At 37.5% G+C, this 144,179-nt stretch overlaps 2 pseudogenes; one reads left to right on the forward strand and one right to left on the reverse strand.

Annotated features, from left to right (window-relative positions):
* Positions 1-29,514: 29,514 nt before the first annotated feature.
* On the reverse strand, positions 29,515-58,210 carry LOC138930813 (craniofacial development protein 2-like; annotated as a pseudogene).
* Positions 58,211-58,288: 78 nt separating this feature from the next.
* On the forward strand, positions 58,289-104,104 carry LOC138930814 (craniofacial development protein 2-like; annotated as a pseudogene).
* The last annotated feature ends 40,075 nt before the right edge of the window (positions 104,105-144,179 follow it).

The raw sequence follows: 144,179 nt of genomic DNA on the forward strand, positions 1-144,179 counted from the left end.
ATTTTAGGAAAAAAAATTGTGGTAGGCATTTTTAGTGTAAGCATGTCAACTGGATTTTCTACTTAATGTTTGTATAAGATTTCCTATAAATGCCCCCATTATTTTAGGTCCTGTAGATGGTCCCATTATTTTAGGTATCTCACAGCCAACTGAAAGATAATGAAGAAGTTGATTTCAGCAAATATATGTAAAATATTTGTTTATTATGTGTCTGTCAGCTACAAAAAAATTATCCATGGACTATAGCCTGATTCAAATTGAAAGTCCAGTTTAGGTGCCACAATCATGATGCTACTTAGAAATGATATTTCAAGGTGTTTTGTCATATGCCTGCTTGCCATTTTCCATAGAAGGGAGTCATTTCACAGAAACTGTACCCACAAGAACACAAAGATGATAATACATTCTGAGTCAGGTTTGGCTTCCTTTCATGTTGGTGCCTCCAGGATTACATATTTTTAGAAAATCTATGGTGTTGGGAGTCATTCTAGGATTTTCCTTTTCCTTCACCTACCATATCAAGTCTAGTAGTTTTTACTTCCTAAATTCCTACTTCATACTTTCGTGTACATCCTAGGCCTCATCATCTCTCTTCTGGAACACCAAAACTGCTGCCTAGATGGTCTCAGGGTTACCATGATTGTTACCTCTTCAGTTTGAACTCCACCCTCCAATCAGAAGATATTTTGAATACCAGAGCTGATCTAATCTATCTTATGCTTAAAAGTCATCAGTTTTTCATAGCAAGTTAACAAAATTTCTGAGCATGGAATGCAAGTCTCTTAAAGCATGTCCCTGAACCTTCATCTATTTCATTCCTTCTTTACACTAACTGTATGGAATGCCATCCTCAACTTTTCTCCCTAAGAGACTCCTGGAGTTTAAGCATTTTCTTTTTTAAGTATTCCCTGATAGCCCAAGTTGAACTGATTACTTGCTATATTTTGTCTATCCCATAACTTATAGTAAACACTCTATTGAATATCATTTATTTATTAGATCAATATGAACTGTGGCCTCCAGTGTATCTCCTGTATAGTTTGTCTATGGTGTACATTGAGCTCCTTGAGGGCAAAATACATCTTACTGGCCTATTTACCTACAGCTAAGCACAGAACTTTGTATATTAGCTAACTATTAGTAATGCTTATTGAATTTAAATTGAAAGACAGTATAACACAGAATTTAAAATAAAATATGACCTGACTATAGTGAAACTAATAAAACCATCCCCAGAAACTACTGAAATACTCTCACATCTTTAATTTCTCTTTTCCTCTTTATCGTCACTGCTACTCTCCCAATTTAAATGCTTATCTCTCATTTGTGTTATTGAACCTAGATCTGATGTCCTCCATCCAGTTTTTCTACTCCTCCCCAAACCATCCTGCACACTATGAGAGTAATCATACCAAAACAACTTGCTGATTATGTCAGTCTCTGGCTTTCATACAAGTAATAACTCTCCAATAGCCTTTGGATGAAGTCCAAACTTCTTAGTTTTATATATATATATATATATATAAAGCCCTTCAAAACTTGGCCACAGTAGTACATATTTCATAATATCCTATAACTCCTCCAAATAGACAAACTCTTCCATGTGGTGAGAATATAGAGGTATAAATAGATATATACCCTGTGAAGAATTGAAGAATCTGTCTGTTGTACATAGAGTAAAATTAATGCTGAAATATTCCAAAATATAGGATATATATTCCAACATAGCTCAAAATTTATGATTATTAATTTCATGTGTCAATAAATAATCTAATGTATACTATATCTTATAGACAGAGTACCATCTCAGGAAACCAGTTATGTGGTTGCTGAATGACATTGAATGGGATAAAAGTTTCATCTGTAAATGGACAGTTTAATCATAAACATTGCACATCCTGAAACATTTCTGCCGTTTACTCTTAAAACTTGAATAAAAGGATTAATGTTGTCAATGAAATTGTAACCATTGATTTATTCAACCCATATTTGTCAGTTACTATATGGCAGGTATTCAGTTAGGTTTTGTGATAAAGCATAAAAATCTAGAATGGTCTCTGCCTTCTTAGAACCTATAATCTGAAGTGTAGAGTAAAAATCATGAACATACATTATTCAATAATAATTATAAAAATGTTTATGAAGGAGAATTCCAGGTTGTTGTGAATATATATAACACTTCTGAGCCTCAATTTCCTCATTTGTAAATATTCAGAGTACATTTGACATAATACCAATTGGTATTGATAAAAACCACTTCTCTCCATTTACTGTTCACATATAGTTTCACATCATTCATACATTGATTCTTACAACAAATATTTATTGAAAGTCTGCTCTGAACCAGGAACTATCCTAAGCAGAGTGAATATAATGGTAAAGCATAACTATATGAATTAATCATACAAGTATAATGAGCACTATGAAAAAGACAGCCCCGACCAACATAGAATGTGTAGTATTTTAAAGGATGATGTTGAGTAGAAAGGGTAGTCACCTAATAGTGTAATAATTTAGTATTATCTACTTTAACGATGAGAGGTTTAAAAATACTTCCCAATAAGATTATTTTTTCTTTCATTAATTAATATGTAGGCACTGTGATTCCCTGGAAATCCTATATATTCTATAATTTTTTTCTCAATTAAAGGTTTCATTCCATATGTTTAGAGAACTCAGGGATAAAATTTGAAGTCAGGGAATTTCATCAGATTAAACTGTGGTAAATAAATCAATTGTCAGCCCTTCCAGAGATAATTGCATTTTAAAATGGTTATTTATACTTTCAAATTTGTATATCTCCAATCACGATAGATATGGCTAGGAGCATTTTGGAAGTCAGGAAACTCCCTAAGAACCCCCAAACCTTGTCCAGAAGACAACTGCCTTTACTGCTGGCACAGGAGGGCAGTGCTTTAAAACAGGGAAATCAATGTAAAATAAATTAACATTATATATTTATTTTTAAAAGTTATTCCCAAAGTATCCTAGGTTCACTCATTAGTCAAGATGTATTATCATAGTGGTGTACAACTGGAATTTATGACATTGAAGAATATTGTAAGAGCCACAAAGAATAATGACCTTGAAGCATTTCACGATCCACAAAGAAAAATGCGGTTATAGTCCCTAGACATTATTTAGTTACTTTGGAACAATTTTCAACAATGGTGGCTGAGATACAACTGAGTTTTAGAGTAACATTCAGCTAACCAAAGGAAAAAAAAAAAAAGTCAAACACCTGATTTCCCCAAGCAGCCTAGATAATTGGGGTTTTATGGTATATTAACATAAACATCAGACAATTACTTCCCCCATCTGTTTCCCTGTTCTAAAACCCCCAGCAAAAGTCTTGTGTAGCTCTTAAGAATGTTCCTTGAATTTTATCCAATTTCAGTGGCTCTTCTCTAAATTGTCTTTGCTGATATTATTGTCTTAAATGGTGATCTTATATGCCAAGTGATTTTTTTTTAAAATTTCAGTTGTGTCAGTTTCTTTATTTAGTTTAAAAAGTGCAACTCTTCACATCAGAACTGATAATATCAGGTTAGCAATTAAAATATTGGTGTTCTTTAACATTCAATGTTATTCATCCATTTTTTATTATTTTTAAAACTCAACATATTACTTGTATGAGTAAGTCTTCCATTTTCAATACTAAAGATAGTATTGAACAGTGTTCAGTACTAAAGATGAACTACTAAGAACTAAAGAACAGTATTCAATAAAGTAACAACTTATGATGCCTCACATTTTATCAGCAAATCTGATCAGCTATGTATCTGCCAAGGAGATGCTGGGTTATGAATACAGCAACAGCAGCTGTTGCAGCAATAGTAATTTTTATTTTTCTCTAGTGTATACCGAATAGCTGTTTTTCTCTTCAAAGGCAAAAACTGGAGGAAAGAAATACAAGAACCGAATGAGAAAAAAAATGATGGTTTTCTATGTAACATCTTTCATTTCTGCCTTGGCATACTTTCTTAATATTTAATAATGATGATATAATTGTGTATATTACCAATGTAGGTACCCTTTCGATCTGAGTTACTTCCAGAGCGTAAAAGTTTTGAGAATTTTAGACAGTTCTTAATATTAATTTGAGTATCTGGAAGCCTAACATATAAAGCTTATTTTTTCTATGTCAAGGCAAACTATTTTAACAAATTATTTTAAAGTAGAGGATGCTTAATTTCTAGCTATTGATATACTAGTAATTAAAATTAAACTAATGGCCTACCTTTTGAGCTTTTAATATCTTTTATCCCATTGGAAGATTTTTTTGGAAATTAGAAAGGATTGCAAAGATGGGACTTATGAAAACTATTATTTTTGTTAACCAAAGAATATTCATATGTAATATAGCCTTTTTTTCAGTATGATATTTTTTTAATCTTAAAAATGATATCTTATTTCATTTTGTTCCCTGACATGCATGCATATAGTTAGCCCCCCAAAAGGGTTTAATATTTATCCTTTGCAAAGCATTGCAGATAAAACATATTAATAAGACATAGGCCCTACCTTCAGGAAAACTATAGTAAAGCAGTGTAGAGCAGTGAATTCAAACAGACCTGGAGCTTGAACTTAGATCACAATACTCATTAGATGACTGACCTTGGATAGTTAATGTCTAGGATGAGCCTTTCTGTTCATCTGTAGAAAATATATATTTCCCTCCTCCAAGTGATGGTAAAAATTAAACTAGATGATAGTTATGAAGCACAACTCTCCCACAAAATAAATGCTCAGTAAATAGAGCTATTTGATATTGTTGTGGTTCTCCTCTTCTTCTTCCTCCTCATCCTCCTCCTGTAGCAGAGGAAAAACAGATAAGCCAGAGAATGGGAAATAAGGAGGGATCAGGCATAATCTTTCCAAGGAAGTGGTCTATTAAAAATGTGTAGAATTTGAAGATATGAACTTTGTAGCAAAGGATGTTTCAGATAGAAGAAGCATTGTGCAAAAATGTCTGTGGTTACTGATTCAAATTTTGCTCAGAAAAATCAATGTGATTGAGCTTTGCTATTGTTTTATTTCTCTCTGTTTCATTTAATTCTTCTCTAATCTGCATCACTGTTTACAATAGCCAAGACATAGGAGCAACCTAAAATGTCCATTGATAGGGAAGTGGGTAAAGAAGATCTGGTACTTATATACAATGAAATATTTAGTTCAGTTCAGTCGCTCAATCATGTCCGACTCTTTGCAACCCCATGGGCCGCAGCACGCCTAACTGTCCATCACCAACTCCTGGACTTTACCCAAATCCATGTTCATTGAGTCGGTGATGCTATCCAACAATCTCATCCTCTGTTGTCCCCTTCTCCTGCCTTAAATCTTTCTCAGCATCAGGATCTTTTCCAATGAGTCAACTCTTCGCATCAGGTAGCCAAAGTATTGGAGTTTCAGCTTCAAGAACATCTGTCCTTCCAATGAACACAGAACTGATTTCTTTTAGGATGGACTGGTTGGATCTCCTGTAGTCCAAGTAACTCTCAAGAGTCTTCTCCAACACGACAGTACAAAAGCATCAATTCTTTGGCACTCAGCTTTCTTTATAGTCGAACTCTCACATGCATACATGACTACTGGAAAAATGGTAGCCTTTAGTAGATGGATTTTTGTTGGCAAAGTGATGTCTCTGCTTTTTAATATGCTGTTTAGGTTGGTCATGCCTTCCCTTCCAAGGAGTAAGTATCTTTTAATTTCATGGTTGCAGTCACCATCTGCAGTGGTTTTGGAGCCCAAAAAGTAAAGTCAGCCACTGTTTCCATTGTTTCCCCATCTATTTGCCATGAAGTGATGGGACCAGATGCCATGATCTTAGTTTTGTGAATGTTGAGTTTTAAGCCAACTTTTTCACTCTCCTCTTTCACTTTCATCAAGAGGCTCTTTCATTCTTTACTTTCTGCCATAAGGGTGGTGCTACCTATATATCTGAGGTTATTGATATTTCTCCTGGCAATCTTGATTCCAGCTTGTGTTTGATCCAGCCCAGTGTTTTCCATGATGTACTCTGCATATAAGCTAAGTAAGCAGGGTGACAACATACAGCCTTGATGTACTCCTTTTCCTATTTGGAACCAATCTGTTGTTCCATGTCCAGTTCTAACTGTTGCTTCCTGACCTGGATACAGGTTTCTCAAGAGGCAGGTCAGATGGTCTGGTATTCCCATCCCTTTCAGAATTTTCCACAGTTCATTTTGATTCACACAGTCAAAGGCCTTGGCATACTACTCACCCATTAAAAAGAATGAAATAATGCCATTTGCAGCAACATAGAGGGACGTAGAAATTATCAGGTTGAATGAAGGGAGTCAAACAGAGAAGGGCAAATATCATATGTCATCTGTTATAAATGAAATCTAAAAAGAAATGATACACATAATCTTACAAAACAGAAAGAGACTCGGAGACTTAAAGAATAAACTGAAGTCTATTGTGGGAGGAAGGGATAGTCAGGAAGTTGGGGATAGACGTGTACATACTGCTATACTTAAAATAGATAACCAACAAGGACTTACTGTATAGCACAGGGAACTCTGCTCAATGTTACATGGCAGCCTGGATGGGAAGGGAGTTTGAGGAAGAATGGATACATGTATATGTATAGCTGGGTCCCTTTGCTGTCCACCTGAAACTATCACAACACTGTTAATTGGCTATACCCCAATACAAAATAAAAAAAAATTAAATAAAATCAACATGAATTCCATCCATAAATCCCAAATATCATTTCAGTGGCAGTAATTCTGTGTGTTTTCCTGGAGAGGAAATTTTCTGAAGATATTTCTGTTCTCCTTTGATTCTAGGTTGAGGCACTCAGGAGAGCAGAACCAGTTAAGTAGAATCAGCAAAGACCTCTGTTCCCACAGTCATTAGTTCACTTTCTGGGAAAGAGGGTCTCTGTATTTGCCAGGAACTGAGGTCAGAGCAAAGGGAATGATCAACCATATTTTTCTGTCTTCAGTTCAGTTCAGTCACTCAGTCATGTCTGATTCTTTGAGACCCCATGAATTGCAGCACACCAGGCCTCTCTGTCCATCACCAGCTCCCGGAGTTCACCCAAATTCATGTACATCGAGTCAGTCTTAGACTGTGGAAAAATGTAGAAATTTTCCAAACATCAATTGCTGATGCCACTATGTGCCTTCAAACATATTTAAGAATGAAGATTATATAACTGTATCCCTGAGCATCAGTGCTAAAGTACGAGTTTTATGTTTCCCCCCTGTTCTAATCTTGAGAGCACTAAAAGGGATATTATGGTTGACATAACTATTTCTTTGAAGAATGAAATTCATTTGGCCCCAACACCTTGCCAACATCAAAGAGCTTGATCCACATGGTTCCTTCATTGTTAACATAACATGATTCATTTGTTTTCCCCATCCTTCCTTCTGGTTTTTCCTAATTGCTGAAATGGGATGTGCATATTCCTTTATAAATTCATGATCTTTCTTTATAATATATTCTATCAGTAAGCACTAGTTAAACTATTGGCTTCAAGTGTCTATAGAAGTGCATGAAATATAAAATATTTAATAATGGTGATAAACTGCACTGTCTTTTGTCACAGTGATTACATAATTGAGGCCATGCATTTCAGACACAAGAAGAATATTATGACAGTGATGCTCAAAATAATGCACATTGTTTTTAAAATAGGTAATGCAAAAAGTTGCTGAGGTAGGAAAATTGAATTGGAAGATGAAACAAATATAGCCAACTACTTGACTGGACCACTTATACTTTATATATATACCATATATACTTTCTTTCTCCTCAAGTCACTTTTACCAGAGGAATATGTTTTCTCCTCAGTTTTATCACACAAACACCACATATACACATTTGCATTTTGCTGTTTCCCCCAACCCTCATCTCCTCTACAGAGAGACATGTTCCAGTTCTCACTGTTCATTGAGGATTGAAGTAAATTTCACTTCAGATCTCTTTAAGGAGATAAAATGCTTTTTTTTTTCCCCTCATAGAGATTAAACTACTCGGTTTATAAACTTGGAATCCATTGTCAACTTTTGGCCCAATACATAATGCTTTGCCCTTTTTTTTAAACCCAGTTCAAGTGCCTCCAATGGTTTCTGTGGCTCTGAGTAGACCTTTGCAGAAGTGAGCTAAGCTCCACATTAAAATCTGGATATTTGATAATTGTGGTTGTTTTACCATTTCGATATAACCCTATTACCTCTTAGACATTCTAAATGTTTGAACTGACTTTGTATTTTCTTTCTATAGTTATATATTAACCATAAAGAAATATCCAAATGGTAATATTGCAAACCCATTTAACTGTCACCCAAATGTAAAGATTCTGCAATGTGAGTGAGAATTTTTGTAATAAAAATTGCAGAAAATTTAAGTCTAATTGTACTCATTGTGACCTTTATGTAGAAAGTAGTATATTTTATTCATATTGATACTTTACTAATAATAACATTTACTTTGGGTTTATGAGATGTTAGGCAGTATGCAAAGTGCTTTACATGCTTGATTACCACTTTTCAATGACACTTCTTATATATATATATACAAAATTATTTCTGGAGTTTATATTTTCCCCACTGGTTCACTTAATTATGCATGTGCTATATCACACAGTTTTAGTGGTTTTTCCTCTTTAATATCTTCATTATGGTACAGCAAGCTTTCCCAACTCATATATTTTCTTCACAATTATATCAGTCATTCTTACCACTTTTACTGTATTCAAACTCAGCTTCATAAATTCCATTAAATTCTGTCTGGAATTTTCTTAGAAGAGCATTACATTGAAGATCATTTTTGTGGGAACTAACATCAGTATGATATTGAGACTTTCACACAAACATGCTAAGATCCTTATTTTTAAGGTCAATTTTATTTTTTAGAGCAGTTTTAGGTTTACAACACAACTGAGAGAGAGGTACCTCTTTGTCATCTATTCCCTGCCCGCTTACACCTGCATAGCCTCTGCTAGAATAGTACTCTTCTTTTTAAACCAAGGGTGAATCTAATAAAAATCACTTAAAGTCTATAATTTACCTTAGGGTTCACTTTTAGTGCTTTATGTTCTATGGAGTTTGGAAGGTCAAATTTTATGTCCTTCAAAAACAAGTTGTACAACTTTCTCCCTCAAGGTATTGTACATATTTTTCTATATTTCAGTTCAGTTCAGTTCAGTTCAGTCGCTCAGTTATGTCCGACTCTGCAACCCCATGAATCGTAGCACGCCAGGCCTCCCTGTCCATCACCAACTCCTGGAGTTCACCCAAACTCACGTCCATTGAGTTAGTGATGCCATCTAGCCATCTCATCCTCGGTCGTCCCCTTCTCCTCCTGCCCCCAATCCCTCCCAGCATCAGAATCTTTTCCAGTGAGTCAACTCTTCGCATGAGATGGCCAAAGTACTGGAGTTTCAGCTTTAGTATCATTCCTTCCAAAGAAATCCAAGGGCTGATCTTCAGAATGGACTGGTTGGATCTCCTTGCAGTATATTTAATCCTAAGTAGTCTGTTTTTGCTGTTGCTGCTACTACTACTGTGAATGGACAATTTTTAATGATAATTTCTAGACTGTAGTTGAACTATATGGAAATGATAAAGTAAAAGTACATGATTATCTTCATACACAGAACAAATGTAATGGATTTGCTATTAATTCTAATTATTTGCATAGATATATACTTAAATTTTCTTATCTAGACAATCGAATCATCTATAAATTCCTACCATTTTCTTATGTCCTTTACAATCATTGTATCATTGTTTTTTATGTCCTACTTTAGGACTAGGATGTCTGATACTACAGTAAACTGTACCAATAATAAAAGGCATTTTTGACTTGATCCTGACTTCTGTATGATAGATTTGAAAGTGATAACACTAAATATGATATTTCTTACAGGTTTGCAAAATACATGCATTATGAATTAAAGAAACTCTTACATTCTTAGTCCTCTAATAGCCTCGTCATGAATGGGCATTGAATTTTGAATTATGGTCATTGATTTTCAAATATGAAAGCATCTTCATGATGCTTGGTTAAACAAGATTTTATCATACTGCATGATATATTTTATGCATTGATTGATTTATCAATATTTTATAGAGGTTAATTTTATGTATTCTAATTAATGAGATAGGCCTATATTTTTTAGTTATAGCACTGTTCCTATCAAGTGTTGATGTCAAGGTTATTCCATTCTCATAAAGAATAGAGCAGCTTTTCTTCTCTTTTTCTTCTCTGAAAGAGTTGTGTTAGAAAATAATTCTCTGTTCCTCAAACATCTGTAAAAACACAACTTTAAAACTCTTTGTTTTTTGCACTTATTTTACAAGGAGTTGTGGTACTAGTTGGTGGAGTATTTTTAACTACAGATTAAATACATATAATTTATTGATTTATTCAGATTTTCTATTTTTCTTACACATGGTTATGTATGTTTTCTAGAAATACATCTTTTGTATGTAACTTTTCAAATTTTTGCAGTATTATCATGACATAATATTCCTAGCATATCTGTATTTGTTTCTATTTATTTCCTAATGTTTATTTTTACTTTATTTTTTCAGAGAAAAAATCAGAATTTTTTTCTTTTAAATAAATAGTAGGCTTTGAGTTTTGTTGATTTCTCTATAAATTTATTCATTTATTTTTGTTATGTATATTTAGTCCTCTCTTGTACTTTATTTATATTAATCTATGGTCATTTTTCTAACCTTTTTAGAGAAGTCCTTTTCTTAGTATTCCTTTTTTTGTTGTCGTTAACATAAAAATCCCCATTAAGTGCAACTCACACTGCATCTCACACATTTCTATATGGAATGATTTCATCATCACTCTTAAGAATTTTATAATCCCTATTTTATTCCTGCTGTATTTTTACTATTCACATCTAATATTATTGCATTGCAATAAAAACAAAACAATTATGCTCTGATCTGATGTCAATTCTCTGGAAATAACTGACCATCCCAGGTGGCCTAGAATATACTTTGTTTGTGCCAGTGCCCAGATGTGCTTGACAAGAATGTGAATACTCTATTTAAGGACAAGTTTCTCCTCACTTTCTTTCGCTTGCTCCTTTGCTATCAGTGTATTGGTTAAATTGCATGACTGTTTACTAATCCATAAAAATTCATTTTTATCCTGCTATTTTACAGATTTTTCTTCCTTACCTTTCTTATAATCTTTAATTCTGCAGTGAAGTACAATCCTGAAACTTTCCTTGTTTTTATCACCCTGACAACCGCTGTGAGATTGTGTAGTTGTTGGATCTCTTTTTTCTAGGTTGATATGTGAATAGGTTTCTACTTTCTTAGAGGGATGGTTCATTATCACTGATTTCTTAAATTACTTGGGCAGTAAATTACACCACCCATTTCTCATCTGGGTGTGATGAGGAGTATATGTCACACAGGAAATGAAAAATAGCTAATATACTTGAAATGCCAGTATTTTATTAGTCTACTAAATCTAATTTTAAAAGAATAAAGTTCAATTTTCTCCTTCCTTCAAACCACAAGGGAAACTGTCAGGTCTAGATTAAAACTCTTAAGCAGCTCTTCAGTATCACAGGTGGACATATAATGGTGTGTAAATTATATCCAATAAGATAAGAATAAGGGAAAGGATAAAAGGATAGGAACTAGGCCTGACTTGTTGACTTCTATACCCCATTGCCCAATGGAGTGCCTGCCACATGGTGCCTGATTACTTGATAGTTCTTCAATGAATGGATTGCCTTGGGAGAGTGTTTGTACTCTGTTGTTGCTGCTGCTGCTAAGTCACTTCAGTCGTGTCCGACTCTGTGCAACCCCATAGACAGCAGCCCACCAGGCTTCCCTGTTCCTGGGATTCTCCAGGCATGAACACTGGACTGGGTTGCCGTTTCCTTCTCAAATGCATGAAAGTGAAAAGTGAAAGTGAAGTCGCTCATTCATGTCCGACTCTTAGCGACCCCATGGACTGCAGCCTACCAGGTTCTTCCATCCATGGGAGTTTCCAGGCAAGAGTACTGGAGTGGGGTGCCATTGCCTTCTCCGTTGTACCCTGTAATTATATGCAAATGTAGATGTAGATGATCTCAAGAATCTCACATTGCAGTAATGGAGACGATCAATAAATAATCCCATGTTGTTGTTGTTTAGTCACTCAGTTGTGTCTGACTACTTGTGACCCCATGGACTATAGCCCACTATGTTCCTCTGTCCATGGAATGCTCCAGGGAAGAATACTGGAGTGAGTTGCCATGCCCTCCTCCAGGGGATCTTCCTAACCCAGGGATAGAAGCTACATCTGCATTGCAGGTGGATTTTTTACCAGTGCGCCACTGGGGAAGGCACAAAATAATCTCATACCCTCATGGAATATGTGATTTCGTACTATATGAAGGACTCTGCATTAAGCTAAGCTTAAGCGAGGGTAGTCCACCTGGCCATCACATGCAGACACTTCCACCTAACACTTCTCCATGCATGTAAACCTGACAAATAGAAAGTGGAGTTCTGTGACACCTTGTGTAGAAATGAACACAGAAGGGCAAATCCTCTGACCAAGTTATAACACACAAGAACCATTTATTCTCACACAGGCATGCTGACATTTTCCTTATCAGTACAGGGTCATTTGAGTCTCTTGTCCCATCTTCTTAGGTCTAAAGCCTTCAGCAGGTCTGGAGGTCACAAGAGTCACTACAGTATCCCTTTCCCCTACTTTGTTGTGGTTTTATTCTTCCTCTCGGTCTCACTCGTGGATTTCCCTTTGATGTTCAGCTGTATATTTGAACTTAATTTTGACTATATTTTTCGAAGCAGAGGGAAGCCTGACTTCATAGACTCAGTCTGCTATATCCAGGCATAATCCTGGGTTATGGTTATTAACTCATTCAATTATTCCCAGGTACATAAAATATGTTCACTTAATGATCTATGTTCATGAATATATTAGATGCTACAGGAAGAAAAAAAGACAAAAATAAACCTTTGACTTCTAATACCTTACAATCTAGTTGATAAGATAAAATTCATAAACATGCAAATGCTAAAAACACATTAGGGCAAATTATACAAACTCCTGCTGTGAATCAAGGCATTGGAAGAAATGCAGGAAGAAACAGTCCATGGAAAAAGTTTGAAAACTAATGGCCAAAATGCCAAAAGAACCCTTTCAAACTCAGACAGTAGAGGCATAATTAAAAAATAAAAGTATGATCTGGAAGGTTTTGGAAAGCTGTCAATGATCTCTCAGATATTATACTACTTTGCTAGATCAGCAACACATTATTATTGATTTCACATGATAGTGTCAAGCTGAACTAACATTACAACATGGGATAACATTTAAATTGATGTACCCGAAAAATTCAAGCTGTTATTATTGTAAATCAGCCATTTTTTAAGAGCATAAGCATTTAAAAAATAAAGTTTCTTCTCATTTACCATATGATATCACTTATATATGGTATCTTAAAAAATAATACAAATGAACTTATTTATAAGACAGAAGCTGACCCATAGACATAGAAAACAAACACTTCCTAAAGGGGAAAGTGGAGGGGATGAAGTAGGAGTATGGAATTAACAGATATATACTACTATATATAGGATCTATAAACAGCAAGGTCCTACTATAGAGCACAGGGAACTATATTCCATATCTTATAATAACCTATAATGGAAAAGAAACTGAAATACATATATTTACATACAGGAGCCTGGTAGGCTGCAGTCCATGGGGTCACACAGAGTCGGACATGACTTAAGCGAATTAGCAGTAGCAGCATATCTGTGTATATATACATAACTGAATCAGTTTGCTGTATACCTGAAACATCATAAATCAACTACACTTCAATTAAAATATATAGGCTTCCAAAATTTTCAGAAATCCCACAAATTTAAAACTTAAATTTATGTAAATATTGTAATATATTTATGGTCAAAGCCACCAGGGTGTTAGTTGAGAAACATAAAATTTATAACCCCAAATTGGGAACATTAATTAAACAATAGCTTCCATTGCATGACTTCATCATAGGATAACCAACTGAGGCAGTGAGAATCTTGAACATTTTGTAAATATGTTCGCTCAGGAAATGAACAGGGAGACTGAGCAAACTTGCAAGAACCAGAGTGAGAAAAAGACTCATTTCATGAGAAAAGAAAAACAAATTTTCCCTCCAGATTTAAAAAATATATTGCAGGTATATTGAAAGATGTTTTTAAAGCTCTGAGAAGAAAATTCAGAATATCTTCACTTGAGAAAAATAATCTATGATTAGCATATCAAATATGTTAAGATCAGAAGAGCAATGGCCCTGAATGAGTCACAATTAAACAACCTGACAGTCGGAAGAGCTTTACAAAGGAGAAGAACTCTGAGAATGAACATGCCTGGGGGCTTCCTTGGACTTGAAGCCTCCAATTTTAATTTCCTCTACAGGAATCCCAGAGAAGGAAATGCAACCCACTACTGTATTCTTAGGGCTTCCCTGTGGTTCAGAGGTTAAAGCATTTGCCTGCAATGCAGGAGACCTGGGTTCGATCCCTGGGTTGGAAAGATCCCCAGGAGAAGGAAATGGCAACCCACTCCAGTATTCTTGCCTGGAGAATCCCATGGACAGAGGAGCCTGGTGGGCTACAGTCCACGGGGTCGCAGAGTCAGACACGACTGAGCGACTTCACTTCACTCACTTCACTGTATTCTTGCCTGGAGAATTTCATGGACAGAAGGGCCCGGCAGGCCATGGGGTCACAAAAAGTAGGGCATGACTGAGCAACTAACCCTTACACAATTATGATCACTTCAGAGAAGTGATCCATGGCACGGCAGTATCCATGGCACAGCAGAATGACTAAGCCAGGCCCTAAGCAGTTTTGTGAACAAGTGCAAGATTGCCCTCTTTCCTCCCTAACATTTTTTTTTTCTTATCTGCACTCATCTACTCTTGCCCACCTTATACCAGGTCAGCCATTCTATCCTTCTTGTGTAGGGTTGAGGTGATTTACATGTGAGTGGATTTGCATGTAAGTGGAAGTGAAAAGCATGTCACTTCTAGGTCTGAATATTAAAACACAGCATGTGAATTTCTCTATGCTCTTCCTCTTCCTATGATCCAGAACACAGACATGCCTGCATCCAGTTTCAGCTATGCCAATGATGACAATGATCAGGGACAACAGTAGAGAAATAAGAAGAAAGTAGCCAAAATGTTGAAGGGATCAAATGGAGCAGAGTAGCATTCCTATACATTCCAGACTGCTTGAAAGTGAAAGTTGTTCAGCCGTGTCTGACTTTTTGTAACCCTGTAGACTATACAGTCCACGGAATTCTCCTGGCCAGAATACTGGAGAGGTAGCTGTTCCCTTCTCCAGAGGATCTTCCCAACCCAAGAATCAAACCCATGTTTCCTGCATGGCAGGTGGATTCTTTACCAGCTGAGCCACAAGGGAAGCTCAGGAATACTGGAGTGGGTAGCCTATCCCTTCTCCATGGGATCTTCCTGACCCAGGAATTGAACCAGGGTCTCCTGCATTGTGGGTAGATTCTTTACCAGCTGAGATACCAGACTGCTTACTAAGAGAGACATAAACATTTCTAGTCTCTAAGCCACTTTAACATTCATTTTGTCACAGAGACACAGCCTACCAAACATCTTCAGAAGCCAGAAATGTGTCCAAGTTGTTTTGGACTTGTGAATTGAGGATAAGATTTTTTTTTTTTTTCTCGATTGGGGTATAGTTGCTTTCTGGGCTTCTCAGGTGGCTCAGTGGTAAAGAACCCACCTGAAATGTGGGAGACCTGGGTTTGATCCCTGGGTTGGAAAGATCCTCTGGAGGAGGTCATGGCAACCCACTTCAGTATTCTTGTGTAGAGAATCCCATGGACAGAGGAGCCTGGCAGGCTACAGTCTATGGGGTTGCAAACAATCAGATATGACTTAGCAACTATAAACAACAATAACAAATAGTTGCTTAACAAAATTATATTAGCTTCTGCTTTACAACAAAGTGAATTAGCTATACGTATACATATATCCCCTCCCTCTTGAGCCTCCCTCCCGCCTCCCGACCCCACCCCTCAAGGTCATCACAGAGCATTGAGCTGAGCTCCCTGCACCATACAGCAGCTTCCCACTAGCTATCTATTTTACGCATGGTAGCATATGTATGTTATTGCTACTCTCTTTATTCATCCCACCCTCCCCCACCTTCCCCAGCTCTATGTCTAAACATCCATTCTCTACATCTGTGTCTCTATTTTTGCCCTGCAAATAGATTCACCTGTAGCATTTTTCTAGATTCACATACATGCATTAATATACAATATTTGTTTTTCTCTGACTTATTACCATACAACCCAGCAATCTCACTACTGGGCATATACCCTGATAAAAACACAGTTCTAAAAGACACATGTACCCTAATGTTCACTGCAGCATTATTTACAATAGCTAGGACATGGACATAACCTACATATCCATTGACAGATGAATGGTACATATATATAATGGAATATTGTTCAACCATTAAAATGAACAAAACTGAGTCATTTGTAGAGACATGAATGGACTGAGAGATTGTCATACAGAGTGAAGCAGAAGGTTCTTAATGCAACATCTCAAGTACCTTAAATGCTTTCATTTATCTTATCTCATTCTTTCTATTCACTAACAAGGAGCTCAGTGAAGTTGGAACCAGAATTAGCCACATTTTAAATATGGTCAACTGAGGTAAGACAGGTAGCTTTTTAATCACAAAATTGTGCCAAAAGAAAAAAAAAATTAGAAACTCATTGTATGATTCACAGCTTTGTCCTTATATATGAAATTTTATTCTTTATAAAATAATTTATACACAATTACTGATTCATCATAAAATTCTGGATTATTTTGTGACAGAAAACCCAGGACAATAAGTAAAAATCATCTTGTTATCTTCTCTTACATTCATCACATGGGAATCATATGCCTTACTCTTATAAATTTTATAAATAAATTTCACCTGTTGAATACTATTCTCCCCATTAAACAACACTGTAATTTCCAAACACAGTAATTCCTCTCCAACAGTAAGGCTTAGTTGCCTGAACACATCCAATGCAGGAACATTAAGGCTAAAGAACTTCAGATTGTATAGAAAATATTCAGCCAAAGGGAACATGGTCATTACTCTTACCATGAAATGTTATCATTTTGTTCAATAAAAATATTAATGAAAGAGAGCATAAAACATATTTACATAACAAAGTAGTAATAGAACCAAAAAAAATTATCCATTTATCACCACTTGTTTCCAAGACTCAGCTATGCCTTTTCCTATGAAGTTTAAATAAATGAATTCCATTTGCCTTATTGTATAAGAAATATGAAGATATTTTATACTGTTTGCTTCACCATTCATGGATAGGATGTCTTCTGTACTCTGAAAATTATAAGAACTGATAAAATTTTGAAAGCAAAAAGGGCACAAACAGATGGAAGATTGATATACTGTGTTATTGGACTGGAAGAACCCATATTGTTAAAATGATTATACTACCTAAGGCTATATACAGATTCAATGCAGCTCCTATCAAATGGCATTTTTCACAGGAATAGAGTAAAAAATAATTTTACAATTAGAGGGTAAACACAAAAGATTCTGAATAGCCAAAGAAATTCTGAGGAACACTGGAGGAGGAATTATGCTGACTTCAAACTATACTACAAAGCTATAGTAATCAAAATAGTATGGTGCCAGCACAAAAAGAAACACATAAATCAATGGAGTGGAATAGAGAGTCCAAAAATAAACCCATGTACTATGGTCAATTAACCTACAACAAAGGAGGAAAGAATATACAATGGAGAGAAGATAGTCTCTTCAATAAGTGGTGCTGAGACAACTAGACAGCTACTAAACACTTCTATAGAAATTAGAACATTCTCTAATACTATACAAAAAATAAATGAAAACATGGATTAAACACCTAAATGTAAGGCTGGACACTATAAAACTCTTAGAGGACAACATAGGAGGAACATTCTTTGACATAAATCACAGCAATGTCTTTTTGGATCCATCTCAGAACAATGGAAATAAAAATAAAAACAAATGGGACCTACAAATAGCAACAGAACAATGGAAATTAAAACAAATGGGACCTACAAATAGCAAAAGTATTCTTTGATACTCTTATTGTACCTTTGACCTGGTCTATCTTATAATTTTGTAAGTTTATGCATATTCATCAACTGGCTCAAATTCTTAAATCTATTAAATTATGCTCCACCATATCATGGTATAAAGAAATCTTAGCATAGACAAAATGGAGCTGATTCTCTATAACATTTATCAGGCACTCCATATGCTGGAGCCAGTATTTGAATTTCTCATACATGCTGTTCTTGACAGCAAATATCCTGCAGGTATGCTACATTAACTGGTTTCACCTCCTCTGCAGGTTTGCACTAGTCTATGAGGGTCTTGTCTGCCTATCATGTATGTAATTTGTCTAGACTGAGACAGTTTGAGGGTCTTGAGTTAAGTAAGAACTTGGGTCTTGTGTTCATGTTCTTCTGAAGGCAAAAACAAAGCTGCTTTTCAATCACCAAACACTGATCTTATAGATTATTCTGCTTCAGAATTTCTGATGATTAAACTTAGTGGAAGCTTCCCTCTTGGGGAAAGTAAGTCTGTTAAGTAAATAGATTTCAACAAATGGGAAAGACCACATTTATCACGGTGAAACATCATATATTATATGACACTATTGTTACAAATGTTATAAATTATGTATGTTGCATATACATACATTGTATATGTAATAAATATAACATTACATATTATATATTATTATTTCATATCAACTGCTATTTTTAATTTTTACTATTTTCTAGATATATTATCTAATTTACTCTTCTACAGCAACACTAGGAAGAATGCAGCCTTATTTCATCATCATATATTTCATCTTACTCATTTGTCACAATGACCTTTCAAGGTAGGAAATATTATTATTCCATTCTTAGGAATAAAGAATCTGAGGTTCAGTGAAGTTTAGTAAATTTTACAAGGACTTCAGATTCTAACTGGAGATGTCAAATATTTTAAACTATCTGTTTACAGCCCCCAGAGCCTGTATGATGAAACATCACGTTACTCTATCCCTCCTAGCTCATAAATGGGGCAAGGTTCTGCACACCATATTGGCAGCATAAACAGTAAACATGAGGAGTTGTACACCATAGAAGTTAACAAAACACTTAGATCTGGGTTAATATTTCTAGTTCTGACCCTTTTAATATTAGTGTGATCTTAGGCAAAAGACCTTCAGCATTGGTTTCCTATCAAAAGTGGATACAAAAGACTATTTTCTAGAACTATTTGGAATTGTAAATAAGATAAGCCCAGTTCAGCATTAAGTAATTTAATACAGAGTATACTAAGAAGTGGCTGTTAATATTCCTGAGATTTTCTTTTTGGAGGACAAGGAAAATCTGCATTAAAGTGATAATGTACATTCACTACTTTCCCTTCATTTATTCAGCCATTTATCAGATAATTCTCATAGACTGTAACAAATGAAAAGAAGTGAAGATGTGGTAACCAGAGCCCAGAACCAGCAAGTGTCCTTTCCATTAACCAATACAGCCTCTTGACCTCTATATTGGCTACACATTCAGCTAACTATGTGTTCATCTCCTAACCAATTTACTCTGTACCATGGACTATGATATGTGCTGGAATGCAAAACTGAGGAGTATGCTGCCTCATCATTGGGGAACTCACAGATTACCAAGGTAAGACACGTATATGAAGAACTACATCTGGTAGAGAACTGCTTTAACAGGAAAATAATTCAAAAAGAGCACAAAAGAGGGCATGATTAACTTGGAGAGACAGGGTAAGAAAGTCTTCAAGAAGAATTTATGAAGTGAAACCTCCTACATTCTTGGTGGAAATAGAAATTGTTGCAGTCACTATGGAAAACAGTAACTGAAATAGCTGAAAAATCTAAAAAATAGAGTTGCTGTGTGATCCAGTAATCCCACTCCTAAGCATATACCCAGATAAGACAAAACTATAATTTGAAAAGATACATTCACCCCTATGTTCCTAGCAGCACCATTTACAATAGTCATGACATGGAAACAACCTAAATGTCCATCCATAGATGAACAGATAAAGATAATGTGATGTATACATGTACAGTGGAATATTACTCAGCCGTAAAAAGAATGAAATACCACCATTTTCAGGAACATGGATGGACATAGAGATTATCATACTAACTGAAGTAAGTCAGAAAGAGACATATGATATCACTTATATGTGGAACCTAAAATATAACACAAATGAACCTATCTACAAAACAGAAACAGACTCACAGATATAGAGAACAGACTTGTGGTTGCCAAGGAAGAGGGGAGGATTGGAAGTTTGGGATTAGCAGATGCAAAGTATTATATACAAGATGGATGAAGAAAAAGGTCCTACTGTATAACACAGGGAAATATATTCAATACCCTGAGATAAACCATAATGGAAAAGAATATTAAAAAAAGAATGTACACATATATATAACTGTATCACTTTGCTTTATAGCATAAATTAATACAACACTGTAAATAAGCTATACTTTTATTAAAAATGAAGTTGTCACTCTACTCTTACCCCAGTCTTAGTGCTTTACAATATTGGGAGAGATTTTCAATAGCTGAGTGAACTTAAAATAGCAGACTAAACTCTCCTGAACATAAAGAAAACTCAGAGGCAGGCAATAACATCCTTTAAATGGACAGCATGGATATCCTGAGCTTCAGTAAACAAAGACCACCTCAGCCTTTACTCAGAGTCTGTTTTCAATCACTCTTCTCTCTTTTTTTCTCTTCTTATATCTATCAACTTTAATCATCTTCTTACTCTTCATAGTAACTTAGGAAAAAAACTAGTTGGGAGAAACCTGTGCCTACCACAACTTGTTATAGAAAGAAAAGTGCAAACCAGCTATTGAGAATAGATACACTGAAGAATCTTGAGATATTGAGATGGTCTTGCATTATCCATGAGGGCCCTCTCCTTACAAGAGGGAGGCAAGAAGCATCATTCTGAGAGAGAAACAATGGAAGCAGAGATCAGCAAAAAGGGACATTTGAGGAGTCTATGTTGCTGGACTTGAGGATGTAGGAAGAGAGGCATGAGCTAAGGAGTGTGAGAAACTCCTAAAGCTGGAGGGGGGAAGGAAACAGAACATACCCTAATTGCTCTAGAAATGAAGATGGTCCTGCAGGTGTCATGATTTTAACCCAGTGAAACCGCTGTGGGGATTTCTGATCTACATAACTGAAAGCTAATAAGTTTGTATTGATGAAACCTCCAAGTTTGCGGTCATTTGCTGCAATAGCAATAGAACACTGGTACAGGCAATATTTAGTGACCCTGACAATGACTCTGAGGTATCAGAAAAATTTGAACACAGATTTTCTTTTTCTCAGAAGGCAGGAATGTTTATGATACCAACCAACTGAAATATAGCTTAACTTTATGGAAAAAAAATCAACTTTGCAAAATTCAAATATTCAGAAAATTTTACCTCCTTCGATTTTCTGAGAGTAAAGGCATACCTATCAGTAGATAGCACTGTGCACTACAGAACTACTTCTGCCTTGCCTCTAACATTTAGATTCTCCTGAGAGCCAGGAAAAGAAAATGTTGACACAATTGATCGATGCATTTTAGACTATCTAAACATCTTTCCATTGCTCTACTTTCTTAAAGTAGTCTAATTTCCAGAGTGCCAGCTTCTTTCAGGCAGAGGAAGTTACTGAGCATCTACTTTAGAAGACAGAGTACCATGGCAGATAATGCTCTGTGGGATTCAGAATCCTCTGCACAGAGTGTACAATAAATCTTGGGAGATGTCAGGCTTTAAGGACTCTATGGAGAAACATGTCAACAAATTTGATTTAATATAAGGAAAACATTCACATACCTTAGTGCTGAGTGGACACTCTAACTAAACTGATATTTCTCTATAAAAACTTTTACATTATATATTGAAGTATTCAGCCCTCTAGTATTGCTGCCAGGGCCCTTTGTATCTGGTGACCTCTGAAAATGGCAACAGGAGCAAATGAATATTATATCCCAGCTTGTTGAAAATAATGTAGTTGTGTTCTTAATAAATACTCAGTTTTATAGTAAATATAAATAATCCAAAAGATTTTTATGTTAATGCACTGTATGTTTATCTTTCTTTGTGACTGCTTCATTAGAATTGAAAAATACTAAATAATCCCAAGCAAAAATTCAGGGTTATGGTATTTTGTCTAGGTACCTGGATGTAGGATATAATACTAAGTCCACAAAGAAAATAGCCTGCAGAAGTCAAGGTAAGTATTTTAGTAGAAAGCTTTGACTCCCTGAATTACATCTCTTTAATGACTCTTCATGACCTTCAGCATATTGTTCACATGTCTTAGCAAGAAATATACAACCCTTCTTCATCTAATCATTTCTTAGCTGTCAAACTTTGAAACACAAAAGTAGGTAAAAAAAGTTCAGGTAGATCCAGGACCTCACTTGCGTCTCATCTCAGAGAAGAGCTGATTGTCTTGCCCTTTCCTTGGTGCCTTTCCCAACTCAACATCTTGTATATTTGTCCCTCTAGCCCTACTCCTGGAACCAAGTGTCCTGTATCTGTACTGAACTTCTACTTTCTACCCAACCTACATTTTGGCCTCTCTTTGTCTCTGCCTCTTCAGTTAACATCTTAATATTAAATCAATTCATTTATTCACAACTAGAACTTTACCTTTTAGTGATCTTATTCCCCTTCATAGCTAGCTCATTTTGACATAGCTATAGTCCTTCCTTTTGACATCCATCTCCATCACTGTGTTTCCTAGCCTTTCAGCTAGGGCTCTGAAAATCTCTGGACTTTCTCTTGCTGAAATTTTATAAATAACATTTAGAAAATTACATGATATCATTAATAGAATTGAACAGGGTAACCCAGGAATCCAAGAAATGTTTATAATATTACTTCTAGGGAAATAGTGCTTCTGTTTCCAGAGAACCAATTATGTCCAGAGAAATAGATCTTTTATTTCCAGAGAACCAAATAAGTTCACACAGTGAACTTTTAAAATAGTGTTTCATAAATTGCTCAAAGTTTGTGGTAAGATGAAAAAGATGATGTTGATAACCAACCATTATTGAGTGCTTACTCCAAAATCACTGCAGATGGTGACTGCTGATGGTGACTGCAGCTTACTTCTTGGAAGAAAAGTTATGACCAATATAGATAGCATATTGAAAAGCAGAGACGTTACTTTGACAACAAAGGTCCATCTAGTCAAGCCTATGGTTTTTCCAGTGGTCATGTATGGATGTGAGAGTTGGACTGCAAAGAAAGCTGAGTGCTGAAGAATTGATGCTTTTGAACTGTGGTGTTGGAGAAGACTCTTGAGAGTCCCTTGGACTGCAAGGAGATCCAACCAGTCCATTCTGAAGGAGATCAGTCCTGGGATTTCTTTGGAAGGAATGATGCTAAAGCTGAAACTCCAGTACTTTGGCCACCTCATGCAAAGAGTTGACTCATTGGAAAAGACTCTGATGCTGGGAGGGATTGGGGGCAGGAGGAGGAGGGGACAACAGAGGATGAGATGTCTGGATGGCATCACTGACTCGATGGATGTGAGTCTGAGTGAACTCCAGGAGTTGGTGATTGACAGGGAGGCCTGGCGTGCTGCGATTCATAGGGTCGCAAAGAGTCAGACATGACTGAGCAACTGAACTGAACTGAACTGAACCATATACCAGACACTGTGCTAACTGTTTTGGATACACAGTCATATTTAATACTAACAACTGATGGATACTATTATGTTTTCTATTCTGAGATTAGGTAACTTTTACACACCACACAAATGGGAAGATTTGAGGCTGCATTGGGAACTCAGATTTATTTTGTTCCGATGTTGTTTAACACAACTATCAGGGTAAAGACTAACCTGATATACAGATGAAGGGAGGTAGGGAGTGAGGAAAGGAAGGAGGAATGCATGGATTAATGTAAGAACAGAAGAATAAACTGAACATTCTATAATATCTTTTAAAATACAAAATTTTACTGCTTTTAGGGGTTTCCTGAAACTCTCTTCCCCTTCCCCAAATACATCAAGTCCTGCGTAAAATGTATCAACCAATATAATAAACATTGCTACTCTTAAATATCATTTCATCAGCTAAAGTAACTATGTCTGGTTACAATAACTCTTTCGTTCACAGTGACTGTTTCTAAAGTGCTTGAAACCATATGCTTTCAATAGTCTTTTATAAAGCATGCAGTTTTAGAGTTAACTATGTTTGAGGAAGACTCTAAACTCCAGCACTTCTGGGCTGTAACCATGAACATGCTACTTAACTCTTCTGGGACTCAGTTTTCTCATGTGTGTAATAGTACTTACTTGCCAGTTTTACAGTTTATAAAAATGTCTTTAGAATTTTGTTGTTGCTGCTGCTGTTATTGTTTTTAGCTAACATATAAAAGTTTTTGGCTCAGTGACTGGTACATTAAAATTGTTATTTATATTAATAATGTTAATAGAGGGAGCTTCTTTCATTTAATCTTGTGACTTACAATTTTCAAAGTGTTTTCACTGAAATTATCATAATTGATCATCTAAGAAGTCTGGACATAAAACTTAAAAATAGCAAACTTGATCTTCTAAGAAAATTAATATATGACCCAAGCTCTGTATTGCTTTTTTTTAATTCTTACTAAGAATTTGACAGCTAGGTACTAGTATACATATGAGAAAATGAAGTTGACAAATATTAAGCAAGTTGTTCAGCTAGTCTGTAGCAGAACTCTGAATCACATGCACTTTATTTCTGAAGCTCAATCGTGGCACTTTCCCAATTTTGATCATGTGATAAGTTTATTCTTCAGAAAATAGTTAACCATATGGAACCAGAATGCATGAGTCCAAATTCTGTTTTCTCCCATCTTTAGAATGGAGCTTATAATATACCTCATAGGGATAGGATGAGGATTAAATGAAATAATATATACAAAGCAATTGGAAGAGTATTGGGACACATTAATCACTCAGTGACATTTTCTGATGCAAATGGTTAGGCATCTTCTATATAATTGTTTAAAATTACAACTCAGTCCTCTTTTAGTATACTTTATTCTGAGATTAATGGAAAAATAACTAAAAATTCTAAATACTTTATTAAAAGGATTGATCAGTGGGTTAAGATAACCACTTCATGAGTGAGGAGAATGAAATACCCACAGATTTTATGTCATTCTAAAAATAGGTATTTGAATATGACAATTGGTGGGCCTTTTCATACTATTTATAGGGTTCTCAAGGAAAGAATACTGATGCGGTTTGCCATTTCCTTCTCTAGTGGGCCACGTTTGTCAAAATTTTCCACCATGACCCATCCATCTTGGGTGACCCTACATGGCATTGACTCATAGCTTCATTGAGTTACACAAGGCTGTGAGCCATGAGATCATTTTGGTTAGATTTCTGTGATTGCATTTTTTGTTCTGGAGGCTGTGGAATTATAGTTCTTGTTTTTTTTCTGTCTTCCCTGTGATGGTTGAGAAGAAGCTTGTATAAGCTTCCTGATGGCAGGGACTGGCTATGGGGAAAACTGGGTTTTGCTCTGGTGGGCAGGACCAGAAAAGACCCTGATGCTGGGAAAGATTGAGGGCAAGAGGAGAAGGAGAAGACAAGAGGATGAGATGGTTAGACAGCACCACCAACTCAATGGACATGTGTTTGAGCAAACTCCTGGAGATAGTGAAGGACAGAGGAGCCTGGTGTGCTGCAGTCCATGGGGTTACACAGAATCGTACAAGACTTAGCAATCAAACAGCAATAACAACAAACTGACAAATCATACTTCAGTCTCATTATAGGAACACTAGTACTTACTAGATACATAATTCTGAAATCACATTGATAAATCACTCCCTCATGCCCACAACATAATGCAGACCCTTGGTTGTAGTAGATCTTATATTCTCTACATAGCAATAATTAATTTTGATGAGGTGTTCTCAATTATCAGTTAGCTTGGGAAATAATCAAAATAGTAACAGCTACCAGTTAATAAGCCTCTACAATTCTTCAAGATATGAATTAGGCCCTTTATCATACATGAGATGTAAAGATAATCTGCAAATCCAAATGTGACACGAATAGAAATTTTTTGTCTTTTCACAACTTGACCGCTTAGTGGTCCATGACTTTCCATGACTTAGTGGTCCACAGCTACTAGGGGAGTAGAAATGGACTTACTCTCATGGAAGGAATTTCTCCTGCCTATTTCCGCAGCCTTGTGCCTGAGTTGTCCAGAGCTTAAAAGGCACCAAGGAGTCCAAAATGTCAATTGCAAATGGGTAGGCATGTGGAAAAGTGAAAGTGAAGTCGCTCAGTCATATCTGACTCTTTGCGACCCCATGGACTGTAGCCTACCAGGCTCCTCTATCCATGGGATTTCCCAGGCAAGAATACTGGAGTAGGTTGCCATTTCTTTCTCCAGGGTACCTTCCTGACCCAGGGATCAGAACCTGGGTTGCCCACATTGTAGGCAGACGCTTTACTGGATGAGCCACCACGGAAATCATGTAGTGTGGGAGTACTGGGCAATCCGTTTCCATGTGCCATCAGTCTACTCAGACAATCTAACTCTTGCAAGAAACCATTGAGGTAACTCTCATTTTTTCCTCACTGACTGCTTAAGTGACTCTGTCACTACTTCTGCACCACACTGAAGGATATGGGAACCCTTGTGTTATCATTATTATCATTCCATGTTGGGACTCTGTGATCACAGCTGGCCTGATTATGTTCCATATACTGAGATACAATGGAGAACCATTCTTTCTATGAAGCCAAGATACCCTTGATGTCTTACCACCTTTTCCCTTCCTTGAGCTCTGAGACGTCCTAGACCACAACTGACATCATGATGACAGCCTCATGAGAAACCCTGAAACAAAGGTTCCAGCAGATTACAGACTCACATATATTGTGAAATAAAATTTGTTGTTTTAAATGCTAAATTTGGAGAATAACTTGTTATGTATCAATAGATAATAAATACAATAGAAATATATTAAAAATTTGTTTGTCATTTCAATATTTCTCTGTCTTTACCTAAAGCCTTTAATTGACAACCAAATACAGGAATTATTCCTTTATAAAATACAAAATGATTTCCTTTCCTTTATAAAGTAATTTCTATCCCGTCACATCCTTTTACTAAGGCAAAGTATAGCACAGTTCTTGAGGTGAAGGGAAGAAGCATGGGAGCTTACAAACTATGAGGGGAAAAAATGGTTAGTATTTCAAAGATTTCATCTTATACTACTCTTCTAGGAGGCAATTATTATTCCTATTTTGTAAGAGAAAAAATTTAAAGTTTCAGAGATGTTAAGTAATTTTCAAAAGATCACACAGTTCAGTTCAGTTGTGAGTTGTGTCTGACTGTTTGTGATCCCATAGACTGCAGCATGCCAGGCCTCCCTGTCTATCACCAACATTCAGAGTTTGCTCAAACTCATGTCCATTGAGTCACTGATGCCATCCAACCATCTCATCCTCTGTCATCCCATTCTCCTCCTGCCCTCAATCTTTCCCAGCCTCAAGGTCTTTTCAAATGAGTCAGCTCTTCATATCAGGTGGCCAAAGTTTTGGAGTTTTAGCTTCAGCATCAGTCCTTCCAATGGATATTCAGGACTGATCTCCATTAGGATGGACTGGTTGGATCTCCTTGCAGTCCAAGGGACTCTCAAGAGTCTTCTCCAACACCACAGTTCAAAAGCATCAATTCTTTGCCACTCAGCTTTCTTTTATAGTGCAACTCTCATATTCATACATGACTACTGGAAAAACCATAGCCTTGACTAGATGGAACTTGGTTGGCAAAATAATGCCTCTGCTTCTTAGGCTGTCTAGGTTGGTCATAACTTTCCTTCCAAGGAGTATCTTTTAATTTCATGGCTGCAATCACCACCTGCAGTGATTTTGGAGCCCCCCAATATAAAGTCTGCCACTGTTTCCCCATCTATTTGCCATGAAGTGATGGGACCAGATGCCATGATCTTAGCTTTCTGAATGTTGAGCCTTAAGCCAACGTTTCGCTCTCCTCTTTCACTTTCATCAAGAGGCTTTTTAGCTCCTCTTCACTTTCTGCCATAAGGGTGGTGTCATCTGCATATCTGAGGTTATTGATATTTCTCCCGGCAGTCTTGATTCCAGCTTGTGCTTTATCCAGTCCAACGTTTCTCATCTTATACTCTGTATATAAGTTAAATAAGCAGGGTGACAATATACAGCCTTGACATACTCCTTTTCTATTTGGAACCAGTCTGTTGTTCCATGTTCAGTTCTAACTGTTGCTTCTGGACCTGACCTGCATACAGATTTCTCAAGAGGCAGGTCAGGTGGTCTCGTATTCCCATCTCTTGAATTTTCCAGTTTATTGTGATCCACACAGTCAAAGGCTTTGGCATAATCAATAAAGCAGAAATTGATATTTTTCTGGAATTCTCTTGCTATTTTATTGAACCAGAGGATGCTGGCAATTTGATCTCTGGTTCCTCTGCCTTTTCTAAAACCAGCTTGAAAATGTGGAAGTTCATGGTTCACATACTGCAGAGCCTGGCTTGGAGAATTTTGAGCATTACTTTACTAGCATAAAATAATGAGTGCAATTGTGTGGTAGCTTGAGCATTCTTTAGCATTGCCTTGCTTTGGGATTGGAATGAAAACTGACCTTTTCCAGTCCTGTGGCCACTGCTGAGTTTTCCAAATTTGCTGGCATATTGAGTGCAGCACTTTCACAGCATCATCTTTTAGGATTTGAAATAGCTCAACTGGAATTCCATTACCTCCACTAGCTCTGTTCGTAGTGATGCTTTCTAAGGCCCACTTGACTTCACCTTCTAGGATGTGTGGATCTAGGTGAGTGATCACACCATTGGGATTATCTGGGTGGTGAAAATCTTTTTTGTACAGTTTTTTTCTGTGTATTCCTGCCACATCTTCTTAATATCTTCTGCTTCTGTTAGGTCCATACCATTTCTGTCCTTTATCGAGCCCATCTTTGCATGAAATGTTCCCTTGATATCTCTAATTTTCTTGATGAGATCTCTCATCTTTCCCATTCTGTTGTTCTCTATTTCTTTTCACTGATCACTGAGGAAGGTTTTCTTATCCCTCCTTGCTATTCAGCCAGGTATCAATTATCAACCTTCATTTATCTTTATTTCATTTCACCACCATTAGGAAAATGGTTTGAGCCAAACTTAAAAAAAAAAATCAACGTTTCTATTTACATCTGGCATGCAAATTTCTACAATTGAGGAGCTGTATACTGAATGAACCTCATTCCATAGTTCATCAGGCACTCTATCTATCAGATCTAGGCCCTTAAATCTATTTCTCACTTCCACTGTATAATCATAAGGGATTTGGTTTAGGTCATACCTGAATGGTCTAGCGGTTTTCCTTACTTTTTTCAATTTGAGTCTGAATTTGGTAATCAGGAGTTCATGATTTGAGCCACAGTCAGCTCCTGGTATTGTTTTTGTTGACTGTATAGAGCTTCTCCATCTTTGGCTGCAAAGAATATAATCAATCTGATTTCGGTGTTGACCATCTGGTGATGTCCATGTGTAGAGACTTCTCTTGAGTTGTTGGAAGAGGGTGTTTGCTATGACCAGTGCATTTTCTTGGCAAAATTCTATTAGTCTTTGCCCTGCTTCATTCCACATTCCAAAGCCAAATTTGCCTGCTACTCCAGGTGTTTCTTGGCTTCCTACTTTTGCATTCCAGTCCCCTATAATGAAAAGGACAACTTTTTTGGGAGTTAGTTCTAAAAGGTCTTGTAGGTCTTCATAAAACCATTCTACTTCAGCTTCTTCAGTGTTACTGGTTGGGGCATAGACTAGGATTACTGTGATATTGAGTGGTTTGCCTTGGAGACGAACAGAGATCATTCTGTCATTTTTGAGATTGCATCCAAGTACTGTATTTCGGACTCTTTTGTTGGCCATGATGGCTACTCCATTTCTTGTGAGGGATTCCTGCCCACGGTAGTAGATATAATTGTCATCTGAGTTAAACTCACCCATTCCAGTCCATTTTACTTAGCTGATTCCTAGAATGGCAGTGTTCACCCTTGCCATCTCTTGTTTGACCACTTGCAATTTGCCTTGATTCATGGACCTGACATTCCAGGTTCCTATGAAATATTGCTCTTTATAGCATCAGACCTTGCTTCTGTCACCAGCCACATCCACAGCTGGGTATTGTTTTTGCTTTGGCTCCATCCCTTCATTCTTTCTGGAGTTATGTCTCCACTGATCTCCAGTAGCATATTGGGCACCTACTGACCTGGGGAGTTCCTCTTTCAGTATCCTATCATTTTGCGCTTTCATACTGTTCATGGGGTTCTCAAGGCAAGAATACTGAAGTGGTTTGCCATTCCCTTCTCCAGTGGACTACATTCTGTCAGACCTCTCCAACATGACCCGCCTGTCTTGGGTTGTCCCGTGGGCATGGCTTCGTTTCATTGAGTTCGACAAGGCTGTGGTCCTAGTATGATTAAACTGACTAGTTTTCTGTGAGTATGGTTTCAGTGTGTCTGCCCTCTGATGACCTCTTACAATACCTACCATCTTACTTGGGTTTCTCTTACCTTGGGCATGAGGTATCTCTTCACGGCTGCTGACATTGTACAGGAGACAGGGATCAAGACCATCACCAAGGAAAAGAATGCAAAAAAGCAAAATGGCTGTCTGGGGAGGTCTTACATATAGCTGTGAAAAGAAGAGAAGTGAAAAGCAGAGGAGAAAAGGAAAGATATAAGCATCTGAATGCCGAGTTCCAGAGAATAGCAAGAAGAGATAAGAAAGCCTTTTTCAGTGATCAATGCAAAGAAATATAGGAAAACAACAGAATGGAAAAGACTAGAGACCTCTTCCAGAAAATTAGAGATACCAAGGGAACATTTCATGCAAAGATGGGCTCAATAAAGGACAGAAATTGTCTGGACCTAACAGAAGCAGAAGATATTAAGAAGAGGTGGCAAGAATACAGAGAATAACTGTACAAAAAAGATCTTCACCACCCAGATAATCATGATGGTGTGATCACTAATCTAGAGCCAGACATCCTGGAATGTGAAGTCAAGTGGGCCTTGGAAAGCATCACTACGAACAAAGCTAGTGGAGGTAATGGAATTCCAGTTGAGCTGTTTCGAATCCTGAAAGATGATGCTGTAGAAGTCCTGCACTAAATATGCCTGCAAATTTGGAGAACTCAGCAGTGGCCACAGGACTGGAAAAGGTCAGTTTTCATTCCAATCCCAAAGAAAGGCAATGCCAAAGAATGGTCAAACTACTGCACAATTGCACTCATCTCACATGCTAGTAAAGTAATGCTCAAAATTCTCCAAGCCAGTCTTCAGCAATACATGAACCGTGAACTTCCTGATATTCAAGCTGGTTTTAGAAAAGGCAGAGGAACCAGAGATCAAATTGCCAACATCCACTGGATCATGGAAAAAGCAAAAGAGTACCAGAAAAACATCTATTTCTGCTTTATTGACGATGCCAAAGCCTTTGACTGTGTGGATCACAATAAACTGGAAAATTCTGAAAGAGATGGGAATTTCAGACCACCCTGACCTGACTCTTGAGAAATCTGTATGCAGGTCAGGAAGCAACAGTTAGAACTGGACATGGAACAACAGACTGGTTCCAAATAGGAAGAGGAGTACATCAAGGCTGTATACTCTCACCCTGCTTATTTAACTTCTATGCAAAGTTCATCATGAGAAACACAGGACTGGAAGAAACACAAGCTTGAATCAAGATTGCCAGGAGAAATATCAATAACCTCAGATATGCAGATGACACCACCCTTATGGCAGAAAGTGAAGATGAACTAAAAATCCTCTTGATGAAAGTGAAAGTGGAGAGTGAAAAAGTTGGCCTAAAAATCAAAATTCAGAAAACAAAGATCATGGCATCTGGTCCCATCACTTCATGGGAAATAGATGGGAAAACAGGGGAAACAACGTCAGACTTTAATTTGGGGGGCTCCAAAATCACTGCAAATGGTGACTGTAGCCATGAAATTAAAAGACGCTTACTCCTTGGAAGAAAAGTTATGACCAATCTAGATAGTATATTGAAAAGCAGAGACATTATTTTGACGACTAAGGTCCGTCTAGTCACGGCTATGGTTTTTCCAGTGGTCATATATGGATGTGAGACTTGGACTGTGAAGAAGGCTGAGCGCCAAAGAATTGATCCTTTTGAACTGTGGTGTTGGAGAAGACTCTTGAGAGTCCCTTGGTCTGCAAGGAGATTCAAGCAGTCCATTCTGAAGGAGATCAACCCTGGGATTTCTTTGGAAGGAATGATGCTGAAGCTGAAACTCCAGTACTTTGGCCACCTGATGCAAAGAGTTGACTCATTGGAAAAGACTCTGATGCTGAGAGGGATTGGGCTCAGGAGGAGAAGGGGACGACATAGGAGGAGAGGGCTGGATGGCATCACTGACTTGATGGACGTGAGTCTGAGTGAACTCTGGGAGTTGGTGATGGACAGGGAGGCCTGGCATGCTGCGATTCATGGGGTCGCAAAGAATCAGACACAACTGAGCGACGGAACTGAACTGAACAGAGGAAAATATCAGATACTGGACCAACATTTTTACCTTAAGTTGTTACACTTATTCAAGTCCTAGCCTACATAGTCTTTTGGAAAGACATGATTTAATATTGCTTTCACCTATGAAACCATTCATAACATTTTGTTCTTGTCACATTTTTCTTCTCATATATAATGAGTATTCATGATGGCACCTCTCTTCATTGAGCCTAAAAAACTGAAATCAAAGCCAAGAAAATATATTTTCCTTTATCTACACTGATGTCCTAGATCTATGACTGTCTTGGCAATGGAACAAAAATTAGTGTGCTCTGTACACAAATGCACACTTTTTCTGCATTACACACAGGCTGTTTGTTTTCCTTATCATCTCATCATGTGGAAAGTTTAATGGTGGTGGTGGTGGTTTAGTCACTAATTTGTGTCTGGCTCTTGTGATCCCGTGGACTGTAGCCTGTCAGGCTCCTCTGTCCATGGTATTCTCCAGGCAGGGATATTGGAGTGGGTTGCCATTTCCTTCTGCAGGGGATCTTCCCAACACAGGAATCGAACCTGGGTCTCCTTCATTGCAGGCAGATGATTTTTCAACTGAGCTATGAAGAAAGTTTAATCCACTGATTTAAATTAATCAACTTTCTTCACTACAGCTGAAAGAATCCAAACTGCTCTAGGATATTTAACTCATGAAAGCTTTTACATCATATACAGAGGTAGGAAGTGAAGTGGAGCACAGTTAGATGCTTCTGAGTTTTCTATAAAAAGAGGCTCTCAAAGGCTTTTAAAACATTGCTTTAATATACTTATTTAACAAACAAATATTATGTTTTCTTCATACTTAATGCTCTTCCAAGAATTTTGGTAATAGTAACTCATTTAATTTTCATGACAACCAGGTAAGGTAAGTACTCTATATTATTTGTAAAACGGAGGAAGAGTGTGTTAGTTACTCAGTTTTGTCTGACTCTTTGTGACACCATGGACTGTAGCCCACCGCACTCTGCTGTCAATGGAATTCTCCAGATAAGAATACTGGAGTCGGTAACTATTCCCTTAATTTAAGAGATCTTCCTGAAATCAAGCCACAGAGATGTTAAATAAATTGCTCAAGGTTGGACAGCTACTAAGCAGCAGAGACAGAATTCAAAATTTGGCCTTTTGTTTAGAAGGCCCATGCTCTCAACCACTACATTGTGCCGTATACAGAAAATGAATCATTTTAAAGATATTTGAGAAATACCATGAATTCCTTTAGTAGTATATAGATAAAAATACATACGTATTTGATATCTACATATTTTATGCATATATCATGCCTATGTGGCCATTGCTATTGAAAAGTCCCAACGATGATCTCTCTTAGAGGAAGAAAGCATAGACGTATAACATTTACATATGGATAGAATGGACAATATTTCTTTATTGTCAGAAGACATTAACTTGAGTCTTGCCTATGACCCACTGATTATAACCTCAGCAAAGTACATTAACCAGTATCAGCCTTAAATTATGTTTTGCTCATCATTCTGTCCTTAGCTCCCTGCACACTATGCTTGACAAACTGGAAGTTCTCCATAATTTTGCTGAATTGAATTGATAATGGATACTGTTTGATTATTTGAGATTATTATTTGTCACCTGGTGGGTTTTGTAAGAGTGGATGTCCCCGCCCCCCACATTTAACCAAGAGCTATATAGTATACTTGCTTAGTATGCATTATCCAAAAATATATATTTTGTGTAGAGGAACCAGAAAGAACCAAGTCTTACACGAAGGTCAAGTGCACATCAAGTCCTAGATTAGATTTCACATCCTTCTTGGGCTTTAGAATAACAGACTAGCCCATTCTGTGCTGGAGACAAAGTACTTTATGACTACCCAGGAAATTGAAATGGAAAAAAGTCAAAACAACCAACTGGGTCAAATTATTACCTTGGAAAGTTTAAAGATTGGGCCTACAGCTGAAAAATATTATGTTCTGAAAGAATTCCAATACTTTCTTCATCAAAGAACAAAAAAAGAAAGAAAATGTTCTCTTACTTTCCCTTTTAAGGTACTTGTATTTTTCTTTTGCTACCTAACCTTACCTCTATTTCCAGATGTTTTTTCTAAAGTCACAACTGTGGATATTTCTGTTTGCTTCAAAAAGTGTTTTAAAAATACTTACATGAGCAGTGCATTTTCTGTTTAAACACAAACCCAAGTTAAGAAAAGGGCATTTATGGAAACACCTGGTTTCTTGTCACTGCTAGTATTATTCCTTCTCCTTTCCTCTCCCTTTTTTCCTTTTCTTCTTTCTTCTTTTCAAACTAAGCATGTAAAACTACAAAGTCAATAAAACTAACCTAAGCTAAACTGGCAAAATTTATGTAGAGACTCTTAAATATCTACCAAACATGGAAATATTTAGGGAATGTGGACCCCAAATCATGAAAAGTTTGTTGTAAGCTTGAATATGGATGAAATTTCTTGCTCTCATATTCAGTTGGATAGTAGAATCTACTTTAACTAGGACTTAATTTAAAAACTAAACTCAGGGCTAGCTGATGTTTATTCCACATTTCACACATTTTTCAATTAAAAAAATAGTATAACTAGAAAATTGTTTTCAAGCATTTAGAAGTTATTCTCCTAAAAAGCATTGAGATGCTCTCAACAGTCATTAAAGCTCTTCCTATCTTTAGCCTCAATTTGTTAGCTTTTTGTTTTCAGAAAAAGAAAAAAAAAAGAATTGAATTTCTTTCAAGTCTCAAAAATTTGGAAACTTTAACCATTTCTAAATAGTTTCAACATGGTCTAAAAAACTGGCTTACTTGCATTTGTTTCTTTGGATCACTCACCACAGTTCTGGAGAAGATGCCCTCCAACTCATTTTCTTCCTCTTCAATTTAGAATCCCATTCAAAAATCTTAGCTTGTTAAAGCTGCTAAATATATTGTTTTTGGAGATGGTAAAGTTTCCAAGGTTTAAATTATGTATTTTTAAATAAATAGTTACACTATAATAAATATGCCTAGATAACAATTTTGGAAAGAAAATCCTATGGGATTTCCCATGTTTTGCAAAATGTGACTTTTCATGCTCTCATTTATTATTCACATGAATATTCCCACTGTAGAGAACAAATTCCCTTTAAAAGGAGAAAGAATTGGAAAGGACTTCTACAAATCACATAGGTGCAGTTCTTTTCACAGTTCATTCATGTATGGATTAAATGAGAATATTAAAACAAAGACTGTCTCATTTTCAAGGTCTTTTCTTACAGAAATTTAAGCAAACATGAATTAGATTTTCCCGTGGTGAGGCTGCAGACAGAGACATACTTTTCCCTGAGACTTGTTCTTTTGTTCTTAAGTAAATGTTCAAAAAGTATCTGTTTTTTTTTTGTTTGTTTGTTTTTTTGGTCTCTTTAACAGACCATTCATAATGGCTCAATGGAAAGGTTAATGTGATTTGTTTTCTCTTGTTTCATCATTGTTGTCAGTGGTACTGACAATGTGTTTCATAGTACAATACATATGCCACCAACATGGGACTGCAGACACAAATAGCTGATGATATAAAGCATTTGTCAATTTGGGAAGATGATCTTTGGTTCTTAATGAAAAATCAATTAAAAATGTTCATTAACAATATTTATTTGAGTTTGTTGACTAAGATCAAGCAATATATATATATATATATATATATATATATATATATATATATATATAACTCTACTTTGTTTCTTCCTGATCTAGCCAGGCTGCAAAAGTTAAAGTTTGAATTATTTTTAACATTGGTAAAAATGGCCTATATATGAACCAGTCTAGTGGTATATGCTGTGACATCTCCTCATAGCTCAGTTGGTTAAGAATCTGCTTGCAATACAGGAGACACCAGTTCAATTCCTGGGTCAGGAAGATCCGCTGGAGAAGGGATAGACTATCCAGTCCAGTATTCTTGGGCTTTTCTTGTGGCTCAGCTGGTAAAGAATGCGCCTGCAATGCGGGAAACCTGGGTTCAGTCCCCGAGTTCGGAAGATCCCCTGGAGAAGGGAAAGGCTACCCACTCCAGTATTCTGGCCTGGAGAATTCTGGCCTGGAGAATGGGGTAGCAAAGAGTCAGACATGACTGAGCAACTTTCACTTCACTTCAGTTTCATTTATTCAGTCTTCAAAATACTGAATATTTATTGAAATGACTTTGTCAGCTGAAGGCATAACATATATTAGATCTATGGGATGGTAGATTAAACATTCATATTTGATGTCTGATAAGAACCAATCTTTTTTTTTTTTTCCTTTTTAATTTATTTTTAACTGAAGAATGATTGCTTTACAATATTGTGTTGGTTTCTGCCATACATCAACATGAATCAGCCATAGGTATACATATGTCCCCTCCCTTTTGAACCTCCCCTCCACCCCATCCCATTCCTCTATGTTGTCACAGAGCACCAGGTTTGAGTTCTCTGAGTCATACAGCAAATTCCCACTGGCTATTTATTTTACATATGGTATTGTTTATTTCTCCATGCTACTCTCTTCATTCATCCTACCCTCTCCTTCCTGTGCTGTTTCCCTAAGTCTGTTCTCTATGTCTGCATCTCCATTGCTTCCCTGCAAATAGGATCATCAGTCCCATTTTTCTAGATTCCATATATATGTGTTAATATATGATATTTGTTTTTCTCTTTCTGACTTACTTCTCTCTGTATAGCAAGCTCTAGGTTCATCTACTTCATTAAAACTGACTCAAATGTATTCCTTTGTATGGCTGAGTAATATTCCATTGTATGTATTCCTTTGTATGGCTGAGTAATATTCCATTGTATGTATTCTTTTGTATGGCTGAGTAATACTCCATTGTATATATATATACACCACATCTTCTTTACCATTCATCTGTCAATCGACATCTAGGTTGCTTCCATGTCCTAGCTATTGTAAATAGTGCTGAAATGAACATTGCTGTACATGTGTCTTTTTCAATTATGGTTTTCTCAGGGTATATGCCTAGTAATGGGATTGCTGCATCATATAGCAGTTTTATTCCTAGTTTTTAAAAGAATCTCCATACAGTCTTCCATAGTGGCTGTATCAATTCACATAAGGACCAACAATTTTTATCTGCTAAAAAATTCAATATTCATTAAAAAATAAAGTTATTTTCAACAAGGGTACCAATACCATTCAAATGGGAGAAAGGCAGTCTTTTCAACAAAGGGAACTGGAAAAGCTAACCACCAAGGTTATCTAATCACCCAGGAAACTAACAGGAGACACAACTGTCCAAGCCTGCCATGACAGGCCTGCTGATTTCATTCCTGAGTATGAACCGGAAAAGCAGTCCTGTGACCTGAATCAGCCCAACTCTACCATGGTCCTAGAGGCAGGTCTGTCTAGGGACCCACTCAGGAACCATCCAAGGACTCTCTCAGAGACATAGGGGTAGCCAAACCTGTGTGTATACCTGATAACAGGGCCGCTGTCTGTGGACTTAACAGCAGACCTGGAAAAGGCCCCATGAACTGCCTCCTGCTCTGCTCCAGTGTGGTCCTGGAGCCGTCTCATCCACCTGGGGATGGGGCAAGAACCATACATGATTGTGCTCCTGGTAACAAGCTGGCTGCACACAGACTCAACAACAGCCGTGTACCTCAGCTTCAGCTCCACTGGACTGAGATCCTGGAGACTGTACCATCTGGGAAACCAGCACTGGTAAATGTCAGAAGTCAAATGAAGAAAACCCAAATACTATGATGGAGGCAGTAAATCACTTGAACTTTAGTATAAATGTGAAAAGAGAAAATTATTAAAATAAATACATCTACAACAATATGTTGATACACAATATAAAAATATGGACATTTTGACACAAAATGGGTGTTGGAGGGTAAGAAAGGGTGTAGAATTTTTATATGTAATTGAAATTACATTATCAACTTAAAATAGACTGCTATAAGATAGTTTACATTCAACTTCAAGGCATATAGATACTGTTAATAAAGAGATATGCATATGAAGATATTTGTTTTCCTTTTCTCTTTTAATTCTGATGTATTATTTGCTGTCAAAGGATTACTTATTGTTAAGTAGAAAGTTTATATCCCTATGAGAAGAATGTAGTTTTCCCATCTGAAACTCTGAAAGCATTTAGTTTATGTTGGCTTTGATCAAATCAAGAGACAGAAAAAAATAAGAAAATGATTTCAAACAATAATCTTACTTTATTCCTAAGACTGGGATATTTTATGGATGACAGCTAAATTAAATTGGAGTAAGAAGTGTTCATGATGATTAATGCTGCTGTTCATTCATAGTAACTAGAAAAGAGAAAGAAAGTAATTTTTCTTTAAGGGAAAAATCAATCGGTTGAAAGAATGATCAATTACTGAAGACAGAATCCTGAGGAAACTCATCAAGAGTTTCAGCTTCATTATCCTCTTTGAGTTCATGAGGCCTTTGCCCAGGCTGGATAAAGATTCTTCAGAAATCTCTGCCCCGTTCACTACTAAGTTTGAGCCTGAAAGCAACTGGGAAATCAGGGGTGTAGCTGTCATTCACTGTTGAGTTGCTGATTGTTGTTCTGTTTCCATTGGCCCTTAACAGCTAATACTCAACAAACCAGCCAGCCAGGCAATCATTCATTCATTTAAGAAATGCCTTTTGAGCGTGCACTATGAGTTAAACAACAGGGTGGTAAGAGAATCTAATCAGAAATAAAAAAGAAAGAATGAACAGTAAGGAAGACAACACTCATCCTAATTCAAGCCATACCCACTGTATACTGGGGATCAGTAAATTACCAAGGTCTAAGGAGGGGATCAGTGAATACCAAGGCCTAAGGATTTTGGCAGCCTTCCTAAGTCTACATATCACCCTATCACTGCTAGCCCAGAATCAGAGGCATTTCTGACTTTGTGCATGTTTTCTTCCTCATTTGCCTTGTGTCTTGGCTCCATGCCATCATGCAGAAACCAAAATCTATAAATATGAACTAGTTCTCATGCAGCTGAGAAAATCTACAATGGAGACTGTGGTACTAATAATGATAAATGCTCTTTTACCTTTGATTCATACAATAATTTTGTTTTAAAGATTGGTTTTCTTTCTTTTTTTAACACTGAACAGATTATGAGTCATAGCCTTCAGTTATCCACACAAGGTACACGCCTTTCACTTTATTATTGTCTATTCTTGCCAGGGCAGGGGGGAGGGGGGCGGACATCCAAGTAATACCAGAGAAGATTTTTTATAAGACAGGTAAACCATCAAGAATTATTCTACAAAAGAGATGTCACAGAGCATGCATTCTGTTTTTATTCCTGCTAGATTCCTGATATGTACCAATAAACATGTGTAATGGTCCCAGTATATATACATAAGGAATTTAATAAAAACTGTGTTAGTTGTTCAGTCATGTCCAACTCTTTGTGACTGCATAGACTGTAGCCCACCAGGCCCCTCTGTCCATGGAAGTCTCCAGGTAAGAATACTGGCATGGGTAGCCATTTCCTTCTCCAGGGGGTCTTCCCAACTCAGGGATCAAACCTGGGTCTCCCGCATTACAGGCAGATTCTGTACTGTCTGAACCACCAGAGGTGGACAAATAATAACTAGTTGACTCTTTTATAAGTCCAAATTCTATGACGTTATATATGGAATTTATAAATATGTCATCCAATGTGTAGATGCTAGAGAGAGAAGTTTTGGCTTCAATTTAACAAATGTTTAATGGTCAAAACTATTCAATATGAGGACCTTCCACAAGGTATCACATTACCTCATAATATACTATTGGATGTAATGAAAACACAGAATATTAGATAAATCTCATCTTGAGTATGCAAAGAGAAATGCTTCAACCTGCTAAAGAGGTTCAAGCATCAGCAAAATATTTGGATAAATATTTTGGAGCTAAAGGGACTTTGGAATACTATTCTAATTAAATATTATGTAAGTAAAGAGAAAAATAACTCCAGTTAATAACTGGAGTATACTGGTTAACAATAACACAGAGGTATAGGATAGCATTTCTGAAATTACTGTATGCCATTACCAGAGTCGAATCAATAAGCAAATATATTGTAGAAAAATCAGAAGCAAGTTACGTCAGAAAAAGAAGCTACAAACAAGGAAATGGCAAATTCTACAACAAAGAGCACAATATTGGATTGAAACTGAAAACATCATTATGAGCTTGTGTTTTAGTTAACATATACATAGTTAACAGATAGACATATGGTATATGTATAGTTAAAAACAGATGTAGAGAGAAATATCAGTGTGTGTATAAGTATGGAATTATATATATGTGCATGCATATATACATATTAAATACATACATACACATAACACACACATACATTTCTAAGCTCTGCTCATTGAGAAGGCCTAGAAGTAGTGATACCCTAGTAACTGTGAGCACATATTATATACAGATATAGGTTTCTAAATATATTCTCTAATGGAAGGAACCAGAGTTGCTTAGAAGAGTGGTTGACTGTAGAAGTGAAAAAAATACAACGTGTTTCTAGAACATTTTGCAGTGCCAAAAATTAAGGAAGTGCCCAAAGCAAAAGGAAGATAATTGAAAGGGTAGAGACATCAACATGAGAGTTCCAAACGGATAAGGCAGAAATAATTTGAAAACTTTAAAATAGAATATACATCTATGAGGAGTCCATACTTAGATAAATGGCTGAATAAATAAATAAATGCAGGAGAAGGAATATCTCTTTCTTAGTGAAGAATTCCAATTAATAAGTGTGGAAGGAATTAGAAAATTTCCATTGTAGGAATTTAGAAAGATGGTAACAATAACCCTGTATGCGAGACAGCAAAAGAGATGCAGATGTACAGAACAGACTTTTTGACTCTGTGGGAGAGGGAGAGGGTGGGACGATTTGGGAGAATGCATTGAAACATGTACAATATCATATAAGAAACAAATCGCTAGTCTAGGTTCATTGCAGGATGCAGGATGCTTGGGGCTGGTGCACTGGGATAACCCAAAGGGATGGTATGGGGAGGTAGGCTGGAGGGGGGTTCAGGAGTGGAAACTTATGTACACCCGTGGAGGATTCATGTTGATGTATGACAAAACCAATACAGTATTGTAAAGTAAAAATAAATAAATAAATAAATAAAAAGAAAAAAAGAAAAAGAAAAAAAGAGAAAATTTCCATGGTAACACTAACTTATCATTATTGCAAACAAAATTCACTAATGAATGCTAAAGTTAGCAAGCAAAAGTTTGAGATGAAACAGGATATTAGGGGTACTTTCAAAGTACCACCCCTGAGATATTTTTTAATTAAAAAGGGAATGATTGTAATGTTAGAGTGAAGAAATCCATTAAACAATCAAGGTTAACATGGACAGAAATAAGACAAGATATCTCCTGTATCCTCTGGTTTGTCACACTGAGAAGGGTCCTTCACCTCTGTTAATTTTTTGTAAAAACTCATAACCACAGTCCAATAGCAAGAAAATATCAGATACATCCAAACTGAAGGATGTTCTACAAAATAACCGATAATTACTTTTCAAAATTGTCGTGATCAAAAGGACAAAGAAGAGAACTTCTACTCCAACAACTGGGGATAGTTGTCCTGCCCCCTATAGGGCTGTGACAACCACAGGGCAAAGAGGAGGCCTTGCTCAACATCCAGTGCAGGCTCTTGTCACCACAACATCAGTCATACCCACTCTCAAAGGAAGAAGAGCCAGGACACACTGAGGAAACCAGGCAGCAGGCATCCATACTAAAAACAGCTGTCACACCAAAAACATTAAAGTTATGCAGGCTAAACAGGGATACACTCACATAAAAACAGCCCTCCAAGATCACAGTAGATAACTGTTTTCTCCTAAACTCACAGAATAAGAGAAATATAAGCAAAATCAGGAAGCAGAGAAACCACTTCCAGTTAAAAACATCAAGGGAACTCCCATCGGGGTGGTAAAACAAACAAACAAACAAACAAACACACCTCTTCAGCCTGATAGATACCAAGTTCAAAAAGAAGATAAAGAAAATTCTACATGCCATGGAGCAACTAAGTCCATGCACCACAACTATACCACAACTATTGAGCTTGTGCTTTGGAGCCTAAGAGCCACAACTACTGAGCCCATGTGCCACAACTATTGAAGTCTGTGTGAAAGTGAAAGTGAAGTCACTCAGTCATGTCTGACTCTTTGCGACCCCGTGGACTGTAGCCTACCAGGCTCCTCTGTCCATGTGATTCTCCAGGAAGAATACTGGAGTACGTTGCCATTTCCTTCTCCAGGGGATCTCCCCGACCCAGGGGTCGAACCCGGGTCTCCTGCATTGGAGTCAGACGCTTTAACCTCTGAGCTGTGTGCCTAGAGCCAATGTTCTGCAATAAGAGAAGCCATCACAATGAGAATCCCATGCACCGAAACTAGAAAATAGCCTCTGCCACTAGAGAAAAGCCTGCATAGCAATGAAGACCCAGGACAGCCAAATATGAATAAATAAATAAATGAAGTTTTAAAAGTGAGAGGATGGTAAAAGCTATTTCATGCAAATGGAAATGACAAGAAAATGGGGATAACAATACTCACATCAAATAGACGTTAAAACAAAGGCCATAAAGAAGGATAAAGAAGGACATGAAGATAAAAGGATCAATATGAGAAGAGAATATTATGCTTGTCGACATATATGCACCCAATATAGAAGCACCAAACACATAAAACAAATAACAGACATAAGGGAGAAATTGATGGTAATACATACATCAATGGACAGATCTCCCAGACAGAAAATCAATAAAGGCAACAGAGATCCTAAATTATACAATAGAACAGACTTAATTGATATTTTCAGGGCATTAAATTAAAAAAAAAACCATAATACATATTCTTTTCAAGTACACATAGATGATTCTCTGAGACTGATCACATATTAGGGCACAATACAAGCGTCAACAAATTTAAGAGGACAAAAGTTATTTCAAGCATCCTTTCTGGCCATAGTGGCATGAAACCAGAAATCAAACACAGAAAAGAAAAAAAAAATGAGGGGAAAATGATTACATGGAGACTAAACAACATGCTACTAAAAACTAATAGGTCAACAATGAAATCAAAGAAGTTAAAAATATATAGAGACAAATGACAATGAAAACAAAACCATACAACATCTATGTGATTCAGCAAAAGCAGTTATTAGAGGGAAGTTCATAGTGACACAGACATTCCTCAAAAAACAAGAAAAATCTCAAGCAACCTAACCTACCACCTAAAAGAATTAGAAAAAAAAAAGAGTAAATGAAACCTAAAGTCAGAGGAAGGATGGAAATAAAAGTCAGAGAAGAAATAAATAAAGATTAAAAAAATGAAAGAAAAAATCAATAAAAACCAAGAGCTGATTCTATGAAAGGGTAAACAAAATTGACCAGCTTCTGGTCAGGTACACCAACAAGAGGATCCAAATAAACAAGATAAGAAATGAAAAAGGAGAAAAAAAACCCAAAAAAACCTGATACCACAAAATACAAAAAGCTGTATGGAACTAATATGAAAAAATGCCAACAACCTGGATGACCTGGAAGAGATGGACAGGTGTCTAGAAACACACAAGTAAACAAAATAGAATCAAGAAGAGATATATAAACACACCAATTACCACAAATGAAATAGAATCTGTAATTTTAAAAGTCCCTGAAAACAGAAGTCAAAGATCAGATGGCTTCATAGCCAAATTCAACCAAATATATAAAGAATTTATACTGATCCTTCTCAAACTCTTCCAAAAGACTGAAGAAAAAGGAATACTCCTAAAGACATTCTATGGAGCCAAAATCACCCCAATACCAAAACCAAAGACACTACCAAAAAATAAAATTAAAGGTCAGTATCTCTGATAAGTATACATGCAAAATTTCTTAGCAAAATATTAAGAAACCAAATCTAACACACATCAAAAAGATCATACACCATGACAAATTTGGATTCATCCCAGGGGACAAGGATGGTTCCACACACACAAATCAATGTGAAATATCAGATCAACAAAGAAAATATAAATCACATGAAAATATGAAAAGATGCAGAAAAAGCATTTGATGTAATTGAACATCTATTTATGATAAAACATCTCAAATTGGATATAGAGGAAACATATTTTTACATAATAAAAGTTATTTATGACAAACCTTCAACCAATATAATACTCAATAGTGAAAAGCTGAAGGACTTCCCACTTAAAATATGGAACAAGACAAGAATGCCCATTCTTACCACTTCTGTTCCACATAGTATTGGAAGTGCTAGCCACAGCAATCAGACAAGAAAAAGAAATAAAAGGTACTCAAATTAGAAGGGAAGAAGTAAAATTGTCATAATATTCAGATGACACAATACTGCATATAGAAAACCCTAAAGAGTTCAAATAAAAACTACTAGAACTGATAAGTGAATTCAGCAAAGTAACAGGATACAGGATTAACATACAGAAGTTGGTTGCATTTCCTTACACTAACAATGAAATATAAAGGAAATGTAAGAAAATCACTTTAAAATCACATCAAAAAAAATAATAATAAAACATTTAGGAATAAACCTGACAAAGGAGGTGAAAGTCTTATATGCTGAAAAGTATAAAACATTAATAAAGGAAACTGAAGATGATTCAGAGAAATGGAAAGATATTCCATTTTCTTGGATTGGAAGATCCAATATTAAAATGCCCATGCTACACAAAGCAATCTATAGATTTAATGTAATCCCTATCAAATTACCCATGATATTTGTCACAAAACTAGAATAATCCTAAAAAATATATAAAACCATAAAATACCCAGAATTACCAAAGCAATCCTGAAGAAAAAGAACAAAGCAGGAAGCATAATCCTCACAGACATCAGATAATACTACAAAGCTACAGTAATCAAAACAGCATGGTAGTTGCACTGAAACAGAGATATGAATCAATGGAACAGAATAGAAAGCCCAGAAATACATGTCTATGGTCAACTAATCTTCGAAAAAGAATCAAGAATATACAATGGAAAAAAATAAAGTCTCTTCAATTAGTGATGTTAGCAAAATTGGACAACTGCATGTAAATCAATGAAGGTAGAACACATTCTCACATCATACCCCAAAATAAACTCAGCATAGCTTAAAGACTTATACGTAAGATATGATATCATAAATCTCCTAGGGGAAAACATAGGCAAAACATTCTCTGACATGAATCATACCAATTTTTTTTTAGGTCATTCTTCCAAGACAATAGGAACGAAAAGAAAAAATAAACAAATGGGATCTAATCAAATGTACAAGTTTCTGTACAGCAGAAGAAATCATACACAAATAAAAAGACAACTTATGAACTGGGAGAAAATATCTGTGAATGATGTGACAGACAAAGGCTTAATTTCCAAAATACACAAACAGCTTAGATAACTCACATGGCCAATAGTCACTTGAAAAGATGCTCAACATCTCTAATTGTTGGAGAAAAACAACTAAAAACTGCAATGAGGTACCACTTCACAGTGGTCAGAATGGCTGTCATTAAAATGTCTACATATAACAAGTACTGGAGAGGGTGTAGAGAAAAGGCAACTCTCCTACACTGTTGGTGGGAATGTAAACTGGTGCAGCAGCTACAGACAGCAGTATGGAGGTTTCTAAAAAAATCTAAAAAATAGAGTTGCCATATGATCTTGAAATTCCACTCCTCAAAATACATCTAGACAAAAATATAATTCAAAAAGATACATGCACCCCTATATTCATAGCAGCACTATTCACAGTAACTGAGACATAGAAACAACCTAACCACCCATAAATATGGATAAGAAGATGTTACTTGTGTACAATGGAGTACTACTCACCAATAAGAATAAAGTAACACTATTTGCAACAACATGGATGGACTTGGAGCTTATCATACTAAGTGAAGCCAGAAAGAGAAATAAATACCACATGATATCACATATGTGGAATATAAAATATAACACAAATAAACTTATCTAAAAAACAGAAACAGAATAGACTTTTGGTTGCTCGGGGAGAGGAGAGGAGAGGAGGAGGGATGGATTGGGACTTTGGGGTTATAAGATGCAAACTATTAGCATATAGAATGTTTAAACAACAAGGTCCTTCTGTATAGTATACGGAAGTATATTCAATATCCTATGACAAAACCATAATGGAAAATGATACAAAAGGAATGTATACATATGTATAACTGAATCACTTTGCTTTACAGCATAAACTAACATGGCATTGTAAATCGAGACAAAGAAAGACTTAGGAATTGTCACAGGTTGGGAGAGAGTAAGGAAACATGAACAACTAAATAAAATGTGGTATCCTGCAATGCATCCTGGAACAGAAAAGGGACATTAGTTAAAAACTGATTAAATACAAATTAATTCTGTAAATTAGTTAATAGCAATGTTGTAATGTTAAGACTGATATTGATAACTGTACTATAGTTATATAAGATCTTAACATTTAAGGAAACTAAGTTTAGCACCAGTATGGGGGGTGCTTTGTATTATTTTTGCAACTTTTCTATAATTCTAAATTTATCTTAAAGTAAAAAAAAATATAAAAGTAAACATACAAATTGGGTCCAACATCACATCAGTTGGAGCTTCGTATTTTCCAAATGAGAATTTGATTGTCTTCATTTCACTGTTTGTATTATTTCTCTTCCTTTCTCTTACCTACCACTTGTTTTGTGCATCACTTTTCAAGTACATATGAAAAAAATTTTACTCTTTTAACATTGTAGAAAGTGAAAGTGAAAGTGAAGTCGTTCAGTCGTGTCCAACTCTCTGCAACACCATGGACTGTAGCCTACCAGGCTCCTCCGTCCATGGGATTTTCCAGGCAAGAATACTGTAGTGGGTTGCCATTTCCTTCTCCAGGATATCCTCCCAACCCAGGGATTGAATCTGGGTCTCCCATTGTAGACAAGAGGCAATTTGTTTTTCTAAAAGATAAGTTTAACACTTCTAACTATATAATAATATAATATCTCAGAATTACATAATTCCTAGCTTGATTACCAAAGATAGAGTTTGGAAGTGAAACAGGTAACCTGAACTGGTATCCAAATTCATCTTTTAAAAGATGAGATGCTATAATCTAGAATGATCTCTGTTTCCTAGGTAAACCATTCAATATCATGGTAATTCAAGTCTATGCCCCAATCAGTAATGCTGAAGAAGCTAAAGTTGAACGGTTCTATGAAGACTTACAAGACCTTTTAGAACTAACACCCCAAAAAGATGTCTTTTTTCATTATAGGGGACTGGAATGCAAATGTAGGAAATCAAGAAACACCTGGAGTAACAGGAAAATTTGGCTTTGGAGTACAGAATGAAGTAGGGCAAAGGCTAATAGAGTTTTGCCAAGAGAACTCACTGGTAATAACAAACACCCTCTTCACAACACAAGAGAAGACTCTACACATGGCCATCACCAGATGGTCAACATCAAAATCAGATTGATTATATTCTTTGCAGCCAAAGATGGAGAAGCTCTATACAGTCAGCAAAAAAAAAAAAAAAGACTGAGAGCTGATTGTGGCTCAGATCATGAACTCCTTATTGCCAAATTCAGACATAAATTAAAGAAAGTAGGGAAAACCACTAGACCATTCAGATATGACCCAAATCAAATCCCTTACAATTATACAGTGGAAGTGAGAAATACATTTAAGGGACTAGATCTGATAGACAGAGTGCTTGATGAACTATGGATAGAGGTTCATGACATTGTACAGGAGACAGGGAGAAACACCATCCCCAAGAAAGAGAAATACAAAAAAGGAAAATGGCTGTCTGAGGAGGCCTTACAAATAGCTGTGAAAAGAAGAGATGCAAAAAAGCAAAGGAGAAAAGGAAAGATATATCTATTTGAATGCAGAGTTCCAAAGAATAGCAAGGAGAAAAAAGAAAGCCTTCCTCAGTGATCAGTGCAAAGAAATAGAGGAAAACAATAAAATGGGAAACTAGAGATCTCTACAAAAAATTAGAGATACCAAGGGAATATTTCATGCAAAAATGGGCTCAATAAAGGACAGAAATGATATGGACCTAACAGAAGTAGAAGATATTAAGAAGAGGTGGCAAGAATACACAGAAGAACTGTACAAAAAAGATCTTAAAGACCCAGGTAATCATGATGGAGTGATCACTCACCTAGAGGCAGGCATCCTGCAATGTGAAGTCCGGTGGGCCTTAGGAAGCACCACTACGAACAAAACTAGAGGACGTGATGGAATTCCAGTTGAGCTGTTTCAAATCCTAGAATTTGATGTTTTGAAAGTGCTGTATTCAATATGTCAGCAAATTTGGAAAACTCAGCAGTGGCCAGAGGACTGGAAAAGGTCAGTTTTCATTCCAATCCCAAAAAAAGGCAATGCCAAAGAATGTTCAAACTACCACACAATTGGACTCCTCTCACGTGCTAGTTAAGTAATGCTCAAAATTCTCCAGGCCAGGCTTCAACAATACATGAACCATGAACTTCCCTATGTTCAAGCTGGTTTTAGAAAAGGCAGAGGAACCAGAGATCAAATTGCCAACATCCAATGGATCATCTAAAAAGCAAGATAATTCCAGCAAAACATCAATTTCTGCTTTATTGACTATGCCAAAGCCTTTGACTGTGTGGATCACAACAAACTGTGGAAAATTCTAAAGAGATGGGAATACAAGACCAACTGACCTGCCTCCTGAGAAATCTGTATGCAGGTCAAGAAACAACAAGTAGAACTAGACATGAAACATGAGACTGATTCCAAACCAGGAAAGGAGTACGTCAATGTTGTATATTATTATCCTCCTTATTTAACTTATATGCAGAGTACATCATGAGAAATGCTGGACTGGATAAAGCACAAGCTGGAATTAAGATTGTCAGGAAAAAATCAGATATGCAGATGACACCATGCTTATGGCAGAAAGCAAAGAACTAAAGACCCTCTTGATGAAAGTGCAAGAGGAGAGTGAAAAAGTCCAGGTTCGATGCATGATACAGGATGCTCAGGGCTAGTGCACTTGGATGACCCAGAGGGATAGTATAGGGACGGAGGTGGGAGAGGGTTTCAGGTTGGGGAACACTTGTACACCTGTGGCAGATTCATGTCAATGTATAGCAAAAACAATACAATATTGTAAAGTAATTAGCCTCCAATTAAAATAAATGAATTTATATTTAAAAAATAAAACTCAACATTCAGAAAACTAAGATCATGTCATCTGGTCCCATTATTTCATGGGAAATAGATGTCACTGCAGATGGTGACTGCAGCCATGAAATTAAAAGACACTTACTCCTTGGAAGAAATGTTATGAGCAACCTAGATAGCATATTCAAAAGCGGAGACATTACTTTGCCGACTAAGGTCCATCTAGTCAAGGCTATGATTTTTCCAGTGGTCATGTATGTCTGTGAGAGTTGGACTGAGAAGAAGGCTGAGCACTGAAGAATTGATGCTTTTGAACTGTGGTGTTGGAGAAGACTCTTGAGAGTCCCTTGGACTGCAAGGAGATCCAACCAGTCCATTCTGAAGGAGATCAGCCCTGGGATTTCTTTGGAAGGAATGATGTTAAGGCTGAAACTCCAGTACTTTGGCCACCTCATGCGAAGAGTTGACTCATTGGAAAAAACTCTGATGCTGGGATGGATTGGGGGCAGGAGGACAAGGGGACGACTGAGGATGAGATGGCTGGATGGCATCACTGACTTGATGGATATGAGTCTGAGTGAACTCTGGGAGTTGGTGATGGACAGGGAGGCCTGATGTGCTGCAATTTATGGGGTCACAAAGAGTCGGACATGACTGAGCGACTGAACTGAAATGAACTGAACTGAAAGAGGGAAACAATAGAAAGAGTGACAGAGTTTATTATTCTGGACTCCAAAATCACTGCAGATGGTGACTGCAGCCATGAAATTAAAATATGCTTACTCTTTGGAAGAAAAGTTATGACCAACCTAGACAGCATGTTAAAAAGCAGAGACATTACTTTACCAACAAATGTCCATCTAGTCAAGGCTATGGTTTTTCCAGTAGTCATGTATGGATGTGAGAGTTGGACTATGAAGTAAGCTGAGCACCAAAGAATTGATGCTTTTGAACTGTCGTGTTGAGAAGACTCTTGAGAGTCCCTTAGACTGCAAGGAGATCCACCAGTCCATGCTAAAGGAGATCAGTCCTGAGTGTTCATTGGAAGGACAGATGTTGAAGCTGAAACTCCAATATTTTGGCCACCTGATGCAAAGAGCTGACTCATTTGAAAAGTCCCTGTTGTTGGGAACGATTGAAGGCAGGAGGGGAAGGGGACAACAGAGAATGAGATGGTTGGATGGCACCATTGATTCAATGGACATGAATTTGAGTAAACTTCGGGAGTTGGTGATGGACAGGGAGGCCTGGTATGCTGCAGTCTATTGGGTAGCAAAGAGTTGGACATGACTGAGCAATTGAACTGAACTGAAGTATGCATCTTTGAATGCAGCAGTAGATTTCTCTCTTAATCAAGCTCTCTAAAAATTGGCTCCTGAGGAGGATTTCTACTTGGTAGTATGACCATAGAAAGCAGTCATGATCTCTGCACCTTAAAAATAATATCAACATTTAGTATGCAAGGTGATTTGATAAATTATTTACATGGATTAACTTATTAATAATCAAAATTATGAGTTGCTAATTAATAATAAGTTACTCTATGTGTCATATTCAGATTACTTTCTAACCTACTTAATTTGATCTTCATTAGAATCCTGAGATAGGTTAAGTTTTCCCTCCTTGTTTTAAGGATAAGGAAACTGAAGCTTAGTAAGGCTAAGTAATTTGTATAAAGGGACATATATATGATTGGTATACTGGAAGCTCCAACTTCGACAGTCAAAATTCAGAACATGTACACTTAAAACTTATAAAGTGCTGCATCCATCTTTAGGTGGGGAAGATCCCCTGGAGGAGGAAATGGCAACTCACTCAGTGATCTTGCCTGGAGAATTTCACAGACAGTGTAGGCTAGTAGGCTACAGTCCATGGTGTCACAAACATGGACATGTTGGACATGACTAAGTGACTAAATAATAATATAGTGAACAAGGCTCAATATGGCATGATTCAAGAATTCCTCTAAGTCTAGAACACAGGTTCTCAAACTTGGCTGTGCACTGGAATCCCCCAGGCCACATCACATATAATCCATCACGTCACATCTCAATCCAATGAGAAACTCTAGGTGTGACCAGGACAGCAGTTATTTTTTTTATAGCTTTCCCACATGATTCCAATGTGCCACCAAGTTTAAAAATTCACTCTAGAAAGAAATTTACAAAATACCAGTGGAAAAGGGCATGGTTAAGGCAAGCTAAGCACACAAATTAGGAACTAGATATTAATAACACTAATGTTATTGTACAGAAGTTCTAATTGTTAATGAGGGAAAGTGTTTCTTTTTTGCTTATCTCAGTATTTCAGTAAATATATATTCCTCTGATGAAGAAACTGCATATTATATTGTGATATTTTTCCATAGTGTTTTATGAATGAAAATAATTACAACTTTAAAAAAATTGAGAAAGAAGGATTATGAACATTGTTAATTATTCAGTACCTCCCTCATGTCTTTAATATTCTATTTATTTTCCACTTGGCAGTTAGTACATGAAACTGCATTATTGTTCTCTTTTATGTTTGACTTCCTTTAAAAAATATAAATACCACTAAATAAAAAACAGATTTTTTCTTCTTTGGTTTACATATTGGTGTGCTGTTATTTATTACACATCTATGATACACTTATTATTATTTTTTTAAAAAAATACTCTATTTCTGAACAGTTTAGCGAAAATTTGAAATGGTTATCTAAATCATTCAAGGGAAAAAAAAAAGAAATTTTAACCAAAATTAACTATTCAACTTAGGTTGACTACAACTTGAATTCTGGAAATAAAGCCCCTCATACTTCTCATTAATATATCTAGAGACAGTCTGTGAATGCCTATGGCAAGTATATCCTTTATGGTTTTTACTCAAATAGATGCATATTGATGGAGATCAGAAATGAAAATGTTAACTGTTTTGTTTGATTACATAACATTGTGATAAGTAAGTTTGAAGGAATTAAAGGGACAACATTCCTGAGTTTATCTGTGAAACTCTGGACTTAAACAGTGTCATTTCAGGACCCAGGTGACAAAATGACATGGCAAGGGCAAATCTTCCCAGCTGTGTAGAGAATCAAGCACCACTCAGACTTCTTGCGAACCCTGAGATAAAACAATCTTGGTATAAGTGACATCTCTAGAAAGACACTATGATCCTGGAAGTACTGAGTTTCTTGAGATGATGTCCTAAAATAGTAGCCACTGGCTAAGAGGCGTAAGAACGAAAGGAAGAACACTGCAGATAAGTTGTGAACATATGCATGATATTTCTTTGTAGTTCACATGAACAATGGACTTTCCTTTCTTTCTTTGGGGGATTCCTCCCCTTGATGTCAGTAGAGGATTGAGCTCTTGTAAATTAAGCATTAAATTTTAATAAGAAAAGAAAGCCAGTGTGACCTCATTTTATACTCACAGCCTAGTGAAGCTTAGATATACAAATTGCAGACATAAAACAAATCTGGTGAATGTACATGGAGAAACTGTGTTGACTGAAACCTCTCTTCCCCTAATATCTACACCCTAACTTCTAAACAAATGAAGCAATACCTACAAAATACTTTATGGGCATTTCAGAGAATAAAATCTATCCACCACCAACAATATTGTTTATAAGACCCTATTCTAGAAAGATGCTATAGGATGATTCTGAAATTGCCTAGTCTGTAAGAAATTCATGTGAACAAGTTTTGGATTTAGCAGTGTGATTTTAAAAATCTTGCTTTTGATTTAACCAATGGACTCTCAATAAAGTCTTAGTATGCATTGGGCATTGTCCTTGAGGAGCTGCTGATGCCCAAAGATTGAGAGCCATGAGAAAGAAAATCTGTAGTCATCACTGACCAAACACCACTGCCACAACATCAGAATAATACATAAGCACCTCCTACCACCATTACTTAGCAACATGGATCACACGAGGGAGAAAGGCAGACAAAGGGAAGGAAAGTAAACCACAAAGGGCTGAGGGTTTACCTCAAATAATTAAGCCATGAATAGACAGTGGCAAGATTATATAACTTGAGTTTGGCTTTCAAATTACTGAATTATACTGAATATTCTAGGAACAAATAGCTCTGTCCATTTGCTCAATGCAGATGTGGAAGTTTGAAAGCCAAAATGAGTTGCATTATTTGTGTATGTAAGTTACATGCCCTGGTTTGTGATTATTCAATTTATTTCCAGCCAAATTGCTTCTAAAAAAAAAACAGTTATCTGACCTATTTAATCAATTTATTTCTAACAGGGTGTGTCTAAATTAGTAGATTATTCACATGGAATGCACACAAGTAGAATACTACTCAACTGTTATATTACCCTGAAAATCCAGGCATCACAATGAAGTGGAGATGTTGGTCACAGGGGACAAACTTGCAACTAGAAGATGCATAAGTTCTGGAGATCTAACATACAGCACTGTGATCATAGTCAACAATACTGTGTTACATGATTCAAAACTACTGAGACTAGATGTTAATGTTCTCACCACAAAAATGAAGTTATAACTATGTGATGTGACAGGTATTAACTAATGCTGTGGTGGTAATCACATGGCAATATAAAAATGTATGAAATCAATACATTGTATACCTTAAATTTACACAATGTTATCAGCCAATTATATAGCAATTTTTAAACAATAGAATAGAGGCAGGAGTTTCTGTAGCTACTCAGGTTTTGACTCCACTCACCTCAGAAGCTCTGGGGTTTCACCCAGGCTGATCTAATTTCTACACCTCCATATAAAAGGCTAATGAGGGATGTTTGCATAGCCATGTATTGTGGACCAGCATTACATTAAGCACCAAAAATTTATTGTTGAACCTGAATGGTTCAACTCATCCACCCTGGATCCTCAGGCTACAGAGGATCATCCAAGCTCACATCAGATCATGGCTAAAAGCATGAAGAAATATTCCTTTAGTATGCTGACATAACTGAAAAGGCCTTGTGTAAGTGATATCCTTCCCAGGGGCCTGAGACAGTAAAAAACCCGCCTGCCAATGCAAGAGACATAAAAGATGCAGGTTCGATTCCTACATCAGGAAGATCCTCTGGAGGAAGGTATGACAATCCACTCCAGTATTCTTGCCTAGGAAATTCCATGGACAGAGGAGCCTGGCAGGCTACAGTCTGTAGGGTCACAAAGAGTTGGACACAATTGAAGCAACTTAGCATGCAAGATGGAGAAAGCAGTGGCACCCTACTCCAGTACTCTTGCCTGGAAAATCCCATGGATGGAGAGGCCTGGTAGGCTGCAGACCATGGGGTCGCTAAGAGTCAGAATGACTGAGCAACTTCATTTTTACTTTTCACTTTCATGCATTGGAGAAGGAAATGGTAACCCACTCCAGTGCTCTTGCCTGCAGAATCCCAGAAGCCCAGTGGTGGGCTGCCCTCTATGGGGTCACACAGAGTCAGACACAACTGAAGTGACTTAGCAGCAGCAGCAGCAGCATGCAAAAGATATTTCAAGAAACAACCAATGGAAACACACAGATCGATTTCAGATTCCTGCAGAATCATGGGTTGTTGGTCAAAGGTCACATTATCAGCAGAAAACTTACCCAGCACAGTTCTGTAAAATTACATCAATGGTGATAAAGGGGTAGGGACAGTAGTGTTTGGTAATGCTGAGTCGCAATTAGTCTCCAGTGGTTCAGCCTATAGACACTACACCATACATCAGTTCTTTGCAATGTGCATGAAAGTCTGCTGCAGTCATGTGACACGCAGATTGTAACTCAGTCCATCTGAGGTGGGGCTGAGGCTCTGCATTTCCAACAAGCTCCCCTAACACACTGAAAGCCAGTGGTCTTCAGGTCAGGCTACACTTGACATAACAAGCTCATAGACCTCATCAACAGATGTTTAAACAGGAAAAAAAATATAGCTGACTTACCTGGATCCAAGTCATACATGTAGGTGGCGATAGAAGCTTCCAGCTGAGATGCATGACCTTACCAGAAAAGTAATCATTCAGAGAGGAAAAACACCAAGGCAGCAATGAGTTTCAGAGCATGAGGGAGATAGAACTGGAGTTGAGGGGTCTGGAAACTTGTATAGAAAACAAGAGAGGGGAAGAGTGCGTATCAGTCATAGCAACAATATTGTTCGACTGAATAAATAATCCGTGTTTGAAAAGCAAAGAAGGTAGTCTGGTGGACTTGAAGTCTGGCCCTGGAATGTCTGACCAAGGATGCTAGACTCACTGGCCCAGAAAAGGCAAACTGCAAAGTCTTAACAACAAGCTATGGAATGAAATGAGCACAGGCAAACAAAAAACGCGAGTGAGCACAGGGTCACACATGTCCAGAAGACAACCAGATGGATTCCCAGATGTGTTCATCTTTAGCTTCCAGAAGGATCCAAGCAGGGGAAATCCAAGTGTCCTAGTCCCAGAGGAAACAGCATGTCCAGCAAGGAATCCAGGAAGGGATGAGGAATCTATCTATGGGAGCTGGAAAACTCATCATGGGCTCAGCTTTGCTACCCACATCAAATTTGTTGTAAAGTTACACTGCCCTACTGAACCAATGAAAGGCCTGCATTCCTCCCTATGTGTGTGATGCAGAATAAATAGGCATGAATTAAGTTTTCCAGCTGTGAGTTGGACTATAAAGAAAACTGAGCTTCAAAGAATTGATGCTTTTGAACTGTGGTGTTGGAAAAGACTCTTGAGAGTCCCTTGGAGTGCAAAGAAATCAAATCAGCCAAGCCTAAAGGAATCAGTCCTGAATATTCATTGGAAGGACTGATGCTGAAGCTGAAACTCCATGCTCTGCCACCTGATGTGAAAACCTGACTCACTGAAGAGACCCTGATGCTAGGAAAGATTGAAGGTGGGAGGAGAAGGGAAGGACAGAGGATGAGATGGTTAGATGGCATCACTGACTCAATGGACATGAGTTTGAGTAAGCTCCAGGAGTGGGTGATGGACAGGGAAGTCCAGTGTGCTGCAGTCCATGGGGTCATAAAGAGTCGGACATGACTGAGCGACTGAACTGAACTGAGCTGAGACAACTGGCGAGCAGCGCACTGCATGAGGCCCGCTGGTAAAGGCCTGAGTCTCCAAGTGAGGTCCCAGATCAGCAGTACCAGCATCACCTGGCATCCTGTTAGGCCCTGTAAATTCTCAGCCTTACCTTCTCCAAACCTACCAATCAGAAGCTGTGGGGAGACACCTGCAGCCTGTGCTTCTAAAAGTCCTCCAGGTGATCCTGATGCAGGCTCACTGCAGTAGAGTCTATTGGCAGTATGGTGGAGAGACAAGGCCAGCTGTGGCAAAGGACAGTCATTATCAGTGGCCTTGATAATGGTGCTTTTAAAGAGCTTCTGCTGCTGCTGCTAAGTCACTTCAGTCACGTCCGACTCTGTGCCACCCCATAGACGGCAGCCCATCAGGCTCCCCCGTCCCTGGGATTCTCCAGGCAAGAACACTGGAGTGGGATACCATTTCCTTCTCCAACACATGAAAGTGAAAAGTGAAAGTGAAGTCTCAGTCGTGTCTGACTCTTCGGGACCCCATAGACTGCAGCCTACAAGGCTCCTCCATCCATGGGATTTTCCAGGCAAGAGTACTGGAGTGGGGTGCCATTGCCTTCTCCATTTTAAAGAGCTAGTGAAGAACAAAACCTATTTATAGAGAGAAGAAAACCCAGTAGAGGTGATGTAAAATAGTAATAAATAAAAAATGCTCAGTGATCAACAAAGTGGGCAATTATATTCCATGGTAGAGTTTTTATCAATGTTGAGGAATCATGTATAGGACAATGTTGTTTAATGTTGATAATGAGAAACACCATGAGTGCCAAGTGGGGTCAAGTCAGAATATATGTTTGAAAATCATCTCAAGATGTACAATGTTTTGAAGAGACTCACCAAAAATGAGTGACATTTTGGGCCCGTGCTTGTGAAGAGATCTCAGAAGGAAAAAACAAACTTTAGAAACACAACCATGGCAGTCTAATGGGATCTGTTTGACAAGAACATTAAGAAAGAATTTTGCTTTTTAACTATGAAAACAAGTGTAAGACACAAACCCCCCCACAACACATAGTGGCATTAATTACAGGCCACCTTGCTTTATGGTGCTTCACAGACACTGTGTTTTTTTAACAAATTGAACATTTGTGGCACCCCTACATCGAGCAACTCTATTGGCACCATTTTCTAACAGCATTTGCTAACTTTGTGTCTCTGGGTCACGTTTTGGGAATTCTGACATTACCTCAAGTTTTTCATTTTGATGACATGTTTCATGGTTATCAATGGTCTTTGATGTGACTATCGCAAAAAGATTGCAACTCACTGACAGCCTGCTGTTGGTGAGCATTTTTCAGCAATAAAGTAAATATTAACTCAAAAAAAAGAAGATAAAAGCAATATGTAGAGGCTAAGTATGAATCCAACTATGACATTCTTGAAAAAGCAAAATTATGAGGCCAGGAAAGGATCAGTGGTTGCCAAGGGTTATGGGGTAGGAAGGGATAAGTAGGCAAAGAATACAGGATTTTGAAGACAGCATATGATACTGTAATGAAGGCTATATGTCATTATACATTTCTCCAAAACCCTAGAATGCACAAGAATGAACCCTAATGTAAACAGTGAACTTTGAATGACTGTGGTGTGTCTGTAGGCTCATTGATTGTAACAAATGTACCACTCCAGGGGGATGTTGAGAGACATTATGCATGTGTCATGGCAGGAGGTATATGGAGAATCTTTATATCTTCCTCTCAATTTAATATAAAACTATTCTAGAAAAGAGTCTTTGGATGTGATGTTACCCCAGAGAGGCTATATTTCAGCCCATAAAAGCAATATATTTCTTAGTCTATATTAAATTTTAATCTTGTGAATTTGTGTAATACTCATAACACAAGATTGCAAATCATCCTATAATTAATTTGGATTTAAAACTACCAGTTCCAAATGATGGGCCCCACCAGACTGCTAAGAGCAAAAAGACATATAAATTTGAACTGTGTTTTTACCTAACAAGGGGCAGGAGAGTCTCCCAAAGAAACAGAAAAACAAACAATGACAAAAATGCACACTGATGACAGATGACATCCCAGGAAAAGATTGTGCTAACCAGTGTTACATATATAGCAATTTCAAATGCATTTCCCATCAGAGATCAATCCAGAGCAGGTCAGGTTATACTTTCCTATCAATGATTGACAGTGTAAAGTTATTTAAATCACTGTATATCTTTATTAGGTGAGTGCATTTTTTAAGTGAGAAGAAAATGAGGTCTGTAGAGTCACCTGTAACAATTTGTAATGCATGGAATTATGAGCCACATAAACTCAATATGAATATTTATTTTGTAAACATCTGCCTGAATACAAAATACATGGCTTAAGCAAACTCAATATGAAAGCTATTGCAATTAAAACCAAAAGCATTTAAGAACATTGTCTTGAAAGCAACAGATTTTATTTGCACAGTTGATAGGGTTAAAAAATAGCATATGATAAGTGACAAAAAAACAACAAAATAAATAGCTTGTTGACATTAGAAAATATTAATGCTATTAGAACTTTATACCACATTCTCACCTGCATAGTACTTCAACCAGCACTTAGGACAAAATATATTTAATTGAGAAAAAATATTAAAGAAAAAGACTGGGGATTTATTTCAAAGAGCAAATTATCAGGCCCCTTTTGACGTTAACTCCATTCCAAAATTGTTTTTTAATTTATAAAACAATTTTTTCCATTCAAGAATTTCTATTTCTCCAGGCCATTATAAATCTAAAATATTTAATCTTATGACTTATTACATATTTTAAGAAAAGTTAAAAATAAAAATTATTAAAAAGAAAAGGAATAAAATATCCCTTCACAGCACTATTTGTCAACACAAAATAAGATATGTAGTTAGCATGGCTTCCAGTGCCCAGTGAAATTACTCAGACATGTCCGACTTTTTGCGACCCCGTGGACTGTAGCCCATCAGGCTCCTCCGTCCATGGGATTCTCCAGGCAAGAATACTGGAGTGCTTGCCATTTACTCTTCCATGGGATCTTCATGATGCAGGGATCAAACCCACATCTCGTGTCTCTTACATTGCAGGTGGATTCTTTATTTGCTGAGCCATCAGGGAAGCCCCATTTTAAAATTTAGCAAATTCTCAGTCACTACAGATATTCAAAAAGTGCCTGTGCAAATGCTCCTTCAGGCCATTGCAGAAGAGCACCATGCAGACTCCCACTTAATCTGACAAACTAAAAAAGTATTATCGTTATTATTATTATTATATATTTTTGGAAACTCTGAATTGTATACATTCTCAAACAAATTTCTTATTGATTAGCCCTTGGAAAGCATGTATCATGTCACATTAAACATATGCTGAATAAATGATGATTAAATTTGTAGACCACCTACTGTATCATAGCATAATGTTTACTCTTTCAAGAGTATTTTTACTATGTTTTAGGTAGCATAAGCTAATCAGAGATGAATTAGTGCCACCAAACTGCATTATTTCAACAAAAATTGATGCCAACTCCTTATTTTCAATAATCTCTAACTACAGAAACCTGAACTGCACTAAGTAATAAGAATTCTAAAAGGACAAAGAAACTCAGATTGAATATTATTTCTCCAACCTGCATCTGTAATAATGCATGCACGCACATGTCTGTGCACACACACACATGCACATATCTGTAGAAGGGTATACTATGTAACAGATATGAAAAATCTTATAACAAGTAGAAAGAGTACTAGATCCTATTAAGTATGCCCTTGCTTTACGATAATGATTTCTGGTAGTCTTAGAGGAAAATCTGAGTCTTCAAAAGGAAAATGTATCCAATACACAGGGTTGTCCTGTGAAGATTATTTACAAGACATGTTCTCATCATTTTTTTCTGGTAGAGTTACTGATAATCCAGCATGTATTTTGTTTCCTTCAGTAAGATTTCTGAATATCTGAACCAGGAGGACATCTGTAGAAAGCAATGAATGAGGCTGCTTGACATTCACTGTCATTCTTCCAGCGTCAAGAGACATAAACACTAGATAGAATGAAAATAATTTTATAGCTAGAATCCTGGTAAGCAAAGTAAACATGCTCACTGTAATTTTCTTGCTGCAATATTTACACCCAGTAAGAAGAAAAAAAAAAGATTATTAGTGAGTCTGAAGAGAGAAGTAGGATGATCATAACCTTGGTGCCAATACCTATGCTCTATAAGTACTGTGCATCTCTTACAAAAGGGTTTCTAGGAGTCTCTCCAAGCATATATTCTTTAAATAATCAAAAGAGTCTGCAGAGATAGTTTCAAATAAAAGTGGCATGTTCTGGGCATTCCACTAAGCAAGAACTTGGAATATCTTTGGTTTTTTTTTAATTATTTTTTTTAATTTAAAAATGGTGAAATAAGCTTTCTTATATGAAGTCCAAATGAGAAACTAACCCCCAAAGCACAAGGCCTATTTTCAGCTTCATCAGCTATAGAACAGAAGTTAAACTCCCATTATGAATAGGGGCTATGGAACTAATTCACCATGCAGACCATTGAAAACTGCCTCTGGTGTTAGGAAGTAGCCTTTGGTGTTAGGAAATAGCCTTTGAGTCACATATGACTGCAATGCTTTATTTCTCAATGCAATCTAATTTGATATTATAACAAAGCATCTGCACATAAAAAAAAAAAAAATTCTCTAAGGGCATAGCTGCTCCAGTGTTTTTTAAAAATGAACCAGCTGGTAGAAAAGATAGGTGAGGAGAGGCTTAACAGCTTCCCTTCAGAAGCTGTGAATTTCTTTGAGGTAATATAAGATCAATTAAATGAAAAGACTTTTTTTCCTGCCTGTTATGTGTCACTCTTAATTTTTATAAAATAATTTATCTACAATAATAAGCCCACTGAAACTGTACATTTCAATGTTTTGTCAACTGTAGACACCTATTAAATGATAGCATTATCAAAGTATAGAAAATTTCCTTCACCCCAGAAAGTTCCCTCATGCCCCATTGAATTCAATCTCCACCATCTCCAACCCTGGGCAAGCACAAATCTGCTTTACTGTGCTATAGCCTGGTTTTGTCTCTTCTAGAATGTCACACAAATGTGATGATAAAGTATGTATTCTTTTGTGTCTGGCTTCTTTCACACAGCATTTTTTGGAGATTCATCAATGTAGCTGTACATATCAGTATTGTGTTTCTATTTTTTGGATATTAACCCCTTATCAGTCATATCATTTCCAAATATTTTCTCCCATTCAGTATGCTGTCTTTTTGTTTTGTCAATTTTCTTATGCTGTGCAGAAGATTTTAAGCTTAATTAGGTCTTGTTCATTTAGTTTTGCTCACGTCTTTTGCCTTAGGAAGACAGATCCAAAAAGATATTGTTACAAATTTATGTCAAAGAGTTTTCTATGTTCTCTTCTCGCAGTTTTATGTCTTTAATCCATTTTATTTTGTATGGTGTGAGAAAGTGTTCTAATTTCATTCTTATGGGCATCCTTGTCTTGTTCCTGAGTTTAGATGAATGTCTTTCAGCTTAATGGCAACCCACTCCAGTGTTCTTGCCTGGAGAATCACAGGGAGGGGGGAGCCTGGAGGGCTGCTCTCTATGGGATCGCACAGAATAGGACACGACTGAAGCAGCTTAGCAGCAGCAGCAGCATAATGTTATCTATGAGTTTTTCCAAAAATGACCATTGTTATGTTGAGATATATTCTCTGTATAACAACTTTGATGAGAATTTTTATCATGAATTGATGTAAGTGAGGTGTTACTATTATTGTATTATTATCAATTTCTTCCTTTATATCTGTAAATATTTGCTTTACATATTTAGGTGCTTCTATTTTGGGTGCATATATGTTAATGAGTATAATATCTTCTTTCTGTATTGATTCCTATATTATTACATCTCAATCTTCATTGTCTTCTGTTAGAAACTTTGTTTTAAAGTCTGTTTTCTCTGATATCAGTATGGCGACCCCCATATTCTTTGTTATTTCACTTGTTTGAAATATCCTTTTCTATTCCCTCACTTTCTTTCTGTATGTGCCTCAGCTCTGAAGTGAGTCTCTTATAAGCAACATATATACAGGCCTTATGTTGGCATATATTCAGCCACTCTATGTACTTTGATTGGAGCATTTAGCCCATTGACATTTAACGAGTCTCTTCAATAAATGGTGTTGGGAAAACTGGACACCTACACGTAAATACTGAAATTAGAACATTCTTTAACACCACCTACAAAAAATAAATTTTTAATTGTTAAAGACCTAAATGTGAGACAAGATACTATAAAACTCTTCAAGGGATAAAATAGGCAGAACACTCTGACATAAATTGCCGCAATACCTTTTTTGATCTCTCTCCTAGAGTAGTGGAAATAAAAACAAAAATGAACAAATGGGAACTAATTAAATTCAAACACTTTTGCACAGCGAAGGAAATCATAAACAAAATGAAAAGAAAACCCACAGAATGGGAGAGAATACTAGCAAATGATGTAACCAACAAGGGATTAGCCTATGAAATTTACAAACAGCTCATGCAGCTTAGTATCATAAAAACAAATAACTCAGTTAAAAAATGGGCAGGAGATCTAAACAGACATTTCTCCAAAAAAACATACAGATTGCCAAGAAGCACGTGAAAAGATGTCCAACATTACTAATTAGAGAAATGCAAATCAGAACTACCATGAGGTATCATCTCACACTAGTCAAAATGACTATCATAAAAAAATTCACAAACAACAATTGTATAAGGGTACTTGAGTCTCTTTCAGTTATGGTTTTCTCAGGGTATATGCCCAGTAGTGAGACTGTCAGGTCATATGGTAGTTTTGCTGCTGCTAAGTCACTTCCAGTGTCCGACTCTGTGCGACCCCATAGACAGCAGCCCACCAGGCTCCCCCGTCCCTGGGATTCTCCAGGCAAGAATACTGGAGTGGGTTGCCATTGCCTTCTCCATATGATAGTTCTAGTCCTAGGTTTTTTGGAACCTCCATACAGTTTTCCATAGTGGTCGTATCAATTTACATTCCCACCAACAGTGTAGGAAGGTTCCCTTTTCACCACATCCTCTCCAGCATTTATAGTTTGTAGATTCTCACTTCTTTCTATAGCCTTTTCCTTTCCACTTAAGGAATTTAACATTTCTTTTAGGATTGATTTATTATTGATGAATGCTTTTAGCTTCTGTTTGCCTGATAAATTATTTTTTCTCTTTCAATTCTATATGGACTGGTTAGATTTTCATTAGTTGCAGGTTCTTTCCCTGTCAGCACTTTGAATTTACCATGCCACTCCCTCTGACCTGCAAAATTTCTGCAGAAAAATCAGCTGATAGCCTTATGGGTTTTCCCTTGTTTATGATTCTTTGCTCATCTCTTGCTGCCTTTGGAATTCTCTCTTTAACTTTTGCCATGTTAATTATGATTTGTATTTATGTGGGTCTGTTTGGGTTTATGTTGTCTGGGACCCTCTCTCCTTTAACTTTCATATCTGTTTCCTGCTATAGGTTTGGGAAGTTTCTAGTCATTATTTTGTCAGATACATTTTCAACCCTTTTCTCTCTTCTGCTTCTGTGACCCCTAAAATGCAAATGCTTGATGTTGTCTCTGAGGTCCCTTGAACTATTCTCATTTTTAAAAGTTTGTGTTTTTTGCTCTTATTTGGGTGATTTTAATTATTCTATCTTTCATATTACTTATGTGTTCTTCTGTATCACCTAGTCTGCTATTAATTCCTTCTATTGTGTTTTCATTTCCATTATTTTTTTCATTTCTGACAGTTAAAAAAAAAAATATGTTCTAGTTCCTTGTTAAAATTTCCACTGCATTCATCTAGTCTTTTCCCTAATTCAGTTAACATTACTAATGTTTTGAATTGTTTATCTGGTAAATTGCTTATTTCTGTTTTATTACTTTTTCCCCAGGGGTTTTCATCTTGTTCTTTCAATTGACATAAGCTCCTCCTTCTCCTCATTTATCTTAACTTTCTCTATGAAATTACGAGAAACAGTAGTCTACTGCATCTTGAAAGGGTGTCCTTGTGCGGGCGCATCACTATACAGTCCGTACTTATCCAGTGGCTTTGGTGGGAGAGCTGGATTTGATATGAATACAAGTCGCATCTTTCTTCAGGGTTTGCTGCCAGCTTTCACCTTGGTAGAAGGTTGAGCTGGATATGGAGGGGAGGGGCTAGAACCAACTGGGCTCCAGTGCTCCCCTTCTGTTCAGTGGCTGTCACTGCCTTACTGGGGAGTAGGGGCAAGTCCCACGTTACTGGACAGAAACCCCGAGTTTAAGTCCAAGCTGACTCTCTTCCCTTAGAGTGTGTGCTCCTCCCTCCCAGCACCAGAACTCTTGTCCTAGAATGGAACAGTGCTGAAGCAAATGGTGCTGTTGTAAGTACTTGGCATGTGTTCGGTTACAGGTTGCCAACACAATGTTTTTTTAAAATCCACCTTTTCTCTAGTGTTTTAAGATGCCATATTAATCATATATATTGTCTTTGCATGTGTGTTTGGGTCACCTTCTGGCAATTTTATTCCATCACACTATTTTTTATATCAGCACTATTCTGTTTTATTAAATGGCACTTTACAATATGTTTTAACGTCTAATAGGGTTAATCCATTCCAGTAGTTTTCCTTTCTATGTGTTATCCTAGTTCAACTTGCATAACTGTTTTCTATAAAATTTGATTATGACTTGTCTTTAGTATCAACTCACAAACTCTGCTGTTCTCAGACACTAAGTTGTGTCTGACTCTTTGCAACCCTATGGACTTGCCAGCCTAGCTCACCAGGCACCTCTGTCCATGGATTTATCTTGGCAAGAAGACTGGAGTAGGATGCTATTTGTTCCTCCAGAGGATCTTCCTGACCCAGGGATCAAATCTGTGTCTCCTACATTGGCAGGTGGATACTTTACTAATAGCACTACCTGGTAAGCCCTACCAAGCTCTATGTAAGTATATATAAGTCTTTTATTAGGATCACATTACATTTATAAACAAGCAGAGCTAACAGACATCTTTATGATGTCTATTCCTTATATGAAAGAACAGGGCATATATTTCAATGTGTCTAGGTCTACTTGTTTCTTTCAAGAGTGTTTTACCATTTTCTTCATATAAGTTTTACACTTCTCAGATTCGTTTTATTCTTAAGAAAGTACTTTTCTTCTGATGCTATTGTAAGTGGTGTTTTTTTCTATTATTATTTCTCCTAACCAGCAGTTGTATTTATATATGAAAGCTAATAATTTCTGTACATTAATTTTACATCCTGCTATCTTACTGAATGCTTTTATTGTTTCAATTAGTTTTATCACTGACTCCTTAGAGATTTTTAGATATACCATTATAGCATTTTATTTTATTTTTTAGCTTCACTTCTTTACCCATTATTATGCCTCAAGTTGATTTTTTTCTCCCTTGTCTAGTTTCATTGACTAATACCTTTGGTACAATGTTAAATAGTGATGAAGATTCTCAACAGACACCACACCAAAGAAGAAATACAGATACAAACAGGCATAAGAAAAGATGTTCCACATCATATGTCTCAGGCAAATGCAAATTAAAACACTGAGATGCTACTGAACACCTATTTAGAATGGTCAAAATCCAAAACACTGGTAACACCAAACATTGATAAGGATGTAGAGCAAAAGAATTATCATTCACTGCTGGTAGCAATGAAACATGGTACAGCCTCTTTGGAAGACAGCTTGGTAGTTTCTTACAAAATGAACGTACTCTTGCCACATGATCCAGCAATCATGGTCCCTGGTATTTACCTGAATGGGTTAAATCCACACAAAAATCTGCACACAGTGTTTACAGCAGTTTCATTCATAATTGCCAAAACATGGAGGCAAACAAGACATCCTTTATTAGGTGACTGGATAAATAAAATGTGGCAAATCCATACAATGGAATATTATTCAATGTTAAAAAGAAATCAGCTATCAAGCCATTAAAAGACATGGAGTAAATGCAAATTACTGAGTAAAAGATGACAATGTGAAAAGGCTACAAGCTGCATAATTCCATCTATTACATTTTTGAAAAGCCAAAACTATAGAGACAATTTAAAGACCAGTGGTTTCCAGGGTTTAGGGGGAAGGGAGGATGAGTAAGCAGAGTACTGGGGATTTTTAGGCAATGAAATTATTTCATATGATACCATGATGATGGGTACATGTCATTATACATTTGTCTAAATCCATAGGATGTACAATACCAAGAGTGAGCGGGAGGCAAAAGGCCTGGACCAGATGAACTCCTGAAGGTGTATCCTGCTCCCCAACTCTGATGGGCCAATCTTGGGGTCATGCAACCTAAACCCCAAATCACAAGACACACTGGGAATCTTTAGGTGGTTCATGAAGGCTGCAGATCTAATCCTTCTCCCAGCTTCTGATGTGGAGCCTGTGGCCAATCTATGACTGCTAAACTTTGTCATAGCATAGAAGATTCTACCCTCTTTTCTTCTGACTCATATCACCAGTCCTTTTTCCTTTAGTTTTCCTAGTGATCACTCTCAAGAAGTACTTATGTTAAAAAAAAAAAAAAAAAAAAAAAAACAACAACAAAAAAACACCTTCATGTGTAAAGCTGGTTTTGTTTTCTAAAACCCTGGTAACTGAAGGACAGAGTGAATGAATGTAAAATCGTTGGTCACAGTTTTTTTCATTGAGATTTTTGCAAATGTTTCTACATTGTTGCCTTACTTACTATGTTTTTGGAAGCCAGATGTCAGTTTAACTATTTTGTTTGTATAATGCATTTAAATTTATCCTGCTTAGTGTTTGCTTAGTTTTTTGAGTTTGTAAATTGATATTTTTAAACAAATGAGGGAATCATTATTTACTTAATTTTTATAACCTCTGTCTCTCCTTGTTTTCATTCTGGGACTCAAATTACATATGTTTGTGATTTGATGTTTTCCCACAGGTCACTGCAGTTGTGTTTATTTCTTTCAGTCATGAATTGCTCTGTATTCTGCAAATTGTAGAGGTTCTACTTTTTACTTTCAAGTAATTGACCCTCTGTTTTCCTATGTGTAGTTTTCTATTAAGCTCACTCAGTAAACTAATTTCTGATGACTTACGTTTGAGTATTTTTTACTTACTTCTTATAGTTTTAGTTTTGTCATTAGTATTTCCTTTCTCTTCACATGTAATGCTAGTATTTTAACAACTTGGACATATATCTATATTAATTTGATTTAAAGCCTTTATATTCTAATTCTGCCATCTCAGGCATCTTAATATTGACTTGTAACTACCTTTTTCTTTACTACTTTCCTATTTCCTCACATGTGGAATAAATTTGAGTTATTAACTTGGTATTGTGGTTGATATATTGTAGAAAATGTTGATTCTGTTTTCTTTATTTTTTGAAGAATATTCTTGTTTATTTTAAGAGATCAGTTCAGTTCAGTCACTCAGTCATGTCCTACTCTTTGTGACCCCCAATTGGAGCACGCCAGGCCTCCCTGTCCATCACCAACTCCCGGAGCTCACCCAAACTCACGTCCATCCAGTCGGTGAGGCCATCCAGCCATCTCATCCTCTGTTGTCCCCTTTTCCTCCTGCCCCCAATTCCTCCCAGCATCAAAGTCTTTTCCAATGAGTCAACCCTTTGCATGAGGTGGCCAAAGTACTGGAGTTTCAGCTTTAGGATCATTCCTTCCAAAGAACACCCAGGACTGATCTCCTTTAGAATGGACTGGTTGGATCTTCTTGCAGTCCAAGGGACTCTCAAGAGTCTTCTCCAACACCACAATTCAAAAGCATCAATTCTTCGGTGCTCAGCTTTCTTCACAGTCCAACTCTCACATCCATACATGACTAGTGGAAAAACCATAGCAGTCGAAATTCTGCCCCCTCTCCCCTATAGTGGAAAGTACCTAAAATCTCTGATTACTTATCTCAGACTTCCATTTGTTACTGTGTAGTCTCCTTCACACAGATGCAGTTCAGGTATTGGAGAGACTGGAGTAAAGCTTATATGAAGATCTGTGGCGACCTCCCCTGTGATTTCCCCACTAGTTTTGTTGCTACTTAAACAGCCCGTCCAAGGTAAGGAGCAGCTGCTGTGTTTTGCTGGAGCAGCCGTGAAGAGATACCCCACACCCAAGGTAAAAGAAACCCAAGTAAGATGGTAGGTGTTGCAAGAGGGCATCAGAGGCCAGACACACTGAAACCATACTCACAGAAAACTAGTCAATCTAATCACACTAGGACCACAGCCTTTCCTAACTCAATGAGACCAAGCCATGCCCACGGGACAACCCAAGACGGGTGGGTCATGGTGGAGAGGTCTGACTGAATGTGGTCCACTGGAGAAGGGAATGGCAAGCCACTTCAGTATTCTTGCCTTGAGAACCCCATGAACAGTATGAAAAGGCAAAATGATAGGATGCCGAAAGAGGAACTTCCAGGTCGGTAGGTGCCCAATATGCTACTGGAGATCAGTGGAGAAATAACTCCAGAAAGAATGAAGGGATGGAGCCAAAGCAAAAAATATACCCAGCTGTGGATGTAACTGGTGATGGAAGCAAGATCCGATGCTGTAAAGAGCAATATTGCATAGGAACCTGGAATATCAGGTCCATGAATCAAGGCAAATTGGAAGTGGTCAAACAAGAGATGGCAAGGGTGAATGTCGACATTCTAGGAATCAGCGAACTTAAATGGACTGGAATGGGTGAATTTAACTCAGATGACCATTATATCTACTACTGCGGGCAGGAATCCCTCAGAAGAAATGGAGTAGCCATCATGGTAAACAAAAGAGTCCGAAATGCAATCTCAAAAATGACAGAATGATCTCTGTTCGTTTCCAAGGCAAACCATTCAGTATCAGAGTAATCCAAGTCTATGCCCCAACCAATAATGCTGAAGAAGCTGAAGTTGAACAGGTCTAAGAAGACCTACAAGACCTTCTAGAACTAACACCCAAAAAAGATGTCCTTTTCATTATAGGGGACTGGAATGCAAAAGTAGGAAGTCAAGAAACACCTGGAGTAACAGGCAAATTTGGCCTTGGAATGCAGAATGAAGTAGGACAAAGACTAATAAAGTTTTGCCAAGCAAATGCACTGGTCATAGCACACACCCTCTCTTCCAACAACACAAGAGAAGACTCTACACATGGACATCACCAGATGGTCAACACCAAAATCAGACTGATTATATTCTTCGCAGCCAAAGATGTATAAGCTCTATACAGTCAACAAAAACAAGACCAGGAGCTAACTGTGGCTCAGATCATGAACTACTGATTACCAAATTCAGACTCAAATTGAAGAAGTAGGGAAAACCACTAGACCATTCAGGTATGACCTAAATCAAATCCCTTATGATTATACAGTAGAAGTGAGAAATAGATTTAAGGGCCTAGATCTGACAGATAGAGTGCCTGATGAACTATGGAATAAGGTTCATGACATTGTACAGGAGACAGTGATCAAGACCATTCCCATGGAAAACAAATGCAAAAAACCAAAATGGCTGTCTGGGGAGGCTTTACAAATAGCTGTGAAAAGAAGAGAGGCGAAAAGCAAGTGAGAAAAGGAAAGATATAAGCATCTGAATGCAGAGTTCCAAAGAATAGCAAGAAGAGATAAGAAAGCCTTCTTCAATGATCAATGCAAAGAAATAGAGGAAAACAACAGATTGTGAAAGACTAGAGATCTCCTCAAGAAAATTAGAGATACCAAAGGAACATTTCATGCAATGATGGGCTCGATAAAGGACAGAAATGGTCTGGACCTAGCAGAAGCAGAAGATATTAAGAAGAGGTGGCAAGAATACATGGAAGAACTGTACAAAAGATCTTCATGACCTAGATAATCATGATGATGTGATCACTAATCTAGACCAGACATCTTGGAATGTGAAGTCAAGTGGGCTTAGAAAGCATCACTATGAAGAAAGCTAGTGGAGGTGATGGAATTCCAGTTGAGCTGTTTGAAATCCTGAAAGATGATCCTGTGAAAGTGCTACACTCAATATGCCAGCAAATTTGGAAAACTCAGCAGTGGCCACAGGCCTAGAAAACATCAGTTTTCATTCCAATCCCAAAGAAAGGCAATGCCAAAGAATGGTCAAACTACCACACAGTTGCACTCATCTCACATGCTAGTAAAGTAATGTTCAAAATTCTCCAAGCCAGGTTTCAGCAATATGTGAACCATGAAGTCCCTGATGTTCAAGCTGGTTTTCAAAAAGGCAGAGGAACCAGAGATCAAATTGCCAACATCCACTGGATCATGGAAAAAGCAAGAGAGTTCCAGAAAAACATCTATTTCTGCTTTATTGACTATGCCAAAGCCTTTAACTGTGCAGATCACAATAAACTGTGGAAAATTCTGAAAGAGATGGGAATACCAGACCACCTAACCTGCCTCTTGAGAAATCTGTACATAGGTCAGGAAGCAACAGTTAGAACTGGACATGGAATAACAGACTGGTTCCAAATAGGAAAAGGAGTACGTCAAGGCTGTATATTGTTCACCCTGCTTATTTAACTTCTATGCAGAGTACATCATGAGAAACGCTGAACTGGAAGAAGCACAAGCTGAAATCAAGATTGCCGGAAGAAATATCAATAACCTCAGATATGCAGATGACACCACCCTTATGGCAGAAAGTGAAGAGGAACTAAAAAGCCTCTTGATGAAAGTGAAAGAGGAGAGTGAAAAAGTTGGCTTAAAGCTCAACATTCAGAAAATGAAGATCATGGCATCCGGTCCCATCACTTCATGGGAAATAGATGGGGAAACAGTGGAAACAGTGTCAGACTTTATTTTTGGGGGCTCCAAAATCACTGCAGATGGTGATTGCAGCCATGAAATTAAAAGACACTTACTCCTTGGAAGAAAAGTTATGACCAACCTAGATGGTATATTCAAAATCAGAGACATTACTTTGCCAACTAAGGTCCATCTAGTCAAGGCTATGGTTTTTCCTGTGGTCATGTATGGTTGTGAGATTTGGACTGTGAAGAAGGCTGAGCGCCGAAGAATTGATGCTTTTGAACTGTGGTGTTGGAAAAGACTCTTGTGAGTCCCTTGGACTGCAAGGAGATACAAACAGTCCATTCTGAAGGAGATCAACCCTGGGATTTATTTGGAAGGTATGATGCTAAAGCTGAAACTCCAGTACTTTGGCCACCTCATGTGAAGTGTTGACTCATTGGAAAAGACTCTGATGCTGGGAGGGATTGGGGAAGGAGGAAAAGGGGACGACCGAGGATGAGATGGCTGGATGGCATCACGGACTCAATAAACGTGAGTCTAAGAGAACTCTGGGAGATGGTGATGGACAGGGAGGCCAGGCATGCTGTGATTCATGGGGTCCCAAAGAGTCGGACACGACTGAACGACTGAACTGAACTGAACTGAACTGAACTGAACAGCCCTAACCTCTGTCCTCTGAGCAGACCAATATCACTGCACCTTTCTGCTTGACATTTGGCCCTCCTATCCAGCAAAGACTGGGATTTGCTTTTAGACTAAAAGCCATGGGAATGTGAATTTTGCTTCCTTTATTTCCTTCCATCAAACATTGAACCCTCTCCATTTTCTTCCTGCTCTCCTTGGCTTTCCTGGGGCTTGTGTGGTTAGCAGAATAGTTCCCCTAAAATGCCCACGTTCTATTTACTGGAACCTGAAATATAGGAAAGGCAATATAAGGATACATATGGATTTAAAGTTACTGATCAGCTGAGATTATTGAGATGGGAAGATTTTCCTGATAGGCCCAGTGTATGTACAAAAATCCTTTTAAGTTGAAGAAGAAGGGAAAGGAATCATAACCAGAGGGATAGCATCTTTAGAAATACTTAAGCAGATACTACTGGCTTTGATGATACAACAAAGTCACAAGTCAAAAATGTGGCCAACTTCTAGCAGCTGAAAAAGTAAGGAAATTGATTCCCCCAAGAGCCTGGAAGGAACACAGCCCCCCAAAGAACTTGCTTTTATCCCAGTGAGTTTTAGTTCATACTTTTGACTTCTAAATGTATAAGAAAAACATTTGCTAATACTTTAAACACTGTTTTACATTGTTTATAATTATTGACTCTTTAAGAATTAGTGCCATAAAAGCAACTCTGCCAGAAGCATATACTTGAGGTTTTAAACGTATTATTTCATGTAAATATTTATGAATTCTTATTTTCAAAGAATCTCTAATATTATTCAAAATCATATAATTCATGAAATATTAGCAGAGGTTCTATCTTCTCTCCTTTTATACACTAGCTTACTGAAGAAAGTGAATTCTATGCTTGTACACTGTTGAAAATGCCATGAGACTTCTAGTCAGAAGTTCCACTGTCTTTTAACTCTTAGTTCACCCTTCTTTATAATCAGAAACTAATCCTTTCAATTTGTTGTGAGCACACAAGATAACTGAATGTGAGTGTTTTTCAAAGAACTGCAGAGATGTAAGGCATAATTGATAAATGTGTGTCCCATGAGTTAGATAACAAAGCATACAAAATGTTGAGTGTGAATAAATTTTAAAAAATAGAATTAATTTTAACTGAAACAAAGACATCATGGATATTTCATAGTGTAAAATATGGTTTTTCACTTTTCAATTTTAAATCCCAAGCAAAGGCCAAGGATGTCTAACTAGACAGCAAATAGGAATATTTACCAATCCTAAAATATCAATTCTGCTAACCTGGGAACAACACTATAATTTCTTGAACAATGAAGTGAAAGTGAAAGTCACTCAATTGTGTTGGACTCTGCGACCCCATGGACCATACAGTCCATGGAATTCTCCTGGCCAGAATACTGGAATGAGTAGCCTTTCCCTTACCCAGGGGATCTTCCCAACCCAGGTATTGAACCCAGGTCTCCCACATTGCAGGAGGATCCTTTACCAGCTAAGCCACAAGGGAATCCCAGGAATACTGGAGGGGGTAGCCTATCCCTTCTCCAGTGGATCTTCCCGACCCAGGAATCAAACCAGGGTCTCCTGCATTGCAGGCAGATTCTTTACCAGATAAGATACCTGGGAAGCCCTTTGGAACCACAGAGCTACATAAATCACTTACGTCTCTCTGCTCACCTAACTTTCCCCTTAAGTTTTCCATATCTTTATATGCATTTTATCATTCTTGACTTGACTTATACTCATGGCCAACATCACTGCCAAATGTTTCTAACTAGATCACTGGAACACATGTTCCTTATTAAGAAAATTACCTTTTACATTATACTACACTGATCTACACTAGTATGTATATACACTAGTAAATATATCATATATCTAGCTGTGTATATATATATATGTGTATGTATATGCAGAAAAATGTTGAATTAGATATAGATGTACATATATTCTATATATATACATTTACTTATACATCTGTAAATGTATACTATAATATTCTGTAGAGATAGTCTATAATATGTATGTATATACAATATATAATTTGTATATATATTATATACATATATATTATGTACATATATTTTATACATATACTATATATACTAGAAGAGAAGTGAGGGCAAAGGAGAAGAGGAAAGATATACCCAACTGAAGGCAGAGAGCCAGAGAATAGCAAGGAGAGATAAGAAAGCCTTAAGTGAACAATGCAAAGAAATAGAGTAAATCAATAGAATGGGAAAGGCTAGTAATCTCTTCAAGAAAATTGGAGATACAAAGGGACATTTCATGCAAAGATACACACAATAAAGAACATTAATTGCAGGGACTTAAAGGTAGCAGAAGAGATTAAGAAGAGGTGGCAAGAATACTCAGAAGAACTTCACAAAAAAGGTCGTAATGACCTATATTACCATGATGGTGTGGTGACTCACCTAGAGGCAGACATCCTGGAGTGTGAAGTCAAGATGGCCTTCGGAAGCATTACTACAAACAAAGCTAGTGGAGGTGATGGAATTCTGGCTGAGGTATTTTAAATCCTAAAAGATGATGCTGTGAATGTGCTGCACTCAGTATTCCAGCAAATTTGGAAAACTCAGCAGTGGCCACAGGACTGGAAAAAGTAACTTTTTATTCCAATCTCAAACAAGGGCAATGCCAAAGATTGCTCAAACTACTGGAAAACTTCACTCATTTCACATGCCAGCAAGTAATGCTTAAAATCCTTCAAGCTAGGCTTCAACAGTACGTGGACCAAGAACTTCCAGATGTACAAGCTGGATTTATAAAAGGCAAAGGAACCAGAGACCAAATTGCCAACATCCGTTGGATCATAGAAAAAGGGAATTCCAGAAAAAAGCTATTTCTGCTTCATTAACTATGCTAAAGTCTTCGACTGTGTGGTTCACAACAAATTGTGGAATATACTTAAAGAGATGGGAGTAACAAACCACCTTACCTGCCTCCTGAGAAACATATATGCAGGTCAAGAAGCAAAAGTTAGAACTGAACATGGAACAATGGACTGGTTCTAAATTGGGAAAGGAGTACGTCAAGGCTGTATATTGTCATCCTGTTTATTTAACTTCTATGCAGAATATATCAAGCAAAATGCCAGGCTGGAATCAAGATTGCTGGGAGAAATATCAACAACCTCAGATATGCAGATGACACCACCTTATGGAAGAAAGCAAAGAACTAAAGGGTCTCTTAATGAAGGTGAAAGAGGAGAATGAAAAAGTTGGCTTAAAACTTAACACTCCAAAAACTAAGATCATGGCATCAGACCCCATCATCTCATGGAAAATAGATGGGGAAACAATGAAAACAGTGGTAGATTTTATTTTCTTGAGCTCTAAAATCACTGCAGTTGGTGACTGCAGCTGATGAAATTAAAACACGCTTGCTCCTTGGAAGAAATACTCTTACAAACCTAAACAGCATATTAAAAAGCAGAGACATTACTTTACCATTTAAGGTCCATATAGACAAAGCTATGGTTTTTCCAGTAGTCATGTACGGATGTGAGTGTTGCACCATAAAGAAGGCTGAGCGCCAAAAATTGATACTTTTGAACTCTGGTGTTTTAGAAGACTCTTGACAGTTGCTTGGACAGCAAGGAAATCAAGTCAGTCATTTATAAAGGAAATGAGTCCTGAATATTCATTGGAAGGACTGATGCTAAAGCTGAAACTCTAATACTTTGGCCATCTGAGGCAAAGAATCAACTCTTAGAAAAGACCCTGGGAAAGATTGAAGTTAAGAGGTGAAGGTGGTGACAGAGGATGAGATGGTTGGGTGGCATCATCAACTCAGTGGCATGAGTTTGAGGATACTCTAGTATAGCGAAGGATAGAGAAGCCTGGCATGCTCAAGTCCATGGGATCACAGAGAGTCAGACATGACTTAATGACTTTACAATAACAATGTAATCTTTAAATATATATTATGCATATATTATAAATTATGAATTGTTCATAGTTATGTATATATTAACTATATATCATGTATATACATACCATGTATATTCCGTATATATGTGTGCATCTAAGCATAAACATGCACACCTCTACACATACACACACAGATTGCTTCCTTTATCTCTTTATAATAACAGACATCTGGCTCTCCCTTGGGAACTGAAAATTCGCTGCAGTTCTTCAGAGGTAAGTCATTTTACAAGGTCCTGCAGCTATAAGAGTCAGCAATATTTTCACTTCCCGTTGCTAATAATAGGCCAAATATTCTCTTTCTTTGTGTGAAAGCTTTTCATTGGAGTTCATTTTCTTTGCCGTACTACAGTTTAGTGTCTGTGATTTAGTTATTTGCAGATGTTCTCTAGGACAGTCTTTTTATATTCATTGAAATCTTTATTACATACTTTACAACGTTCGCTGCTGCTGCTGCTAAGTCGCTTCAGTCGTGTCTGACTCTGTGCGACCCCATAAACGGTAGCCCACCAGGCTCCCCCATCCCTGGGATTCTCCAGGCAAGAACACTGGAGTGGGTTGCCATTTCCTTCTCCAATGCATTAAAGTGAAAAGTGAAAGTGAAGTCACTCAGTCATGTCCGACTCTTAGCGATCCCAAGGACTGCAGCTCACCAGGTTCTTCCATCCATGGGGTTTGCTAGGCAAGAGTACTGGAGTGGGGTGCCATTGCCTTCTCTGACAACTCTCTCTAGTTCCATCATTTACAAAGTTGCTAATATCAAGCTTGGATGACCCACACCAAAACAGAGTATTTCATTCCCTTCATGTCCTAAACTCCAATGACCTCATTATATTCAGCTGTCCATTCCCAAGTTCATAACGTACATTTATTTCTTTTTAGCCACCCATTGTGTTAGTATGGATTTTCAAAACAGCAGATGCTAAAATGAAATAAATGTACCAGAGCTGTATTATAGGAAATCCCCATATGAAAATGAATATGGAGGAAATGAGGAATCCATATCAAGCTGCCATGTCAAATTTGGCCTCACTTGAAGGATAGATGGGAAGGAGGTTGGTGATGACTTAGACATTCTAAGAAAGGCTTGGCAGAGTTATAGGCTACTCCTTGAAGCAAGGTAAGTCATGTCCAACTCTTGCAACCACATGGACTGTAGCCTGCCAGGCTCCTCTGTTCGTGGGATTCTCCAGGCAAGGATACTGGAGTGGGTTGACATTTCCTTTTCCAGGGTAATCTTTCCCACCCAGGAATTGAACCCAGGTCTCCTGCATTGCAGGCAGATTCTTTACCGACTGAGCTATAAGAGAATCCCATTAATAATATAAGATCCACATACCTTCCAGGAACAACTCTGTCTTAGTATTTTCCTTAGTATTCAAACAGGCAGAGAGGTCCACTGGGAGTAGCCTTGGTACAAACACAAGGGTGGATTTCAGGGCACAGCAGCTGGGGCTCTTGGTCACTTCTGCTCCCTGTAACAGGAGGGCTGTGAGGTACATTCTTTTTTGTGTGTGTGTGGCTTTTTATTTATTTTTTAATATAAATTTATTTATTGTAATTGGAGGTTAATTACTTTACAATGTTGTATTAGTTTTGCCATACATCAGCATGAATCCACCACAGGTATACACGTGTTCCCCATCCTGAACCCCCCCTCCCTCCTCCCTCCCCGTACATTCTTATTGTTGCCACCATCTACCCTTTGGGTTACACAGCTCGAGTTTTTCACACATGTTTGTGGAGAAGGCCCTGTGTTGTTCCCATGGACATTTCTCTTTGAAGGAAAGCTCGGAAGAGAGTGGTCAGTGGAACAGACTATGACCCCAGTCACTGCAGTCCATCTTGTGGCCACAGCTGGCACTCATCCTCTGCCTCCTCCATTCTGCCTTCCAGATTCAATCCTGTCAGGAATTGCTGTTCTTCTCTTCTCACATACAGAACAGAGCAAGGGAACACCAGGAAGCCCCATGTGAGTCACCAGGGATCCACACGTGGTCCCCTGACTGCCGCTGTAAAGTCGCCTTGCCTCCTCCAGAACACTGGGATCCATGACCCATGCCGGACAGGGATTCCTCCTCTTGTATTCTGGTCCTTGGGCACAAGGAATCTACAATGCCCTGGCATCAGCTCTGACTTAGAGTTCATTGGGACCATTGTTACGCCCTCTGGAAAGTGTGTGACCCCTTTGAGATATAGGACCTCTAACCATGAACAGCCCAGAGGTGAGGAGACAGAAAGCATAAGTCCCCCAGTGTGTTCTTAGGAGTAAAGGTATTTGGAGACTGTTCCTGCTTCTGTCCCATGGTTCCCAGACTCATGTATCTTGAATGTTGGGGTATAGAACCATTTAGAGGGCAGTGATTTAACAACTATACTGTATCTTCAAGGTTTGCGCTCTGTGTTCAGATAGTTTCTTCCAAGCTGACACTTTAGTTGTGCCTTTAAAAGGTTGTTTCAGTGTTCTCTGATATTGGCTGCCTCTCATTGCCTTGCCTCTGCCATATGTTATATGACCAGTGGACGCCATGGTCACTGGTGATGCCTGCTCCTCCTTGGCTGTGAAGGTAGTCTGGGCAGATGCTATGCTATGTGAGATATTAGGCCTATGGATCAGGAATTCCTTAAGTCCACAGAGGGTGATGCTGGCTGAGGCTTTGCAAGCCAGGAAAGATAAAGTCTTGCCTGGATAAGTATCTATCCCAGTGAGGATGAATTACTGGTCCTCCTAGGATAGGGGCAAATGTGGCCTTTTGACTTCTGGTAGTCAAACACTACCAGCTAGCCTCTATCATATCATGGCCCCCTCATCAGCATAGCCTCTCATGAGTCCAGCTGTGCAAGTGCCTTTCTTAATATTAACCCCAACTTCTAGAGGAATTTTTAATGATACGTGTGCCCCTGTCACCAGGACAATCTTGATGAATGCTCCATACTCTGGCTTCTCTCAGGGAATATAAATCAGTTGTGGAGTTTGGGGCTAAGTCCCTTTGTATTATCTCTTGCCATCTTCCAGGGAAACATATGCATGTTTCCTCTATGGAACACTGACCATCATATTTTTAAGGCTTCTAAGAGCCATCCTAACAGAAATTTCTCTCTGTTCCATGGAGTCCTTGCTATGATGTTCAATCTCATGCCCCAAGAAATATACCCAAGTCAGTGAATTCTTTATACAGCCTTGCTTCTGATCCCCTCAGAAACCTTCAGAAACTAATCCCTGGAACCCTCTCCTGGTTCCTGTTGGTATAGTTGGTATGATGGTATGATGGATAGTTCTTTCCATTTTTAAGTATATATCATCTACTTCCTTTAGAAGCCCCAGCTTGTCCACAACCAGATTATACTGGAATTTAATACTAGCTATAAGCTTGGTGGCCAGGAGAGTAGATGGGAGAAACTCCTAAAGGGGCACAGCTTTCCTTGAGGGAGAGAAGCTTTTGGACCCTCCTGAATTATAGAAGTGCTAACTGTTACATGAGAAGGGTAGACCACCTACACCTCCCTAGTGTGTCTGTGCATGTGGAATGAGGTGGGGCTGTAAAGTCAATATACTCAGAACATCCAGGCAAATGTGCCCCTTCAAGTTTCCAAGATACAAGGTTTTCTTTACCAGGGCCCTGACCTACACACAGTGGACCTTCTTCAGTGTCTCTGGAGCTCTACAACTCTCACAGTTCTTCAGCCTGCTGTCTGATTGTGTCTGGCCTTCTGCTTAGTGATGAGAGCCTTTTATGTGCCACTACTAAGGCCCTCTGGTTCTTGCATTTGGCTATTAACTGCTTGTTAACAAGTCTAAATCTCTCATTACCTTCATGCAGTCTGTCAAGATCACTTAGCATTAACCAGACAGCTCTACTATTTTTGTAGGTGCTTTTCTCATGTATTCCTGACGCCTGCTTCTCTGCACTCACTGCAACATTTCTCTCTACTGAGTCATTTCCCAGGTTACCATGGTATAAAACTGTTTTTTGTTGTTCAGTCATTCCGTTGTGTTCAACTCTTTACAACCCCATGAACTGGAGCATGCCAGGATTCCCTGTCCTTCACCATCTCCCAGAGTTTCCTCAAACTCATGTCCATTGAGTCGGTGATGCCATCCAACCACCTTGTCCACTGTGATCCCCTTCTCCTCCTGCCTTCAATCTTTCCCAGCATCAGGGTTTTCTAATGAGTAGGCTCTTCGCATCAGGTGGTCAAAGTATTGGAGCTTCAGCTTCAGCCCTTCCAGTGAATATTCAGGATTGATTTCCTTTTGACTTGATTGGTTTTATCATCTTGCTATCAAAGGGACTCTCAAGAGTCTTCTTCAACACCATAGTTCAAAAGCATCAATACTTTGGCACTCAGCTTTCTTTACAGTTCAGCTCTCACAACCATACATGACTGCTTGAAAAACCATAGCTTTACATGGAATTTGTCAGCAAAGTAATGTCTCTGGTTTTTAATATGCTGTCTAGGTTGGTAATAGCTTTTCTTCCAAAGAGCAAGCATCTTTTAATTTCATGATGGCAGTCACCATCTGCAGTGATTTTGGAGCCCCCCAAAATAAAGTCTGACACTGTTTCCACTGTTTCCCCATCTATTTCCCATGAAGTGATGGGACTGGATGCCATGATCTTTGTTTTCTGAATATTGAGCTTTAAGCCACCTTTTTCACTCTCCTCTTTTACGTTCATCAAGAGGCTCTTTAGTTTCTCTTCACTTTCTGCCATAAGGGTGGTGTCATCTGCATATCTGAGGTTATTGATACTTCTCCTGGCAATTTTGATTCTAGCTTGTGCTTCATCCAGGTTGGTATTTTGCATAGAAGTTAAATAAGGAGGGTGACAATATACAGCCTTGAGGTACTACTTTCCCAATTTTGAACCAGTTTGTTGTTCCATGTCTGGTTCTAACTGTTGCTTCTTGACCTGTAAACAGGTTTCTCAGGAGGCATGTAAGTTGGTTTGGTACTCCCATCTCTTTAAGTATTTTCCACTGTTTGTTATGATCCACATAGCCAAAGGCTTTAGCATAGTCAGTGAAGCAGAAGTAGATGTTCTTCTGGAATTCTCTTGATTTTTCTATCATTGAACAGATGTTGGAAGTTTGATCTCTGCCTTTTCTAAGTCAGGCTTGTACATCTGCAAGTTCTCAGTTCATGTACTATTGAAGTCTCACTTGAATTTTGAGCATTACTTGGCTAGCATGTGAAATCAGTGCAATTTTGTGGTTTTGAACATTTTGAACATTCTTTGGCATTGCCCTTCTTTGGGTTTGTAATGAAAACTGACCTTTTCCAGTCCTGTGGCCGCTGCTGAGTTTTCCAAATTTGCTGGCATACTGAGTGCAGCAGTTTCACAACATCACATCATCTTTTAGGATTTGAAATAGCTCAGCTGGAATTCCATCACCTCCACTAGCTTTGTTCATAGTGATGCTTCCGAAGACCCACTTGACATTCCACTATAAGATGCCTGGCTCTAGGTGAGTGATTGCACCATCATGGTTATCTCAGTCATTAAGATCTTTTTATATAGTTCTTCTGTGTATTCTTGCCACCTCTTCTTAATATCTTCTGCTTCTATTAGGTCCATACAATTTCTTTCCTTTATTGTGTCCACTTTTGCATGAAAGTTTCCTTTGGTATCTCTAATTTTCTCAAAGAGATCTCTCGTCTTTCCCATTCTATTGTTTTCCTGTTTCTTTGCATTGTTCACTTAGGAAGGCTTTCTTATCTCTTCTTGCTATTCTTTGAATAACTAATTTGAGCCAAGGACTATCCATGGCACCCATCACGATTGTGTTCTCTTCACCTTAAGTGTGGGCTGGGATGGAGATGTAATGGTTATGTGGACCAGTTAGAAAAATTTATCTTACTGACTAGTGTTTTGGACCATTCTGGATACCACTGATTTTAGCCTGGGTATTCTAGAAGGAGACACTAAGAGAAGATTAAATGTACAAGGATCTTATTAGTGGATATGCCTGTGAAGAGGAATACAGAGGGAACAGGGAATGCTGAAAGATTTATCAAGTCTCTTGACAGCCTGAGATGAAGAGAATGAGAGATAGTTGGGTTGATGCAACCTAGGCTGTGGGCCAAGCCATCAGGTAGTCCTTGAACCAAAGTAGACCAACAAAGGAGTCCTTTGTCTCCTAGAAACGTATCTACCTTAGTGGAGGACAATGTATAGGAGGAGTGGCTTCAGCCCAAGTTTTAGATGGTTTCAGGGCAAAGCAGCCTTTGACCAATTACATTTCCTAACTTAAAATGAAGCTAAGAGGAACATTCTCATCACTGCCACACTCAGAAAGAGCCAGCACTTCTAAATCTTAAAATCTAAGACGATGAGTAACCATATTGTTCATTGTCCAAGGCAGAATGCTTTTGAGAATGAAGGAAAGAGGAGTCTGTTGGGAATTACACTAGAACTGTTCCAGGCACACTCTATAGTCACATTATCATTTATTTCCCAAGTCCTTTTCTATGCCTTTGGCTTTGTCATCTTCTTAGATCTTACCACTGCAATTCATAAATCTTACTGATTCATAAACTTTACCAAATCTATTCAAATCCGTCAAATAATCTTTATTTAAACTTATTAATCAAAACTATATTTCATGGTCTGTCCATTAAAGGATTTTTTTCTTTTACCACTAAATTCTTTTGTCCTCTTGCCTTTCATCCACAATCATGAAGAAAAAAAAAATCTCTGATTTCACTGAAATGACTACTAAGCAACGCTGGTGAAAGTTACACTTCAATGAATACTTCAGTTCAGTTCAGTTCAGTTCAATCGCTCAGTTGTGTCTGACTCTTTGCGACCCCATGAATCACAGCACACCAGGCCTCCCTGTCCATCACCAACACCTGGAGTTCACTCAGACTCAAGTCCATCGAGTCCGTGATGTCATCCAGCCATCTCATCCTCGGTTGTCCCCTTCTCCTCCTGCTCCCAATCCCTCCCAGCGTCAAAGTCTTTTCTGATGAGTCAACTCTTCGCATGAGGTGGCCAAAGTACTGGAGTTTCAGCTTAAGCATCATTCCTTCCAAAGAAATTCCAGGGCTGATCTCCTTCAGAATGGACTGGTTGGATCTCCTTGCAGTCCAAGGGACTCGCGAGAGTCTTCTCCAACACCACAGTTCAAAAGCATCAATTCTTCGGCGCTCAGCCTTCTTCACAGTCCAACTCTCACATCCATACATGACTACTGGAAAAACCATAGCCTTGACTAGAGGGACCTTAGTCAGCAAAGTAATGTCTCTGCTTTTGAATATACTATCTAGGTTGGTCATAACTTTTCTTCCAAGGAGCAAGCATCTTTTATTTTCATGGCTGCAGTCACCATCTGCAGTGATTTTGGAGCCCAGAAAAATAAAGTTTGACACTGTTTCCACTGTTTCCCCATCTATTTCCCATGAAGTGATGGGACTGGATGCCGTGATCTTCGTTTTCTGAATGTTGAGCTTTAAGACAACTTTTTCCCTCTCCTCTTTCCCTTTCATCAAGAAGCTTTTTAGTTCCTCTTCACTTTCTGCCATATGGGTGGTGTCATCTGCATATCTGAGGTTATTGATATTTCTCCTGGCAATCTTGATTCCAGCTTGTGTTTCTTCCAGTCCAGCATTCCTCATGATGTACTCTGCATTTAAGTTAAATAAGCAGGGTGACAATATACAGCCTCGACGTACTCCTTTTCCTATTTGGAACCAGTCTGTTGTTCTATGTCCAGTTCTAACTGTTGCTTCCTGACCTGTATACAGATTTCTCAAGAGGCAGGTCAGGTGGTCTGGTATTCCCATCTCTCTTAGAATCTTCCACAGTTTATTGTGATCCACACAGTCAAAGGCTTTGGCATAGTCAAATGAATACTTATATCACTACAAATTCAGGATCTTCAAAATCATCTTTAATGTCGGCACAGCTCCTATTTCACCAAGAAAAGCCAGTTAGTAATACCCCCTGTAATATTCATATATCCAATGGTTTCTAAAAATATTTTCATGCCAGTAGAAATCATATTTGACTCCTTCCTTTTGGTCTCAAAGAAGGTTCCTCTTCCTCTGTTTTAGTGCTTGAACCAGTCCTTCTAGGAATTTATTCCATAGCTCATTTTCTATCCTTTATTGTCAACCTCCTACATGCTTCTAAATTTCCCCTAAGCATATGAACATTATTGTATCTTTCTAATTGAAGTATTTAATGAAAATTGCTTTGACCCTGATATATTTTGGCTCATACAAATTTGTTTTCTTTATCTTCACATATATATTCCTTAAAAGTATCCATAAATGTGGTTTTCACTTCTTTACATCTATTTCACTCTCCAACTCATTGAAACCTAACACCTTTGCTTCATCATTCTATTGAAAATATTTTAGTAAGGTCATTGTGGTTGATTCAATGGCCACAATTTCTTTTCAGATTCTATTAAGATGTGACTTTTTTTTCACCTCTTTGACCTGTGTTGGTAATATGATTTTCTTTGATCAATAAAATGCAGCAGAAATGCCATGCTACTTCAAGAGACCTTGCAGCTCCCTTTCCAGCACTTTTTGAATGCTGCCACAGAAGAGAACCAAGGCATCCTGGCCTGACAACCATGAAGTGTGTGAGTGAGACTGCCCTATACAAACCAGTCCCTTGCTCGTCTCCTAAATGATCTGCTGCCAAGTGAGTGAACCTAAGCCAGACCAGAAGAAGAATCATACAGCTGAGCACAGACCAAATTGCTGACCCTCAGAACTATGATTTCATAAATGGTTATTTTAAGCAATTAATTTTCAGGGTAATCTTTTACATAGCAAATATTAATTGAAACAAAGCTGAATAGTGCCACATGTAAAACATCACATATATTATATATATTATTATTTAATCTAAATCATAAAATAATAACAATAATTCTAAGAAGTACTATTTTATCTGCTTTTAATGATGAAATATTGGAACACAAAGGAGTAATTTCAATGAGGTATCATAGCTTCCATGGAAGAGCTAGCATCTTTAATCAAGCTCTCTATTTAGCTTAAACTCTCAGTAGAACCTGAAAATTATGACCACTCAATATTTCTTCATATTTAACTCTGTTGGCAACCACAGTTGTGACATATTAATTCTATTTAATTTTGTTCTGCTATTTATTATGTGGATAATTCAAGTAGTTTTCTTTGCTACTCATCAAACACAAGAGTGAACCAATTCCTTGCTCTCTTGCATTCTAATTGCATTGTCTGAAGAAAAGTCTTCAGTCTTCACTTTTTCTTCCAAATATCAAGTTTGAGTAAAATAATTTTGTGATGGATTCTCTGGAGATGTGCACAATTAAATTATGTTCTGACACACACACACACATATAGTTACTGGATTATCTGTGGCAAATGGTACTCCGTTTATAGTATCATTTTTTCTTTTTAAGTCAGATTAGTCCATGGTAAAGATCAAATTTTTAATCTGGGTAATCAGTTCTATTTTAGTTTAGTTAAGTAATCATTAGGAATGATTGCAATATCCTGTAACGTCCCAGCACTCATATAGTCTCTTTAGATTTCATCTATCTCAACTATTTTGAAATACTTGACCATTTATTTTAATCTAAAATATTGAAGCTTTTGGAATTTATTTGAGGGTAAATGATTCAGAATATAATTAGTGCTTCAGAGTAGTACAATCAATAGCTTCAACAATGCCAATAATATTTATCAAGAAATGCTGTTTTTCCATTTATTACAATTCAGACTTCAGTCTTAGTCTCAGAAAAAAAGAATGCCATTTAGAAAATGATGCAATCAATTATTTGCACAGATATCCATGGGCATCTGCTTAAAATGCCCTCTTCTCCTCTTTTACTTAGCAAAGACTTACTTAAATTAGAGCCCAAATAGCCCTTCTCCTGTGATAGGCAGTCAGCCATGATCATGAATGAGACATTATTTTAGGTGATGCAGACAGAAAAGAAAATAAGAAAAATAAGTTCCACCACTCCTAGTTTTTATCAATTTATAGAATAGTTAATAAATAAAAATGTTAGTTTAAGGTAAATGCTATGAAGAAAATAGAATGGAGTTGAAGTCACAGTCAGGATCTATATGTGTGTGCATGTGCACATTTATGTGTGTATATTATTGGGGGACGTCATTTAAAAAGTGTGGTGAGGGACATTTTTCACAGAACTAGAACAAATAATTTCAAGCTTTGTATGGAAATACAAAAAACCTCGAATAGCCAAAGCAATCTTGAGAAAGAAGAATGGAGCTGGAGGAATCAACTTGCCTGACTTCAGGCTCTACTACAAAGCCACAGTCATCAAGACAGTATGGTACTGGCACAAAGACAGACATATAGATCAATGGAACAAAATAGAAAGCCCAGAGATAAATCCACACACATATGGACACCTTATCTTTGACAAAGGAGGCAAGAATATACAATGGAGTAAAGACAATCTCTCTAACAAGTGGTGCTGGGAAAACTGGTCAACCACTTGTAAAAGAATGAAACTAGATCACTTTCTAACACCGCACACAAAAATAAACTCAAAATGGATTAAAGATCTAAATGTAAGATCAGGAACTATAAAACTCCTAGAGGAGAACATAGGCAAAACACTCTCAGACATAAATCACAGCAGGATCCTCTATGATCCACCTCCCAGAATTCTGGAAATAAAAGCAAAAATAAACAAATGGGATCTAATTAAAATTAAAAGCTTCTGCACAACAAAGGAAAATATAAGCAAGGTGAAAAGACAGCCATCTGAATGGGAGAAAATAATAGCAAATGAAGCAACTGACAAACAACTAATCTCAAAAATATACAAGCAACTTCTGCAGCTCAACTCCAGAAAAATAAACGACCCAATGAAAAAATGGGCCAAAGAACTAAATAGACATTTCTCCAAAGAAGACATACGGATGGCTAACAAACACATGAAAAGATGCTCAACATCACTCATTATTAGAGAAATGCAAATCAAAACCACAATGAGGTACCACTTCACACCAGTCAGAATGGCTGCGATCCAAAAATCTGCAAGCAATAAATGCTGGAGAGGGTGTGGAGAAAAGGGAACCCTCCTACACTGTTGGTGGGAATGCAAACTAGTACAGCCACTATGGAGAACAGTGTGGAGATTCCTTAAAAAATTGCAAATAGAACTACCTTATGACCCAGCAATCCCACTTCTGGGCATACATACCGAGGAAACCAGAATTGAAAGAGACACATGTACCCCAATGTTCATCACAGCACTGTTTATAATAGCCAGGACATGGAAACAACCTAGATGTCCATCAGCAGATGAATGGATAAGAAAGCTGTGGTACATATACACAATGGAGTATTACTCAGCCGTTAAAAAGAATTCATTTGAATCAGTTCTGATGAGATGGATGAAACTGGAGCCGATTATACAGAGTGAAGTAAGCCAGAAAGAAAAACACCAATACAGTATACTAACACATATATATGGAATTTAGGAAGATGGCAATGATGACCCTGTATGCAAGACAGGGAAAGAGACACAGATGTGTATAATGGACTTTTGGACTCAGAGGGAGAGGGAGAGGGTGGGATGATTTGGGAGAATGACATTCTAACATGTATACTATCATGTGAATTGAATCGCCAGTCTATGTCTGACGCAGGATGCAACATGCTTGGGGCTGGTGCATGGGGATGACCCAGAAAGATGTTCTGGGGAGGGAGGTGGGAGGGGGGTTCATGTTTGGGAATGCATGTAAGAATTAAAGATTTTAAAATTTAAAAAATAAAAAACTAAAAATTAAAAAAAAAAAGTGTGGTGAGGGAATACTTCAAAGAAGCTGACTCTTGAACTGAGGCATGCCTGCCAAGAAAAAGCCATCAATCCAGAAAATTTGGGGGTGAACATATTAAGTCCAAAAGAATAGGAATTTGCAAGCTCACAATGTGAGGATGAGATTGGCTAATTAAGGAATAAGAAGAAGGCTGGTATGGTTGGGGGTAGGTTAGAAAAGAAAACATTGTAAGGAATTTCAATGAGAGACAAAGGAGATTTGGGCATGTTAAGAATTTGGATTTTCATTTATGTGCAAATAAATGCCTTTGGAGAATTTAGTAAGGGGAAAGACATGGCCATATTTATGTTAATAAAATATTATTTTAAGTGTCATGCGAAAAAAGGGGTGTGGAGACATAAAATAGGAGCACTGGGACCAATTTAAATGTTATTGTAATAGTCAAAGCTAGGGAGAAGAGTTGCTTGGACAGTAGCAGAGGGAGAGAGTAGTTTAAAAATTTGAGATATTTCCAAGATACAGTTGACAGTGTTGAACTGAATGTTAGGTGGATGGAGAGAGACCTCAAGAGTAGTTCCTTGTACTTTTCTTAACCACCTGGGCAAATGGTGATGGCATTTACTGAAATGAGGAAAGACTGAGAGGGAGGCAGATTGGGAGTGAGATTGAATAATTTATTTTGAATTTATGGAATTAGACATGCCTATTGAAGATCCATGCACACAGTTTGCTTGTGTACACACACAGAGAGAAAACATCATAAGAAATGAAGTGTTCAAAGAACTGAAAAAAAATTATTGGGTATATCATTAATATGCATGTAGATCTGTACCAAGAGAAGAGGTTTGAAGAGAACATTGTGCGCCATGCCAAAATTATCAATGAATTCAGATGACTATAAGGAAGAGTATCAGGTTTTATCATCTGAGGTCATGTTCTTTAAAAGAGGTGAAGGTTTGCTGCATCAAACCTAGACTGGCAATTCGTTTCTTATATGATATTATACAGGTTGCAGGATACAGGATGCTTGGGGCTGGTGCACTGGGATGACCCAGAGGGATGGTATGGGGAGGGAGGTGGGAGGGAGGTTCAGGATTGGGAACACGTGTACACCCGTGGTGGATTCATGTTGATGTATGGCAAAACCAATACAATATTGTAAAGTAATTAGCCTCCAATTAAAAAAAAAAGATGAAGGTTTTAATGAAAGTATTCACAGAATAAAGAATAATTCATAGCAATTGTCTACAGGTAATGCCAATGGGAAGTAAAGAATATACCTACCCTAACTTCTGGTCAGGATTAGGTATATAGATATGAGATTTTAAAAGTGAGAGAAAGGATAATAGCCATCATCTGGCTAGATGCATTGGGGGAAGTCCTATTATAGGCAAATGTAAAGCTGATCGGAGTCCTGACATCCTTGGAGCATATAGAAATCAATCGCCAGTCCCAGGTAATAAATGAAAAGTGGCACCCTGCAGAAAACAGACACTCGGTCCTACAGAAGCTAGGATAGCATTCACACTGTCTGCTGCATGCAGACTCAAAAGTGAATGCCTAAAATTAAAAAAATATATATTTAGAATTATAATTGAACATAAGCTGATTTAGGGCTTCCCTGGTGGCTCAGCTGGTAAAGAATCTGCCTACAATGCAGGAAACCCCAGTTCAATTCCTGGGACAGGAAGATCCCCTGGAGAAAGGATAGGCTAAACACTCCAGTATTCTTGGGCTTCCCTGATGGCTCAGAATGTAAAGAATTGCCTGCAATGTGGGAAACCTAGGTTCAACCCTGGGTTGGGAAGATTCCCTGGAGGAAGGCATGGCAACCCACTCCAGTATTCTTGCCTAGAGAATCCCCATGAACAGAGGAACCTGGCAGGCTACAGCCCACGGGGTTGTGAAGAGTCAGACATGACTAAGTAAGTAAGCACACACTTACACACATGAGCTGATTTAAAGAAAAGTATTACAAAGTGCATTAGGGAAAAAGATTAAAAGTCTAGAGTAGAAGTTGGATTTTAAAAAATACAATATTAACAAAAAAAAGTCACAAAAGTTATATATATATATATATATATATATGATTTTTGCTTTAAAAAGTAGGGTGTCTCTTTTCTTTTTGCAAAGTAATAGTAGGTTATAAAAATGAAAATTAAAGGACTAACAGTGGACTTAAAATTAAAAAAAATAAAGAATGATGGTAAAAATAGTAAAAATATATCTAGGACTTTCTCTGGTGTTGTTGTGGGCAGTGCGGGGTCAGTTCATTTTCGGATAGTTCCTTTATCCGGCTTATATTTCTCAAGATCTATAGGCCCCTTCCTATGTAGTTGGTACTAACTACAGGGTTTTAGTCTATTGCACCTGTCACTTCCAAGGAGGTTCCCTCTGTTTTAGCTTCTTCTGTTTGCTGGTCTCTTCAGTGTCTATTTTCTACCCTTACAGAAGGGGACGGTGGTGGACAAGTTTTTAGGCTCACTTGTTCAGTCGTGCTGTGGGGAGGAAGGGACGCTGCAAACAAATAACACTGGCGTGTGCTCTCAGTGTCTCGGCCACACTGGGTTTGTCCCTGCTCATGGCGTGTGTGCTTTCCCTGTCTACACTGCTTAGGCTCTAGGTTGCTCTGCTGGGAACTGTCTGAGGCCAGCCCTGGGTTGTATGCACTTCCCAGGTCTAAGCCGCTCAGGTTCAGGTACTCGTGTAGTCCTCAGAGGCGCAGACTCAGTTGGGCCTGCGTTTTGTGCCCTTCCCAAGTCTGAGTGGCTCAGGTAACCAGGTGTTTGGTGAGTGCGGTCTCTGCAACTTATCGCCTCCCCTGGCTCTGCCGCTCAGTTTTCTGGATATTCAACTGGCGCACCTTCTCAGGCAGATGTTGACCATTCAGAATCCCAAGAAGTCTTGGTTAGCCACAAAGCCTGCTTGCAGTTTGGTAGATAATGCCTCTCTGGGGCCTCGATTGCCCACTTCTGGCTCTGGCTGCACTCTCCTGCCTGTCACCAGAGGGGGATAGGCTGGTCTGCATCTGGCTAGCTCTGCTCAGTCCTTTGTTCTTTGAGTGGGCCTGGCAGTGTCTTAGGTTATGGCTTTTCATGTGGTAGCTATCCCACAGTCTTGTTTACTAGCCCAAGTTAGTTCCCTCAGATTGCCCTCGGGGCATTCAGGCCCGGTCCTTACCCTAAGCAATGCAGCCCGTGTGCGTGTCTCCCTGCCCAGCCCCCGCTTGCTAGTGGTGGATGCAGGCCTCTGCACTTCTCTGCTAGGGGAGTTACCGTTGGGCACATAATCTGTGGGTTTTAGTTATTTATTTATTTTTCCTCCCGATTTTGTTGTCCTCTGTGGTTCCAAGGCTTGCCACAGACTTGGCAGTGAGAGTGTTTCCTGGTGTTTGGAAACTTCTCTCTTTTTAAAGACTCCCCAGGATGGAGCTCTGTCCCTACCTCTTCTGCCTCTCTTTTTGTGTTTTATATTTTTTCCTACCTCCTTTCGAAGACAATGGGCTGCTTTTCTGGGTGCCTGATGTCCTCTGCCGGCATTCAGAAGTTGTTCTGTGGAATTTACTCAGCGTTCGAATGTTCTTTTGATGAATCTGTGGGGGAGAAAGTTGTCTCCCCATCCTATTCCTCTGCCATCTTAGGACCGCCTCCTCTAATTTATTTTTATTTATGTTGCTTCAGTTATTTTTAGCTAGGAATTTGGTGTGAGGAGGAAAGAAGCCAAAATGATGAATGCTCACATCTTGTTCTGACATGAAAGCTAAAGTCTGTCACTTAATGAATGCTTGTTACAGATTTTTGATAGATATATTTTATAAATTTGTGGAATATCTAGATTCTAAGAGTTTTTGTTACAAACATGTTTGATTTATTGAAATTTTTTTCTGCCTTCATTTATATCATCATGTAGCTTTTCTTATTTAATCTCTTAAAGGTGAATCAGTTGATCTGCTTCATCTTACAGCATCTTTTCATTCCTGATAAAAACTACTTAGCCATGACATGTATTATGTACTACTGGATTCAGTCTGTTAGTATCTTATTTTAGCTTTCTGTGTCATTGCCTGTAAGTCTACAACATTTCTTCTTCCTCCTAAAATAAAACTCATCATACTTCAAAGACTTCCAGATTAATACAATAAGGTTTTCCTCCATTTTAGTGAAGCTGGAATTTCTTTAATTTTAACTGAAACAACTTTGATAAAGATGGATTTTTCTATTCCTTAGTTCATATTTTCTAAATCTTCTTAAGCCATTTTTGATAGCTGACATGGTCCATTTCAAATTTTCCCAAATTTATGATGATAAAACTATCCATATTATTTTTATTATTATAAAAGTCCATTTAATTATGGTTCTTCTCATGTATATGATTATTTTCTACTGAATATTTTTGCAAGTCGTTTGTCTATTTTACTAATTTTCAAGGTGTGTTGAAGCTTTCTAATATATATTTGTTATAATTCCCTCTCAATATTCCTCTAGTTTTGTGGGTTTCCTCTGTTATTCTTGTTGTAACATATAGAGTGAAACAACTAGCCCATAAATTTTTAATCTTTTTTTCATTTTCTAATATATGCATTTTTTACCCATACTTTTTTACACAGTACTATTTTGGTTGCCTACCAGTAATTTTTGATCTGTAATATATTCCTTGCCTTTTATTTCTAAGTATTACATAATTTCCATAGTACTTTCTTTCTGACTCATTTGTATATTAATGTTCCCAAAGTATTTATATTTTTATTATAGATTGATGTATCCATTATTACTTTCTTATTTTATTACACTGTACTCAGGGATTGTGGTCTGTATGTTTTAGATTCTTTACTATTCATTAAAAAATTCCTTTGGGACATAGTAGACAATAAATATTTCATATGTGTTTGAAAAGAATGCATTCTATATATGATGCTTACAACAAACTTGCTAAATCTGTGATTCATCTTCAATATCCCCAGTAATTTTGTACCTTTCTGATTTGTCAGTTTCTGAGAGATGTTAAGACCTCCCTCAGTCATTGTGGATTTTTTCATTTCCATGGAAATAAATGGGTAGTTCATCCATGTCTTGCTGTTTTGTCTGTGAAGTGATTTACTTGGTTGAAGGCAAATTGTGTGAGCTATTATCATTGTCTAAGGCACCTCATATGTTCCATACCATGGGTTAAATTGTGTCTCCCAAAAATGAATTTGTCGAAGTCACAAAGCTTATTCATCTCTGAAGGTGAAATCAAACATGACAACACCTTGATCATGGACTTCTAGTTTCCAGAACTGTGAGAAAATACAATTCTGTTGTTAAAGCCATCCAGTCTTTTGTTATGACATCTCTAGCAAACCAATGTAAGCTTTAAGAGGAAGAATGAGTGTGGATGGTAAGTCCAAATCAAAATCTATATTTATGGGCAAAGTCTTGCCCCTTCCACAATAGAAGAAGTACAATACATCAACTTTAACCTATGACCAGGTAGTTTGTTAATTCCTAATCAGGTAACCAAGAGTGGTTGTTCCTGCTGGAATATTGGTTAATATATGGTGGTATGTACTATGTCTGCTTAGGTGAAAGATATCCCATGTTGTTAAGATTATATTTATCCTTTAATCTAACCAGTATTGATACTTTTCATGTGAGACCACTGAATTAGATAAGGAAAACCCATGAAACATTAACAAAAATCATTAATATCCCAAAGGAATTCTCAGTATTTTATTTTCCTAGAAGGAAAGATGGTCTCTTCTAAGATTCTATATTGATTGCAAAGTAGCAGACATTGTTCTTGTTGGATAATCAGGAACTTGGAAGGAACAAATGGGTGGATTAAAGAAAAAAAATGCTGAGAAACAGATATGCAAATGAACATCAAGCAATATGTCCAGAGCCTGAGAAAATTCTTTTCTAATATAAACGTTCTGCTGGTTAGACTGCTCTCCTTTCTACACCCTGGGATTTACGGGCTCTATTGTCCTTCAGGATAATTTCAAGATGGGGCTATAACTTCCTAGAGTTCAGTTTTGAATGATGCTGGAATATTGCACAAACATATCTGTGAACCAGGCTCAAATGCTTATTTTTAATTCTCATTGGTAATTACCAGTAATAACTGGTAATATGAAAATCTTCATGAGACCACAAATGTCAGTTGGGGGAGAGACATAATTACAGTGTAAGTAAGGTTAGGGACCAGATATCAAATTGGCAACATCCACTGGATCATCAAAAAAGCAAGAGAGTTCCAGAGAAACATCTTCTTCTGCTTTATTGACTATGCCAAAGCATTTGACTGTGTAGACCACAACAAATACTGGAAAATTCTTAAAGAGATGGGAATACCAGACCACTTGACCTGTCTTTTGAGAAATCTGTATGCAGATCAGGAAGCAACAGTTAGAACTGGACATGGAAAAACAGACTGTTTCCAAATTGGGAAAGGAGTACGTAAGGCTGTATATTGTCACCCTGCTTATTTAACTTTTATGCAGAGTACATCATGAGAAATGCTGGACTGGATGAAGCACAAGCTGGAATCAAGATTGCCAGGACAAACGTCAATAACCTCAGATATGCAGATGACAACACCCTTATGGCAGAAAGTGAAGAACTGAAGAGCCTCTTGATGAAAGTGAAAGAAGAGAGTGAAAAAGTGGGCTTGAGGCTCAACATTCAGAAAACTAAGATCATGGCATCTGGTCCCATCACTTCATGGCAAATAGGTGGGGAAACAGTGGAAACAGCAACAGACTTTATTTCTTGGGCTCCAAATTCACTGTAGATGGTGACTGCAGCCAAGAAATTAAAAGACACTTGCTCCTTGGAAGAAAAGTTCTGACCAACCTAGAGAGCAAGGCAAAACCTCTGCTTTTAGAAAACAAAGACAATACTTTGCCAACAAAGTCCATTTAGTCAAACCTGTGGTTTTCCCAGTGGTCATGTAGAGATGTGACAGTTGGACCATAAAGAAGGCTGAGCGCCGAAGAATAGAAGCTTTTCAACTGTGGTGTTGAAGACTCTTGAGAGTCCCTTGGACTGCAATGAGATCCAACCAGTCAATCCCAAAGGAAATCAGTTCTGAATATTCATTGAAAATACTAATGCTAAAGCTGAAACTCCAATACTTTGGCCACCTGATGCGAAGAACTGACTCATTGGAAAAGACCCTGATGCTGGGAAAGACTGAAGGCAGGAGGAGAAGGGTTTGACAGAGGACGAGGTCGTTGGCCAGCATCACTGACTCAATGGACATGAGTTTGAGTAAGCTCTGGGAGTTGGTGATGGACAAGGAAGCCTGGCACGCTGCAGTCCATGGGGTTGCAAAGAGTTGGACTCGACTGAGCGACTGAACTGAACTGAACAGGGACTCATCCGTTGCTTCTCAAAAGTTGTTTTTAAGAGGTAGTATGGCTTTGTTCTAAAATCTGATTGTTTCCAATGTTATATGCCATAATTGAGTTTATCACAGGTTCCATAGAGTATGCAAATATGCTAGTGACATTTTCATCACATTAGGATATGTCAAGTCATAATGGCAACTGGAAGCAACTTTCTCTTTTCTGGTTCTATATCCAGAATTCACGCTAAGTTGCTTCAGTTGTATCTGGCTCTTTGTGACACTATGGATTGTATCCCGCCAGGCTCCTCTGTCCATGGGATTCTCCAGGCAAGAGTACTGGAATGGGTTGCCATTTCCTACTCTAGGGGATCTTCCTGATCTAGGGATTGAACCTGTGTCTCTTATGTTTCCTGCGTTGGTAGGCAGGTTCTTTACCACTAGTGCCACCTGGGAAACTCCTTCTCTGGTTCCCGCCTCCCCAGATTTTGACAGCATAAAAATGCAGTGTTACCTACAAAGAATGAAGAGGCTTATGCATTGCTATACAGCTTTCTTAGGGTCATAAGGTCCTTTTTTACCAGGAAAGAGATTGTCTTGACATACCTTCAGATTAGTGGGTTCCTGGGTTTTTTTCTCTGTTTTCTTGAGACTCATTTTCTAAATAATGCACGTTTCCCCCAAGTCATTCAGGGAGGCTGCTAGTGTCTGTTTTCCTTTGTCTTCTCAGTAAGATATTAACAATGTAAGTGGGTAACATGGGTGTCCTACAGGATGGAAAAGGCAGTTAAGATTCTTCTGAACTAGGCATATAGAGAAAAATGTACCATTAGCAGTTTTGATTTGCTTTAGTAAGGGGATCACATCTTGAACTGCTGCTTCAAAACCTCTATTTGGTTAAGTTTACCAACATCCAATGCTATTATCCAAGACCTGTTGGACTACTTATTATATGCATCAATAGGCTTAAATATTTCAAGTCATTCATAATGGCAAATATCTCTGCAGTTTCCCTAAGGGAATACACAGTTGAATAGGTAGCCCTTACTTTGCTCAATAGTCAGGAAGCCAAAATGGAATTCTACCATTTGTTGAAGGTATATAGCCTAAATAAACTCAGAAACAAAAGAAACTACAATATGCATTTGTTGTTATATGGTCAAATATGTACATATTCAACTGAGAATTCCAATTATCATTGGACTCGTATGGTCTCGTCCTGACTCATAAATTAAAACTATGCAGTAGGTCCTCACTGTCTATATGTAATTCAAGAAGTGTATTCATTATAACTATGATGTCATACTAATTGGACTGCATGAACAAGAAGTACCTAGCCAATTGGAAATCTTTATTTTTATCATACTCTTTAAAGAGGGGGAGATACATCCAAGAATTTTAAGGAGCTGGACCTATCAGTAAAAATTTAGAGGCTCAGTGATCAGGAGCATTTCAATATATGTCATCTGCTATGGGATGAATTGTGTCCCCCGCACCAATCTATATATTGGAACTATAAACTCCAGGCCTTCAGAATATGAGTGTATTTGGTGTTAGACTCTTAGAAGGCATAATTAAGTTAAATTGGGGCCATCAGGGTGGGCCCAAAGCCAATCTGGCAGGTATCCTAGGAGGAAATCTGGACACAGATACACAGAGAAGCAGCAGGGGTTTGCATGCACAAAAGAAAGACCAAGTGAAAACACCAAGAAGGCAGCCATCTCTGGGTCAAGGAGAGGGGCCTTAGGGAAAAACAAACAAACTAAGCTTCTGATACATCTGCCTTTTAACCTCGAGAACTGTGAGAAAATATATTTCTGTTGTTTATGCCATTCAGCCTGTGGTATTTCCTTACAGCAGCCCAAGGAAGCAAATACACTATCCAAAGTCAAGCATAAACTACTGCAATGTGCACCCTCCATGAACAAGGAAATATAATGCCTGATAGGCCTCTTCATGTTCTCTTAGTAGCATGTTCTATACCTGGGAAAACTGTTTCAACCCATGTGCCGGGTAACCCTGAAGTCAGCGAGCTTTGAGCTGGACCCAGAACAGGTAAGGGATCTGTATCAGGTCCAAGCTGTGATGCAAGTGCATCTACCACTTGGGACTTATGATTTGGTGGACATACGCTGTTGGAGACATTGAAGTGAAGTGAAGTCGCTCAGTCGTGCAAAAAGATGCCATGTGGAACTTGCTCAAAGACCCAGTGTGAGAGTCACAAAATCAGCTCAGATATTCTGGAACAGGATCAGAATTTAGTTGCATGAGATTCCATACAAAATTGTGTCCAATCAGAAGACTTACTTTATAGCAAAGGACCAGGAGTGGTCACCCTCTAATAGCTGCAAGTTTCCTAAACAGTGGAACAACTTCTTAAAAGACACAACTTAAATGCCAATACACAACTGACTCCCCTATATAAGAATAAGGTGCCATCCTCAAGACAGTCTATATCTTGAATCAAATATATTTATATAATACTAGTCATCTGTATGATGAAGAATACATGGGTCTGGAAACCAAGGAGTTCTTACCATCAGTCCTAGAGACTCAGTTGTAAAAATATGCACAGCCTGGTCCCTGCAACTCTGGGTTTTGCACATTTTGAGGCCCTCAGTTCTAAGTTATGAACATTTCTGCTTGGGGCCACAGAAGGAGTACTTGGTACTTCATTTCCACATTGTAATATTAAATGCAGTAATCTAGGCCTGTAAAGGAAATTGTGACAAATAGCTGAAACTCATCACAAATCACGGTTTGCATCGTGCCGCCAGGTAAGTCATCAATACTAGTAGAGTTTCAGAGAGGATTCTAGAATCAAGGGTGGAGGAGGAAACAATAAGTATCAGCTGTGACCTTGAGACCATCTGGGGCATTGGTCATTGTTTATCCCACCAACCTTCTTTGAAGCTTCCTCCAGGAAGAGAAGTCCACCAGAATCCTGGAGGAGCTGTGTGTGAAACCTGTGTGAAGTGAGCCTAAGCAGCACGAGGGGTAGACTATGATGGTTATGACTGGGATACTTGTAGATCCTTCTTTGAGGAAGGACTTGTTGATCCCACTACCATACAAACATCCTTCAGTTGTCCAGCCCTTCTGAGACCCGTAAGCTGCAGAGATCTGCCTCACCAGGGTCATGTCCCTTCCCAGGACGGCCCATATTCAATGAGTGATTAAAGCAGAAGTATGCCAGTCTTGTCATCTTGGTACAACTTGAGTCAATCTGAATGGCTATTCTAAGTCTAGAACTTCTCATGGAGTTGCCTAAGATTGGGCTGTATCTTTGCAAGCCCAGTTTTGCTTCCTTCTTCTATAGTTTTCAAGTATTGATCCAAAAGTCACCATAAAAACCATTGTGTATATCCATCTCCAAGTTGGCTTTTGTAGAACCCAATGTCCAATAATTGCTTAACAATTGTGAAGGGAAGGGCATTTAGGGAAAATAGTAAGTTTTGCTTGCAAGGGATAAAATGACTTCTTCAGGCATGTAAACTATACTTCTAAGAAATTCTGAGCATTTTTGGAGTTATCTCTTTTTTCTGTATCCAACCATGTGTCACCATTCTCTTAGGATATTACACTTTCCTAATCACTGTGATAGCTTTGTCAATTGAGTGGTCCCGGCAAAGATTGCATCCATCTTTGTGTTTGGTTTATAGAAATCTTAGCTCTAAGGTATTAAAATAAAAAGAAGTTTGACCAAGGAATCCAATAACAGTCCTGAGTTGTATTACATGTCTGAGGGAAGACTTTGCGATGTGAGATTTATTTGATTCTTTCAGAAATAATCATCTGAGCCCATTCCATTTAAAGTAGTTTCTAGCACCAATTACCTGACTTTCCAGAGCTTGACTTTTAGTGGTCTCAATCCCCAGGATACCTCACGTATACTTCATTAGGTTCATCTATACTCCATGAGATAGTCTGCTAATTTACCATTCTTGAACTTGAATGAGCATCTTACTGACTTACATTTAATCACAGCACAATAAACTATTGTAGATATATTTTCTGGGGTCTGCTTCCTGGAGACATGATATTAAGCTATAAACATTAATTTAGGATAATTTAAAAGGAACAAAAGAAATTTATTGGAAAACAAGAATAATTCAAATACTTAGAAGTGGGGTAGAACAAACAACCCCCAGGAAAGACAAAATCCAGAGCAGCTCTGAAATATGTCAGTAACGGGAATTCATAAATCATCTTGAAATCTGTCCTAAGAACTTCTCCCTGGTGATTCTGAATTAGCAAATCTTGAATATGACTTAAGGTTTTATGTTTTTTTTCACAAGGACTGACTAAGAGTATCGCACACAGTAACTTGGCCTCAATCACCGCTGTTCCTTTGTGTTTATAACCACATTTAAAAATTCCAAACTACCTTGAACTAAAAAGATTCTGCACAGAAAAAGAAAACATCCCAAAATACAAAGACTATCTACAGAATGGGAGAAAATATTTGCAAATCATGTTTATGATAAGGGGTTAATCCATAAAATATATAAAGAGCTCATACAATCCAGTAGGAAAAAACAACCTGAGTAAGAAATGGGCAAATTTCTTTATCCATTCCTCCATCAATAAACATTTAGGTTGCTCCCATGTCCTGGCTCTTATAAATACTGGGGCTATGAACACTGGATTGCCATGTATCTTTTTGAATTACAATTTTCTCCGTATGCCCAGTAGTGGGAATGCTGGATTATATGGTAACTCCTGAACCAATTCATATTCCCACAAACAGTGTTGGAGGGTTCCCTTTTTCCACACCCTTTCCAGCATTTACTGTTTGTAGACTTTTTGATGATGGCCATTTTGACAGATGTGAGGTGGCACCTCATTGCAATTTTTATTTCCATTTCTCCAATAACTAGTGATGGTGGGCATCTTTTTGTGTGTTTGTTGGCCATCTGTATTCCCTCTTTGGAGAAATGTCTATTTAGATTTTCTGCCTATTTTTCAATTGGGTTGGGTTTTGTTGTTGTTGTTATTGAATTGTATGAGTTGTTTGCATACTTTGGAAATTAAGCTCTTGTCGGTCGCTTCATTTGCAAGTATTTTCTCCAATTCTGTGGACATGGAAGCAACCTAAATGCCCATCAATGGAGGAATGGATAGAGAAGATGGGGTGTTTGTATATGTATCAATAGAATATTACTCAGCGATAAAAAGAACAAAAATGCCGCTTGCAGTGAGGCAGATGAACCTAGAGATATTCATACTGAGTGAAGTCAGACAGAAATATATATATATCATATGACATTGCTTATATGTGACATACAAATAAATGGTACAAATGAACCTATTTACAAAACAGAAATAGAGTCACAGAGGTAGAAAAATAAACTTATGATTATCAAGAAGATGTGGGAGAAGGATAAGTTAGGAGGTTGGGATTGATATACACACACTCAGTCAGTTCAGTCAGTCAGTTCAGTCACTCAGTCGTGTCCGACTCTGCGACCCCATGAATCGCAGCACACCAGGCCTCCCTGTCCATTACCAACTTCCGGAGTCCACCCAAACCCATGTCCATTGAGTCAGTGATGCCATCCAGCCATCTCATCCTCTGTCCTCCCCTTCTCCTCCTGTCCCCAATCCCTCCCAGCATCAGAGTCTTTTCCAATGAGTTAACTCTTCACATGAGGTGGCCAAAGTACTGGAGTTTCAGCTTCAGCATCATTCCCTCCAAAGAAATCCCAGGGCTGATATCCTTCAGAATGGACTGGTTGGATCTTCTTGTAGTCCAAGGGACTCTCAAGAGTCTTCTCCAACACCACAGTTCAAAAGCATCAATTCTTCGGCTTCTAATTTATAAAATAGATAACTAATAAGGACCTACTGTATAGCACAGGGAACTCTATTCAATACTCTGTAATGACCTATATGGGAGTAGAATCTTAAAAAGAGGGGATATATGTATATGTATTACTATAACTGATTCACTTTGAAGTACAGCAGAAACTACACACACTGTAACTCAACTATATTCCAATAAAAATTAAATAAAAATTGGGCAGAGAATTTGAATACAATTTTTCCAAAGAACACATACAGGTGGCCAACAGGTACATAAAAAGGTGTTCAATATCACTAATCATTAAGGAAATGCAAATCACACCATAGTAAAATATTACCTCACACCTGTTAAAATGACAAATAGCAAAAGGACAAGAAATAAAGTATAGGTTAGAATGCAGAGAAAAGAGAATACTTGTGTGCTGTCAGTGGGAATATAAACCGGTGTCACTGTTATGGAAAACTATGGATTTGCCTTGAAAAATTATGAAATGAATCGCCAGTCCAGGTTCCACTCACGATACTGGATGCTTGGGGCTGGTGCACTGGGATGACCCAGAGGGATGGTATGGGGAGGGAGGGGGGTTCAGAATGGGAAACACTTGTATACCTGTGGCTGATTCATGTTGATGTATGGCAAAACCAATACAATATTGTAAAGTAATTAGCCTCCAATTAAAATAAATAAATTTATATAAAAAAGAAAAAAATTAAAAATTAAAAATAGAACTGCCATATGAGCCAACAAATCTGCTTCTGTGTATTTATACAAAGGAAGTTAAAGTGCTAACTCAAAATGATATCTGTACCACCATGTTCATTGCAGCATAATTTACAATAGCCAGTAAATAGAAATGACAAAGGTCAATCGATGGATGAATGGATAAAGAAAATGTGCTGTATATATATACATATATATATATAAACATATATATAGACACTTGTATCTCCTTATGTTGAGCACTTATAAAAAAGAAAAAAAAAACATGAGTGCTAGATATATTGACACATGGATGACACATGGACACATGTAGGTACAGCCATAATACATTAATTTTTTTAAAATGAGGGATAGTTTGTATAGGATCTTTATAAAATAAAAACATAACATACAACAGAAAGAACAGACCTATGAGTTTATATGCTTACATGATTCTTCTAGTAATCACACAAAACTTGCATTTCTCCCCAATGAGGATACCTTTGTCATTTTGACTATATTAATGATGATTTTACTTATTAAGCCAAATATCACCAAAAATGTAATTAAGAAAGTAAAAGTTACCTGAAATTTTACTACCCTGAGAAATGTATTAGCATTGTAGCAGTACCTAACATGTTAGACACAAACACATATCCATAATTTCCTCTAAATGGAAAAAGTTCTTTAAAAATTTAAATTAGGCAATTAAAGTCTTTTAGATGACTGGTAGTTCTAGATGTATAATTCTTTCATAAGCAAGGGAGAAAGAGAGACAAAGAAGAAAAGAGAGAGGGAAAAAAAGAGATAATTTCATTTCTCAGTTATCAATATTTATAATAATCCTTTCTTATTTGAGCTATTATTGCATACCCTCTAGGATCTCCAAAATAATGTCAAATTACAATATTCTTGGCAGGGATTCCTGTCATGTTTTCTATTTTAATGGAACTGAATTTTGCATTTCACATTTTATGATGACAGCATTTTCTTGAGGATGACTTGTTTTTACTCTTTTGATAGGTTTACTTATATTTTTGGATATTTTATAAGACTATGCTGAAATTTCTCATATTTTACATTGATTTATGTTATCAGTTTAGTGAATTATGTTATTTCTTGATAGTATCAGCCAGTGTTCTCCAGAGAAACATTACCATTAAGGAGCATGTATACATATACATATATATGTACGTGTGTGTGTGATCTGTTTGTCACAGATCATAAGTCTGACCATTTCTCTTTCTAGGAAAGATGACCATTCAGGTACACTGCTCAGAGTTCTGCCCACAGGTGGACTTCCTGTCACCACTTCCTTCAGGGTTGTCCCAGAAACAGGTTGTAGAGCTACATCTGTCCACATGCAGGTATTGCTTGCATATCATACAGAATAAACCGTAAACTAGGTTCAGGGTTTCCTTTTCTCTGTCAACAGACTGCAGGGAACATCCTGTGAGGGCATAGGTGTAGGCTGGGAGAAAGGACATAGTATAATAGGAGTAGGGACCACTCTTTCATGTAACTTACTTGTGCCTTCACTGGTTGCTCTAGCCCAATCATGTAGACACATATCACTTGCATTTAATGATGGAGCGCTGCTGCTCATGCCTGACTCTATGGCTGGTGGGCAACTGGGGCTTCATGGAAACTTGGTGGCCAATAGTTAAGCATTCATTGTCTACTAGTGCCTAATAGCAGGCCAGGATCTGTTTCACAAAAGTGAAGTCCTTTCCTACAGAGGGTGGTAGGGCTTTCCTTAAATTCCAAAGGGCCTGAATTGAGAGTCACCTAAAGTGGCCTGCCAGAAGCTCCAAAAAGCACCCCTGTCTGGCACTGTGTCTGTGAGATCACATGAACAAAGCAGCAGAGTAGTTCTGCACAGTAACCTGGACCTCTTGCTGAGCTTTTGTTGTTGTTCTAGTCCCAATCCTAGTACCTTTTTGGATCACTTGGTAAGTGGACTGGAGTAACGGGGGAGGAGAAGGGCATGATAGAGGATGAGATGTTTGGATGGCATCACCAACTCATTGCAAAGAGTCGGATAGGACTGAGTAACTGGACTGAACTGAACTGAAGATGCCTGAATGAGGAATATGTTGCCTCCAAAATCCACTACGCACTGTGCCTTCGTTTTTTTGTTTTTTGTTTTTTTTTTGGTTGTAGGAGGGGCAAGATGCATCAACTTATTGTTCACCTAAGAAGAGATATCTCAATATGCCCCACACCAAGGGACTCCTAGAAATTTCACTGAGATAAAAGGTCTCTGAACTTTTACTGAATGTATTTTCCATTCTCTGACATACAAGCGTCTTACAAATAAATAGAGTGTAGGTTCTATTTCTTGGTCACTAGGTCCAATCAGCATGTCATCAGTATAATAGACCAGGGTGAAGAAAAAAGGTGATCAAGATTCCTGCAAACTTAATTACAGCCTAGTCCTGGAGAGCTGCTGTATTCCTAAGGTAAGACAGTAAAAGTGTGTTACTAGCATATTGCTTCTGGGGTTCCTTATTGACGGAGATAGGAAAAGGCCAATTGCCAGATCAATAACTGCATACCAAGTACCAGGGGATGTGTTAATTCACTCAAGCAATGAAATCACATCTGGTATAGGGGCTATAATTGGAGTTACCACTTGGTTAAGCTTGTGAAAATCCACTTTCATTCTCCAAGATCCATCTGTATTCCACACAGGCCAGCTAGGGAGTTGAGTGGAGTTGTGATAGGAATCACCAGCTCTGCATCTTACAAGTCCCTTTAACTATAGAGTACAGAAATATCCCAGTGTGAATTGAGAATTTAATATGTAATCTAAATAGTATGTTAATTCAGGAGGAAAAATTTGTTTCTATTTAAAATAAGAATGTCTGAAGTGTGTATCAATTTAGATAAAAAGTAGGCAGAATCCCTACCTCATATCTCACAAAAAATTAATTGAAATGGATATAAGGATGAAAAATCAAGATAAATATAAAAATATTCAAGACAAGTGTAGCTTTGGGAGTGTTTTATAAACAATACAGAAGTTTTAAAAAGGATGATAAGTGTATTTAGATTTTCTGTTAAGTTGTTATTGTTCAGTCGCTAAGTTGTGTCCAACTCTTTGTGACCCCATGGGTTGGAGCACACCAGGCTTCCCTGTCCTTCACCATCTCCCAGACTGTGCTCAAATTCATGTCCATTGAGTCAGTGATGCCATCCATCCATCTCATCCTCTGCCACCCCACTTCTCCTCCTGCCTTCAATCTTTCCCAGTATCAGAGTCTTTTCCAATGAGTTGGCTCTTCACATCAGATAGCCAAAGTATTGGAGTTTCAACTTCAGCATCAGTCCTTCCAATGAATATTCAAGACTGATTTCCTTTAGGATTGACTGGTTGGACCTCCTTGCAGTCCAAGGGACTCTCAAGAGTCTTCTTCAACACCACAGTTCAAAAGCATCTATTCTTTGGTGCTCAGTGTTCTTTATGGTTCAACTCTCACATTTCTGCATGACTACTGGGAAAACAATAGCTTTGACTACACAGACCTTTGTCAGCGAAGTAACGTCTCTGTTAATCCTTTCATTAATCTTGCATTTCTTCTTTAATAATTAAAGTGATTTTTCTAGTTAGCATAGATTTAGCTGAATTACACAATACTATGAAAATAATTGTAACTAATTAAAGATATTTAATATATTAAATACTGGCATCCTTTTTTATCTAAGGCAGTCTTGGTATGCTCTTTCCTAAATATTAAGTATTTTTCTACTTTACATTTTATTGTTTATTTTGAATGTTAGTGGATTATTGTCAGGAAGCATTTGACAGGAGGCTTCCTGTGTGCTGTTTTGGATCTGTCAGGAATTCTCTGTTTCTTTGAGAGACAAGTCTCTCCCGGGGGCTGAGGAATCCAGGCATTTCCTTCATTAGTTTTTCTATACGGTGATAAGTACCCTCTTCCTTCTTGTGAACCTTACCGATAAAAGTGATTATTTACAACTCTCTCTCTAATATGGATCGCCTATGTTTTGTAAGTCTGGAATTTTAATCTTTATCTTTGCTGAGAATAATTACAGTATATATGCTCACACCATGTTGATTAAAACACTTTTGCTCCATCAGAGCTTTGGTCCCCATGTCTTTCTTTCTCTCTCTCCCCCTCTCTCTCTCCCTCTCTCTTTTTCAGGCTGATCCCCTGGAGTGCAGAGGCTCTCTGAGTTCACTTTCCTGCCTGGGCTTCTAAGACCCTCTCGAGAAGGCGGTCTGCACCTTCACCCCATCAAGAGGGCCCCTGAGCCCTCCGTGAACAGAGCAAGCCCCGTGTCAGGGACTTTATTGATTTTCTGCGTAAACCAAAGAATATCAGCCTCTTTCTCTCTCCTTCACTTTCTTATCAGTCAACTCCATACCACCAGGTTCTGGTACATTAAAGGACCTCAACAGATTATCATCAGAGAATGTGACATGAAAACGATTTTACAATCTTCAAGGTTTATTTAAACGTTTATTTAAATAAGCTAAGTGATTATTTTTACAATATTCATGGATATACACAAGTATGTATTATTTTATGAAGCAAGCTATGTGATTATAATACATTTATATGTACCCATTTCATATGCGTGCATAGATGTAATATATATTATTGTATTATACAGTAATGAGATCACTATATTATTTCTTATTTTTCATCTGATAGATCTATTTGATTATGAAAAAAGCATACTCCAATGTTCAAGCAAAACTACATTGGTTTCAATTCTCCCGACATCTGTAATGATTTTTGTTCTAACTTCTATGTGATTTGATATATATATTGATTGTCAGAGAAGCCTCAGGTGGCTCAGACAGTAAAGACTCTACCTGCAGTCCAGGACACTTGGGTTTGATCCTTGGGTTGGGAAGATCGCCTGGAGAAGGGAATGGTTACCCACTCCAGTATTCTTGCCTGGGAAATCCCATGGACAGAAGAGCTTAGTGGGCTACAGGCAATGGGGTCGCAAAGAGTTAGACATGACTGAGCGACTAACACTTGATTGTCAGAACTTCCATGTAAACTACATATATTTTATTGCTTGATGTGGCTTTCATTGTTTACTATAGCTAAAATTATACTTTGATATTTTTTTCATTTTCATTAATACTTTTATTCATCTCTTCATTTTAATGTCTATATTTTTCTTTGTTCTATTTTATTATTAAAATTTGCATAAATACACAAGTGCAAAATTCCTAAGTATACAGCTCAATGAATATTCGCAAATTGAACACATCTGTTTCACCAGAACCTACATGAAGAAATAAAATGATAAACTGTCAGCACCCCAGATGCCTTCTTCCCCTCAAGGAAAGCTGCCTTGATTTGTAATATCACAGATTACTTATGCTTTTTCACATTTAGTTCTGCAATTCATCAAAATTGATTATTGCATATGGTTTGAAGTAAGTGTGTGTGTGTATGTTTCCAATTTTCCCAGTACCACTTCTTGAAAGATCCTTACCCCATTATATAGCAGTGATGCCTTTCTCATAAATTACTTGATTTTATATGTTTGAGTATGTTTCTGTACTCTTTATACTGTTTCATTGTTCTATTTTTCTATTGTTACACCAACACCATCCTATATTAACTTGTTTTTTAATATTATCAGAGGACAATGTCTGATTGGGTAAGTCCTTTCATTTATTATTATTATTATTTCCTTCATAATTGCATTAGCTATTCTTGAACATTTTCCCATGAAATTAACAATCAACTTGTCAGTTTTCATGAATTCTTTATCACTTTTATGCCTTTTCTGAGGCATTATATGTTAACAATATCATTAAATCATTTTGAATTTATAGTTAGATGAGTTTTGTTAAGTGTATGCAGAGTTATACCATTACAATAACCTAGTTTTAGAATACTTCAATTGTCCCAAAAACTTCCTCCCACACCTTTGCAATTAATCTCCCTGCCCCTTATATTGGGTCCAGGCAACCACCAATTTGCTTTATATCACTATAGTTTTGCATTTTATAAAAATTACTATAAATGAAGAGAACAAAATACTTCACAATCCTTCTCCATTTGGACCCAGCAGAATCCAAGGGCCTGTTTGCACCATCTTGGCTGCTGGCTTGCTTAATCCAGGTGGACTACTCCACTCAGAAGAAAGAATCATATCAATGTTCAGAGAAAAGGGCAGTAGAGACATGCATTTAGGCAGTTATTTTTCCCACACATATATTTTTTTTTAATTTAAAAAATCTAGGAAAAAAAGACTCTATGGGATATAAATATGTACATCTATACAATGATTTAAGGCAGATTAATAACCAGTATCAGAGAAGGCAATGGCACCCCATTCCAGTACTCTTGCCTGGAAAATCCCATGGGCAGAGGAGCCTGGTAGGCTGTAGTCCATGTGGTCGTGAAGAGTCGGACAAGACTGAACGACTTCACTTTCACTTTTCACTTTCATGCATTGGAGAAGGAAATGGCAACCCACTCCAGTGTTCTTGCCTGGAGAATCCCAGGGATGGGGGAGCCTGGTGGGCTGCCGTCTATGGGGTCACACAGAGTTGGACACCACTGAAGTGACTTAGCAGCAGCAGCAGCAGAATAACCAGTATAAATAGGAAAATAAGTCCTTAGATAAAATTTTAATTTAGAATAGCTAACAGGATACCTAAAGTTATTGAGCTAAATGGTTTTTGGTGCAGTGACAAATGGATCTAGAGCACTCATCCATCTAGCTAACTTCATCAATATTAATTTGAAGTATCTCTTTTTGAGGGAGATTTTCTAATGTGACCATGATGAGTTGGTGTGCTTTCTTAACGCACGTTGCCATTTAACTCATTATACACCATTATTATTTTTTTTTTTTACTATGTATGCATATGCACAGTATGAACTTTGGTGTTGAAGAAGACTCTTGAGAGTCACTTGGGCTGTGAGGTGATCCAACCAATCCATCCTAAAGGAAATCAGTCTTGAATATTCATTGGAAGGACTGATGCTGAAGCTGAAACTCCAATACTTTGGCCACCTGATGCGAAGAACTGACTCATTTGAAAAGACCCTGTTGCTGGGAAAGATTGAAGGCAGGAGGAGAAAGGGACAACAGAGGATGAGATGGCTGGGTGGCATCACCAACTCAATGGACATGAGTTTGAGTAAACTCCGGGACTTGGTGATGCACGGGGAGGCCTGGTGTGCTACAGTCCATGGGGTCGCAAAGAGTCAGACATCACTGAGTGACTGAACTGAACTGAAGCATATGTCTTCATCCTCTATTTCAATACATTTTTAACCTCAGCTGAATATTGAAATCACATGGGAGCCATTAAAAAATAATAGCCACAAAAGAACCTAATTTTATTTATTTGAGGTGTGTGTAACAGAGGCATCAGAATTTTGAAAATTTTCTAAAGTGATTTAACTTTGCTATCAGAGCTTAAGATCTTCGGTTCAGAAAGAGCACTAGTTCTCCAATCCAAAGGGTCATGAGAATGACCTAGGGAAGTTGGAAATATTGATGTTTGGAGTCTGTCTCAGACCAAATAACCAGAATCTCTGTGGGTAGGGGATAGGCACTGTCCTATTTTGTTGTTGTTTCTGTTTTATTTTTTAGCATCTCAGGTCATAGTAATGTTCACTTAAGTAATGTTCACTTAGGATTGAGAAGCAGTGATCCATCATTTAGTAAACTGTTAATAAAACAAATTTCTGAAGCCCACCACAGGCAACTGAATCAGAAATTTCAGAGTGTTATCCAGTAATCTATGTTCTGACCATCTCCATAATTAATACAGATATAACTCTAAATTTTGAGAACCACTGATGTAGCAAGGGTTATTCAAGTTTGACAATATATTGGGAGCACCTGGGATGTTTTAAGAAGTACTAATGCCTGGAGAAGGCAATGGCAACCCACTCCAGTACTCTTGCCTAGCAAATCCCACGGATGGAGGAGCCTGGTAGGCTGCTGTCCATGGGCTCACTGGGAGTCAGACACAACTGAATGACTTCACTTTCACTTTTCACATTCATGCATTGGATAAGGAAATGGCAACCCACTCCAGTGTTCTTGCCTGGAGAATCCCAGGGATGGGGGAGCCTGGTGGGCTGCTGTCTCTGGGGTTGCACGGAGTCAGACACAACTGAAGCGACTTAGCAGCAGTAATGCCTGGTACTTCCTCATAAGCAGTCTAATTTAATGGTCCTGGAGTGTGATCTTGACATTGGGATTTTTATAATACACTTCAGATGATTTTACTGTGTCACCAAGATTAAATACTTACCTTCTTCATGAACTTCTTGAGAATGGAGATCATGACATAACTAGCTTTGTAGTTTCTGAATTTTGCACAGAAGGAAACTTGAAAATGAGGGGGAACTTGAAAATGGGCATGGGTCGGGGAAGAGGAGACTAACCATGCTAAAAAGAGTAGGGTATTTTCATTTTTCTGTAAAGAATGCAGGCCAACTGTATAGTCTTCAGTAGTCATCCACAGATTCTTTCTTTGTATTAACTGAGATGTTCTTCATTTTGCTTTCCAAAAATAAAATATTGGCTCGAGAAAGACCATCTTTGGAAAATAGGAGATACTATGCTACTCCTTATTAATAATTAGAATATAAAATACATTCAAATGTGCAACTATCATTCAAGTTTATAAAAGTATATCCAGCTGATCATAACTGGAAACAATTCAGCACCAAGTAAATCTGTTAAGAAAGTAAGAAATTTAAAATACATTCATTCTAGGAAAAGATCAGTCATAATAATCTTTAATTATTTATGCAGACAGCTGCATTTTTTTAAAATCTGTTTTGCAGCAAAATCCTTAAATTTCAAATTGTTTTAAACTAAATGCAATAAACAAATATTCCACTACCTTCAAAAAGACAAAAAGCTTAATAATTAACCAAGTTTAGGACTTATTTAAGATTGTCTAACTGAAATTTAATTAATGCTCAAACCAAGAGGGAGACAAATTGTACTTTTTTTTCAATTTAGTAATATAATGTTGAATTTTTTAGCACTTCATTTATCTAATAATTAGTATCAAAAAAGATTAATTTGCAATGTGCTGTTAAAATATTTTTTCTAAGTTGTAATATCAAGATAATAGTCATGTTCAAATGAATACAGTGAAAACAATCAACTATGATGTTTTCCTATGCAGTATTTAGTTTCATAAAACAATAATCAAAATTTTATCAACAGTTTCTCGGCATTCTAATAAAAAAGAGTTGTTTGCTGATTTTTTTTAAAGATTTTACTCATCCTGGAGCTTGACTATAGACTCCTTAAGGGCCCAATTTTTCTCATAACCATGATTTGCCCTTCACTGATGCAGATGACTAATATATCCTGACCAGAGAAAATGACTGCATTTGCCTTCCAAGCATGATGATCTTAGTAGATAAGAAGACCCATGGAGATACCAGCTCATAAAACAAATTGGGTAAAATGGCTGATGGTTTGGCTAGTATAATACTGAATTCAGTGTTACAATTTTAATAAAGATCTAGATCACAACCATTATCAGAATGTTAGAAATTGAATTAATTATCTTCCTTACAGTCATACAACCAGAGCTCTGCTTATTTCAAGTAAGTTTTAGTATAACTGGTCAATGTGCTTGGACATGAAACTAATAACAAGTAAAACCTGAGGCAAAAATATAACTACCATTCAATTCAATAATTTTCCCAAGAGCACATAAATTCTTGGCACTGTACTGTGAAAGCAAAGGGAGGTAACTTTAAGTTGTCAGTCAAGATCACACTGTAAAGACCTTGAATGCCAGGCTTTTTAGCCTCTTAGTAGCATTTTCCATTGGAGAAGGCGATGGCACACCACTCCAGTACTATTGCCTGGAGAATCTCAGGGATAAGGGAGCTTGGTGGGCTGCCGTCTATGGGGTCACACAGAGTTGGACACAACTGAAGCAAATTAGCAGCAGCAGCAGCAGCAGCATCTTCCATCATAGGTAAATGCCCACGGGTGGGCCTTAAATTTTATAGTCGCCTCTCTGGGTTTGTTTCTTCTGTGTACTGGCTCTAAAATTCTTCACTGCCCCATTAGTACTGCAATGACCTAAAGCAATTTTAAAAAATATGTTATCGAGATCTTTTAGTTGTTCCCAGCATTATTGCTGGTCTTAACTACCTGATCTTCTTTATTAAAAGTAGAAATAGACGTTTTTCCTTTTGTATTTGCTTATTGTATATTTCAATTCTAGAAGCCCTTTCTTTTTGTAAATTTGCTTGATCTATTTATGATTTATTTCCTTACAGCTCCAAACTTATGTGTTATATTGTATAATAACAACAGTTGTTTTATAATATCTGATCATTTCAACATAGAAGTTTATTTTGTTTATTCTTCTTCATGACAACTTACATGTTAGGTTATCCTTGATTCAGTTCAGTTCAGTTCATTCCCTCAGTCATTTCTCTTTGCAACCCCATGAATTGCAGCACACCAGGCCTCCCTGTCCATCACTAACTCCTGGAGTTCACTCAGACTCATGTCCATCGAGTCGGTGATGCCATCCAGCCATCTCATCCTCGGTCGTCCCCTTCTCCTCCTGCCCCCAATCCCTCCCAGCATCAGAGTCTTTTCCAATGAGTCAACTCTTCACATGAGGTGGCCAAAGTACTGGAGTTTCAGCTTAAGCATCATTCCTTCCAAAGAACACCCAGGACCGATCTCCTTTAGAATGGACTAGTTGGATCTCCTTGCAGTCCAAGGGACTCTCAAGAGTCTTCTCCAACACCACAGTTCAAAAGCATCAATTCTTTGGCACTCAGCTTTCTTTGCAGTCCAACTCTCACATCCATACATGACCACTGGGAAAACCATAGCCTTGACTAGATGGATGTTTGTTGGCAAAGTAATGTCTCTGCTTTTGAATATGCTGTCTAGGTTGGTCATAACTTTCCTTCCAAGGAGTAAGCATCTTTTAATTTCATGGCTGCAATCCCCATCTGCAGTGATTTTGGAGCCCCACTAAAATAAAGTCTGACACTGTTTCCACTGTTTCCCCATCTATTTCCCATGAAGTGATGGGAACAGATGCCATGATCTTAGTTTTCTGAAAGTTGAGCTTTAAGCCAACTTTTTCACTCTCCTCTTTCACTTTAATCAAGAGGCTTTTTAGTTCCTCTTCACTTTCTGCCATAAGGGTGGTGTCATCTGCATTTCTGAGGTTATTGATTGTGTAATGTTTATTGGTACTGAAAAAATGTCAATATTGAGAATTTTTGTAGAACAAAATGATGTCCCATTCACAATGATGTTGGTATCCTAATATTTGGAAACTATGAGTATGTTAAGATTTTGGCAATGAGCAATTAAGACTGAAAACAGAATTAAGATTGATAATCAGTGGAACTGAAAATAGAGATAGTACTATGATTTAATCAGGTGGGCCTAATGTAATCACACAGATGTCTAAAGCTGGAAGTCTGTGGCAAAAGAAAATATCAAGAAGATGCAACTGTCAGAAAGAAGTCAGAACAAAATGGTCAAAGAGATGCAATATTGCTGGCTACAAAGGTTCATGAGTCAAGGAACATAGGTACTGTATAGCACAAGGAAAGGACAAGGGAACGGCTTTTGCATAGGACGACTAGTGTTGGACTTCTAATCCATAGACTCTATAGCTATAGTTAGGCTTCCCAGGTTGTGCTAGTGGTAAAGAACCCAACTGCCAATGCAGGAGATATAAAAGAGGCAGGCTCGATTCCTGGTTTGGGAAGATTCTCTTGAGGAGGGCATGGCAACCCACTTCAGTATTTGTCCCTGGAGAATCGCCATGGACAGAGGTGCCTGGCAGGTTGCAGTCCACGGGGCCAGAAAGAGTCAGAAACAACTGAGAGACTAAGCACAGCACATAGCTATAGTTTATTCTAGTCTCATCTAATATATAGAAATTTAGATAAATTTGTGTTGTTTTAGGCCACTAAGTTTGTGGCAACTTGTTAAAGCAGCCATAGAAATGTAATACAGAAATTCCTTGAGATTTCAGGGCAAAATAGCACTTCCTCCAGAGAACCTTTGCATTTTCATCTATCAGGTGCCTGGAAGCGATAACCATCCTGGGATTCCTTAAAACAAGTGAATACTTTGACCTTCCCTGTAATCATCCTAAACCAGTTTGCCAATGTTAGCTCTATTCATCAACAAGAAAGCCTTTCCTACAGTTCCATGTTGTGGAGAAGAGGGGATATGTTATAAGCCATTGAATCATGTACTTTAAATCTGTGAGTTGTATAGAATATGAATTATATCTCCTAAAGCTGATATTTTAAAAATGTGACGGTGGTTTTCTGCTTTTCTACTCCTCTTATTAATAGGTTCCTGTTTTCATTCTGATATTGACATATTTTTTTCTGTTTTTATAAAATGTTTCATGGGTTAAAAAACTTATACATGAATATATATATACATATATATATATATATACTTTTATTTTTTTAAATGTCAGGAAATAAAATAGCATGTGGACTTTTCCTTGTATCTCTGTGTGTGTGTAGTCATCTTCTCAAAGCTGGTATACTTATTTTTGTTTATATACCATGGTCAGACTCTCACCCATTCTTTTACTCATGTTCCATATACTCTTCCAGATAATACCTCTACCTTTATTTTGTTTGGTTGTATATTATGTTAGAATTTCTTCCTTAGTCCATAAGGGTTAAGGCAATAAATGCTGTATCAGTTCAGTTCAGTTCAGTCATTAGGTCATGTCCGACTCTTTGCGACCCCATGAATCGCGGCACGCCTGGCCTCCCTGTCCATCACCATCTCCCGGAGTTCACTCAGACTCATGGTCCATCGAATCAGTGATGCCATCCAGCCATCTCATCCTCTGTGCTCCCCTTCTCCTCCTGCCCCCAATCCCTCCCAGCATCAGAGTCTTTTTCAAAGAGTCAGCTCTTCACATGAGGTGGCCAAAGTACTGGAGTTTCAGGTTTAGCATCATTCCTTCCAAAGAAATCCCAGGGCTGATCTCCTTCAGAATGGATTGGCTGGATCTCCTTGCAGTCCAAGGGACTCTCAACAGTCTTCTCCAACACCACAGTTCAAAAGCATCAATTCTTCGGTGCTCAGCCTTCTTCCCAGTTCAACTCTCACATCCATACATGACCACAGGAAAAACCATAGCCTTGACTAGACAGACCTTAGTCGGCAAAGTAATGTCTCTGCTTTTGAATATGCTATCTAGGTTGGTCATAACTTTTCTTCCAAGGAGTAAGCGTCTTTTAATTTCATGGCTGCAATCACCATCTGCAGTGATTTTGGAGCCCCCAAAAATAAAGCCTGATACTGTTTCCACTGTTTCCCCATCTATTTCCCATAAAGTGATGGGACTGGATGCCATGATCTCCATTTTCTGAATGTTGAGCTTTAAGCCAAGTTTTTCATTCTCCTCTTTCACTTTCATCAAGAGGCTTTTTAGTTTTTCTTCACTTTCTGCCATAAGGGTGGTGTCAATGCATATCTGAGGTTTATTGATATTTCTCCCGGCAATCTTGATTCCAGCTTGTGTTTCTTCCAGTCCAGTGTTTCTCATGATGTACTCTGCATATAAGTTAAATATGCAGGGTGACAATATACAGCCTTGACGTACTCCTTTTCCTATTTGGAACCAGTCTGTTGTTCCATGTCCAGTTCTAACTGTTGCTTCCTGACCTGTGTACAGATTTCTCAAGAGGCAGGTCAGGTGGTCTGGTATTCCCATCTCTCGAAGAATTTTCCACAGTTTATTGTGATCCACACAGTCAAAGGCTTTGGCATAGTCAATAAAGCAGAAATAGATATTTTTCTGGAACTCTCTTGCTTTTTTGATGATCCAGCGGATGTTGGCAATTTGATCTCTGGTTCCTCTGCCTTTTCTAAAACCAGCTTGAACATCTGGAAGTTCACGGTTCACGTATTGCTAAAGACTGGCTTGGAGAATTTTGAGCATTTTACTAGCATGTGAGATGAGTGCAATTGTGTGGTAGTTTGAGCATTCTTTGGCATTGCCTTTCTTTGGGATTGGAATGAAAACTGACCTTTTCCAGCCCTGTGTCCACTGCTGAGTTTTCCAAATTTGCTGGCATATTGAGTGCAGCACTTTCATGTATTAAAATGAAAAGTCTAGCCATTTCTTTTCAAAAATCATTGGATTTTGATAAAGCACTCCAGAAAATCTTTCCAGGCTCAGAAAGGTGATGAATAATATTCATGTCTGGTTTTCATTAAATTCCCACTGACATCTCTTAGGAAATCATTTCTAAAGAAAGTCAAGTGACTTTTTTTTTAATTAGGAGACTTTTTCTAAAGCAGTGTAAAGCTTAGTAAAAACTGAAGACATAGTACAGGGAGTTCCCATATAACTCCTTCCCCTGGCAGTGTCCCCTATTAGTTTGGTGCAAAAGTAATTGCGGTTTTGCATTGTTGAAATTTGCCATTTGATATTGGAATACATTCTTAAATATGGTTATGTTATACATCATAATGTACATTTATCACTTTATTTTTTGTTAATGATTTGTTACTTGTTTATTTTATATTTATGTTAGACTAGGGAAATGATGTTAAACAAAAAGCAAATGCAAGAGATTTTCTTATTCAAGTTCAAAATGGGTTGTAAAGCAGAACAGATAACTCACAACATCAACAAAACATTTGGCCCAGGAACTGCTAAGGAACATATAGTGCAGTTGTGATTCAGGAAGTTTTTCAAAGAAGACAAGAGCCTTGAAGATGAGCACAGTGGCCGGCCATCAGGAGTTGACAATGACCAATTTAAAGGATCATTGAAACCAATCCTCTTAACAACTACATGAGAAACTGCCGAAGAATTCAACATCAACCATTCTATGGTCATTTGGCATTTGAAGCAAATTGGAAAGGTGAAAGAGCTTGATGAGTGGGTGACTCATGAGCTGACCACAAATTTTAAAAAAATCACTGTTTTGAAGTGCTGTTCTTTTATTGTATGCAACAACAAACCATTTCTTGATCGGATTATGACATGCAAAGAAAAGTGGATTTTACATGAAAACAACAAGAAGCAGCTCAGTGCTTGGACCAAGAAGAAGCTCCAAGGCTCTTCCCGAAAAAGGTCATGGTCACTGTTTCGTGGTCTGTTGCTGGTCTGATCCACCACAGCTTTTTGAATCCTGGTAAAACCATTGCATCTGAGAAGTATGCTCAGCAAATTGATGAGATGCACCAAGAACTACAATGCCTGCAGCCAACACTGGTCAACAGAATGGGCCCAATTCTTCTCCATGACAATGCCTGACCACATGTCATACATACAGCCAACTCTTAAATGTTGAATGAATTGGGCTATGAAGTTTTGCCTCATCCGTCATATTCACCTGAACTCATATCAGCCTATGACCACTTCTTCAAGCATCTTGACAACTTTTTGCAGGGAAAACACTTTCCAAATGTTCATCAAATACCAAAGCATGGATTCTTATGGTATAGGAATACACAAAATATTTCTTGTTGACAAAAATGTGTTGATTGTAACAGTTCCTATTTTGATTAATAAAGATGTATTAGAACCTAGTTATAATGCTATAATAGTTATAACCTAGTTATAAAATTCACTGTCTAAAAGTGCAAGTATGTTTTCACCAATCTAATAACATCTTCTGTTAGTGTGGTACCTTGGCTACAATTGACTAACCAATGAAAGTAAAAGTGAAAGTCACTGAGTCGTGTCTAACTCTTTGTGACCCCATGGACTGGAGCCTGCCAGGGTCCTCTGTCAATGGAATCCTCCAAGCCAGAATACTGGAGTGGGTAGCTGTTCCCTTCTCTAGGGAATCTTCCCAACCCAAGGACTGAACCCAGGTCTCCCTCATTGCAGGTGGATTCTTTACAGTCTGAGCGACCAGAGAAGACCTGACTAACCAATATTGATATATTATTTTTTAACAAAAGTCCATAGTTTATATTAATGTTAATTGTTTGTGTTGTACATTTCTATGAGGTTTGACAAAGGTATAGTGTCATATTATCCTCCAATACAGGGTTTGAAAAATGCCCTGTGTGCCAACAAGTTTATTCCTTGCTCCCTTCTTCAGGAACCTTAGCAACCAATGATCTTCTTAGCATCGATAGCTTTATTTTTTCTATAATGTCATATACTTATAACTAATTTCTGGTCTGAGAACATGCTTTGCATGATTTCTATATTTTTTAAATTTGTTAATGTATTTTTATGGCCCAGAATTTTGGTCTATTACAGTGAGTGTTTTACCTGAGCTTGTGAAGAATATGTATTATGCTATTGTTAAATAATTCTATAAATGTCAGTTAAATCCAGTGCTGTTCAGTTCAACTATATCCTTACTAATTTTCTGCCTGCTGGATATACTAAATCTTGATAGAACAGTGTTAAAGTCTCCAAATATGGTAGTGAATGTGTCAATTTCTCCTTGTACCTCTATCAAATTTTGCTACAAATATTTTGATGCTCTATTGCTATGTTAAGTCATGTAGGTTAAGGATTTTTATGTCTTCTTAGAGTTAAATCTTCATTATGTTATGTCTTCTTAGAGAATTCACACACTTCTCATTATGTAATTCCCTTCTTTATCCATGATACTTGTCCTTATTATAAAATATGATTTATTGGAAATTATTATAGTTATTCCCAATTTCTCTTGATCTTGGAATAACTTTTTCTATCTCTTTACTTTTAATGTAGTTGTGTTTTTACATATATAGTGAGTTTCTTGTAGCAGCATATAGTATGGTCTTATTTTTGATCCACTCTTAAAGTTTCTGTCTTTTAACCACTATATTTAATCATTTGTACTTAAAATGATTATTGATATGGTTGAATTTATGTCTACCACAGAGAAGCCTGGTGGGCTACAGTCCACGGGGTCGCAAAGAGTTGGACACGACTGAGTGACTTCACTTTCACTTTCATAGCTGTAATTGCTTTCTATTTGTTGCCTTTGTTCTGTCTTTTCATATTTTTCTGCTTTCTCAGGTTTTAGATACTTTATATGATTCCATTTTCTGTCCTTCATAGAACATAATTTTTACTTCTTCCATTACATGTTTTGATGATTTTCCTAGAGTTTGAAATATACATTTATAATTAATATTAGCCTGCTTTCAAATAATACTATACTGCTTCAGAGGTAACTTAGAACATAACATTCTCTACTTCTCCCTCCTGTCCCTTATAAGATTGCTGTCATTCATTTTACTTATTCATAAGCTTTACTCATCCAAAACATTGCTATTGTTATTATTTTGGATGAATGTGCACATGATTTTTAAGAAAGCCTGAAGTACATACTAATTGATGCTTAGATAACACAAGTATTGCCTTCAATAAAATGCACCACTCGATCTCATAGTCACTATTAAATGGACCATAATTTCACACTCAAAAAAGTGTATGCATTCATTCAATACAAATCTGAGTGAATGTTAGAATTTATAGAAACATAATTTATGGAGCACTTGCCATGCTCCAGGCACTGTTTCAAGTGTCTTACACATGTTATCACGTTTCGTTTACACAAAATCCTCTATGCTCTTCACCATTTTATAGTTGAATAAACTAGAGCACAAAATACTTAGAAAACTTGCCCAAGGTCACAGGACTGTAAGTTGTGGTAATTGCAAAGGTAAAATTTGAACCCATGCATTGTGGTTGCAGAGCATTTTTTCTTTTATATTATACTGCCTCCAAGTATAGGAGAGGAAACAAAATGATGAAAGAAATGAAGCTCAATATTAACTAAGCAGTTACAATGTACCAGAAATTATACTCATTATTTTACATATAATTTCATTTAATTCTAGCAACAACCCTAGTAGATTATTTTTTATCACCATTTTACAGATGAGGAAATTGAAGTTTTGAAAGTAATTTGACCAAGCACACAGGCCCACAAAGTGGTAGGGCCAGTATTGTAACTAAATTCTGTCTGGTTCCAGATCACATGCTATGTATATATACTAACTGGAAAATCACCTCAGATTTCTCAGTTAGGAAGTATTTGTAGGATACCTGTCAGGTTATTATGCATTTGAAAATAACAAGGCTTTAAAAACATACAACCCTGTGAAAAATATGAAGGATCCAAGACACACTAACTGAAAATCATAGAAAAGCACTTTGTTACTCTTTAAAAGACCACTGCTGTCATCATCATTACCACTATCCTTATCTTAATCATCATCATTGATTCAGCAATTATTAATTTCCAAATTTCCTTGTCTTAATTTCCAAGCCTTAATTTCCTTGTCTTCTAAAATGTGATTTATTGCAGTGATAGACTAAGCTAGTTATTCCACAGAGGGAGAGGGAGAGGGTGGGATGATTTGGGAGAATGACATTCTAACATGTATACTATCATGTGAATTGAATCGCCAGTCTATGTCTGACGCAGGATGCAGCATGCTTGGGGCTGGTGCATGGGGATGACCCAGAGGGATGTTGTGGGGAGGGAGGTGGGAGGGGGGTTCATGTTTGGGAATGCATGTAAGAATTAAAGATTTTAAAATTTAAAAAATAAAAAACTAAAAATAAGTAAATAAATAAATAAATAAAGAGACTTAAAAAAAAGAATAAAATATTTTTCTGAATTTATTTTAATAAACACATATGAAATACCATATAAATGATTGGATCTTTTTCTCCTCTAAATATGAATACTTTCCAAAGCTTTATTAGCTTGATTTAATGATTGTTAAATCTATGGTTTAAATTGTGAGAGATACTGACATGAAAACAATTGAGGACATGCATTCAAACTTTAAAAAGTCTCAATTCAGGGCAGCCTTTGCAAAATCACCAGTTATTTGTTTTTTTTTTTTTCTCCCTTCACAGAAACAATAATGAATTTTAAAGCCAAGGTGCAATAACTCATCCCAGTTTGTCAAAATCTGGACTCAACTTTACAGTTTTTAGGGCAAATTGTTGAATTCTCAATATCACTTAAAGCCTTCTGCTACCTTTATCAAAGACCAGTGATTTAAAGAATAGAGAGACCAGCATATTTTATGTCTGTTTTAATATTTGTGCAAAAAAAGATATATAGCATAATGTCAACCTTGTGAATCTTTTTAAACACCAAAATTAAAAATTTAAAAATCAGCAAAAAAAAATTATCTTACTAAATACCATATAATAATCAAAATTACCTTACTTAATCTTTACAAGGACTTATTGGATATCTATTAATTTAATCCCCATTAAATGGAGGTAGTTGAAGCTTAGAGAGATTAAGCCTTACCCAAAGCAATATAGGATCTATTGTAGCTACAGTTTGAACTCAGGTTTCTCTTTCACCAAAGCCTATGCTCTAAATACTGGTTTTACTAGCCACAGTGAGTATGTAGTCTTGGATATATAATATAAGGTCTCTTCCTAAAATAGTAATTTTTGGTTCTATCTCTTTATTTCTCTATTCAAAAACTGTACCTCATCAGAGAACCCAATTATCTGGGAAATAACACTATTGGTAGTAAACATTGTTTTATTTTATTTATTTATTTATTTTTACAAAACCCAGTACCTTTAATCATATGGTAAATACATTCAAAAATAGGGAATAGATGAAAATTTGATGATAAATAAACAAGATAAAGGGCATTTATTAGAAATACATAGTCAAACTTATTCCCGAAGATAAAAGATTTAAAGTTTTCCTTCTAAGATCAAGAACAAGATTAGGATGCCCACTTTCACCTTTTCTATTCAGCACTGTATTAGAAACTCTAGCCATAGTAATTAGACAAGGAAAAACAATGTCCAAATTTAAAAGGAAAGAGCAAAATTATTTTTGCTCAAAAATATCATGATCCCACATACAGAAAATCCTAAATAACCTTCAAAAAGTTTATCAGAGCTAATAAACCTGCAAAGGGAGTAAGCAGAGTACTTTTTAAGTATGTGTGAATTTTGAGTGAATGGGGACTAAGAAGAAAACAACAACTCTCACATTTCTAAACACTATGTGTTGGTGACTGTGCTAAATTTAACCCTTACATCTCCATCATGAAGTAGGTACTAGTGTTCCAAATTTTGGGCTTCCCAGGTGGCACTAGTGGTAAAAAAAAAACCCACCTGTTAATGCAGGAGACATAAGATACATGGTTTGATCTCTGGGTCAGGAAGATCCGCTGGATGAGGGCATGGCAACTCACTCCAGTATTCTTGCCTGGAGAATCTCCATGGACAGAAGAGCCTGGTGGGCTACAACCCATAGGGTTGCAAAGAGTCATATATGACTGAAGCAACTTAGCACACACACATTCCCATTTCACCTTTAAAAACAAGGCTGCAACTCAACTGATGGTAACTCTTCAAAGCTTGTCTTACCTATTATGTTTATTATGTTATATGGTCTTAAGATATTCTTTCTGTTAATGAATTAAAGCTCTAGTTATAAAATTCATGAAATATTTGAATAAATCTTCACAAAAAGCCAACACCCTGTCCCAAATTCTATTCCTCTTGAAATGAAAACTGAGACTAATAAATTAAAGTTAACTTTTTAGATATTAAAAAACTGGCTTCAGAAAACAATGCTTTTTAAAAAAAAATTTGAACTGCATTTATTTGCAAGTTAGTTCTGCATTCATTATTTTTTTTCTTTTTTTTTTCTTAATTTTTAAATTGTTTATTTTGGTTTTGCCATATATTGACATGAATCCACCACGGGTGTACATGAGTTCCCAAAATGAACCCCCCTCCCACCTCCCACCCCATATCATCTCTCTGGATCATCCCCGTGCACCAGCCCCAAGTAAACATAGCAAAGTTCATAAAAAATGGACTTGACTCTCTTGGTACATTCAGAGTTTAAAATTCACAGAGTTGCTCCTGTTTTTACACAGAATCTGGAGATGTTAATTTTTTGTTTTGGCTTCTAGATGTCCTTTATGTGTACCCTGTGGAATCCAGTTCATCTCCAATCTGTCAGATAGCGTCAGAAGTGGTTTTGAGTCCTTATGTCCTGAGCCTGTGAACAAAATGTGTGAGTACACTGAAATAATAAGGTCAAATTTACTGTTGTCAAGGGTCATGTAAAATGATTTTATAATGGTTCTACTGGAATGAATTTACCCTCTGGTTTCAGGTGAAGTAAGGAAGGACAATGTTTTATTAAGTTTAGAAAATGTCTTCATTGGAATTGTCTCATGTGTGTAGGTTTGAATTAAATCCATGTGATTTAACTTGGTGACAAGCAAAGATTTTTTTCTGTATAGTTATCAAATGGCTTAAATATTACCAGATGATAGACCATATATTTATTCACAAATGAAATTTTCCCAAAGCAGACTAGCATCCTTTTCATTTAGGTTTTAAGAAGACAACATGTTAAAGATCTCTTCTTTTTGCCCCTGAGGTAGGTTTCTATTATCTCAAAAGAAACCCCAAACTTTGAAAGGTTCACCAATTAAGCTAGTGGTTACATCCAAAATTTAAAACTTTCAGTGACTCAGGGAACCACTTTTGGTATTATTGTATATATCTGTACCATGTGAACGTTTGTTCAAATGATTATTTTTACTTTTGAGGTAGGTTAATTTGGAGAGGTAAAATGATTATTTATTCTGGGAAGAATATTAGGATTTATGTTTTTTTTTTTAAATTTCCAGAGATTTAGATGGTGACTTCAGATATAAGTTTGTGAATTTAGAGCCAATTGCATTTTCATTTCTTTGAGATGAGCATTTGCTTTTTTTGTTGCAAACTGGAAGGGGGCTGAATAATAAGCTAGGCAAATTTATTTCATTGGGTAAATAGCACAATTTGACTAATTCTATGTAAAATTAAAGAGATTATATTTGAAAATAAGGGGGTTACTTATTGTTTTTTACTAAATAACTTTGTTTCACTTCTTAGCTGGACACCCAGCTTACTGTACATTCCTGGCCTACTATGTAACTTTTTGTTTTTCTCCTCCTTTGATTTAACCAAAGTATAAGACCAGTTTCCCACAATAGCCAAGCTTCTTAATGAATTTGAGTTCATAAGCTAGTATGACTGAAGAGCATTGGAAACATTTGAGTTGAGGCTAGAATGAGGTAAAGTAGATTCATTTTATACTTGTAGACTCTACCTGTAAGAATGAAAATGTAATTAAAGAACCATCACCAGATAGCCAAGTTGAGGAAGTTTCTCATGAAATTTTGTTCAGGTAAACATTCTTTTACATTGATTAAAAGCCTCTGCCACTTTACTTCTTTTCTTGTTATGCAACATGAATAGCTGAGGAAAGAAGAGAAGCTAAAAGCAAAGGAGAAGGGGAAGATATACCTATCTGAATTCAGGTTTCCAAAGAATAGTAAGGAGAGATAAAAAAAAAAAAGCCTTCCTCAGGGATCAATGAAAAGAAATAGAGGAAAACAACAGAATGGGCAAGACTAGAGATCCATTCAAGAAAATTAGAAATACCAAGGAAATATTTCATGCAAAGATGGGCTCAATAAAGGACAGAAATGGCATGGACCTAACAGAAGCAGAAGATATTGAGAAGAGGTGGCAAAAATACACAGAACACCTATACAAAAAAGATCTTCATGACCCAGATGGTGTTATCACTCACCTAGCATCATAGATCCTGGAATGTGAAGTTAAGCGGGCCTTAGGAAGCATCACAACGAACAAAGCTAGTGGAGATAATAGAATTCCAGCTGAGCTATTTCAAATCCTAATAGATGATGCTTTGAAAGTGCTACACTCAATATGCCAGCAAATTTGGAAAACTCAGCAGTGGCCACAGGACAGGAAAAGGTCAGTTTTCATTCCAATCCCAAAGAAAAGCAATGCCAAAGAATGTTGAAACTACCGCACAATTGCACTCATCTCACACGCTAGTAAAGTAATGCTCAAAATTCTCCGAGCGAGGCTCCAACAGCATGTGAACCATGAACTTCTAGATGTTCAAGCCTTTTTAGAAAAGGCAGAGGAACCAGAGATCAAATTGCCAACATCCAATGGATCATGGAAAAAGCAAGCGAGTTCCTGAAAAACATCTATTTCTGCTTTATTGACTATGCCAAAGCCTTTGATTGTGTGGATCACAACAAACTGTGGGAAATTCTTAAAGAGATGGGAACACCAGATGACCTTACCTGCCTCCTGAGAAATCTGTATGCTGGTTAAGAAGCAACAGTTAGAACCGGATGTGGAACAATGGAATGGTTCCAAATTGGGAAAGGATTCTGTGAAGGCTGTATATTGTCACCTTCTTATATAACTTCTATGCAGAGTACATCATTAACAATATTGGGCTGGATGAACAACAAGCTGGACTCGAGATTGCTGGGGAAAATATCAATAATCTCAGATATGTGGATGACACCACCCTTATGGCAGAAAACAAAGAGGAACTAAAGAACCTCTTGATGAAAGTGAAAGAGGAGAGTGAAAAAGCTGGCTTAAAACTCAACATTCAAAAAACTAAGATCATGGCATCTGGTCCCATCACTTCATGGCGAATAGATGGGGACACATTGGAAACAGTGAGAGACTTTATTTTCTTGGGCTCCAAAGTCACTGTAGATGGTGACTGCAGCCATGAAATTAAAAACACTTGCTCTGTGGAAGAAAAGATATGAGCAACCTAGACAGCAAATTAAAAAGCAGATACATTACTTTGCCAACAAAGGTCCATGTAGTTAAAGCTATTGTTTTTCCTGTAGTCACGTACGGGTGTGAGAGTTGGACCATTAAGAAAGCTGAGTGCCAAATTGTTGATGCTTTTGAACTGTGGTGTTGGAGAAGACTCTTGAGAGTCCCTTGGACTGCAAGGAGATCCAACCAGTCCATCCTAAAGGAAATAAGTCCTGAATATTCATTGGAAGGACTGATGCTGAAGCTGAAACTCCAATACTTTGGCTACCTATGTGAAGAACTGACTCATTAGAAAATACCCTGATGATGGGAAAGGCTGAAGGCTGAAGAAGAAGGGGACAACAGATGAGAAATAGTTGGATGGCATCTCCGACTCGATGGACATGAGTTTGAGTAAGCTCTGGGGGTTGGTGATTGACAGGGAAGCCTGGTGTGCTGCATTCTCTGGGGTTGTAAAGAGTTGGACACGACTGAATGAACTGAACATGATGCCCAAGAAGCCTTTAAAATCACAAAGAACACAAAGTAGTAAGACTAGAAGATGTCTTTTGGACAACTACATAATTTCCATCCAATTCAAGTTTCTTTTCTTTCATTCGTACTGTTATTCTCATAAATAAATTGAAGATGGAATTCAGAAAATGATGGAAGTTGAAAGGGAAAAAAGAACAAAACAAACCCATTTCCACTGATGGTTTAAAAAATGCCTGAAAGAAGTACTAAGTTGAAGTGTTCGTGAATGTAAGTCAAGCCTAAGAAAAAGCCATCATACAAGGATGGTGGAGGGCCATGAGCTGTGAATTTACTTTATGAATTCACCACAGTGTTAAATGAGAACTAAGTCAATCATACTCAGTGATCTTTGATAACTCCTATCTCAGCAGACACAGGCATCTTTTTCAGTGTTAAACCACAGAAGAGAAGTGAGTTTCCAGAAAATAACATTTTTCTATGATTTATCCTTTTAGTTAAAAAAATAGTGTAAACTGGAGCTTGGGGATTTAAAAATAGCTTGGTATATGAAATATTAAGGAGCATATGAACTAATGACAAATTTTATATCTCATAGACAATATAAGCAACCTGTGAAAATAAAATAAGGACATTTCTGGTTCACCCCTTCATCCATTTTGTAGATGAAAACACACAGATCCAGAGAGAGGTAAATGCATACATATTCTTATATACTCCTCAACAAAGCACTGTGAAAGAAATTCTGTTATTAGCACTTTGGACAGATGAGGAATCTGAACTAAGGAGGATGTACTGACTTTTGTGAAGTCACATAGCTAGCAAGTGGTGGAAAGGAGGTTTGAATTCAAGCATCCTGAATGTAGTCTGTAACATATAACTCCTTTACTGTTTTGTCTCTGTAGTCCAACTTGAATCTTAAAAGTAACTGATATTTTAATCAAAAGTATCTTTGAGTGATCAATTATGGATGAACCTCTAAGTATCATTACCTTTATTTGGTTTCTTGTTGAAGAGTGGGTGTAAATATACATTGACACTCAGAGTGCCCTCATACTGACCCTAACCTTCTCAGTTTTCTTTCATACAGAAATGAAAGAAATCATAAATGACTCTCAAGCTATAGGATGAGACAAAAATAATTCCAATATTATAACTCAAACATCCCTACTAACCTGTGGACAAATACCAGGGACTCCCAAAACACAGAGGTTTGTCTGCCCCAGGGAAGGACCACAGAAGGGAAGAGACCTCTAATATGCTCGAAGGCCATGTACATGGAAGTTTATCACAAAATATCTAAGCTCCCAGATATACTGTAAACTATTCTCTCGATAATTGAAGAAAGTTACTTTTCCGGGTGGTCTCTACTGGGAAAAGCATGACTTTTGTAAAAAAGTCCTCTGAGGTCTGATTTTGTTATTTTTTCACTCATTGTCTAATGCATGATTTCAAATCTGAGAGTATTATTTATGTTAATCAGCAATGAGACTTATGCTTGAAGATTAGTGAAACCATGATTTAGGCATGTTCTCATTGCTTCTTTAAATATACATTCTCAAATACATATTCATATGTGCAGATACTGTGGAATTTTAATAAGGTGCATTGAATATGACAAAATGTATAGAGATATGTCATTCTGAAAATAGTCATCATGATAGATTTCAGATTTGCATAAATAGTATATGGAAACAAAATGTCTATTATGCAGTGCTTATAATACCAATTTTTTGTCTGTATCCTATAGGCATGATGTATTCACAAGTGTCAGAGAGACAGAAGAAAAGACAGGTATTCCAGGAAAAGGACATGTATAAGTCTGATACCTAGCTAAGAAGTAAAGATTCTCTCTCAATCCTTCCTCCCAAGCAATACAACTAAACTTTTTGGAGTTTTATGAATGCCTGAATCCAAAATAACTTTAAAAACCCAGTTACATGATGATTGAATGTCCTCTCCATCCTGTCTTCCCATCATCACTCCCATAATTTTCCCATTTCTACTTGTTTAAATGTACCCACATTTCAATATAGAGATCAAATGATATTTCTTCAAGGAATTCAGCTGCCATTAAGCAAAACCATGCTAATCATATTTCCCATGAAATACTTCCTGCTTTCTCCTCTGTGCTACCATATTACCTTTCTCAGAACATCATTATAGCACTTATGCATATTTAAATCAAAACACTAAAGAAAATTTCTCAATGAAAATTTGCCTTGATTGATAGGAAATCAGGGCTGATCACTTTCAATGAAAACTGACCAAAAGGAGCAGGAGCAAGGTTCTTTGGGACACCAACTTCACATTTACTTTTATTCTACATATAGGCTTTCATTTATAGGTACCAGCCCTCTTGGATGGGATTTGACATGTTTTTATGACTTTCTTAGTTGAAGGTGCCAAATTTAGTTCTACTCATGGGGCCAACCTGGTTCATTGGTTTGAATAAAAGAGAAAGCACATTTCCAAGAAACATGGTTTGTGTACCTGCTGACTGCCAAAAGGAGTGAAACAAAGATTAAATCATTACTACCTTAGGCCCAAAAAAGCTGATTTCTAATGATAAACATGAAAACCTTTTACTTCCTGAGTTGCAGCTTGAGCAATTGGAAACCAATTTCAGCTAGCATCCTCCCAAGGGCATGGTGGTAAAAAGTAGGGTAGCATGTCATTAGTTAGGCTGTTGTAATTGCAGTAATCAGAACTTAGAAAGCCATCTTGAATTACCTTTTAAAAAACTGGATATAGAGTTCAGGGAAGAAGGTAAAATTTTGCATTTGGTTTGATGAATAAAGCAGACAGTGCTTTTATATATGTCACTGTTATAATTTGGCAAAATTAAGAATAGGCCATTTTTAAAGGCGATGGCTTATTCTTCTCTGGGATATAAACTCACTTTATAACATGTCTACAAAAGTTCAAGCACGACTAGATTAGTTCATTGGCATTTTCAGTGTCAACAGCAATTATTAATCGCTTAAGCAGAACAATGAAAGCCTATTTACTAGGTAATTTGGAAGCTTATCAAATATAAGTGATATTTTAAATTTAATTCTCACAGGTTTATGGAGTTATAATTGAGATACAATAAACTCCACATATATAAGTTGTATCATTTGATGGTTTTGACATATGTATACACATGAACCATTATCAGAACCAAGATAATGAACAGAACCATCACCGCCAAAAGTTCCCTCGCACTCCTCTGTAAATGTCATCCCCACATTTCTTTCTCCCTATTTCCGGGCAATCACTGATATGATTTTGCCAACTAGTTTCCATTTTCAGTAATTCTATAAATAAACTGAATGGCACTTTGTTTGCATCTTTCACTCTATGTTTTGCATTGAGATTCTACCAGGTTGTTGTATGTTGAAGGACACTTTGGGTATTTCCAATTTAAGCCCTTTGCAGAGGCCCCACAAGAATTAGTTTCCCAAATTTTTAAGAGCCCCAGGTGTTCTTCATGTACATTGTAAAGAACTGATATATACTTTAACACTTACAGGATGAGTTGCTTCCACCTGAGAATAATGGTGACTCAACCTTATCAATCACTATTTTTTTCAGCTTTCTTACTGCCACTGATGTAATTTTATAGAACTGTGTTGGGTGAATTTTCAGCTAACAACATGAACTATGGCCAACAACCCACAATTCTGCAGGAACCCAGAACCTCTGTGTTCACTCACATTGATTGTTTCTTGTGATATCTTTTGTGGTACGGGATTTGATCATATTGTGAGTATGCATCCTTCTCTCATCTTGAGGTGGTTGCTCCTTTTTGCCCTTGACATGTACAATATCCTTTGAAATATAATATCCATTTTGGTAGGTTCCAGTCTTTTTTTTTTTTTTTTTAATCATTGATTGTTCAGCAGTTAGTTGTGATTTTGGTGTTCTCTTGGGAGGGGAGATGAGCTCAAGTTCCTCCTACTCACCATCTAACAAAGCACTTATTACAACAAGGATTCTAACTCAGTGCCTCTGATGTGAGGCTGAGGCTCTACATTTCTGACAAGCTCCCCCAACATGCTAAAAGCACTTGTCCTCTGGCTACACTTGCATAGCAAGTCCATAGACCTTCTGACACAGGTTTAAACAGGAAATATATAGTTGACGTACCTGGACCCAAGTCATGCATATAGGTGGCATTAGAACCTTCCAGCTGAGATGCATGATCTTATCAGAACATTAATCATTTACAGATGAAAAACCCCAAGTAGCACAGACTCTTAGAATGCTCAGGGAGACAGAGTTGGGGTTGAGGGGTCTGGAAACTTGTATAGAAATCAAGAAAGGGAGAGTGGCCAGCAGTCATAGAAACAGCAACAATGTTGTTCAGCTGAGTAAATAACCCATGTTTGAAAAGCAGAGAAGGTAGCCTGGGGTATCTGAGGACTGGTTCTGGAATGCCTGTCTCAGGACAATAGACTCACTGGCACAGAAAACACAAACTGCAAAGTCTTAACAAGCCATGGAATGAAATGAGCACAGGCAAAACAAAAATGCCAGAGTGAGCACAGGATCACACATGGCCAGAAGATAACCAGTTCCCAGATACGGGAAGTGAACTTATCTGCTCGTCTTCAGCTTCCAGAAAGATCCAAGGAGGGAAAATCCAAGTGTCCTACTCCCAGAGGAAACAACATGTCCAGCAAGAAATCCAGGAAGGGACGAGGCACCTATGGGAGCTGGAAAATTCATCAAGGGCTCAGCTCTGCTACCCACATCAAATCTGTAAAGTTATGCCACCCTACTGAATCAATGAAAGGTCTGTATTCCTCCCAATGTTCGTGGCACAGAATCAACAGCTGTGAATTAAGTGGCTCCAGCTGTGAAAAACTGGCCAGCAGTATGCTGCACGAAGCCTGCTGGTAAAGGCCCAAATCTCCAAGTGAGGACCCAGATCAGCAGTACCAGCATCACCTGGGAACCTGTTGCTACTGCTGCTGCTGCTAAGTCGCATCAGTCGTGTCTGACTCTGTGTGACCCCATAGATGGCCTCCTACCAGGCTCCTCTGTCCCTGGGATTCTCCAGGCAAGAACACTGGAGTGGGTTGCCATGTCCTTCTCCAATGTATGAAAGTGAAAAGTAAAAGTGAAGTCACTCAGTCATGTCAGACTCCTACCGACCTCATGGACTGCAGCCTACCAGGCTCCTCCGTCCAAGGGATTTTCCAGGGAAGAGTACTGGAGCGGGGTTCCATTGCCTTCTCCAGGGATCCTGTTGCTGCTGCTGCTGCTAAGTAGCTTCAGTTATGTCTGACTCTTCACGACCCCATGGACTGCAGCCAACCAGGCTCCTCCATCCATGGGATTTTCCAGGCAAGAGTACTGGAGCGGGGTGCCATTGCCTTCTCCAGGGATCCTGTTCAATTCAGTTCAGTTCACTCGCTCAGTCATGTCTGACTCTTTGCGACCCCATGAATTGCAGCACGCCAGGCCTCCCTGTCCATCACCAACTCCTGGAGTTCACTCAGACTCACATCAATCGAGTTAGTGATGCTATCCAGGCATCTCATCTTCTGTCGTCCCCTTCTCCTCCTGCCCCCAATCCCTCCCAGCATCAGAGTCTTTTCCAATGAGTCAACTCTTCACATGAGGTGGCCAAAGTACTGGAGTTTCAGCTTCAGCATCATTCCCTCCAAAGATATCCCAGGGCTGATATCCTTCAGAATGGACTTGTTGGATCTCCTTGCAGTCCAAGGGACTCTCAAGAGTCTTCTCCAACACCACAGTTCAAAAGCATCAATTCTTCGGTGCTCAGGTTTCTTCACAGTCCAACTCTCACATCCATACATGACCATTGAAAAAACCATAGCCTTGACTAGACAGACCTTTGTTGGCAAAGTAATGTCTCTGCTTTTCAATATGCTATCTAGGTTGGTCATAACTTTCCTTCCAAGGAGTAAGCATCTTTTAATTTCATGGCTGCAGTCACCATCTGCATTGATTTTGGAGCCCCCAAAAATAAAGTCTGACACTGTTTCCACTATTTCCCCATCTATTTCCCATGAAGTGATGAGACCATATGCCATGATTTTCATTTTCTGAATGTTGAGCTTTAAGCCAACTTTTTCACTCTCCACTTTCACTTTCATCAAGAGACTTTTTAGTTCCTCTTCACTTTCTGCCATAAGGGTGGTGTCATCTGCATATCTGAGGTTATTGATATTTCTCCTGGCAATCGCGATTCCAGCTTGTGCTTCTTCCAGTCCAGCGTTTCTCATGATGTACTCTGCATATAAGTTAAATAAGCACGATAACAATATACAGCCTTGACGTTCTCCTTTTCCTATTTGGAACCAGTCTGTTGTTCCATGTCCAGTTCTAACTGTTGCTTCCTGACCTGCATATAGGTTTCTCAAGATGCAGGTCAGGTGGTCTGGTATTCAGATCTCTTTCAGAATTTTCCACAGTTTATTGTGATCCACACAGTCAAAGTCTTAGGACCTGTAAATTCTCAGCCCCCACTCACTACAAATCTACTAATAAATCTGTGGGGAGACACCTGCAGCCTGTGGTCCTACATACCCTCTAGGTGATCCTGATGCAGGCTCATTGCAGTAGAGTTTATGGGAAGTATGGTGGAGAGACAAGGCCAGCCGTGGCAAAGGACAGTCATTATCAGTGACCTTAATAATGGTTCTTTCAAAGAGCTGGTCAAGAACAAAGCCTATTTATAGTAAGAAGAAAACCCAGTAGAGATGATGTATAATAGTAATAAATAAAAAATGCTCAGTGATCAACAAAGTGGGCAATGATATTCCATGGTAGAGTTTTATCAATGTTGAGGAATCATGTGTAGGACAATGATGTTTGATGCTGATGATGAGAGACATCATGAATGCCAAGAGGAGTCAACTCAGAATATATGTTTGAAAATTCTCTCAAGATGTATAATATTTTTGAGAAACTCACCAAAAAGTAGTGCCATTTGGTACCCTTGCTTGTGAAGAGATCATCCCAAAGGGGATAAACAAACTAAAGAAACATAGCATGGCAGTCTAATGGGATCTGTTGTACAAGAACATTGAGAAAGAATTTTGTTTTTATGAACTCAAGTGTAAGACAGAAAACCCCCCAAAACACATAGGGCCCTTAATTACAAGCATACCTTGTTTTATGGTATCTTTCTTTATGGGGCTTCACAGACACTGTGGTTTTTACAAACCTGATGTTTCTGGCACGCCTACATTGAGCAAATCTACCAGCACCTTTTCCAACAGCATTTGCTAAATTCATGTTTCTGGGTCACATATTGGGAATCCCCACAATCTTTCAAGTTTTTCATTATGATGACACTTCTTATGGTGTCTTTGATATTACTCTCTCTCTCTCTCTCTCTCTCTCTCTCTCTCTATATATATATATATATATATACACACACACATACATACATATATAATTTTATATATTTTTGTATATAAAATTGTATATAAATTTATTATGTATAAGCATATATAAATATATATATCAAAAGATTGCAGCTCACTGAAAGCCAGCTGTTGGTAAGCACACTTCAGCAATAAAGTAATTTTTATTAGAACGTTATGGGGAGGGAGGTGGGAGGGGGGTTCATGTTTGGGAACGCATGTACACCCGTGGTGGATTCATGTCAATGTATGGCAAAACCAATACAGTATTGTAAAGTAAAGTAAAAATTAGAATTAAAAAAATAAAGATAAACCATGTAGCTATATTCTGCAATATGTATATATTTTATAATGGGTCTTCCCTGGTGACTCAGTGGTAAAGAATCCTCCTGTCAATGCAGGAGACACAGGTTCAATCCCTGCATTGGGAAGATCCCCTGGAGAAGGAAATGGCAACCCACTCTGTATTCTTGCCTGGGAAATCCCATGGACAGAGGAACCTGGATGGGCTCACAAAAGAGTGGGACATGACTGAGCCACTAAATAGCAACAATAACCTTTGTGATATTTCTGCTAGATTAAGTTCTTAAATTGCTTAAATTCTATAGAAATCTTTTCATATTCATTGTGCAAATTCAAGTCATTCTCTTGGTTCTAACTGTGAACAATTACATATTGGTGAAAAATTATTAAAATTTTTCATTTTCAAAAAATATCTTTGGAAGAGGATAATGAGTCAATCCTATCATGAGAAAAATAGCTAGATTAGATAATAGTCAGACAACTTTCTGCCTAATGAATGTATGACTTAACACTCAGAATAATCCAGTAAATTACCCAGCAAACCAATTTTGAAACATAGCCAACATCTTCTTTTATTGCCAATACTACCTCCCTCATCTGGACAGATGCTTGTTTTTTTTTGTTTGTTTGTTTTTTTTTGACCAGTGATATGTGCTTCATTTTATTTGCTTGTTTGTTTTTCCTGCAGTGAAGTTGGAAATGAGAGATGCAATGCATCCCAGCTGCTCATGGGTGTCTGGAAGCTCATTTCTATTTAGGAGTCAAAACCACAGCAAGAAAACAAGAACAGAGAAACGAGACCAGAATATGATCATATTGTCTGCTCTGTAGATATCCACGAAGAGGGCAATGGCACCCCACTCCAGTACTCTTGCCTGGAAAATCCCATGGATGGAGGAGCCTGGTAGGCTGCAGTCAATGGGGTCATGAAGAGTCGGACACGACTGAGTGACTTCACTTTCACTTTTCACTTTCATGCACTGAAGAAGGAAATGGCAACCCACTCCAGTGTTCTTGCCTGGAGAATCCCAGGGACAGAGGAGCCTGGTAGGAGGCCGTCTATGGGGCTGCACAGAGTTAGACACGACTGAAGCAATTTAGCAGCAGCAGCAGCATACATATCCAACATATATTTAGTCAGTCTCTCTCTCGCTCTATTTCTAAATACACGCCTTACTAGGATATAAAATCAGCTTTTCCAAACTTGTCGAAATGCAACAATACATTTGAGAGACCTTTTGAGTTAATTCTGAAACACATAATTCACTGCTCACCCATCGCTTCCTCAGGAACACAGTGCAATAGTAACATGGTGATCAGCAGAATGGCTGCTCAAAACTGTCAAAATGATCTCCTCTTGCTTTTAGTCCCTGACAGATTTGACAGGTACAATTTCTTGGAGCTTCTTTCATTATTTCAGAACAGAGATGGGCTGTAATGAAATCCCCAACCTGTCTGGCTGCCTGTAGCACGTTCCAAAAATATCTAACCTACCTCTAGGTTCACAGGGAATTAATTGAAGAGTGAAAGTTCCTTTGGACTTTCATACAGATGTCTTCTTACAGGTGCTGCCTTACAAATTGCACCCATCAGTGGTTGTGACCCTTTGGTGGGAATCAAGATGGTGGTAAGTCTTTTTTTTTTTTTTTTAAGGCTTCTTTCTATGAAATAGACCTTTTAATTCTGCTCAGACTTTGTTAGACTAAATGAGAGCCATATCTTGCCACTTACCTCATTATTTTTTCATTACATAAGACCTCTGAGAAATAAAGCAACAGAGATGAGAAGTCATCCTCCAATCTGTGACATGACACTTCAATCATTCTCACTCTCTAATTCATACCAAGGTGCTCCCATAACATGCTCTGCTTCTAACTGCATTTGCCAACATCTGACCAATATTATAGTTCTTGCTATTGTCTTATAATGTCTGTCTATCATAATATCAGCTCATCTGTATATTCCTAGTGTTTGGCATATAATAGATGCTGAAAAAATTATTATTGAGTCATGTTCAATAAAGTAAAACATAGGGTCCTAATAAGTTACCTAAAGAATGCTAAAAATTCTCCACACATCAGTGGTGAACTGCTATATTAATTTAAATAAAATTTTATAAATGTACCCTAAATGAAGTTTGAGGCATCCTAGGATATCTTGGGGTTGGAGGAAGTGTGAGAACTACTTATTGCTTAAAAATCAATTGTAGTTGCTTTCATTTCTTCTCATTGCCCTTACCCTGTTCAAGGCTCTTGTTTTAGAACTTATTGAAAGTTTCCACTCCATTACGCTTATCTAATTCCTGGGCTAACCAGTCAAATGAAGTACTAACATTAGGTTAACCTAAAAGTTAACAAGGATAAAAAATGGAAAGTAAGGTGAAAGTTTCCTGGTCTAGCTAATTTTATCATGTGATGATTAGGATACCTAAGACCTATACCGGTTCCCCATGATTTTGAGCTGAGGTGCACAAATTGTGTAACACCCATCCACTGAGCTGAATGAAAAACAAGAAATAAGCCCTTTTATTACAAGAATAAATATCAAATGCTTCTATATCATCTGAAAGAGTTCATTCAGATGCAATCAAGACACTTGGACTCAAGTGTACTGGACAGGAGTAACTAAAATCTGATTCTATTCCTCATTCTTGGATAGTCTTATTGGCAATAGCTGAGGATAAACATGATAGCATCTAATACCTAGAATCAAAATATGTTTTTCTTTTTCAGTTATTATTATTTTTTAACCAATCCAGTACAAATGGAATCTCAGCTTGTCCTTTTGTGGGGGGGAGGGGGGAAAGACTTTATTTCAATATATCAAGTATATTTTCTTCATGTGTCCTATCAAACACACACACACACACACACACACACACACACACACACACATCAACCACAGTGTGTTTGGTGTGGTCTACTACATCATAGACTTCTTCAGTTCCTGAACTGTACTATTTCTGTGTCATCATTGGGACTGTTCTAATACCTTCCAATTTTTCTGCCTTCTCCCTTCAATTTTCAAATCACATACTAATTTCTCTGTGACCACCTTCCCCAAATACCCTCTGTAACTTAGAATACTCCCCTAATCTGCACCCTCAAAGCACTTTTTTGTGTTTATTATATAAATTATAGCACTTTAGGCTTAAATCACATTTATATTTTAGTAAAGCTATTTTAGGCTTTAGCGAAGTGCTAAACAATTCACCTGCCAATGTAGGAGACACAGGTTTGATCTCTGAGTGAGGAAGATCCCCTGGAGTAGGAAACAGCAACCCACTCAGTACTCTTGCCTGGGAAACCCCAAGGACAGAGGAGCCCTGCAAGCTCCAGTGAAGTGGGAACACACTTGATCACTTTTGCATTCCAGTGGCAAATTAGCACCTTGTACTTCAAATACTAGTTGTTAAATACACATGGTTGGAATAATATTAAATAGCCATGTTTTCTTTTAAGAGATACCCATGGTTTTAATGGTACTAAGTTCACATTTCCCAGTTGGATCAACTCTGATAAACAGATTTGATTTTCTTAATATCTTGAAGTCCTTCTGTGTATCTTTGCTACCCAAGAAGAGTTAGCTACTTTGGAAAATTCAGAGACTTGGCCATATGAATAGTGTCTTTACTCTCAACATCTGTAATCCAACCAAATCTCTTATGAATGAAGCAGACCATTTCCAAGAGGGGCGTCTTCTATTAGAGTTGGCCCTCATGTTTATACTGTGTAGAACTGAATACACAGTACTTTCATGCAAGATCTATATAAATTTTGAAGGTTAAGATGATGTGATTGCCATAGAGAAAATGGGCATAAAATGCTTAGAAAGGGAAATAAATGAATATTAAAAATGAAGAATAACACTGCCACTGTAATATTCTCATATTGAGTCAATGGCTGCAGAAACTCAATGGACTCTATGCACTACTGATGATTAGGTGACATAAGTTTTATGCCATAGGTTCTGTTACAATATTGTCAGCAGTGACTTTCATGGACTCATTCCCTCATGGTCTCTAAGAGTAAACTTGTAAAAGTCATGGTGACTAAGGTGAGAAAATGTTTTTTAAAAAGAAAAATACTGAGGAACCACTATTGGTTTGAGATTGACATTCTCAGATTCAAGTACTAGAATGGCTCTTATTCAGCCAGAAGATTGTCCAAATTATTCAAGCCAAAAATAGATAGTAAAGCAATTATAATAACTCCAACGCTTATTGACAGTTTGTGCTAACATATCATACTAGGAATACTGAACTGAGCTGATATTTTGTAAGGATTGATGGTTAATTACTTACACTAAATTATTAGTGTTTTTCATATGTTCTATTTAATTGTATTATTATTAAATTAATATGTGCTGTGCTCTGCTTAATCACTCAGTTGTGTCTGACTTTGCGACCACATGGACTGTAGAACACAAGGCTCCTATGTCCATGGGGTTTCTCCAGGTAAGAATATTGGAGTGGGTTGCTATGCCCTCTTCTAGGGGATATTCCCAACCCAGGATTGAACCCAGGCCTCATGCATTGCAGGTGGATTCTTTATGATCTGAGCCACCAGGAAAGCCCAAGAATACTGGAGTGAGTAGCCTATCCCTTCTCCAAGGGAACTTTCTGACCCAGGAGTCAAAGCTGGGTTTCCTTCATTGAATGCACATTCTTTACCAGCTGAGCTACCAGGGAAGCCCTAAATTAATATAGGTGCTTAATTTTAAAGTCAAACTATTTTAACTGAAAAAGCAATCGCAGTCCCCAAGCATATTCTTGCCCACCCCTGACACCCACTATCTATAGCTAACTTCTATCACCTAGTAAGTTAAAAAAAACTTCCAGTATATTTATCCATATTTAAAATAGTAATCATACATTTTTGAGTTTTTATAGATATAAATAAACATATTCTGTTGACTCTCTACTATGCACAGAAAGTATATCAGTCTTTTATCACTACACTTACCGATCGCCCACCCAACATTCTTTTAATCACCATCACTTGGATAAAGGTATACAGCCATTTTTGGTTAGATATTCAGTTTTCATTTTATTATGACTAATATATAAATATTTTTACACCTGTACCGCTTAGATTATATTTTCTTTCTCATACACAATTTCCTTTGTCTTCAGGCAGTTAATTCTTATATTTCTTGTGTGTTTCTTTGCTTAGTCATCAAAGTATCAGGAATGCCCCTGATACTCCTAGACTAATGGATATAGATATAGAGATATAGATATATCCTTCTCTGTACAAACCAGTTAAATTTATTTTCTAAGTTATTTCTCAAATTGTCTTCTGTCCTCTGGCTCCAATGGACTAGGTTAATCTCTGGTACTGCCACACAGCTGTCATTATAAAATGCCTTTTTATAATCATTCTATAAATTTATTTCACCTCTTTCTTGTATTGAGTCCTATTCATTTATTATTATATTTTTTCTTAATTTTTGCCTTCATTTTTTGGTTGAGTATCTTTTAGCAACTGATTAAGAAAGAATGAATGGGAAATAATTTTATGAGAACTTGTAATGTCTTAAAATGCCTGTATTTATTGTCATACCTGACTGAAAGTTTGTATGGTATGGGATTCTTAGTTGGAAACAAAATTTCACTTACAAAAATGTATAGAAATTCTAAGCAGAGGCAGGTTAGTTGCTCAATGAGTGTGTGGGAGGATGTATGGAGGAATTAGGAAAGGATAGGAAATAATTTGAGAAGTATAATGGCTATGTTCTCTATCTTGACTGTGATCATGGGTGTATGTGTGTGTGTGTGTGTGTGTGTGTGTGTGTGTGCAATATCAAAAGTTACCAACTTATACCTTTGAAAGGTATGCAGTTTATTGCATGTCAATCATGCCTCAATAATGTTGTTAGCAATATTGTTATACAGCCTTTCATTAAGATTGTAGAATAGAGTTCCATGGCCTGAACAAGCCTTATCATACTCCACCTCCAAGGCTCTATCAGTTCACAAACTTTTGTTAGTAATCACTATAGGGAACCAGAGGGGAAGTAATCAAGTTATGAACATAAGGACTAAAAAATAAGGTTAAAAAAATAAGGACTTTGAGACATTTTTGTGACTTAATCTATAGATGATATTTTTAAATGCTGATGAAGGTGGAACTCTTCAGATGTTCAGTTTTTTTAAGATATCTTCAGGATTTTTGGTTTGAATAATTTGCTAGAGAGCAGTGCATTTACCCATAAATGGATGACAGAAGTAGGCCTTCGGTGAGAAAATAATGTGTTTGCATTCTGTGTTTAAAGGAGTGATTTATAGATTATCCAGTAGGAAATTGGATGTGAAAAAGCATGATGTTTTGTGTGAGATTCCTGTGGATTCATTGTGGGATCTGCCACATTCTAACTTCATATCTGTAGATTTATTTAAACATTATTGGCAAGTATAAATTTATTTATATTTAAATTGAGCTAAAAGTAACATTTATAGGGTTGAATGTGAGGACTGAATGAAATAATGGCTATGAATATGATTCATAAACTGAATTTCCATGCATATGGTATTAATAGAGAACAGTGATGACTGTATAGAATGGATGATATATCCTCTGATAGGCTTTGGAGTCAAAAACTCAAACTGGAATCCTAGCTCAATTGTACAAACTTAGACAACTCACTGCTTTCAAGGCAAAGTCCTAATTCCTAATCATGCTGGGCCCTTCATGGTTTGCCCCCAGCCTACCTTTCGAGTCTCTTCTACTCCAACTTACTTGACCACTCCCCAACCTGGAAGTCAGCCTCACCACAGACACAGTCTATTCTCCTCACAGCTGCATTCCATATTCTCCTTTCGAACATGCTCTTTACACATGTATCTCCCATCAAGAATTGTCTTTCCTTTAATAATTGAGTGTGAATGCAGTCGCTGCTACTTTCTGGCTCTTTTGTTAATGGTAGACGTTTGAACCTCTCTGAGCCTCTGTTTCCTCACCTATAAAATATGAATAGGAGAGGGTTGCCATTCCTTTCTCCAGAGGATCAAACACAGGTCTCCTGTACTGCAGGAAAATTCTGTACCATCTGAGCCATCAAGGAAGCCCAAAACAGGAATAATAACACCTAACTCATAATAACCTGAAGGAATTATCAAGTATGGACAGATAGATGCAGTTAGTTGTGTTACTTAAATGTAATCCACAGACCCTCAAAAATACTTGCATTATATTTATATTGGAGAAAGAAAAACCTCTTGAAAACATAAGCATACTTTCACAATTAGCTTTTAATTTTTACTTTATGGCCATGCCATTCAGCATGTGGGGATCTTAGTTACCTGACCAGAGATGGAACCCACAGCCCCTGCACTGGAAATATGGAGTCTTAATTACTGGACTGCCACAGAAATCCCCACAATTAGCTTTTGGAAACTGCAGAGCTAAATCAGTCTTAATTATTGTCCTACCACCTATGAATTTGGTGACTTTTTCCGGTTATCAAATATCTCTGAAAGTTTAAATTACCTCCTCTATAAAACTGGGGTGTTAATTGAACCTATCTCTTTGCTTCTGCTGCTGCCAAGTCGCTTCAGTCGTGTCCAACTCTGTGCAACCCCAGAGATGGCAGCCCACCAGGCTCCCCCATCCCTGGGATTCTCCAGGCAAGAACACTGGAGTGAGTTGCCATTTCCTGTTCCAATGCATGAAAGTGAAAAGTGAAAGTGAAGTCGCTCAGTTGTGTTCGACTCTTCGCGACGCCATGGACTGCAGCCTACCAGGCTCCTCCATCCATGGGATTTTCCAGGCAAGAGTACTGGAGTGGGGTGCCATTGCCTTCTCCGACCTATCTCATTAGGTTGTTGTAAAGAATTAAAAAGTGATACATGCACGTCATTACGAATGATTCAACATCGTTCCTTTTTATGTCTAATATTCCACTGTATATGTAGAAAAATGGTACTGAGGAGCCTATTTGGAGGAATAGAAATGCAGATGTAAAGGATGAACATGTGGACACAGCAGTGGAAGAGAAGGGAGGGATGAATTGAGAGAGTAGCATTAACATGTTAATATGTACACTGCCATCTGTAAAACAGATAGTAAGTGGGAAGCTGCTATACAGCACAGAGAGCTCAGCTCAGTGCTCTGTGATGACATAGAGGGGTGGGATGGGGGTGGGTGAGAGGGAGGCTCAAGAGGGAGGGGATATATGTATACATATGGCTGATTCATGTTGCTGTACAGAAGAAATTAACATAATATTGTAAAGCAATTATATTCCAATAAAAAAAGAAGAAAATAGTCATGCATGTAAAGTGCTTAGCAGTGTTCTTAGAAATTGTATAATCATTATTATGATTATTAGTTAGAAGTCAGAAAAATACATGAGTCAGGAGAGGAACTGCTTATGTCAAAGGATTGAATGATGACATCATAAAGCAAAATTCACAAAATACACTGTCAACATTTAAACACTGACAGTTACTCAAGATAGAAGGAACTACATTTTTTGGTTTAATTCAAACATCTTTGCCCACAAGAAAGAAAATTTAGATCAGAATTTTTTTTTTTTTTGCAATTCCATATATCAGTCTATCTTAGAATAAGGATTTCGTCATAGAAAACAGATCATGTGAAGGAGCTTGGGATGTAAAAGTTTGGAAAGGTGAGTTGGATCAGACAAAAGTTGCTCACCTACCCTGGCACAGAACAATCAGAGTTTACAGATAAATCTGGATTGATCTCATGAAAGAAGCCATTATAGAAGTCTGTTCAATGATGTTGATTCTTTGTCTAAACATCCCTGCACATTCCCAGGGATGCTCTGGTGGTGGGCCTGGGTCACCTCTGTCAGCAGGACTGGTCATCTGAAAGAGAGCTGGTAATAGAGAAGGGAAGGTAGAAAGCAAACCAGGAGCTGCCAGCACCTTTGAGTCTGTCTCTTACCACAGCTCCACAATACCTGTTACTTCACTTCTGCATCTCAAATGTCTCACAACTGCACTTTTGGCTAATTCTAACCTTGAGTCATACAAGGAAGGGGGTTCTGAGAAATACAGCTCCTACTGTAACAAAGTTGAAAATAACAGTCCAGCACAACTTCTAGGTTAGCATTTTCACCTGTTGTTGTTAGGATAATTGGGTATAACTTGTAATACTGATTCTATATACATCGTCTGCCTCAGTGTAATCACACATACACTTTGGTGGTCTTCCTTAATAAAAGGTGTTTTTAATACTGTTATGTGTAAAAGCTATGTGTAAAAGAATGAAATTAGAACATTCTCTAACACCATATAGACAAATAAACTCAAATTGGATTAAAGACCTAAATGTAAGACTAAACATTATAAAACTCTTAGAGGAATACATAGGCAGAACACTCTTTGACATAAATCACAAATTTTGTGATTTGAGGGTAAAAATCAGCAAATTTTTTTTTTTGGATCCATCTCCTAAAGTTAAGGAAATAAAAGTAAAAATTAAAGAGTGTACCTAATTAAACTTAAAAGATTTTACACAGCAAAGGAAATCATTTATATAATGAAAAGACAACCTGTGGAATGGGAGAAAATATTTGTAAATCTATGACTTACAAGGAGTTATTATCCAAAATATATAAACAGGTCATACAATTCAATATCAAAAAGCAAACAACCCAGTTTAAAAAAAAATAGGTAAAACACCTGAATAGATGTTTTTCCAAAGAAGATATACAGATGGTCAACAGGCACATGAAAAGACACTCAACATCACTAATTATTAGATATGTGTGTATATATGTGTGTGTTCAGTTGTCTCCAACTCTTTGTGGCCCCATGGACTGTAGCCTGCCAGGCTCCTCTTTCCATAGGATTTCCCAGGTTAGAGTACTGGAGTGGGTTGCCATTTCCTCCTCCATGGATCTTCCCGACCCAGGGATCAAACCCACTTCTCTTACATCTCCTGCATTGGCAAGTGGATTCTTTACACTGGTGCCACCTGGGAAGCCCAATTATTAGATAAATGCTATCAAAACAACAATGAGATATTACCTCATATCTGGCAGAATGGCTATCATCAAAAAGTCTACAAATAACTAATGATGGAGAGGATGTGGAGGGAAGGTAACCCTCCTACACTATTGGTGAGAATATGAATTGGTACAACCACTATGGAAAATAGTACAGAGATTCCTCAAAAAAAAAACTTAAAATAGAGCTGTCATATGATCTAGTAATTCAACTACTAGAAACACTAATTTAAAAAGATACATGCACCTAAATGTCTGTAGCAGCACTATTTCTAATAACCAAAATATGGAAGCAACCTAAGTGCTCATGAACAGATGAATGGTTAAAGAAAATGCAGTATTTACAAATACAGTGGAATATTAGTCATAAAAAAGAATAAAATATTGCCATTTGCATCAATGGATAGACCTAAAGAATATTAAGCTTAGTGAAATAAGAGAAAGACAAATATGGTTTGAGAGCAGTTATATGTAGAATCTAAAAAATTATACAAATAAGTGTATATAGCAAAATAGAAACAGTCTCACAGTTACAGAAAATAAACTAGTGGTTACCAGAGAGGAGAAGGAAGATGGT

Source organism: Ovis canadensis, chromosome X (assembly GCF_042477335.2).
Source record: "Ovis canadensis isolate MfBH-ARS-UI-01 breed Bighorn chromosome X, ARS-UI_OviCan_v2, whole genome shotgun sequence".
Taxonomy (NCBI): Eukaryota; Metazoa; Chordata; class Mammalia; order Artiodactyla; family Bovidae; genus Ovis; species Ovis canadensis.